The sequence below is a fragment of the Chiloscyllium punctatum genome, chromosome 1 (assembly GCF_047496795.1).
Source record: "Chiloscyllium punctatum isolate Juve2018m chromosome 1, sChiPun1.3, whole genome shotgun sequence".
NCBI classification, from domain to species: domain Eukaryota; kingdom Metazoa; phylum Chordata; class Chondrichthyes; order Orectolobiformes; family Hemiscylliidae; genus Chiloscyllium; species Chiloscyllium punctatum.
Window position 1 is genome coordinate 95,287,412 of NC_092739.1, and position 144,179 is coordinate 95,431,590.

Sequence of the window (144,179 nt, forward strand, 5' to 3'; positions counted from 1 at the left end):
GGTAAGTACTCGAGAAAAGTTTGAGGGATAAGATATACATGCATTTGGAAAGACAGGGCTTTTTTAGATTAGACTCCCTACAGTATGAAAGCCGGCCCTTCAGCCCAACAAGTCCACACCGACCCTTCGAAGAGTAAACCATCCAGACCTATTCCCCTACCCTATATTTATCCCTGACTAATGCACCTAACATTGTAGGCAATTTAGCATGGCCAATTCACCTGACTTGCACATCTTTGGATTGTGGGAGGAAACCAGAGCATCCAGAGGAAACCCATGCAAACACAGGGAGAAGGTGCAAACTCCACATAGACAGTCGCCTCAGGTGGGAATTGAACCTGGGTCTCTGGTGCTGTGAGGCAGCAGTGCTAACTACTGAGCTGGTTTGTTTAGTAGTAGTCAGTATAGTTTTGTGAGTGAGAGATCATGCCTCACAAATTTGTTCAGGTTCTTTGAAGTGACCAGGAAGGTTGACGAGGGCAGGACAGTAGACATAGTCTACATGGATTTCAGTAAGGCCTCACATGGAAGGCTGTTCTGGATGGTTAGGTCAAATTGGATACAAATTTGGCTTGATGGGAGGAAGCAGGTGGTAATGGTGGACGGATGCTTGTTGGACTGGGGGCCTGTGGCTAGGGGAGTGCCTCAGGGGTCAGTGCTGGGCCCATTGCTGTTTATTATCGATATCAATGAGTTGGATAAGAATGTACAAGTCATGATTAGTAAGTTTGAAGATGACACTAAAATAGGCGATATCATGGACAGTGAGAAAGGTTATTGGAAATTGCAGCAGGACCTTGGTCAGCTGGGCAAGTGGGCTGAGAAATGGCAAATGGAGTTTAATAGAGATACATGCGAAATCTTGCATTTTGGAAAGTCAAATCAAGGCAGGAGTTTCATGGTGAATGGTAGGGCCTTAAGGAGTGTAGTGGAAGAGAGGGATCTTGGAGTTCAGGTTCACAGTTCTCTGAAAATAGAGTCACAGGTAGACAGGGCAGTGAAGAATGCTTTTGGCACACTGGTCTTCATCATTGAGTATCGGACATCAAGTATAGCAGTTGGGAAGTTATGTTGCAATTGTAGAGGATGTTGGTGAGGTCACACTTTGAGTATAGTGTTCAGTTTTAGTCAATTTGCTAATAGAAAGATGTTATTAAACTGGAAAGTGTGCAGATGAAATTTACATAGATGCTGCCTGGACTCAATGGTCTGAGTTATAGGGAGATGTTGGACAAACTAGAACTTTTTTCTTTTGAGTGTAGGAGACTGAGGGGGTCCTTATAGAAGTGTATAAGATTATGAGAGGCATGGATAGGGTGAATGGACTCAGTCTCTTTCCCACGGTTGGGTAATAAAAGATTAGAGGGCATCAGTTTAAGGTTAGAGGCGAAAGAATAAAAGGGAACCTGAGATTCAACCTTTTTACACAGAGGGTGATACGCATACAGAATAAGCTACCAGAAGTGGTTAAGGCAGGTACATTAACAACATTTAAAAGGTATTTGGGCAAATGCATGGAAAGGAAAGGGTTGGAAGGATATGGGCCAAGTGCAGGGAAAGTGGATGGACATTTTGGTTGGCATGGACCAGTTTGGGCTAAAGGCCTGCCTCTGTGCTATAGGACTCTATGACATTATGGCAAGTGTACTGTACTTGGATTTCCAGCAGACACTTAAGATGTTGATTAGATGTTGTTACAGAAAATGTTAAAAATCACACAACACCAGGTTAGAGTCCAACAGGTTTATTTTGAAGCACTAGCTTTTGGAGCACTATTCCTTCTGAACGAGCATTGCTGTGAAAGCTAGTACTTCCAAATAAATCTGTTGGACTATAACCTGGTGTTGTGTGATTTTTAACTTTGTCCACCCAGTCCAACACCAGCACCTCCACATCCTGGTTATAGAAAATAAAAGCTCATTGTGTAGAGGGTAATATGGATAGATGATAGCTAGCTTACAGGAAACAGAGGATAGTACTAAAAGTATCATTTTACTGTTAGGTGAGATGTAGTAAGTTGTTAAACTTTGCTATAAGGATCAGTGATGGATCTTCAACTTTTTTACAAATTGTTCAAATGAATTATATTGAGGAACTGAAGGTACGTTTGCTAAGTTTGCTGATGACATAAAGATTGTTAAGAAAATAAATTGTGAAGCAGTGATAGGAAAGCTATGAAAAGATATGGATAGGTTAGGTGAGTGGGCAAAGATCTAACAAATGAAGAAGTATGTGGGAAAATGTGAAATTGTACATTTTGACAGAAAGAATAAAAAGGAAACATATAATATTGAAAGCAGAGAGATTGCGGAGCTCTGAAATGCAGGTTAATCTGTTTGGAAAAGCACATTATGCAGGTCCGTACAGAATTAATTAGGAAAGCTGATTAAATATTATTATTTATTGATAGGGAAATTGAAACAAAAGTAGGGAGGTTATGCTGCAGGTCTGCAGATGTGGTGTGCACCATGTACTGGTGTACACAGTAATGTTCCCCTTTCTAAGGAAGAATGTAGATGTATTGGAGGCATTTCAGAGAAGATTTACCAGACTAACACCTGGCAATGGCAGATTGTCTCACTAGTGTCCCTTTTATTCTATGGGCTACAACCTTCTCACAAGTCTGTTGTGTGACATTGTATCAAATGTCATTTGAAACTTCATGCACACCACATCAACAGCAGCACCTTCATTGATCCTTTTCACTACCCCTTTCTATGGCTCCAGCAAGTTGGTCAAACATTATTCCTCCACAGGAACCCAAACTGGCTCTTACTCAGCAATTCCCATTGTGCCCGAGGGGCTACCAATTCCATCTCAAATATGTTTTCTGTGTTTTTCAAATTGTTTCTAAGTCCCCACCGCTGACAAATTGCTGCCCAAAGCCGATTGGAATGAGGTTGGCTCCTACCTTCTGCAATGGTAGTGAGGCAGCTCAATCCTCTTCTGAAAAAGCTCATCCCATTTTTTTGACAAACCAATCATAGAATCCTTACAGTGTGGAAGTAGACTATTCAGTCCATACTGGCCCTCTGAAGGGCATCCCAACCAGACCCACCCCTGTAGCCCTACATTTCCCATGGCTCATTCACCTAGCCTGCACATCCTTAGACTGTAGGGGCAATTTGGCATGGCCAAACCACCTAACCTGCACATCTTTGGACTGTGGGAGGAAACCGGAGCATTCACGCAGACACAGTGAGAATGTACAAACTCCACACAGACAGGTACCTGAGGCTGGAATTGAACCTGGGTCCCTGGCACTGGGAGGGAGCAGTGCCAAGCACTGAGTCAGCATGTCTCCTTACAGGCAGCGTAAAACCAATTTCCAAAAGAAGATTGCTTTTTGGAGGGGCTTGCAGCAAGAATGGGAACAAATGGTTCATGAAAGGTATAACCACTTGCACCAAAGAGAAAACAAGAGAGATATTTGAGTTTAATGCCACATGCTTGTACTACATTGGTAATCTGTGAACCTGAAGAGCAGTTAATGAGACATAAAAGCTTAAGTTAAAGGAAATGTTAGCGAGAAATCCAAGAAATGTGAATAATAATGTATGCTGTGGGAGCTTGTATTTCATCAAGGAGGACAGGATCTTCAAACAACCAAAATAAGAAGCAAAAGTGGTCAATAAGTATAAAAGTGGAGTCAGTAGGTGCCACAGCATTTGATGTTAAAACCTAGTGGAGTTAATTCAATAAACAGAACCTTTTGTTTTAAGTAAAAATCTTTTGCTACATAAAATCCATGTCTGCTCCCAATTAGACACTACAACTAAGAAAAATGGATGAGGTGTGGATGCTGAGACAGACAGTCAACATCACCTTGAAGAATAAGCAAGATTATGATCTTGATACAGTCGGTCAGCAGTACTGAGAGGAGCAGGCAAGAAATGAACCCTTTGGCTAAGATCAGGTGTGAGTTCTGAGTTGCAAGTCATTTTCTGGATTTTGAGATCATTTCTGAATCATGATTGAATGTTGAGGTTCGTAGGTGGAACTGAGTTGCTATTGGTGGATCTTTACACTGGCTTCAGCCTCCCGTCAATTCAGTGTCCACTGCAAGTGTCGAAGCCCTGGGTCAGGGTGTCCAAAAAACAGTCAGGGTGACTGTGAAGAGGGTGGAGAAAAGTATGCCTGTCAATTGGATCTTCCTTGCAAAGAGGAACCTGTGGGATTGCTGTGGGCTCCAAGTAGAAAATATTTTCTATCTGTGGGATACCGTTGCAAAGGAACTCGGGAGAAAGATGCAGTGGTGTTTGTCGAGGTTCATTCCGAGCAGCTCCGTGTCACAGGACTCTGTTCTACAGTCTGTTCCCCAGGATGCACATCAAGACAAATATCGACTGCTCCTGGAGGACCAGCAGCTCAGTGAAAGATGCTGTTTTAGTCTGCCCGAAACTTGTTGGTCTTCCAGTGTCAAGAATTGACCTTGACCGAGAGTTGCTGGCTGGCACATTCCAAGGTCCAGGACTACGTGCTGAAGAATACATTAAAGCTTGGGGCAGCTGCTGCCAAGGCACAGAGGGGAGAAAAACCACTGTTTAAGATCCTTCTACCTAGTTAAATGGAGGGATGCCCAGTTATTGGACCCTTCCTGTGCCTCAAATATATGTAAATAGCATCTTACATAAGAAAGAATTACCTTTGGGCTTGTTGCAACTGTAGAGAAAGTTAAATTCCAATGTTTGTTTGTTCTTCATATGCAAAAACTGTGCAGAATTAAACTGCTGTTAACTGTGTGTGTACATAAAGAGTTTTTTATGAATAAAGTATTTTTTGCATAATAAAGAAAAACTTCTGTCTGTAGGATTTCTCTAGCGAGGAATATTTTAATGTAACTTCTGGAGTGTTGTAAAACACGGTGGCTCAGTGGTTAGCACTGCTGCCTCACAGCACCAGGGTCCCAGGTTTGATTCCAGCCTCGGGCGACTGTCTGTGTGGAGTTTGCACATTCTCCCTGTGTCTGCGTGGATTTCCTCTGGGTGCTCCGGTTTCCTCCCATGGTCCAAAGTAATGCAGGTTAGATGATTTGGCCATGCTAAATTGCCCATAGGTTAGGTGCCTTAGTCAGAGGGAAATGGGTCTGGTGGGTTACTCTTCGGAGGGTTGGTGTGGACGTGTTGGGCCGAAGAGCCTGTTTCCACTGCAATTGGTTCTGACTACTTTGCACCGACATCAGTGGTGCAGTCTCAATCAATGAGTGGGAATCAGAAAGCTTCCAGATCAGATCTGGAGTCAGATAGGGTCACCCACTTAATCCTGCCTTGGTTACATGTTGTAAAGGGCCTTTTCCTAAAGGATATGAGCCTGAGAGGGGTGACTATCCCAGGCAGCAGAGGCCTGAAGGTAAAGTCTCCCTGTACATGAATGATGTCGCTGTTTTCTGCTCAGTGCACAGATTCATGGACATCTTCAACCAGTGCAAACTGACCTCGGGAGCCAGGGTAAATTGAGGTAAGACAGGGGACATGTTCATTGGGATCTCGGCGATTCGATCCTTTATCCCCTTCACCATCAGGACAAATTTCCTGAAGTTGCTGAGAATATGATTCGGAGGGGGGTTGGGGAATGCATAAAAACTTGGGTGGACCATACCACCAACGTGAGGCAGGACTGGGTTTTAGGGACTACTGGATTAGTGGTGCTGGAAGAGCACAGCAGTTCAGGCAGCATCCAACGAGCGGCGAAATCAACGTTTCGGGCAAAAGCCCTTCATCAGGAATAAAGGCAGTGAGCCTGAAGCATGGAGAGATAAGCTAGAGGAGGGTGGGGGTGGGGAGAGAGTAGCATAGAGTACAATGGGTGAGTGGGGGAGGAGATGAAGGTGATAGGTCAAGGAGGAGAGGGTGGAGTGGATAGGTGGAAAAGAAGATAGGCAGGTCGGACAAGTCAAGGAGACAGTAACTGAGCTGGAAGTTTGAAACTAGGATGAGGTGGGGGAAGGGGAAATGAGGAAGCTGTTGAAGTCCATATTGATGCCCTGGGGTTGAAGTGTTCCGAGGCGGAAGATGAGGCGTTCTTCCTCCAGGCGTCGGGTGGTGAGGGAGCGGCGGTGAAGGAGGCCCAGGATCTCCATGTCCACGGCAGGGTTTTAGGGAGCACTGCTTCCTCTCCATTGCAGGTAAAAATCTTGTCATCAAGAGTGAGGTACTCTCTGTCGTTATATGTGGCATGGGTTTGGTCTATTCCCTGAACCTGCTCTACTACAGTCACTCAAGCCATCTTCCATTTCACCTGAAGGTCAAAGCTAGTCCATGTGCAAGGGACACCATGTACAAAACTCTGGATTAGGGATGGAAGAAAGTACCCAACACTGCCCTCATCTTGATGGACACCTTTGGGGGTGTACATACACGTTTAGTATACAAACACCAAGTATCACCACATTCTAGATTTTACCTGTCTCTGGTATTGAGAAGGATGGGTCTGATTTTATTGTCGTGCAATGCCCCAAGTTGTTGGACCGTTCCATGTTACCTGTTCCTTGCAGAAAAGTGTGCAAAAGAAAAACACCTGTGACGACAAGTCCATTGGGCAGTAGTCTGCACATAGCATCTACACGACCCTGCAAGAAAAGGAGAGGGAGGATTCTTTCTGGTGGTTCCTTGAAAAGACCATCAAAGTCATTTGGCAGAATGCCCCATTGCCAGAACTTTCCAACATGCTCCAAGATCCTTCATGCACTCCGAATTTTTCTCTGCTTCTGTGCACTGCCCTTAATGTGGCTGCGGGGGTGGAGTGGGGGTGGGGGGGTGGGGGGGGAACTGTTACACACCTCCTTCTGACTTCGACAAACTGGCATATTCCGAACTTCAGGATTATGTGCTGAGGGATGAACTAAAGTTTTGGGCAGCTGCTGGTAAGGGACAGTGGGGAAAGACCACAATCTAAAGTATTTCTGCCAAAGTATAATGAGAGCCCATTCAGTTCTCAGGCCCCCTAAATGCCTCAGAATGAATGTAAATAGTTTCCTGCTTGGGAGTTCTGAAGTTTGTGCTTTCTCTGCAATGGCTATAGAGAATTATTTTAGGCCTTTTTAGAGTCATAGAGTCATAGAGCTATACAGTGTGGAAGTAGACCCTTCAGTCCAACTAGTTCTTGCCGACCAGATATCCTAACCTAATCTAGTCTCATTTGCCAGCATTAGGCCCATAATCCTCTAAACCCTTCCTATTCATATACCCATCCAGATGCCTTTTAAATGTTATAATTGTACCAGCCTCCACCACTTCCTGTAGCAGCTCATTCCATATCCCACCACCCTCTGCGTGAAAACGTTGCCCCTTAGGTCTCTTTTAAATGTTTCCCCTCTCACCCTAAACCTATACCCTCTAGTTCTCGACTCCCTCATCCCAGTGAAAAGACCTTGTCTGTTTACCCTATCCATGCCCCTCATGATTTTATATTTCTGCATGTACTTATGGATGTTTTTTACAAATAAAGTATATTTTGGCAAAAAATTTCAGTTAGAAACAAGACAAGATTAATTGGAGAATTTATTCTTGTGATCCCGCAGAGAAAGGAGCTAAGTGATTCGTCAGTCTTTGATAAGTGGTTAAGGTGTTTTCTATTATTAATTTTTGACATAATTTACAAATTGATGGTAAAATTTTAAAATCTATGTACAAGACAACATCAGTAAATGAGTAACATAAATAAATAATTAAAACTATGGTAGTTATGATGATGTGTCAAGGCTATAATGTATGGGATCTCCTTGATTCTGATTCATAGCAACTACATCTTCAGTAAGTGTGTGAAATTCATGCAGCTTTCTGTCAGATTTTATGAACTGGAGACTGAACTACAGATGCTGTGATGCATCAGGAAGTTATTGGAAAAGTACTCCACTTGAGCATAGTGTTTCCTCAACATCTCCTATGGAGTCTCAAAGACCCCGTGTGAAGTTTTAATCAATATTTCATTAATGTTCATGCATCTCACATTGCTTTAAACTATTCCACACAGCAAAAATTGAAATCAGGTCATTGTCTTGATAAAATTGGCAACGGGCATATCTTTCAACAATTTGGAAGCTTTTAATGTGTTGACCAATTGCATTAGTGAGGGAATCACAAGGCAACATTTCACCACGTTGTAATCCAGCAGAGATCATGCATAATATCTGAAAGGTATGTCTTTCATGCATTACGATGCTGATACGTCTGCTCAATATTACTGAATGTGCAAAGAATTACACAAATTTAAGCCTTTCAGTTCAGCTCACTGTCTGGTGCATTGGAAGCTGCATACATTAATACACATGGACCTGTGTTTTGTAGGCAGAGAGGACATGGACACATACTGTGCTTGTTTCAACTCAACAAAATAGGTTACAGCCATTCACTGGCTCATCCCTCAGGGCAATTCCTTGTACAATTAGAGTCATAAAGATGTACAGCATGGAAACAGACCCTTCACTCCAACTCATCCATGCCAACCAGATATTCCAACCCAATCTAGTCCCACCTGCCAGCACCTGGCCCATATCCCTCCAAACCCTTCCTATTCATATACCCATCCAAATGCTGCAATTGTACTAACCTCCACCACTTCTTCTGGCAACTCATTTCATACACAGCACAACCTTCTGCATGCAAAAGTTGCCCCTTAGGTTTCTTTTATATTTTTCCCCTTTCACCTTAAACCTATGCCCCCTAGTTCTGGACTCCCCCACCCCAGGGAAAAGACTTTGTCTATTTATCCTATCCATGCTCCTCATAATCTTGTAAACCTCTATAAGGTCACCCCTCAGCCTCCAATGCTCCAGGGAAAACAGCCCTCGCCTATTCAACCTCTCCCTATAGCTCAAATCCTCCAACCCTGGCAACATCCTTGCAAATCTTTTCTGAACTCTTTCACGTTTCACAACATCTTTCCGATAGGAAGGAGACCAGAATTGCATGCAATATTCCAACAGTGGCCTAACCAATGATCTGTACAGCCACAACATGACCTCCCAACTCCTGTACTCAATACTCTGACCAATAAAGGAAAGCAAACCAAATGCCTTCTTCACTATCCTATCTACCTGTGACTCCACTTTCAAGGAGTTATGAACCTGCACTCCAAGGTCTCTTTGTTCAGCAACACTCCCTATGTCAAACTGTCTGGTTTAATACATTTGTCACCCATCATTAACTGATGTATTCTCCACGGCAATGCCTCTGCCCATTAGAGACCTCTTGTCAACTACTGGCACTGTCTCCTCTGACAGTTTAAATGTTGGTTTCCCCTTCCATTGACATTCTTGCAAATTGTTTTGATAATTACACAATGAATGTTTCAATAAAATTTGTCTTTCATCAGCAACACTCAAGTGCTACCAACTGAATATTTGAAAGCGGAATATAAATTATTCCAAACACTACAAAAGTACTGTTGAAAATTAATTCCCAAATTAGACAGACAACAAAGGAGTATGATTCCTTCTCAAGGGATAAAAGGTCAGAGCTAATATTATTTAACAGCATGTACTGTACAATAACACATAACACGACAAATCTATTTCAGCACTGGTGTGATGCCAAGTATGTAGGCTGCACATCCCAATGACTGGTGGATCATATCAAACAGCACTTCCCTTTGCCTATTTGCAATCAGCAGATTATGGTGCATTCAGCTAACATGTACTTGTAAAACTCAGAATACAATGTTTAATTACGAAAAAAAGACTAGTTTTGAGGAAGTTTCTTGTCTTGCACTCTTAGGACATTTGCAAGAAATATTAATGTAAAGGGGAACAACATTTCATAATGCAAGAGAAGAGAGTGGATCATTTGGCAAGTGGACACTGATTGGTCGAGAAATTCACATGGAAAATCAGTTAGCTAACTCAGCTAACAAACCTTGTACTAGACAGAGCAGCCTTATGGTCTGGTAAGACTATGTTGACTTTACCTTCCCCACATATACGTTATGGCACAGTAGGACGCATTTGGCCATTTTTAACAGTTGTAGATCAATATAAAGATTGCATTTGCTTTCATTGTAATTACTGTGATGGTGATGCTGCTAAAGTAGATTTTCTATCTAAAAAGGTGTTAGTAAAGCATTTCTCTTTCCAAGTCAGTCAGCTAAGTAATAGGTGAATTGAACTTTATTTAGCATTGCAGTGTGATACTGCTGTGGTGTGGACCAACCTGACTGGGTATATTATTAAAATCTTTCAGAATGCGTTATGTAGGAACACTCAAAGTGAATTAATGTATGTGTTACATAAGAAAATTTAGACTTAACTGTTAATCCCAGTCTCGTTGTCTCATACTTGTTTATTGGTAAAAGGTGTGTTGGGGCAGGGGATAGATTTATTTGGTAGCACGATCTCATATGGTGGCATCTTTTGATGCAGCAGAATCAAAAAAGCCCTTGTCATTCTTGTGCTCTTCCATTGAGGGTGAGAAGATGTCCTTCTTAAGGGTAGCTACGGATGGTCAATAAATACTGGCCAACCAACAACACTCACATCCCACAAATGAATAAAAAAAACTTCTGTGTAGCCTTGATTGGCTATTCCACAAGAATGCTCTGATTGGCCAGAATTCCACAAAGGTGAGCCAGTGCAGATGATTGGGGCCCAGTATAGGACAGCCAGTGTGGAAGAGTGCAGTCCAGTGTGTGTGAGTGGGGCCCTGTGAAGGAGAGCCAGTGTGGATGATTGTGGTAGACCCACCATGTGTGAGTGCAGTCCAGTGTGGGACAGCCAGTGTGTGTGAGTGGGGTCCAGTGTGGGACAGCCAGTGTGTGAGTGGGGTCCAGCGTGGGACAGCCAGTGTGTGTGAGTGGAGTCCATTATGGGATAGCCAGTGGGGGTGAGTGGGGTCCAGTGTGGGATAGCCAGCGTGGGGGAGTGCAGTCCAGTGTGTGTGAGTGGAGTCCTGTGTAGGAGAGCCAGTGTGGATGATTGTGGTCCAGCGTGGGAGACCCACTGTGTATAAGTGCAGTCCAGTGTGGGGCAGCCAATGTTTGTGAGTGGGGTCCAGTATGGGATAACCAGTATGTGTGACTGGGGGTCCAGTGTGGGATAACCAGTGTGTGGGGTAGCCTCCAAGCCTTCGGCCCTCCAAGACTGAGCCGATCAAAATGTAATGTCTAAATCTGTTGGTCAATTCCTAAGCATCTGTATCCCTCTACTACCCCCACCTACTCATGCATTTATCCAGACACATCTTAAATGAATGTACCGTGCCTGCCTCTAACACCTCTGCTGGCAATGCATTCCAAACGCCCACCACTCTCTGTGTGAAGTACCTGCCACGTGTATTCCCCTTAAACTTTTCACCTCTCACCTTGAAAGCGTGACCTCTTGTTATTGAATCCTTCATCCTGGGAAAAAAGCTTGTCTCTATCCACCCTGTCTATACCCTTCATGATTTTGTAAACCTCAATCAGGTCCCTCCTCAATCTCTCTTTTTCTAATGAAAATAAACCTAACCTACTCAACCTTTCTTCATAGCTAACACCTTCCATACCAGGCAACATCCTCGTAAACCTTCTCTGCACCCTCTCCAAAGCTTGCACATCCTTTTGGTAATGTGGCGACCAGATCTGTACACAGTATTCTAAATGCGGCTGAACTAGTGTCTTGTACAATTTTAACATGACTTGCCAGCTCTTATACTCAATACCCCGTCCAATGAAGGCAAGCATACTGTATACCTTCTTGACCACTCTATCCACCTGTGCAGCAACCTTCAGAGTACAATGGACCTGCACTCCCAGATCTCTCTGCTCATCAACTTTTCCCAAGGCTCTGCTGTTCATTGTATAATTCACTCTAGAATTAGTCTTGCCTAAATGCATCAACTCACATTTGTCTGGATTGAAAACCATCTGCCACCTTTCCGCCTAACTCTCCAGTCTATCTATATCCTCCTGTATACTCTGACAATTCCTTCTGCTTTCTGCTACTCCACTAATCTTCGTGTCATCTGCAAACTTGTTGATCATACCAACAGTGCCCTCTTCCAGATCATTTAAGTATACTACAAACAACATTGGCCCCAACTCTGACCCCTGTAGAACACTATTGGTCACCTTTCTCCATTTCGAGAAACTCCCTTCAACTACTACTCTCTGTCTCCTGTTGCTCAACCAGTTCTTTATCCACCTAGCTAGAACACCCTGCACACCATATAACTTCACTTTCTCCATTAGCCTACAATGGGGAACCTTATCAAACGCCTTACTAAAGTCCATGCATATGATATCAATAGCCCTTCCTTCATCTATCAACTTGGTCACTTCCTCGAAAAACTCTATTAAGTTGGTAAGGCACGATCTCCCCCGCACAAAACCATGTTGCCTATCACTGATAAGCCCATTCTATTCTAAATATAAATAGATCCTATCCCTCAATACCTTCTCCAGCAACTTTCCTACCACTGGCATCAGGGTCACTGGTCTGTAGTTACCTGGAATATCCCTACTACCCTTCTTGTACAGGGGGACAACATGAGCAACCCTCCAATCCTCCGGCACCTCACCTGTATTTAAGGATGCCACAAAGATATCTGTCAGGGCCCCAGCTATTTCCTCTCTCACCTCCATCAGCAACCTGGGATGGATCCCATCTAGTCCTGGGGACTTGTTCACCTTAATAACCTTTAGCCTACCCAACATATCTTCCCTACTTATGTCAACGTGATCCAGACTAATCAAACTTTTATCTCTAATCTCAACATGCATGTTCCACTCCTCAGTAAACACTGATGTAAAGTAATCATTCAGAATCTCACCCATTCTCTCAGGTTTGACACACAGCCTTCCTTCATTATCCTTTAGTGGACCAATCCTTTCTCTAGTTACCCACTTGCTTCTTATATAAGAATAAAATGCTTTGGGATTCTCCTTAATTCTGCTCGCTAAAGGTATTTCATGACCCCTTTGAGCAAGCTTGATTCCTTGTTTAAGACTTGTCCCATTCTTCCGATATTCTTCCAAGGCTCGTTCCATTCTTAGCTGCCTAGACCTTATGTATGCTTCCCTTTTCCTCTTGGCTAGTTGTACAATTTCTCCTGTCATCCACGGTTCATGAATCTTGCCCTTCCTATCCTATCTAGCTTGGCTAGGTGCTAGCTAGAGGTGCTAACTAGAGAGAGGAAATAGCTGGGGCCCTGACAGATATAAACGCTGCTGCAACACAGCTACATTTAAACTAAGTAGTGGGGGGAGGGGACAAACTGGATGTTTAAGAAGGAAATTGGAGGGAAAGTTAGAACAAGGGAAGTCAAGAAAGACAACTGTATCAATGAGGCAGAAAACTCAGAAAGGGATCATGCTGGAAGGTTGAGTGAATTAGGAGTTGATGGGAAGGGTGAGGTGGTAACAAATTAAAAATACTATACATATATGCACGAAGCATTAAAAATAAGATGGATGAGCTTGAGGCTCTTTTGGAAATTGGCAGATACGATATTGTGGGGATAACTGAGACGTGGCTTCAAGTGGACAGGGCCTGGGAAATGAATATTCAAGGCTACATGTGCTATCGTAAGGACAGACTGATGGGCAGAGGGGGTGGGGTGACCATGTTGGTAAGGGATGATATTCAGTCCCTTGCGCAGGGGGACCTAGAATCAGGGGATGTAGAGTCAGTGTGGATAGAGCTGAGAAATACTAAAGGTAAAAAGACCCTCTGGGGAGTTATCTACAGGCCCCCAAACAGTAGTCTGGATGTCGGATGTAAGTTGAATCAGGAGGTGAAATTGGCCTGTCACAACGATGTTACTACAGTTGTTATGGGGGATTTCAACATGCAGGTAGACTGGGAGAATCAGGATGGTATTGGACCTCAAGAAAGAGATTTTGTGGAGTGCGTCCGAGATGGATTCTTAGAACAGCTGGTGCTGGAGCCTACCAGGGAGAAGGCAATTCTGGATCTGGTATTGTGTAACGAACCAGAATTGGTCAGGGACCTCGAAGTGAAGGAGCCATTGGGAAGTAGTGACCAGAATACAATAAGCTTCAATCTGCAACTTGAGAGGGAGAGGGTGCTATCGGAAGTGACAATATTTCTGTTGAATAAAGGGAACTATGGAGCTATGAGGGAGGAGCTGGCCAAAGTTCAATGGTGCAATACCTTGGCAGGGATGACAGTGGAGGAACAATGGCGGATATTTCTGTGTATAATGCAGAAGTTGCAGGATCAGTTCATTCCAAAAAGGAAGAAAGATCCTAGGAGGAGGCATGGGTGGCCGTGGCTGATGAGGGAAGTTAAGAAACATATAAAGTTAAAAGAGAAAAATTATAACATAGCAAAGATCAGTGGGAAAACAGAGGCCTGGGAAGCTTTTAAAGAACAACAGAGGATTACTAAGAAGGAAATATGCAGAGAAAAAATGAGGTACGACGATAAACTGGCAAATAATATAAAGGAGGATAGTAAAGGTTTTTTTAGGTATGTGAAAGGCAAAAAAATGGTTAAGACTAAAATTGGGCCCTTGAAGACAGAAACAGGGGAATATATTATGGGGAACAAAGAAATGGCAGAAGAATTAAATGGGTACTTCAGATCTGTGTTCACTGGGGAAGACACAAGCAATCTCCCTGATGTAACAGTGACTGAAGGACCTGAATTGAAGGGAATTTATATTTGCCAGGAATTGGTATTGGAGAGACTGTTAGGTCTGAAGGTTGATAAGTCCCTGGGGCCTGATGGTCTACATCTTAGGGTACTGAAGGAGGTGGCTCGAGAAATCGTGGATGCGTTGGTGATTATTTTCCAGAGTTCAATAGATTCGGGATCGGTTCCTGCGGATTGGAGGGTGGCTAATGTTATACCACTTTTTAAGAAAGGTGGGAGAGAGAAAGTAGGAAATTATAGACCAGTTAGTCTGACCTCAGTGGTGGGAAAGATACTGGAGTCTATTATAAAGGATGAAATTACGACACATCTGGATAGTAGTAACAGGATAGGTCAGAGTCAGCATGGATTTATGAAGGGGAAATCACGCTTGACTAATCTTCTGGAATTTTTTGAGGATGTAACTCTGAAGATGGACAAGGGAGATCCAGTAGATGTAGTGTACCTGGACTTTCAGAAAGCTTTTGATAAAGTCCCACATAGGAGGTTAGTGAGCAAAATTAGGGAGCATGGTATTGGGGACAAAGTACTAACTTGGATTGAAAGTTGGTTGGCTGATAGGAAACAAAGAGTAGTGATAAACGGCTCCATTTCGGAATGGCAGGCAGTGACCAGTGGGGTACCGCAGGGATCAGTACTGGGACCGCAGCTTTTTACAATATATGTTCATGATATAGAAGATGGTGTTAGTAATAACATTAGCAAAATTGCTGATGATACTAAGCTGGTGATAGGGTGAAATGTGAGGAGGATGTTAGGAGATTACAGGGTGACCTGGACAGGTTAGGTGAGTGGTCAGATGCATGGCAGATGCAATTTAATGTGGATAAATCTCGAACAGGAACAGGAACAGGAAGAACAGGAAGGTAGATTACTACTAAATGGAATCAATTTAGGTAAAGGAGCAATACAAAGGGATCTGGGTGTTCTTGTACACCAGTCAATGAAGGTAAGCATGCAGGTACAGCAGGTAGTGAAGAAGGATAATAGCATGCTGGCCTTCATAACAAGAGGGCTTGAGTATAGAAGCAATGAAGTTCTTCTGCAGCTGTACAGGGCCCTGGTGAGACCACACCTGTGTGCAGTTCTGGTCTCCAAATTTGAGGAAAGACATTCTGGCTATTGAGGGAGTGCAGCGTAGGTTCACGAGGTCAATTCCTGGAATGGTGGGATTACCTTACACTGAAAGACTGGAGCGACTGTGCTTGTATACCCTTGAGTTTAGAAGACTGAGAGGGGATCTGATTGAGACATATAAGATTATTAAAGGATTGGACACTCTGGAGGCAGGAAACATGTTTCCGCTGATGGGTGAGTGCCGAACCAGAGGACACAGCTTAAAAATACAGGGTAGACCATTTAGGACAGAGATGAGGAGAAACTTCTTCACCCAGAGAGTGGTGGCTGTGTGGAATACTCTGCCCAAAGGGCAGTGGAGGCCCAGTCTCTGGATTCATTCAAGAAAGAGTTGGATAGAGCTCTCAAGGATTGTGGAATCAAGGGTTATGGAGATAAGGCAGGAACAGGATACTGATTAAGGATGATTAGCCATGATCATATTGAATGGTGGTGCAGGCTCGAAGGGCAGAATAGCCTACTCCTGCACCTATTGTCTATTGTCTTTGCTTTCAATGGGACATGCCTATCCTGTACTATCTTTAACCTAACTTTGAAAGCCTCCCACATCTCAAATGTGGACTTCTCTTCAAATAGCTATGTCCAATCCACATTACCGAGCTCCCCCCTAATTTTGATATAATTGGCCTTGGCCCAGTTTAGTACTCTTCCCTTAGGACCACTCTCTTCTTTATCTACAAGTGTTCTAAAACTTACAGAATTGTGGTTACTGTTCCCAAAGAAATCCCCCACAACCACTTCTACCAGCTGGCTTGGCTCATTCCCCAGTACCAGGTCCAATATGGCCCCTTCCCTTGTTGGACTATTGACAAACTGCTCTAGAAAACTCTCCTGGACGCCTCTTACAAATTCTATCCCATCCAGGCCTCTGACATTAAGTGTATCCCAGTCAATGTTGGGAAAAATAAAATCTTCCATCACCACTACCCTTTTGCCTCTATATCTTTCCATAATCTGTTTGCCTATTTGTTCTTCTACCTCACGCTCACTGTTGGGAGGCCTGTAATACAGCCCCAACAATGTAACTGCATCCTTCTTATTTCTCAGCTCTGCCCGTATTGCCTCACTACTCAAGACCTCTATCGTGTGCTCCTTTAGCACAGCCATGGTATCATCCTTGACCTGCAATGCAACTCCACCCCCCCTTTTACTTCCCTCCCTGTTCTGTCTGAAGCGTCTATATCCTGGAACATTTAATTGCCAATCATCATGCCCTTCCTTCAACCAAGTCTCTGTGATTGCAATAACATCATACTCCCAGGCACCAATCCAAGCCCTAAGTTCATCTGCCTTACACATTATACTCCTTGCATTAAAGTAGATGCATTTCATGCCAACAGTGTTTTTTGCGCTCATCTGCTCTCTGCCTACTCTTTTCTTTATTAATGCTATCTTCACAATTCTTACATTCTCCAGTCTCCACCTCGCTGCCTACTTGTTTTCTCTTCTGGTTCCTGGCCCCATGCCATATTAGTTTAAAACCTCTTCAATAGCAGTAGCAAAAACTCCCCCAACGACATTGGTTCCAGTCTGGCTCAGATGTAGACCCACCATTTTGTAATAGCCCCACCTTCCCCAGAATAGGTCCCAATGTCCAACAAATCTGAACCCATCCCTCCTACACCATCTCTCAAGCCACGTGCTCATCCTGCCTATTTTTTTATTTCTACCCTGGCCAGCACATGGCACTGTTAGTAATCCCGAGATCACTACCTTTGAGGTCCTCCTCTTTAACTTCTCTCCTAGCTCCCTGAATTCTTCTTTCAGGACCTCATCTCATTTTCTACTTATATCGTTGGTGCCTATATGCACCAAGACAACTGGCTGTTCACCCTCCCCTTTTAGAATGCTCTGCAGCCGACTCTGCAGTCTGTGTGAATGGGGTCCAGTGTGGGTAAATGGGGTCCAGTGCAGGAGAGTCATTATGGGACACCCACTGTGCGTGAGTAGAGTTAAGAGTGGGACAGGCAGTGGGCATGAGTGGAGTCCAGTGTGGGAGAGTAGGGTCAAGCTTGGGAGAGTGGTTAAGGGTCAATGTGGGAGAGAGGGTGGGGTCAATGGGTGGAGGTCAGTCAACTAAATAAATGTGAATAAAGTTGTTGTGACTTGCCAAATGGTGGCTCTGTGGTTAGCACTTCTGCCATACAGCACCCGGAACTTGGGTTCAATTCCACCTTTGGGTGACTATCTGTGTGGAGTTTGCACATCCTCTTGGTGCTCTGGTTTCCTCCCACAGTCCAAAGAAATACCAGTTAAGTAATTTGGCTGTGCTAAATAGCCTTGTAGTGTCCAGGGTTGTGTAGGTTAGGTATATTAGTCTTGGGAAATGCAAGGAAACAGTAGGGGTGTGAGTAGGGGAATCTATTTGAATGGTCAACGTGGACTCGATGGGCCAAATGGCCTGCTTCCACACTGTAAGGATTCCATGATTTAATGAAACTATTTATAAAGCAAAAAGAATTGCTATGCGGAGTGTAAAAATTTCACACTGATGTAACATAAGTGCCCTTCATGACTGAGAAAATATTGATGGACCAGAGTGGGAAGCAACTTGCTTGTCATTTAATTTGTACTGCACCTAACTGGTGTGAGACTATTTTACTTGATGCAGTTATGGCTATGTTGTCTCCTGTAACACAACAAACTTCATGTGGAGTACCAAAGTAAAATCATATTGGATTTGAAACATTAGACCTGTTCTTCTTTCCTCAAATGTTGCCAGATCTGCTGAGTTTTTCCAGAATTTTCTGTTTTCAATTTAGGTTTCAGGTATCTGTAGTATTTTGCAGTTATATGAATATCAGGGTATTCAAAAATCTAACAGACAATTATTAAATCTTATGTACAATCATTGCATTCCTCAGATACAGAAGTGTCTGTGCTGATATTAGAATGTCACATAACAGCAGAGGAGTATGCTTTCAGGTAAGTGACATGCTTCAGGTGATCCAAAGTGAGGCAGAGTATGACATCTTTATACTCTGAGGTGACTTGTGCTGATACCATAAGCATGGCATATAAAAGTATAAATGTTAACATATGACATAACACAGCACTAACCTTTACCTAGAGTTCAGGTAGTGTGCATCAGAAGTAATTTGTTCTGGGAAATATTTTAGGAAATTTTGTTAAATTGAAAGATTATGTAAATGCAAATTATTATATGTAAGTGTGGGTCTGGAAAGCTTTTAGGTAAGATTCTAACACAGCTATTTTGTTTATTTGTCAAGTAAGCTGAATGCTGTTTTAACCATGAGTTTCTCAGTTTGTAAACTTGTTATGTGGATTAAAAGAGCTCTGGCAGCAGCCAGCACACTTGTCATCACATGCTGTTGTATTTGTCACTTATGAGTTGAACATTAAATGAATGGTAGCTTTTCTCTTGTTACGTAATTGAATTGATTAATTGAAAGCAGATTATTGAATTAAAAGCAGGGAGCAATTTCAAAGTAGCAAAGTCAAGCTTTGATAAATCTACATTTAGGTTCTTAAATGGACCACTTGATATAATACCTTATTGAGCTGGATGTTTCTGCATGATAGAACTAAAGGCTGCCAGGTGCCTGCCATTTATCACCAACGATCATGCCAATTCTTTGCAGATTGACATTGTTCACAAAGTACACAGGCCAGTGGAGACTGAACTCACAGCTGAGAGAGACTGCAATGTAAGGACTACAAAGCAAACACATCAAAAGTTGTGTGTAATCTCAGTCACTGAGTAACCTCAGACAAAATATTGAGAGAATTTGGAACATTGTGCAGGAATCGAAATGTCCTCTGTCATGGATCGTTTGCTTACATTTGTGTATTTAAATCCAAATATTTAAATATCAGCAGACTTATAGTTTTTTAAGCTGTGTGGTCTGATATTTTAGCTTACAAAACCAAGCAGAGATTATATAAAAGAGAAAGAAATCTTACATTTGTAAATTGAACTCTTCTGTAGAACTTGCCTCTCTCAGATCAAATTTCCAGTGTTTGATAGTTTTTCTTCTATTTGTGTCTTTCATGTTTACTGAATATGTATCTATTAAAAATGAGTGTAAGCAAGTCTGTGGCTAACACAGACAGTTCAGGTGTCTCCTCCCATGAATAATGAATGTTTTAATTTCTAGGTAAACTCAGTGTCTATACATTGTGGTTAAATAAACATGACTGGTATTGTGACCCCAGTTATTACGCCTCATCACAAACAGGCTTATATTATTATGAACTAAACATGAGATTAATATAAACCTCTCAATTGATCAGAAATAACCCCCAAGGTTAATCAGTAGATTGCACTTTGGGATATTGTTCCGGGATCCATTTTACAAAGAAATATTAGGGCAATGGAGAAAAGATTTACTGTACAAAGATAAACATAGAACTTCTGTCTCCAGAGGAGGTCTGTCTGTGTCCTGGGAACTGCACGATTGGCAGAAGACTTAGCAAGTTTTCCATAGATGATGAGGCAGTGTGGGTCTCTCACCAGCTCTTCGGCTATTAGCAAAAGCTTCCCAGTCAATAGATGATCCCACCATTCCCATGTAACCGATTTATTCGACATATCTTTAAAATGTCTATTCTATGCTTCTGTCTCTAGTCTTCAGCTGCTTTTGAATATTTATTGTCACTTGCATTTTACAGTGAATAATACAATAAAATACAGTGAAAAGCTTTAACAGTTGCCACAATCTGGTGCCATTTTGAATAGCTTAAGAATAACAAGGATAAAAAGGTGGAACTTCTGACAACTAAACTAGAGTGGTAAAGACATTACTGAAGGAAAGTCCTGAGCCCTGAGCTGGGTCATTAATGACTCCTCCACTGCCACTACTCTTCCACTGCCTGCTAAAGCTGGAGTCGCCACTGAACCATCCCTTCATCGCTGAGACCACCTTGCCGCGTCAATGCCAATGCTGGGTCCTGTGCTGAACCCACACTCGCCCACAACCAGGAGTCTCCAGCTCCACTGCCACCTTGATGATAGCCAGGCTTCCCAGATCTGGGCATACCATACTGCTGCCATTGCCTTGCCAATGCCAGGAGTACCTACTCTAGGCCAACTGAAACCAGGGATCCCTAGCTCCAATGTCAGGCCAGGCCCCCACAACTGTCTCACCAAGAGTCCTGCTTCAGCTGCCCCTTCCCAATCGAGAAGCAGGTTGCTGACACCGCCATCTTGAAAAGTCCACTACTGCCACTGCTGCCTCTGATCGCTGGGGGAGCTTTGCTGCTGCCATCAGACCTGAATGCCGGGAGGGTGTCCCTGCTGCCACCATGAGGAGCCAGGTCTGCCACTGCCTTGAACTACTGCGAGGAGCCTCCATTCCATGCCTAGCCCGCTGTAGCTGCCATAATGAATTCCCCGACCAACCCGCCTCAAAAGGCCACAAAGAAAATAAAAACAGAAGAAAAACATGAAAGAAAAAGAGCAGAAGAAACAAGAAAGAAAAGAAAGCATGCGGGTGTGGATGAGCCTCAAGCAAGACGCCACAGACAATTCTGTTACTCCACTGCACTGCCATCTTGAATCTGTGGCCTGCCATCTTGAATCTTATCAGATCATAGTATCTCCATAGTGTGGGATAATGCCACTTGACCCAACAAGTCTACACTAAGCCTTTGAAGTGCATTCCGCCAAGACCCATCCTCCGACCCTGTCCCCTTGCATTTCCTGTGGGTAATACACCTAACCTACACATCCTTGAACAGGATGGGCAAGTTAGCATGGCTAATCTACCTAGCCTGCACATCCTTGACTGTGGGACGAAACTGGAGCATCCAGTGGAAACTTGCACAGACACAGGGAGAACATGCAAACCCTGTACAGGCAGTCACCTGAGAGTGGAATTGAACCTGGGTTCCTGGTGCTGTGAGCCACTGTGCTGCCATTTGTTTGTTTAATTTTGTTTTGCAGTTTGTTTATGTTTCTATGGAATCCACACCTAAGCTTAATAAATCAAGTATAGTGAGAATCAATAGTAAACAGACACATATAAACAAGCACAAAACAATTGAGTATGACATCAATTGTTAGTTAAAAGAAATAGTATAAATCTGACATAAAAATAGAAACTCCAAAATGCACAAAACTGATCCATCAACACAAGAGTCAAAAATGTTAATTGCTTAGGTACCACATGAAGAAGCAGTACCTGATACATTAAGCTGTCTTCTTTATCAAGAATCGGAGGGCTTGAAACATATTCCAAACCATTTGTTTTTATCAAGTATTTTCAATTTTTAATAAAAAAGTAAAGTTGGTCAGAGTATTGAGTACAGGAGTTGGGAGGTCATGTTGCGGCTGAACAGGACATTGGTTAGGCCAGTTTTGGAATACTGTATGCAATTCTAGTCTCCTTCCTATCGAAAAGATGTTGTGATAATTGAAAGGATTCAGAAAAGATTTACAAGCATGTTGCCAGGGCTGGAGGATTTGAGCTATAGGGAGAGGCTGAACAGGCTGGGACTGTTTTCCCTGGAGTGTCAAGAGGCTGAGGGGTGACCTTAGAGAGATTTATAAAATCATGAGGGACATGGATAGGATAAATAGACAAAGTCTTTTCCCTGGGGTGGGGGAGTCCAGAACTAGAGGGCATAGATTTAAGATGAGAGGGGAAAGATATAAAATGGACTTAAGGGGCAACCTTTTCACGCAGAGGGTGGTGCGTGTATGGAATGAGCTACCAGAGGAACTGGTGGAGGCTAGTACAATTACAGCATTTAGAAGGCACCTGGATGATATATGAATAGGAAGAGTTTGTACAGCTAAGAATCAAATGCTGGCAAGCGGGCATAGTTTCGGTTAGGATATCTGGTCGACATGGACGAGTTGAACCAAAGGTTATGTTTCTGTGCAGTACATCTTTATGACTCAATGACTCTATTTAACTTGCCTGAAGCTGCAGTTACCAAAAATACATTGGTTCAGGGATATACAGCCTTCATTCTCTTAATAGTGCAGCTATGCATTTACATTTTGTTTTTGATCTCTATCTTTTAAGATGAATTTAGCAATTCACCTCAACACACTGATACATCACAACTTGTGTTTCTACCGGACAGGATATTTGTGGTAGCTCACGTAGCAGGTTGTTTATTCAGTTCTTTTACTGAGTTGGGACTTTTCCAGACACATGTCTGCCAATCACGTTTATAGAGAGAGCGTGATGCAAATTTTCATTCTGTTCTTTGTTATGGAAGGACATTTCTTGCCAGTTAAAGGTTTGTAAGATAACGAAATTGTTAACCTTTGCATTCCTTATTCTCCTCCGAAGAGGGAGTATAGTTTCACCAGTGGAACGGAATTAGGTTCTGATAAAGGTCCTGTGTTGGAGCTGGATATAACAATGTCATTATTTGTTTTGGTATTACCCAACGTCTGGCACCATGTGCCATTTCGCACATGCATTGATGTTGTTGATGGAATGCCAAGGTTTTGTTCTGGATCACGAAAGGTAGGGCAATTGCCAAGGTGCCAATTTGGAATGTTGACACAATTCAGGCTTGGAGAGGAACTCTGCTGAAAAAAGTCCAATTTGTGGTGAAATTTGAAATAATTGCAAGAAGAAAACAACTGCCAGAAGGAAAGGGAAGTGCAGAGGTTGAAATAAAAGTCAGGACTTTCCATGTGGGCTTCATGATCCTGCTGTAAGTTTAAGTGAGGGTCAGAAGCTCACATTTTGAGGGACCAGTCACTCACCTGTTTCCCCCAGTTTGGACATTAAGAGACCAGTGCTGGCTGTCATGTTAAGACTGAGGGACAGTTATTTTAAACTAGGTGACCAATAGGAGCATAAGCAATGAAAACGCAATGACCTAGTGGTATTATCGCTGGACTGTTAATCCAGAGACCCAGTAATGTTCTGGGGACCTCGGTTTGAATCCTGCCAGACAAATAGTGGAGTTTGAATTCAATTAAAATTTGGAATTGAGAGTCTAATGATGATAATGAAGCCAGTGCTATTTGTCAGGAGGAGGGGGGAGCCCCTCTAGTTCACTAATGTTCTTCAGGGAAGGAAACTGCCATCTTTACCTACATGTCTGGCCTACATGTGTGTACAGGCCCACAGCAAAGTGGTTGACCCTGAACTGTCCTCTGGGCAATTAAGGATGGGCAATAAATGCAAGACTAGTCAGTGACACTCACATCCTGTAAATGAATAAAAAAAATTGGCAAATAATGTCAGGTTCATGCAGGAGAAAGTGAGGACTGCAGATGCTGGCGATCAGAGCTGAAAATGTGTTGCTGGAAAAGCGCAGCAGGTCAGGCAGCATCCAAGGAGCAGGAGAATCGACGTTTCGGGCCCGAAACGTCGATTCTCCTGTTTCTTGGATGCTGCCTGACCTGCTGCGCTTTTCCAGCAACACATTTTCAGGTTCATGCAGGAGACTGGACACCATAAGGGAAGCTCCTGAAAATGATTTCATATTTTAAAAAGTGAAAGGCCTTTGCTGACATGGTGGCCCTTTGCTGCTGCTCAAGCTCAGTTCAGGGAAGTTTCCATTGAATGTAATTGAATATTAAATGTAATTCCTTTGCTCACAAAGGGAGTGAGAAAGAAAACAGGAAACTTCGGGCCAGGTAGCTTCACAACTGTGACAGGGAAGGTGTTAGAGCCTATCATTAAAGACCTATTATTAAAGTTCTTTGAGGAAATAACATGTGCTATGATGAAAGGGGACCTGGTGGATTTCCAGCAGGCATTTAATTAGGCTATTGCAAACACTAAAAACTCATTTAGCATGGATAGTAGATTGGCTAACAGGAAACATAGTAAGTCATAAATGTATTAGAGTCATAGAGATGTACAGCACGGAAACAAACCCTTCGGTCCCTGCTGACCAGATATCCCAACCCACCTACCAGCACCCGCCCCAAATCCCTCCAAACCCTTCCTATTAACATAGCCATCCAGATGCCTTTTAAGTGTTGCAATTGTACCAGCCTCCACCACTTCCCCTGGCAGCTCATTCCATACACGTACCACCCTCTGCATGAAAAATTTGCCCCTTAGCTCTTTCCCCTCTTACTCTAAGCCTGTGCCCTCTAGTTTTGGACTCCCCCACCCCAGGGAAAAGACTTTGTCTATTTATCCTATCCATGCCCCTCATGATTTTATAAACCTCTATAAGGTCACCCTTCAGCTTCTGATGCTACAGGAAAAACAGCCTATTCAACCTCTCCCTATAGCTCAAATCCTCCAACCAAATTTTTTATGAACCCTTTCAAGTTTTACAATATCCTTCCAAGAGGAAGGAGACCAGAATTAGACACAATATTCTAGAAGTTGCCTAACCAATGTCCTGTACAGCCCCAACATGAACTCCCAACTCCTATGCTCAATACTCTGACCAATAAAGGAAAGCATACCAAATGCCTTCTTCATTATCCTATTTGTGACTCTACTTTCTAGGAACTATGAACCTGCACTCCAAGGTCTCTTTGTTCAGCAACACTCTGTAGGACCTTACCATTAAATATATAGTCGCACTAAGGCTTGCTTTCCCAAAATGCAGTAACTTGCATTTATCTAAATTAAACTTCGTCTGCCACTCCTTACCCCATTGGCCCATCTGATCAAGATCCCATAGTAATCAGAGGTAACCTTCTTTGCTGTCCACTACACCTCCAATTTTGGTGTCATCTGCAAACTTACTAACTATACCTCCTATGTTCACATCCAAATCATTTATATAAATGACAAAAAATCATGGACTCAATACCGATCCTTGTGGCACTCCACTGGTCACAGGTCTCCAGTCTGAAAAACAACCCTCCACCACCATCCTCTGTCTTCTACCTTTGAGTCAGTTCTGTGTCCAAATGGCTAGTTCTCCCTGTATTCCATGAGATCTAACCTTGTCTCTCATGGGGAACCTTGTTGAATGCCTTACTGAAGTCCATATAGATCACGTCTACCACTCTGCCCACATCAATCCTTCTTCAAAAAGCTCAATCAAGTTTGTGAGACATGATTTCCCACACGCAAAACCATGTTGACTATCTCTAATCAGTACTTGTCTTTCCAAATACACGTACATCCTGTCCCTCAGGGTTCCCTCCAAGAACTTGCCTACCACCGATTGACAAAATATTCTGATTGACAAAATATATTATGAAGTATACTATAGGGATTAGCAATGGGTCTCTAACTTTTTGCAATGTATACAATGGATGAAGGGACTGAAGTTTAGTTGCTAAATTTACTGATGAGACAAATATTGTTAGAAATGTGAATTGTAAAGAGAATATGAGGAAGTTACAAAGGTATGTGGATAGGTAAATTGTGTGGGAAAAGATCTAGTAAATACAGTATATTGTGGGAAAATGTGAAAGTATACATTTTAGTAGGAAGAAACAAGAAGAGGCATATTTATCTAAATTGGGAGAGATTCCAGAGCTCTGAAATGAAGAGGTATCTGAGTGTCCTGGAGCATTGGTTAAAAAGGGGCACTTTGCAGTTTCAACAAGTAATTAGGAAAGCTAAAAGAATGCTTATTGAGAATGGAATTGAACACAAAAGTAGGGAGGTTATGCTTCAGTTATGGAGGGTATTGGCCATATCTGGTGTTCTCTTTACAGCATTAATTTGTTTTTTGATGAAAGATGTAAATGCATTGTAAACAGTTCAGACAAGTTTTACCAGATAATGACTAGAATGAGTGGATGGCCTTATGAGACAAGTTTGAACTGGTCAGGCTTGTCTTCACTCGAGTTTTGAAGAGGAATAGGTTACTTGATTGAAACATATTTGATCTTGAGGGATATTGACGGGTTGGATGTGGAAACAGACTTTTGCTCTTGTGGGAGGATCTAGAACTAAGGGTCATTTAAAAATAGGTATCATCCATTTAAAACAGAAATTAGGAGAATTTTTCTCACAGAGGATTGTGGACTGTCTTCCTCAAAAGGTGGTCATGGAGTCATAGAATCATACACCACAGAAATAGACCTTCCAGTCCAACTCGCACATGCCAACCAGCTTTCCTAAACTAAATTATTCCTATTTGCTGCATTTGTCTCGTATCCCTCTGAACCTCTCCTATTCATCTACCTGTCCAAATGTCTTTTAAATGGTGTAACTATACCCACCTCTGCCAATTTTCCACCAGTTCATTCCATATATGCACCGCCCTCTGTGTGAAAAAGTTGTCCCTTCGGTCACTTTTAAATCTTTACCCTCTCACCTTAAACCTATGCTCTTCAGTTTTGAAAACTCCTATCCTAGGGAAAAAACCATTGCCATTCATATTATCTATGTCTCTCATGATTTTATAAACCTCTGTAAGGTCACCCCTCAGCCTCCTATGCTCCAGGGAAAAAAGTCCCAGCATATCCAGCCTCTCCTTCTAACTCAAACCCTCCACCCTTCCTTCACCCTTTCCAACTTACTAATGTCTTTCCTATAGCAGGGTGACCAGAACTGGACCAGAACTCCAAAAGTAGCCTCACCAATGTCCTGTACAGCCTCAACATGAAGTCCTAACACCTGTATTCAATGAAGACAAGCGTGTCAAATACGTTCTTCACCATCGTGTCTACTTGTGATGCCACTTTCAAACAACTGTGCACCTGCACCCCTTGGTCTCTCTGTCCGACAACACTTATCAGAGCCCTGTCATTAATTGTGTAAGTCCTGCCCTTGCTTGTCATACCAAAACACAATACGTCACATTTACCTAAATTAAACTCCATCTGCCACTCCTCCGTCCATTGACCCAGCTGATCAAGATCCTATTTTACTCTTAGATAACCTACTTCACTCTCCTTTATACCAACAGTTTTGGTGTCATCTATAAACCTAATGCTGACACCTATAGGGATCTATGAACTTATATATCAAGGTCTCTTTGTTCCTCTAGAACTCTCCATTCATTATGTATATCCTGCCCTTATAAGACCTTCTGAAATGCATCATCTTGCATTTTTTGGGACTAAACTCCATCTGCCATTGCTGTGTTCAGTTTACCAGCTAATCAATATCAGACTGTAGCCTGAGACTATCCTCCTTAGTTTGAACAACATCAACAATTTCCATGTAATCTGCAAACTTACTAAATATACCTTCCATGTTCATATCCATGTTGTCAATATAAATAATAAACAGCAAGGGTCCCAGCACCAAACCCCGTGGTACACCTCTGGTCACTGGCTTCCAACTACAAAAACAACCACCCATCGTCATTCCTAGTTGTAAGCCAATTTTGGTTCCAGTTTACCTTGAATTACCTTCTGGACCAGCCTTCCATATGGGACCTTGTCAAAGGCCTCACTGAAGTCCATGTAAATCACACCAACTACCCTCATCCAAACATTGTCACCTTTTTGAAAAGCTCAATTAAATTTGTTAGAACTTCCTAATCCATGCTGTATATCCCTGATCAATCTTTGCTTTTCCAAATATTGATTAATTCTGTCCTTCAGAACATTGTCCAATAATTTTCCTACGTTTGACCTCGAACTAACTGTCAAACTGAAATTACCTGGCATATCCCAGTTGTCCTTATTGAACAAAGGAGTCACTAACTTTCCTCCAGTCATCTGGCACATCAACTGCAGCCAGCAAAGTGTTAAATATCTCTGTCAGGGTCCCAGCAATCTCCTCCTTTGCCTCCTATATCACACTGGTATACATCTCATTAGTCCCTGGAGATTTATGCACCTGTATATCTGTTAAAACATCTAATAACTTGTCCTTAATAATCTTAACATGTTCTTGAACCCCATCATACCAATTGAAATTCCAACTACAATGCCCTTCTCCTCTGTGAATACAGATGAGATATATTAATTTGAGACTTCATCCACATCCACAGGCACCATGCACAGATTGCCCCTTTGGTCTCTAATAGGTGCCGTTCTTTCCCTGATAATCCTTTTCCCCTTATTACAGAACAACCTTGATTATCCGAATGAGACTGATGGAGAATATTTTGTCTGGAAAGCTGATTGTTCAGATAACTGATCTGATCATTAATAAAGGAAGCCATACGGAACATAATTATCTAAAAAGGCATTTTTACAGAGATTTCATTTCATTCAATTGATAAAATATGAACAAAAACTGGATATTGCTCAAAAATCATGATATTTTACAAGTAAAATCACTTTTTGATTAGACCTTGACTAAGGTCTGTGAAAGTTTTCACTGTCATTTTCCTTGGTTTTATCCCGGTCCTTGACAGCAGTCAGCATTTTTCTGTTTGGTGTCATCCCGCCGTCCAGAATAACCAAGTGTTGTCCCTCCCTCCTCAGCGACCGCCGAGCCCTTAGACAGAGAGAGAGAGAGAGAGAGGTGTAAACTACAGGGGAACATGAGGGAGAAGGAAGATTTTTTCACTGTCTTCAGTTTCCGTCCTCTCATCAATTTTTTTTTAGGGGGGGTAATGTTTTCCTCTTGTTTCCTCCTGTCAAGTCTTCCTCCTGTATATTTTCATGTGTGCTAACTCTCTATGATTTGGTCTCCCCCATCAAAAAAAAGTTACATTAAATTTTCTTGTCAGCTGAAAGATATTGAACTACATTTTGTTTGGAAAAAAAGTATGGTCATGGGATAACAGGAGGACAAAGCAACGGAAACAAAAAGTGCAAACGCATTTTTTGACTTAACTCTCCGGAGAATGAGCTGAGGAAAGAAATTGTTGGTTTTGCAAAACTGAGTGAGTCAAAGTTGAGAGAGAATCTTATTAGAGCGCACAGCTCGGGCTTGCATATATGTTTTCCTTGTGTGTTCACTCTCACAAACCTTTGTCCTCAGGGAGAATAAGTACTGGAGAGCCTTTTTTATAAAAAGTGTAAAACTTAACTCTAACATGTTGTCTCGAGTATATATTTGAAGTTAATCATTTATTAATGCATAATTGCATCTATATTCCTGTTCAAATTTACAAAATGATGCATTAAGTGGATGAGGAATAGAATTTTCCTACTTCAAATAAAATGCATGCACAGGGACCTTGAGACATTATTTGGACATTCTGAAATTCGGATAATTGATGTTTAGATAACCGAGGTTGTTCTGTAAACTGATAAAATGCCATGGACATTTTCTTGATCCTAGCTGCCAAAGATATTTCATAATCTTTGCTTTCCTAATTCAATTTTTAAGCAATTTGAAGGATCTCCCCTATTTTTAATGCATTGTACTTGATACATGCTTCCTTCTTTTTCTTTACAAAACTCTTAGTATCCTTTGGTATGCGGAGTTCACTGGACCTGCTGTCCTTTTCCCTTCCCATATGTCTTTGAAACTTAGTGAGTTATGATTACTGTCCCCACAATGCTCAATCACTGAAATTTCAACCACTTGAAGTTTCATTCCATCAGTATAGGACTAGCACCGCCCCATCTCTAGTTGGAATGTCTATGTACTGGCACACAATGTTCTCCTACATACCCTTTAAAAATGCCATCCTGTCAGATCCTTTCAAACTAAGGCAATCCTAGTTAATGTTAGCAAAGTTGAAGTGCCCTACAACTATAATCGAGTTTCTCTCATACTTTTCTGTGATTTGCCTACAAATCAGCTCCGCTCTCTCCCTTTGAATGTTTAGAGGCCTGTAGGATAAATCCAGCAAGGTAATTACCCCTTTTTAAAATTCTAAACTCTACCCAGATGGCCTCATTTGAAGACCCTTCTACATTGTCCTCCCTTATTACTGTATTGATGGTTTCTTTTATCAATAATGCAATGCCCCCATCACTATCACTGCAATGCCCCCATCACCATCCCGCCTGAAACTTCTATACCCTGGAATGTTGAATTACTGGTCCTGTCCTTCCCTCAACCATGTCTTGGCGATTGTAATATCATATCACCACATATTAAATAATGCATGTTTGTACAGCCTGAGTGGGATTAAACATACAGACTATGTTCTTTCTAAGCTTTTCTGAATTTATATAAAGGAGAACAGCATCGGAGTACTTTCTAAGTAAGGAATTTACCACGTCTAAAACAAATATATTTTTGATGTGTCACAATTGGTAGCTTTGTAACCCTAAAAAGGTCCCAAGCATTTTAATGTGAAATGAAAACTATACATGTGCTGACCTAATTTCAGACTAAGTCCCAGTCACAGTGCATTTTGACAAATTTGAAGCTTGCAACCATTAGGATATGGGTTTTACAATATTTTGCTCAATTAGTGTCAGGTGCAATGGGAAATAAATTTCATAGCTGAAAATGTGTTGCTGGAAAAGCGCAGCAGGTCAGGCAGCATCCAAGGAGCAGGACAATCAATGTTTCGGGGATGAGCCCTTCTTCAGGAAATAAATTTCATGACAATGAAAAGTGCAACCCACACCTCAACTGTTTTCACAAGGATGCATCAATATTGTACTGCTCATAACCTCTGGAAGTGAAAGTTGAATCCAAGTGACAAATGAAATTCTTTTCCATGAATCATAATGGCTACAACTGAGCATTTGTTCTTAATATTAGGAAAACACAGTTAATAAAATAAAAGAAATTTCTTCAATAAGCATCCTATTTAACAACCATATCAAATCTTTCCAAATGACAATGTCAAGTTTCATAAATATTATCATTATACTTGTTTGACATCTTAGAGTTGTACGGAATGAAAACAGACACTTCAGTCCAACTCAACCAGATATCCCAAATTAATCTAGTCCCATTTGCCAGCATTTGGCCCATATCCGTCTAAACCCTTCCTCCTCATACACCCATTCAGATGCTTTTAAAATATTCTAATTGTACCAGACTCTACCATTTCGTCTGGCAGCTCATTCCATACACGCATCACCCCCTGCATAAAAAAGTTGCCCCTTAGGTCCCTTTTGTATCTTGCCATTCTCACCATATACCTATGCATTCTAGTTTTGGACTTCCCCACCCCAGGGAAAAGTCCTTGATTATTCACCCTATTCATGTCCTTCATGATTTTATAAACCTTCAAAAGGTCACCCCTTAGCCTCCAACTCCAGAGAAAACAGCCCCAGCTTACTCAGCCTCTCCCCATAGCTCAAATCTTCAATACCTGGCAACATCCTTGTCAATTCTTTTCTGTAGCCTTTCAAGATTCACAACATCTTTCCTATAGCAGGGAGACCAGAATTTAATGCAATATTCCAAAAATGGTCTGACCAATTTCTTGCACACCTGCAACATGACCTCCCATCTCCTATACTCCATGCACTAACCAATAAAGGCAAGCATACCAAACAGCTTCTTCACTAACCTGTCTACCTGTGACTTTACTTTCAAGAAACTGTAAACTTGCACTCTAAAGTCTCTTTGTTCAGCAAGACCCTTTGGTAAGATTTGTCTTACCAAAATCTAACATAAAATGAGCTGAAATTTCCTCCTACAAAGCATTGGGAAACCATTATCTTCAACTGCCAGCAGAAAGCTCCATTCTGTACTCATCACCTCCATCCCTGTCCCTGTCTGTAGACCATGGGGTGACCAAATCATTTCCCACCTTGACAGAGTTGAACTTCCAGTCCCATATATGTTCTATCACTAAGACAGCCTACTTTTACCTCTGTAATATTGCCTGTCTCAGATAATTTGCTGCTGAAATGTTAATTTGTATTTTTGCTACATCCAGACAATTCCAACCTTCTGTTGATCAGCTCTTATCTTGTAATCCCCAGACTTTGAACTAATCCAAATATTTTCTAACCATGTCCCCGTGCACACCAAGTCCTATTCATCCATCATCAGCTGTGTTAGCTGACCTAATCCACAAAGACATTATATTTAGATTTCTCTTCTTTTTTTCTAATTCTTCCATATCCTCATCTTGGTCTCTCTCTGAAATCACAAAATCATTCAACATCCCTGTGTTCCTCCAGTTAAGATGCCATATAAATGCAAGTTGTTGTTGAAATCACATTTCCACCCAAAATGCAGTCTGTAACGACTTGAATTGCACACTGTTCAAAAATGTAATGACACATCTTGTTCTAAACAAGTTGACATTTAGGTTTTAATCTGATATAGAACAGAGGAGGTGAGGCATTACCTCACAAAAAGCAACAACTAAGTTGTTTATTTTCCACAATTTAATGCATGCAGAGGAAAATGCTGAAAAGATTTTTGTTTGAGCATAGTTTATGTATTTTATTTTGTTGATGAATGAGCCAGAATTTGCTGTCCAAGTATCAAGCAAGGCTAATAACAGTCCCTGTTATTTATGGATAAATGGTACAGCAAGCTGAGCAGCTGACATGCAATGAAATGAGAACATCTAAAGATTGCTGTTTAGTGATGTGATGCTCTGCCATTAGCTTTGTAAAAAATTGCATCTCTTCTTCCTTTCCTTTAGAAATGTGTCCTTTATGCTGATTAATTTCCCATTAAACTCACCATAGAACATTAAGTGCAGTTATGAATAGTGTAAGCAAAGATTTGCTAAGTGCTAATGATTGCTGGTGCCAAAAATTAACCATTATAAATCATGAATCTTATTCTTTCAGGATTTTCTTTTATTCAGATAATTTTTTTAAAAAATCATGTTCTAAGTTTCATTATTTTTCATACTTTTCCTTTATTTTTCTTCATCTCTCTATTCCTCCCTCTTTTTGTTTTACTGTTTTTGATTTGACATTGAATTTGGTTCAGCCCCTTCTTAGTTGGATTTCCTAAATGTTAAATCTCAGTGAGGGTACCCAGCTTTCTCTTGTTTCAGATACCTTGCTCCCTCACAATGTTTTTATCAGCTTATACTTTACTCAACTTGGTGGACAAAGACTTTTAATGCTGAAGAGTGCAGTGATTAGTCATAACAAATGGCAGATCGTGTTAAATGCCTTGATATAATGCCGTGTTAAATTAAACTTAACAGAGCTGTAGCAGCGAACCCAGATAGCTGTGCATGACAGATTGCATTAAAAAATTGCTGTAAAATGCAACAAGGTGATAAGCCTTCATGGGATGTGGCATAGTTCAGCATTTATTAACTATCTTTAGTTGCCCTGGGGAGGGTGGCACTGAGCTATCTTCTTGACCCACCACAGCCCATGGCATGTAGGTCTGTCCATAGTGTTGATAGGAAGGGAGCTCCAGAGGTTATGATCCCAGCTGATGCTATTAGTGCACATGTTCGCACAAGGCTCCAGATGTTCTTGAACAACAGAACTTTTTTTTACAACAAAAGAATTAACAGTCAAAAACAGAGTTTCCATCTGCCTCCCAACAGTTAACTGACTCTTCCCTGTTCATCTTCCCTTGGTTGTGAATATATCACAGTTCCTTTCCAAGGCAGCTGGCATGAATTTTCAGAATTCTGATAGCAGAATTTTTCCCACTTGTGACAACTTGAAGAGCACAACCTCTCACAGGCTGCAAGCTCCCAGAATTAACAATGCTTCGGCTGGGGTAACTGATTCCCCGAACTAAAACCTGACTCCAATCTGGAGCATTACCAGTAGGGAATAAAGGAGTGAGAGATAAATTAAACAGTTATTTGGAGTAGCAAACACAGAATGCCGGAGAAACTCAGCAGGTCTGGCAGCATCTGTGGAAAATGAAATAGAGTTAATGCTTTGAGTCTGGTTTTAAAAAAAAGGTGCCGTTTTCCTAAATTTTCACAAGTTCTGCCTCAGTCTTCCTTGGCATCCTACTTGGCAAACACAAAACGATCTTTTCCTCTGCATTACACAACAGTGGCTGTTTTAGATTCCTCTCTCTGGATATCTGAGTCTAAGAATGTGCATTCAGGAACACCAGCAGACCATCCTTTATGTCAAACTGGCACTTGAGTTTCTATCAATTTCAGCCTCATCCCCATGATAATTAAATTGCACAGGCCTGTTGCTAGAAACATTTTGCATATTCTTACCATCCTCCATTCCATTTTTTACCTGAGAACCATAGAAAAAAGACCCCAGCCAATCTGTCATGCCAGTGTGGTCACAAAAGGGAGAGAACAGGCATCAATTCCTATCCTACATTCTAAGCAGCTGGTCCAAGGCCTTGCAGGTTCTAACATTTCAAGAGCAGGTCCAGGTCCCAAATAAATCAGTTGAGAGTTTCTTCCTCCAACACCAAATCACCAGCAAATTCTCCAGGTTCTTTCACTTCCTCTACAGTTCTGACAAAGAGCATTATGTCTGAAACATCTACTCTCCTGCTCCTCGGATGCTGCCTGACTGGATGTTCTTTTCCAATGCCACATTTTTCAACCCTCTCAATATCCTTCTGTTTAATATGCATATTAACTAGCTTTGCCATCCCCAAATGCATTATCTTACACATCTGCAGATTGAATTTCATTTGTTATTCTTCCACCCTCTCAACCAAACCACTGGCATCATTCTGGCATGGACAACCACCTTCTTCACTTTTAACTACATGGCCAGTTTTGATGCCATCTGCAAAATTCCTAATCAAACATCCCACATTTAAGTCCAAATCATTCATACATATAGCAAATAACAAGGGAGTCAACACTGTCCAATACCACTGAAAACAGTTTTCCAATTGCATAAAATATCCATTGACTATTATTCTTTGTTTCCTATTGCTAAGGTGATTTGCTTCTCCTGGCTGGGAAATCTAGAAAATGGGTCACATTCAGGAAAAGGGGCTGATCATTTAGGATTGAGATGAGGAAAACCTTTTTGTTGTGACAGTTATGAATCTTTGGCATTATCAGCCTCAGACAGATGTGAACAGTGCAGAGGATCAGCCATGATTTGATTAACTGGCAGATCAGGTTTGAGGGTCTATATGGTCTACTTCACTCTCCCATGTTCTTAATGCTCCTTGAAATATCAGTCACAGACACATGGCACGCTTTCTGTGCTGCATTATTCTTTGACTCAATGGGAGACTAATTTCATGACTAGCAATACAACAGAAGAAGAAATGAAATGAAAATAATTGTGGCTGTCAACAGCCACTCAGTGAGGTGTCAGTATGACATTTTTACTTGAATAAATTAGGTTATCATTGTTGTAAACCCCTCAAATAGGGAGACCTTATTTTTTGCATGCAGGCGTGCCAATTGCGGCCTAATATCAGTGATATTTTTAACAAGACTATGATCAAACAAAACTTCCAGCTTGATTTGTTGTCCATTGCCCCCCTCACCAACCCTCCTTGATGTGCTACTGACTGTCTGGAGCCTCTGCAGCCTAATCTATGTGTCTCACTCTCTGATAACTTCAAGAGAGGCTAATGAATGTTTTTCAAAATCTTCACAGAAAATATGAACTTGAGGTCAGAGATTGGAGTAACAAAGAGGCATTGTGAATTAGTACATTCAGACGAGGCTGACATGCTCATATTTGAATTGAACTAATTACCTCCTGCTCAAATATCTGCTATGGACTCTTAAAAATCCTCAGCTTTTTCAACAGATTCCACGAAAAATCTAGCAGTGTTCTGAAGAAGTGTCAAACCGGACTTGAAATGTTGCCTCTGTCTCTCTCTCCACAGATGTTACAAGACCTGCTGAGTTTCTCCAGCATTTTCTGTTTTTGCTGTAACCTAGGGGCTGGGATGTTCCCTACTGTACCATTAACATCAAGCCAGAGGATCAACCCTTGTTCAATGGAGAGTGCAACAGGGCCTGCCAGGAACAGCGCCAGACATAACTAAAAAAGAAGGCATCAGTTTGGTGAAGTTACCAAACAGGACTACTTACATGCCAAACAGGATAAACAGCAAGTGATAGAGCTACACGATCCCACAACCAGTGGAATATATCTAAGCTCTGCAGTCGTGCTATACTTAGTTGTGAATTCTCATGGAAAATTAAACAACTCACTAGAGGAGGAGGCTTCACAAGCAGCCCAAACTGAAGTATGAGGGAACCCAGCAGATCAGTGCAAAAGATAAATCTAAAGCATTTACAACAATCTTCAATGAGAAGTGCCTTCTTCAGAGGTCCTTTGCATTGCAGATACTGGTCTTCAGCCAATTCATTTCAGTCCACGTGACATTCAAGAAATGATCGGGATGATCGGATACTGCAAAGGCTATGTGCCATGACAATATTTCAACAATAGTACTGATGACTTGTGCTCCAGAACTTGTCATACCCTTATCAAAGCTGTTACAGTACAGCTCTACCACTGGAATCTACTCAAACTATGTTGAAAATTGCCCAGGTATGTCCTGTACACAAAAAGCAGGAGATATCCAGCCTGGCCAATTACCACCCTATCAGTCTACTCTCAATCATTGGTAAAATGATGGAAGGAGTTTTCAACAATGTTACCAGTTAGCACCCTGCTCAGTTAAAACCATCTCAGTGATACCCAGTTTGGGTTCTGCTAGGGCCACCCAACCAGTATGTGGCAAGGGGTTAGGGTTGTTGATGTATTCACTGCCACTAATCATTCTTTAACTTTGCTTTTTCTTGGGCTTACCTGGTGATTTGTATTAGATGGTACCCTGCCATAGTGAAACCATTCTTAGGTAACAAGAAGACATTTGACCATTTATGGTTACTAGGACCTTCATCAATACAGATACATCTGGTTACTCTGAAAGCTGGAGTAAAACATCCTTTCCCCCCCTACCCCCTGCCCATCCACATGTGGAGGTGACACCAGTAGAATGGATGGAGGCAATGTAATATGAATATTAAGACCTTTAGAACAACATTGATTGATGTAGTTTACAAGTTATTTTTGCTTTATCTCTTATTATTGAGGTGAAGCTAGGATGATGGTGATGTTTTTATCTTTAATGCAGCAGAGAAGCTGGAAAACTGGTTGTGAGGTTTTGTTTACAGTTGTATCACAGCTGTGATTGTGGTACTGTATCACTGTTTTGAGCATGTATCTCAGACAAACTAATGTCTACAAAACTGGCGATAAAAAAAAGAATAACCACATGGTGGATATCAGATGACAATCAGCCTTTTGTGATTTCCTAGCATTTCCTATTTTTGTTTCTGGCCACGCTGAATATTTGTAAGGCTTTGATATATGTTGATTGAAGCTGTTTATATGGTTTGAACTAGAATGTAAAGGCATGCATACCCAGATATATAAGATAGGCCTGTGCATCTCTCAGCTCATTGAACATTAAAGGTACAAAGGTGCCTTCATGAGATTGTGTAGTGCATGTATAAACTTGAGAAGTGAGAAAGTGAAACCATAAACATTCAGGTACCACTTGTTCAAGAGATTTTGAACTTCTTAAAAATTTCCTTTCCAATACCTGGTATTATTGGCTGTGCCAGCATTTATGCCCACTCCAAGTTGCTCTGTATGACTGAATTTTAGTTTTAAACTTGAGAAGGCAGTTAGGAATCATCTATACTAATCTGGAATGGACTCATATATATGACAGGCCCAGTAAGGATATATATTTCTCCTTAAAGCTGTTCGTGATCCTGTTAGGTTTAAACAACATTCTAACAGATTCATGATCTTTCTTTATGTTTCTAACTGAATTAATACAGCACATGTATGGGCAAGAAAAATATTTGATGTTTTCCTGAAATACCGTGAGTTGATAAAAAGATTTGATAAGACTAACGCCATGGGATATTCTTTAGCAACATCACAGAAACAGGAACCCAATTCCCTTTTTGCAACAAATTGTTATCAGTGGAATTCTCCCATTCTATATCCTGTTTATTACAATGGCTCAGTGGGTATTTACACCACAGGATGTGGAGCTGAGATGTACAAATTAGGAAATTCCAAGTTTGATGCCAGAATTTTGCTAAGTGAATTTATCTCAACTATGATATTTTAGGGAGGGAAATGTCCACAGGATTCCTGCTACTGAATGACTTTTTCCACTGATGGAAAGCACACATAAGGATTCAAATAGTATTTCACAGGAGACTAAGTGCCTGCTGTTCCTCACCACCTATCTCAACTCCTGCATAAGCGGAGATCCTAGATGCTTTGGAAAGCTGCTGCTATCTGAAAATGTAAATATCACACAAGAATTTGATAAATGTACATCTCTTGGGAATTCTGCAAAACACTATCCAGAATGGAAAACCTTTACTTTATATGAAGGAAACCACCCTTCCTATTTGCTTATTTCCAAGCACAGTTGGACTGTTGGAAACATTATTTCACAAGAGGCTTGCTAAGGCCATCATCAATGTTGATGTTTTAAGTATCAGGGTTAATATTTGTTAACCCAATTGTAAAATGCTATTTTCTTATTCAAATTACTTTTCAAAACAAGAAGTTTTAAAAATAGCTTGGATTGGACGATCCTTTCCAAAACAGCAGTAATTTCCATTTATCTAGTTCTGAAGAACCAGTGCTAAAGAAGAGCCATACTGATTTGAAATGTTAACTCTGGTTTTCTTTGCACAGATACTACCAGACCTGCTGAGTTTCTCCAGCACTTTCTGTCTGTAAGATAATATTTATCTCATACATTTTATGTAGTAAAACATCTTTCTAAAACTACAGTCCCATCTTCAACTTTCTTTTCCTCTCTAAAGTCCTTGAACAAGTTGCTGCCTTTCAAATCCATTTTTCCCAGAACTCCATGCCTCACAGCGCCAGAGACCTGGGTTCAATTCCCGCCTCAGGCAACTGTCTGTGTGGAGTTTGCACATTCTCCCCGTGTCTGTGTGGGTTTCCTCCGGGCGCTCCGATTTCCTCCCACAGTCCAAACAAAAAATGTGCAGGTTAGGTGAATTGGCTATGCCAAATTGCCCGTAGTGTTAGGTGAAGGGGTAAATGTAGGGGAATGGGTCTGGATGGGTTGCTCTTCGGAGGGTCAGTGTGGACTTGTTGAGCCGAACGGCTTGTTTCCACACTGTAAGTAATCTAATCTAAAAAAATCTGAAACTACTTGAATAGTTTATGAGATAGCTCTCCCAATCTTGGTACTAGTCCCCAGACATTAGTGACTGAGTCTTTGTAGGGCTGACAGGGCTGTGTTTGCCATTGTTGTTCATGATGCATGAGTTGATGTCAGATAGTTCATCAGGTTTCATTCCTTTCTTAGCAGTTAGTGTGACTGAATGTCTTGTTAGAGCATTTCAGAGGGCAGTTAAGAATCAACCACATTGCTGTGGATCTGGAGTCACATACAGGCTAGATTTTGTAAGGATGATGATTTTTCTTCCCTAAAAGGCATGAGTGACCAGATGGGTTTTCACAACATTCAACAGCAGTTTCATGATCATCATTAGACTTTTAATTTCAGCTACTTATTGAATTTAAACTCCATGATGAGATTCGAACTAGGATTCTCCAAACATTACTTGGGTCTCTGGATTACTCCTCCAGTGACAACATTACAACGTTTTCACTTCCTCCCAGTAAGCTCACATTACATTCCATCCAATGCAGGTACATCCTTCAATAGGTAAACATCAAAATTGTATATGGTATTTCAAATGTGTTCTCACCATGGCCCATACACCTGCAGCAAGATGAGGCTGCAAAATCTGAGAGATTTAGCAATTAACTCTTCTGAAGTAATGTTGTCAAGAAAGAACTGTGACAGTAAATTGGTGCCCAAGAATCTCTGAAAGACAGTTCTGTGACAGCTTATTGAGAGACCTAGGTTCTTGATTGTCAAGAGGGTCAAAGATTATGGGGAGAAAGCGGGCGAATGGGGTTGAGAAACTTATCAGCCATGACTGAATGGCGGAGCAGACTCGATGGACCTTGTGGCCTAATTTCTGCTCCTATGTCTTATGGTCTTATGATAATGATTAGATAATTTGTGGTGTTGATTGAGGGATAGATATTCGCCAGCATGCCAGGGATCTGTAAGTAATGTAATCTAATCTACCAGACTGCTAACCGATTCTTTGGGGCGGCACGGTCACTCAGTGGTTAGCACTGTTGCCTCACAGCACCAGGGACCCGGGTTCAATTCCTGCCTCGGGCAACTGTCTGTGTGGAGTTTGCACATTCTCCCTCATGTCTGAGTGGGTTTCCTCTGGTTTCTCCGGTTTCCTCCCACCGTCCAAAGATGTGCAGTTACGTGAATTGGCCATGCTAAATTGCCCGTATTGTTAGGTGCATTAGTCAGGGGTAAATGTAGGGGAATGGGTCTGAGTGAGTGCTCTTCGGAGGGTCAGTGTGGACTTGTTGAGCCGAAGGGCCTGTTTCCACACTGTAGAGAATCTAATCTAATCTCTTCTCTGCTGTTCTTCAGAAAATTGCCAGTGGACTTTTTACACCACCTGAGAAGACTTCAGTTTGGCATTTCATATGAAATGCAGCAATGCAACGCACCCTCAGAACTTTATTGACATGCCAGCCGAATTATTGCTCTTAAGTCCTCCACTTTTTCCTTAGCCTCCTGACTTAGTGAAAAGTATTACCAATTGAGCTATAGTTGATGCCAAAATACAAGCAAGGCAAAATGGAAATCACACATTAAAAACAGGATATGCAAAATATCAACATGTTCTAACCAAAGTGTTCTTCGCAAAGTTTAGATTCAACTTTCAATATTTGTTGTATTTTGTGAAAGGCACTTCAGTGAGCTGGACAATCTCATGTGCAGCTTTGAAACTTTCAGCTCCTGCTGAGAAATGATTTCGAACCAAATGCAGCTAATTAAATGTTTGAATACTGCCTGGATGATTTTCTTACAGTCTAATACCCCGATATCAAAAAATTGGCACTGATATGCAAACTACTTTATGGATAAATGAAAAAAATGAAACATATATATATTTCTTACACATTCAGCTGTTCAGGACAGTATTTCTGTGCTTTATGCTCAGGATTCAAAACCCAGATTAACGGCGTTGAGACCAAGTCACAACCTTCACAAGTTTCTACGAAGAGGAGTGACTCCATGCGATTAAGGGATCATCACTCCCTGTCATCAAACATGAGTAATCTGCTGGATCTCTCCTGCACTATTTGGAATGGTGTTCAGTCCTAAAGCATTGTTGCATATGATTAGGAATGCTACAGTGAGTCAAAATTGGAGTCCACTCCAGCTATTGCCTCTTATCATTGACACTTATTCTTTTATTGGTCTTTCTTATTCAGTGAGGCATCATAGCATCGAGAAACACATGGATTTAAAATGGGTCAGGGTGTTAAATCTCGTGAGAACTCATTGGGCTAGCTAGATCTCCACATTTCATTCCAATGCTTAGTGCATTGTGCACCCATGTGAACACAACCCCCTCAGGAGAGACAAATTGTCAATTGACATATGTTCATCGCTCAACTGGAGCAATATTCATGTGAGTTGTGAACATTAAACTTTGAGTTCAGGACTTTTTGGAAACAGCCAATAAAGTGAGAATACAACTGCAATATGACAATAAATACTATTTTCTTGAAATGAGACCCGGAGGTATCGGCAGCAGCTGCAATGCCGAAGTGGGCCTGAAGTGAACTCTTGGCAGTGTGATCGAATTTGGGCCGGAGCAGTATCTGGTGGCACTGGTGAGGTCCAATGGGGACTCAGTGCCAAGAGTATCAGGAGGAATGAGATGGCGCCAGAGAATGGTGACTTTGGTGAAGGGTACTCATACGTCGCCATCAGGTCCATGGCCATTTGTAGGGAGCACTTAACAAGAAGGACTGTAAAGTTGAAGACCTATTCTTTTATTTCTTTAATTTTCCACCTTTATATTCAGTGTTTTGGATTCCTTTTCTGTGTTTTAAGATGATGCCGGAGAGTGGCAACACTGTAACACTTTTCACTGCATTTGTAACAAAATACATCTGACAATAAATAAAATAAAATCAGTATGGCTTAAACATATGGGCCCATAAGTTTTTCTTTTGCAGAAACTTGTGCACCTTTTGTGTAGGCCCACCATGGAACTTTCAGGTCGCTAGCTAGCAGTTTAAAAGCAACATTATTGAACACATGATTTTGTAAACGGCAATATGTTCTCTTCACAATACATTGCAACATTGGAAAGAATGAGAAACAGCACTTTTAAGAAGAAGAAATACAGTGACTCAATGGTTCTGCTACCTCACAGTGCCAGGGATCTGGATTTGATTCAAGCCTTAGGTGATTGTCTGTGTGCAGTTTGTACATTCTCCCTGTGTCTGCATAGGTTTCCTCCAGGTGCTCCGGTTTCCTCCCACATCCCAAAGATATGCAGATTCGGTGGATTTGTCATGCTAAATTACCCCAAAGTATTTAGCAATGTGTAGGCTAGGTGGATTAGCCATGGTAAATATTGGGTTACAGGGATAGGGTTGGGAGCTTTATCTGGGTGGGATGCTCTTTGTAAGTTTGGTGCAGACTTCATTGGCTGAATGGCCTTTTTCTGCACTGGAGAGATTCTTTGATTCTCTTCCCTCCATGTGTAAAAGGCTCTGTTCGCCGTACTTGTGTTGAGAGGTTATTTAATATGCTCTGCAGGTCTTATCTAAACTTTAGCACCTTTGGATATTTGAAGGCCAAGTTTATACTTTAAAGATCTGATCAGTTAAATCAGCAGACCTGTTTCTTACACTGTATTACTTTAGATTTCATGGAGTGACCAAGCTGAACAGCAATAATAGCAGCAGCAGAAGCAACAATCTGTGACTCTTTCTAGCCCCGCCCCCTCCCTTCCATTTCACCTCCCACCTCACAATCGTCTCTACCTCCCTACGCCCAACCTCATCCTGTGTCCAGCCCTTACTCTCCTCCTTACAACTTTGACCTAATCTCACCTGTCCATCTTCCTTCCCACCTATCTACTCAACCCTTCCCACTGACCTATCACAATAATCCCCTACTTACATCCACCTTTCGCTATTCCATCTGCCTTTCCTCCAGCCACACCCCTCCCTCTATTTATTGCTGTGCTCCTTCCCCCTCCCCCATCTTGATGAAGGGTCTCGAACTGAAATGTCGACTTCTCCACCTCCTGAAGCTGCTAGGCATGCTGTGTTCTTCCTGTTTACTTAGAAAGAGACCAGGCCTTAGCCAGTGTCCAGAGGGCACATGCAGTCAGAGGATATCTTCTGCAACATGTTGAAGCATCAATATCTTGGGCAGCTCAGGTTTCTGTATCAGATGATGTTTGCAACCTACAAATTCATTAACAACCTTGACTGCTTTGCCTCTGGATCCTTCCAGGATTCTGCCAGAGATATTTGCAGGGTTGCGCAGTCAATGGCACGCAATGATATGCTAACTAATTGCATCAACTGTACTTCCAATGGTTCCTGTCAGTGAATAGGCCTTTGGGTGTGTGGTTCTTATTGACTTCTGCCAGTGCAAGAAGTCATTGACAGCACATCATTGAGAGCAATCAAAACACCCTATGATCATCCAAACCTGTCAACTGCACAAACCTCCATTCTATCAACTGCAGCTGGTGTGCAACCACAAGAAAATGTTTCTGCATTATTCTCGATAGTTGCCATAATACTTTTGTCCTTTGGAAGTGCTAGTTCTTTGACCTATTCACAACTTGAAGCAAAGTTACTGGCTAAATGCTTGGAAGCACAATATACAGACTTCAAATGTGACTGAAGAAGTTTTCAAGAACCTGAGGAATGTGATCTATGAGAATATAATGAACTTCAGATGATAGACAGTTAGATTATTGAAAATGCCAAAGGTGGAATTCAGGTGCCTACGCAGATTCGAAGTTACCTTTCAATCCATGTGTAGTGGTGTGCTGCACTCTTCACAACACCATGTGGCACTGAAGAGGACCAACATCAAAGGCACAATGGCTCTTGGGAGCATTCTGAGGAGGAAGTTGAGTTGATAGAGGATGATGTCAGCAATGTACCATCAAAGATGTCCATTCCTGCTTGGGATGGCCAGGATGCCATTATTATTGCTAGGTTCATGGTTACATTCCACCAGTGTAATAGCCACATGCAAAAATCACTTTTGTCACCTCCTCCCCACTGCCACTGATACAATTCAGCCCTTCAAACAACCAGGCTTCTTTTTCACAGCCTCTTCTGTTAAATATTAATTGGTGTTTTTGCAATCATCATCACACAGTCATTTACCAGCCAGCAATGGAATGGGCAAGACAGGAAGGTGACTAATCCTCCAGTTCAATAGTCTGTTCCTACTTCTCTCCTGTATCCTTTGATCCCATTAGCCCAAGTGCTCCAAGCAACTCCTTTCTATTCCCTTTGTTCATTTTGTTGCCAAAAAAGATAAAAACTGACTTTCTGATGAAATTGGGCAAGTGGGGATGGTTTATCCTATTATCATGTGTAGTTGTCTCTTGCCTATTGGCGAGAAGAATTTGAGGAAGTGATTGGCACAACATAAATTACTTGCTCCAAGGGCTGTTATACTTCATTGATAGTGATCTTATCTCAGACTCAAGTCCCATATGCTCCAAAGGTGTGTCATACACATTCGAACAGGTTGATTTAAAATATCTAAGCTACCAGCCTCTAGACGTAGGGCACATTAACAAGTGCTTAGTGTTAGTGGGCAGGCGTCATCTGGGAGCTGCCTTCTACGGGTGCAGGATGAACCAGAAGAGATGGAGGAATGACCCAGGGAAGGGTTACCTAACCATTCAGCTAGACACCAAGATGCTGCTTTCACAGTTTTAATGAGATTGATCTAGCTTGTGCCAATTTCCTGTTTATCCTCTGTTATGAGTGAACCATCCTTAATTGTCATGGGTCATCACATTTATTGTCTATTTAACTGAAATATCAAATCTAGACACTGCCTCTTAATAAAGTTGCAAAACTCCTAAAAACTTCCTCCCAAATGGCTGACTGCCTATGTTAGCTAACTGTGGTCCCAATTCCCACAAAATCTAACATTTTGTATGATTTACAAGTACATTTGGTGTTCAAGACTTCAGCAATGCAGTCACGTTCTAAAATACCAGCACCAGAGGTGACCACAATTACAGCTGTAGCTGCAATAATACTACTGATTCTGAATAAACAATAATAGATCAAAACATGCATTTCCACATATTTTGCTCCAGCTTGGTTTCCATATTAGTTGCCAAAATATTGGATGCTTTGTGTCAGCATGATGTCCAATGCCCTAGTCTGCAAAACTCAGCACTTATGTTATTCTTTCTTCGGGTAAAGCTGGGGACAAAGTGTTCTATTTGTGGAGAAAACAGCTCTGCTTTGGAAAATGAAGTGCTAATAAACATGTTTTACAAGCAAATAACAGACATAAAGGAAAGAAATGCAGAAAATCAGTATTTATTATCAGAGGGAACAGTCAGTGGAAATGGGTGCTGCCTTTTCTTACACAGAACATTTGTTTTGAGAAAGGAAAACAATGTCATGAGTGGGAAATGGAAGGCAACATTTTTATGTTTACCAGTGTATACCATTCTGTGGGATGTTCCTCTTTCAGGTATTAACCAAACTAAAGAGCGCTCCTAGAGTTTCATTCACCTTCTTTCACTTCCTCGACCAAAAGGTTATTGCATCGCCATCACATTATATCTTTCTTTTCTTGACATCTTTCTGACTTTGCCTTCTTCTGAAAGTGTTGACTCTGACATCTCACCCTAACAATATTTTTCATATCACTCACCTTTTGAATGAGTTTCATCTGATTATTTGACCACATGAACCCCTCAGCCTGGTTGCAAGCCTTCACCCTGCAATGAGTGTTGTCAGCTGGGTTCTGGACAATGTATATATTACTGTACTCTAAGATAGACACATTATTAGACTTTTTGAAACAATCATTTATTTACTCCATCCTAATTATACACAACTGTACATGAAGTCTGAGCTGTTGAACTTTCTTTAGAGTTTTATTATTGCCATGTCTGACATGTGGTCATGAAATTTCTAGAATCATAGAATCTCTATTGTGCAAAAAGAAGCCAATCGGCCCATCGAGTCTGCACTGTCCTTATGAGGAGCATCGCACCCAGACTCAGCCCCTACTCCATCCTCGTAATCCTGCATTTCCCATGGTTAATCCACCTAGCCTACACATCCATAAACACAACAGAGCAATTTAGCATGGTCAATCCACCTGACCTGCACATCTTTGAACTGTGGGAGGAAAGCAGAACACCCAGAGGAAACCTACAAAGACACAGGAGAAAACTCTACCAAGACAGTTACCCAAGGCTCAAATTGGATGCAGGTGCTGGCATTGTGAGGCAGCAGTGCTAACCACTGAGCTGCTGTGCCACTAAAAATTATTAATAACATTGTTTACCGTGGACATATTCAGGAGATAATCCTTTGCTCTAAAACTCCCCTCAGTTCTCTATCTGCCGTACATTCTGCTACATTTGCCATTAAGCCTCTATGTTGTCTCTGAGACAAAGTTTGGGGATATTTTGTAGCGCTCTCTGTGAGATTGTTGAGGACAGCTTTCTCTGAATTTATACTGTTCCTCTGAGAGATATCAGTTCTTCTGATTGATCTTATTATTTCCCTTTACTTCTCTTCCTCTTGGGTAGAAGCTGGTTTTCTTTCTTGCTACTTTGCTTGTATTGTGTTCACGTAATTAGTGGTAAGAGCTTCAACTTCTTTAATGAGGTTCATGTCTTCCTGTTGTAGTTAGTTGTGAGATAGTTTTGGTACTATATGAGCATAGTACACCTGAATGTATTCAGTAAAGGGATCACATTAGCATCAATCTGAAACTCTGGATCCTGGGTAGCAGCTCAGTGAGCTCCTTGGTATTGCTTACAAAATTGTAACAATTCTTAAGTACATGCATTGTCTGTTTTCACTCAACAAAATAGATGACAGACATTTGCTCATTCGTTTCTCAGGACAATACTTTGACAAATCAGACTTAAAGTGCCTGGTTTAAAATTTAAACAACACGTGGGAGATAATTGTCAATTATCATTAACTGGTGAATTTTCCATGCCTCTAATCTTCAAAGTCCACTTGCCAATCAATCAGCACGCTCCTCCCATACAGGATAAACATTTGAGCTTGTATTCTTGTGAATTATCCTGTTGATTGCAAAACAAAAAGCTTCAATGAAGTATATGTTCTTAGTAATACTCAGGCTCTGTACTGCCCAAGAAGATTTTAATTTTATATAATATGGTTATAAGTGGTTTATAGTCCATTTCAATCTTGAACTGTAATCTGAGAGCATAGATTGACATGGCTGCATAGGCTTTTTCCTCTATGACCACATATCACTGTTAATTTTCTGTTAGAGACTGCTCTCATAATTCCAGTTTACTGAATCGGGAACAACACTGTTCCAAGTCCTGCTGCTGATGTGCCCAACACCACAATTCTTGATACCTCAGGATCTAACTATGATGTCAGCAAATAATAACACCTTTGTATTTTCTCAAAGTGTTGGTGTTGGTAATGATTATAGCACTATGCTGGTCTTGCCTTATGAGTTCCCTTAAATCTCAATGATCTGAGGAGATGTCATAGGAACCTGCTCACTTGGCTGATTATTCTCCTGAGACTCAGAAATTGACCTTCTTGAGTAGTAGGAAGTCTTCCATAATTTTCATTTTCTGTGGATCTACCATGATTCCAGTTGCTTGCACAATTTGTCTTTAAACTGTTCTTGTGGGGTTTTGAGAACTTGCACTTTTCATTTGTTTTAATTCTGCATCTTCTAAAGTTCTGAGCTCATTCCTAACCGGAAGATCGATTTCTTTCAAACCATGGATCAAGATATAGTCCACATGACAAATGATGCTTGCCATTTCTTTCAATGTGTTTGATATTGTATTCTGAAATATTTCTGGTGTGAACATGATCTCAAAGCACAGCATTGGAAACAGTGACCAGTTTTGTGAAGATAGTACTCATTGCAGGTTTTGCCAAATTTTCAAGTACCGATAACATTGGGTGTACTTTAGTTCTACAACCTTTTTCAATTCAGTAAGGTCAGCTCAAATTCTGAAAGATTCATTTAGCTTTGAAACAGGTGCCATACTAAATACCATTTTGTCAGTCTGTAACTCACAAAATAACCCCTTGTTAAAGTATTGCCTCTAAATCACTTCTGACAATTTTCTTGAGGATGTGTGAATCTTTCCTGGGGATATTCAACCAATTGACTTTACATCTGTTTTGAACAAGATGCAGTGCACTGTGTTCAATTTTCCCAAATTCTTGAATAATTTGGCAAATTCCTGTCTTAATTCATTGTTTTAATTTGGCTCCTCAAATTATAACTTTCCAGCATTGTCTGATTTATTTAACTGAGATAGCATCTACTGATCTGTTGTATTTTGAACCAAAACCAATGAGAGATCAAAGAGAGTAAAATACAGTGGGTGCAACCTAAACACAAAATTCCAGAAATTTAGTAGATGATAAACAGAAATTGGAAGGATTATGCAAACAGCTTGTTTCATGTTTACAAAAAAAAGTTAGGAGTGAGATATTGTGCTAGATAAAAGTAAATAGGGAAGTTAATTGAGCCAAAGAGGTCAATGGGTTGGAACCTGTTGAGACACAATTTTCCTGAGGGAAATGAGGAAGAGATTATGCAAGTTTGATCTTTGAGGATTTATTGACAGTAGGTGTGCATTGGGGAACTGAAAACTGGCCGGTAAGACACCTTTAGATAGGGAACAAAACTGGACTGGGCAATCACGTGTCAGTTACTTTAACATGGTTGGTAAAATTTATGAATACTTAGAAGATTAAATCACTAAGTATCTAGATAAAGATGAAGCAGTGACAGATATGGTAGATGTGAGAATACAATAGATACTACATCGAGAATCATAAAATCTTTACAATGCAGAAAGAGGCCATTCAGCCTATTAAGTCCACACCAACCTCCAAAGCGCCTCCCAACTCTCCCCACCCTATTCCCATAACCCCACATTTCCCATGGTTAGCCCTCCTAACCTATACATCCCAGGTGGCGCAGTGGTTAGCACTGCTGCCTCACAGCGCCAGAGACCTGGGTTCATTTCCCGCCTCAGGCGACTGACTGTGTGGAGTTTGCACGTTCTCCCCGTGTCTGCGTGGGTTTCCACCGGGTGCTCCGGTTTCCTCCCACAGTCCAAAGATGTGCAGGTCAGGTGAATTGGCCATGCTAAATTGCCCGTAGTGTTAGGTAAGGGGTAGATGTAGGGGTAGGGGTATGGATGGGTTGCGCTTCGGCGGGGCGGTGTGGACATGTTGGGCCGAAGGGCCTGTTTCCACACTGTACGTAATCTAATCTAATCTAATCTAATCTAATCCCTGTACAACACAGGACAATTTAGCACAGCAAATCCACCAACCTGCACATCTTTGGACTGTGGAAGAAAACGTACACAGACAGGGGAGGAAGTGCAAACTCTGCGCAGACAGTCACCCAAGGCTAGAATCGAACCTAAATCCCTGGCGCTTTGAGGCAACAGTGCTAGCCACTTAGCCACTGTGCTATCCAATATATGAACTTTCAGAAAGATTTTGACAAGGTGCTACAAGTAACTCTTCAAAGAAAACGGTGAGTACTGAATTAGAAGAAGGCTAACAAATTGGATGAAAACTGAATAACAGGAAAGAACCAGAGACTGTTATGGCAGGAATCATGATGACACATATGATTCTGCTGCGTGCATTTGTGCATCTTGATGTCGCCATCGTGTGAGAGTGAATGGGATCCAAAGTTGAAGATGTTACCAAATTAGGAAGTATACTAAATAATTCTGAGGAGAATGGTAGAAGAGAAAATAAAATACAGATGGAACTTAATGTTTGTATGCATGAGGTGGCTTTCGAACTTGGCTACTCATTGAAAGTGGAGTATCATTGAGGCAAAGGTAAATTTGCTAAAGTCCTAGATCATAGAGCTGTTCTCTTATTTTTTTCAAGAGAGACAACATATGGTGTTTTAACCTGAGGGTCACCATGCCTCAGGTGAGGGGAAAGGTTGAGAAGGAGAGTCCTTCATGGTAACTGAGCCCTGTATCAGTTATCCTTGTGGTTAAGTTAAGTAAGATTTTCAACAACTGGTGTGCATGTATGGAATGAGCTGCCAGAAGAAGTGGTGGAAACTGGTGCAATTAGAACATTTAAAAGATGTCTGGATGGGTACATGAATAGGGAGGGTTTAGAGGGATATGAGCCAATTGCTGGCAAATGGGACAAGGTCAGTTTAGGATGTCTGGTCAGCGTAAATGAGTTGGACCGAAGAATCTTTTCCATGTTGTACATCTTTGTATGACTCTATGACTCTAAAATGGTGCATTTCATCATGCTCCTGAGAGAGTCAGTTGCGATTTCTCAAATCATTTCATAAAGAAGTTCACTCCGTCAGTGTTAAACGGATTTGAACCCAAGCTCCAGTGATGAAGGGGTCTAACCTCCAATGTCTCATCCAAACAATTGGCTATCAAAATCTAAAAGATCCAATAGATCAAGAACATGCAGTAAACGTAGGATAAGTAGTGACACTTTGGTCGGAAAACAGTGAAGTGCGTGGAAATATAATTGCCTTAATAATTGCTCAATGTAAACACAGCAAAATATCCTATAATCTATTCATCCCAGTTTCTGCTTTAAACCTGCCTCTCCCAACTCTCACAGAAGTCGCAAATTCAGATACTGCTGCAATTGAGAATTGTCATTTATCCACAACCCCTTAATCAGACTCCAAGAAAAATCCCCAAACGAAACTTCAAGGAAAAACCTCCACCCTGTCAAGGTTACATCAATCCAAGACATTTTGTTGGGAAATATCACCCAAGGGCATTGTTTTCTCCAGTTGGCCAGAGTATACTGTGTTTTCACTTTGGATGGTGATTACTGAAAGTTCAGTTCAAACGTTACATAAACAATTCATGTATTTCGTGTATTACAGAAAAGGCGATGTAGAGCACACCAATATTATGCAACAGGTGTGACCGGATAGACAATTTGTTCTGCCTTGCATTGTTCACTAAATATTTTAAACAGAATGTCTATTTCCTTTCACCCAATGATTAATCAAGGTGATGACTAAAAGAGGATCTTAACCAGATCACAGGGCTGACATTTTTTTCAGATGTTTTGATAAGCAACACATGTGTGAAAGGAAAAGGGAGTTTCTTGGCAGTTGCTTCCACTCTGAGTTTCAAAACAATTGAATTCAGCTTAAACTCTTCCAGGGCAATGCATAGCATGAAAGTAGTGCATCCAGACTCTGAAAAATATTCAGCAGTGAAATGAGGAGAGCAATAGCTTAACTGAATTTATCATGAGCATAAAAAGAGATGAAGTTATTCTACATTTGTAATAGCACTACTTTTCATCCACAATCAATCAAAAGAAAATAGTTTTTCAAAAGGGGAATGAATAACTGACAGTATAATAACATATCAGAGGGACAATTGACAATGGTATGCCTACATGCAAGGACATTTCAACTTCTCTACAGTACGGCACAGTATCATTTTAAATGAAAGAAAGCTTTGCTGAACACTATGATTAAAAGTCATTGACCTGACAGGTTAACTCTGTTTCTCCTACTAGAAATGCTGCCAGATTATTTTCAGCATCTTTTCAGACTTCCAACAGAAAAAAACATAAAGGATTTTTCTTTTGTAAACTTAACGTTATCACAACTTGTGCAAAGAAACTTTGATTAATTTGATTCTAATTCAATTTAAAAATCCATACCTCTGATTGGAAATCATGCATCAATTTGACTCATTTGATCAGATATAATGCATGAGGTCCAGTGTGAGAGACAGCACTGCTTGTACGATATACTCTGAGTGCTTCCCTATAGCTTGGCAAGGTGGCGTCCCTGCTGAATCTGATGTCCTGAAGTTTATTAACAATACTTATTAAATATTATCAGACCTTCGAATTAAACATAGTCATTCTATGGATTCTATGTTAACTGCGTTGCAATAACAATGATAATGATAGTACTACTGGCTATTGACGATGAGTTGTGTATCTTTATACTGGAACATCACAAGACATAATTTCTCTTCCTCTGAGGAAGGATATTGTGGCTATGGAAGGTGTGTATCAAAGGTTTACCAGACTAATTTCCTGGGCTGGTAAGAATTCATTATGAAGATAGACTGGATTATTTAGAACTTTATTCACTGAAGTTTAGAAGAATGAGAGGGAATCTCCTAGAAACTTTTAAAATTTAACAGGACTAGTGAGGGTAAAAGCAGAAAGGATGTTCTTGATAACTGATGTATCCAGCACTAGGAGTCATAGGCTAAGGATAATTTCTTCACCTAGAGAGTAGTGATCCTGTGGAACTCTGCCAGAGAAAATAGCTGAGGCCATAACATTAAATATTTTCAAGAAGGAGATAGATATAATTCTTAGGACTAAAGGGATCAAAGGGTATAGGGGAAAAAAAGCAGGAACAGGGTACTGAATTGGATCATCATCCATGATCATATTGATTGGTGAAGCAGGCTCAAAAGGTTAAATGGTCTATTCCTGCAGTTATTTTGCATATTTCTAATCTGAGCCATTAAGTTAGTATGGTTCACATGGTGCTGTGGAACACTGTGACAGTTTAGATTTCTCTGAGTAATTGGACTTCTTTCACATTTTAGCTAAATGTCCACTGATGGAACACAGCTTGCATATATCATTAAATTCTGAACACCGTTTTGGGGTACAGCTAAACCATATGACAAACTACCCACACTATTTTGATTATCCTAACCTTTCTCAAAGCAAAAATACAAATGACAGCCTGTCTTTCTTTATAAGCTATTTGTTGAACTATGCAATGTTGATTGATCCTTTCTTTGAATAACTGAAATTCTGCTAGAATGTCAATGCATTACTAATGCGTGTTCAGACATTTGCTTGCCATGATTATTGTGTAGAGTTACGTTCTTTAAAAATCTTAGCATATAAAGGATTTGCATTGCAGTGTAATTTGTTTCCTTATAGGTTAGGCCTTGGAATATACACGATGCTGACTGGTTCTAGTTAGATAGATGTCTTGAAATCTATTAACAACACTATTTTCACCAATATAAGATCTCACCTTGCATGTAATCTTGATTCTATGCTTACTGACCATATTGAACAAATGAAGGTAACTGCAATAACAATAATAATGATGATACTATTGACTACTAAAGGACAGGTATGGGACATTTATACTGGAACATCAAATGTTGTAATGCCACCCAATTATCTAAAAGGCACACTGCCTATTGAATTGGAATCTGTGCAATAATACAACATAGAACCACAAAGGTTGCATCCAAACCTACTGCAAAATTTGTCAGTTCTTGTTAGCAAAGGTCTCAGTAAATCCCATGCTCCCTGACAAGTAAATTAATTAAGAATACTTGGAGAGTCTAATATGCAAATTTGTTTTGGTATTTTGAACATCTTTTAAGGGATCACCGATGGCTCCTTAAGAACAGCCACGAAAACTTGCAAAACGTTGTTACTAACACCTGGCAAGAAATATTAGTAGTTTATGGTTCCAGAAGATGATGCAACTTTAAATATTAAGAAGAAATACACATGCAAGGCAATATTTCACAACGTAAAACAAAGGCTTCACATCCTTGTTTCAAAGGAGAACAATCCCCTGAGAAATTAACAAGAAAAGTAGATTTTACAATAATCCTTGTTTGTTAATCATGATCATTAAGAAGAGAAACAAATACAAGTATTATCTATTCAAGAGTTTTACAGGAACAATTTAAATGCATTGACAGGAACGGTGTGGAATAGCATCCACCCTAATCGGAGAGAAAAAAGTCCTTTGTTAATAAATCAAGCTAGCTTTGGCCAATTAGCTCATTGTTGAAACGAAGGGGCCACATTGGGCAGGAAACAGGTGTCACTGGTGACGTTTGGGAAGCTAGACTGAGTGAACGTCCATCCCACAAGAAATAAGAAGTAAAACAAGCTCAGGATCTTTGTCAAATATAATCTTGAGAAATGTTTCCTTTTTGAGGACTCTTCGATGTTTATGAGCACACCCTGTTCCTTGTCATAAGAGAACTGCTTTTTCAAACACAATAAGCATTTTGATGAATTTGCAAAAGCAAGAGACATCATTGCTTTTAAATAAAAATGTTTTTAGGACTGGGAAAGATAATACTGTTTGATAAATTGCTAATAGCTCTGAGATTATGTTATGGAAATGAATGTTAAATCATGGCTTGCAATTAACTTAATTTCTTAAAATCTATAAACAGAAAGGAACAACAGAAGACATGTTTCTAAAAATACAAGGGCATTTGGATCTAATGAAAAAAATTTGCACCTTGATAAGTAACTGGTAAGTAAGACACTGTTGCTCACTGTAAATCACAATCTAAATGAAAAGTACACAAATACTTTAATATTCCTTAAGGGGAGCATACTGAGATTCAACTGAAGTATGCAATTCAGGAAATTGACATGGTAGAGTATTTTAGGAATGGTGTATCAAAAATAATTATGTAGATGTCATTTAAAATATGTTACCTTTTTATCTGTAGTGCTGATTCTTAAGAGGCCTCAGCTCAGTCAGCTTTTGTAAGAATACCTGTATGCATAATATATTTTTATAAATATAGCTGGCTGGAGGTATTGCTTAAAGGAAAGGTAATGTCATTGAATTACAGAACCCCTACAGCGGGGAAGCAGGCCATTCGGCCCATTGATTCTACACTGATCCTCTGCAGAGCAACACACCCAGGCCCACCTTATTCCTGTGACTCTGCATTTCCTTTGGTTAATCCACCTAGCCAGCACATTCCTGAACACTATGGGCAATTTAACATGGCCAAACCACCTAACCTACTCATCTTTGGTCTGTGGGAGGAAACTGGAGCACCTGGTGGAAACCAGAACAGACATGGGGAGAATGTGCAAACTCTGTCTGAGGCTCAGCAACTTCCATGTCGGTTGTGTCCAGTACAGGCGGCGGCCAAGTGGTTGCAGAGGGATTGTGGTGCAAGTATCATTAATGGTAATGAACTGGCTCAGGACTGATAAACTCTCTTCATACTATACCTTTCTTTTTTATCCTTAACTTATTCAAAATGGTGCTGCACCATGGCAAAAAAATGAAAGCTTTTTGCAGTTTTGTTTGTATTCTTACTGTGAAATACACATGACAATGAAATCAAAATCAACATCAGTGCTAACCACTGAGCCACCAAGTATACCTAAACATGAGCTGTCAACCCAGTGAAGCTCCACAACAGGACTACTTATGTATCCATCAATGGAAGCCGCATGCAACAGACTGGGTTGGGTGCCTCCACAAGCATCAGATCAGATCGAAGCTCTGCGGTCCTGCCACATGCATTCATGAATAGTGGTGGACAATTCAACAACTCACTGAAAGAGGAGGCTGTACAAATATCCCCAGCCTTAACCATGAAGGAGGCTGGCACATCAATGCAAAATGTAGGGCTGAAGCATTCGCAACAACCTTTGACCACAAGTACCGTGTGAATGGTTCATGACAGATACCAGTTTTCAGCCAAGATTTGATTTATTCCATGTGACATCAAGAAATGGATGAAGACAATACACTGTAGGACCAAAGGTAGGCTATTCAGTCCATTAAATCTGCTCCAACATTCAGAGAGGTCATGGCTGCTCTGATCATTCTCAACTCCCCTTTCCTACCTTTTCCCCATAACTCACTGAACACCCTAAGACACATGGTACTGTAAAAGCTATGGGCCTTGACAAACTTCCTTCATGGTAAGATGCTATCACTGGACTAAGTAACAGGCTAATAGTCTGAGTGCATGTGTTCAAATCTAACTGGGGCAGATGTTCGTATTCAATTTAAATAATCTGCAATTAAAAAATAACGTTAGGCTAATGGTCAGTCCCTATTCTCTCTAGATTATTTTGGTGACAATGCGGTTAAGTCATATGAAAAGCAACATTCTGAGTTAGAACTTACTTGTAAGTCACATAAGATTGAGATAGAGATAGAAAATTTTCTTGTACCATTGTCGCAAACTTTCCTCGTGGCACCCCTCTCAGTCGGTGCTAGCCCAATTCTTCCACTCACCATAGCCAGAAGTGCACATCAAACCAGAATATCACAGGATCCCTGGCACTGGTGCCATCTTTGAAAGGCCTTTGTGCACCTGATCAAGCATTGTCAATATGGACATGCCCTGCACAGTTATGACATTTCCTCCGGCTTGGAAGTTAAGGGGAAATTTCTGCCCTGCTTTATGAATAGGGTCCTGAGGGCCTTGTGGACAAGATGTAATGCAGGAGGATATTCTCTTCTCCTAGGACTGGGAGAGGAGGCCTCAGCACCAGACCCTGTCGTTCTGGTGTCACTAATCTCCATTCTACCAGAGTAAGTGCTAACATCTTCTTTCCAATGTCTTGCACTCATTCTATCACTGTTACAGGACCCAGCACCCACAAAGATATTCCTTACCACTCTCACTATTGCATGCAACATAGAGTCAGAGTCATAGAGATATACAGCATGGAAACAGATCCTTCGGTCCAACCTGTCCATGCTGACCAGATATCCCAACCCAATCTAGTCCCACCTGCCAGCACCTGGCCCATATCCCTCCAAACCCTTCCTGTTCATATACCTATCTAAATGCCTCTTAAATGTTGCAATTGTACCAGCTTCCACCATATCTGCTGGCAGCTCATTTTGCGTGATAAGGTTGCCCCTTAGGTCTCTTTTATATCTTTCCTCTCTCACCCTAAACCTATGCTCTCTAGTTCTGGACTCCCTGACCCCAGGGAAAAGATTTTGTCTATTTATCCTATCTATATCCTTCATAATTTTGTAAACCTCTATAAGGTCACCCCTCAGCCTCCGACGCTCCAGGGAAAACAGTCCCAGCTTGTTCAGCCTCTCCCTACAGCTCAAATCCTCCTACCTTGGCAACATTCTTGTAAATCTTTTCTGAACCCTATCAAGTTTCACAACACCTTTCCGATAGGAAGGAGACAACAATTGCATGCAATATTCTAACAGTGGCCTAACCAATGTCCTGTACAGACACAACATGACCTCCCAACTCCTGTACTCAATACTCTGACCAATAAAGGAAAGCATTCCAAACGCCTTCTTCACTATCCTATCTACCTGCGACTCCACTTTCAAGGAGCTATGAACCTGCACTCCAAGGTCTCTTTGTTCAGCAACACTCCCTAGGACCTTACCATTAAATGTATAAGTCCTGCTAAGATTTGCTTTCCCAAAATGCAGCACCTCACATTTATCTGAATTAAACTCCACCTGCCACTTCTCAGCCCATTGGCCAATTTGGTCCAGATCCTGTTGTAATCTGAGGTAATCCTCTTCACTGTCAACTACACCACCAATTTTGGTGTCATCTGTAATCAGAGATGTACAGCATGGAAACAGATGTTTCAGTCCAACCAGTCCATGCCGACCAGATATCTAGCCTAAACTAGTCGCATATGCCAGCGCTTGGCCCGTATCCCTCCAAACCCTTCCTATGCATATACCCGTCAGATGCCTTTTAAATGCTGCAATTGTACCAGCCTCCACCACTTCTTCTGGCAGCTCATTCCATACACACATCATCCTCTGTGTGAAGACATTGCCCCTTAGATCCCTTTTATATCTTTCACCTCTCATACTACACCTATGCCCTCTAGTTCTGGACTCACCCACCCCAGGGAAAAAACCATGTCTATATATTCTATCCATGCCCCTCATGATTTTATAAACCTCTATACGGTCACCCCTAAGCCTCCGACGCTCCAGGGAAGACAGCCCCAGTCTACTCAACCTCTCCCTATAGCTCAAATCCTCCAACCCTGGCAACATGCTCATAAAACTTTTCTGAACACTTTCAAGTTTCTCAACATCCTTCCAATAGGAGGAAGGCCAGAATTGCACACAATATTCTAAAAGTGGCCTAACCAATGTTCTGTACAGCCGCAACATGACCTTCCAACTCCAAAACTCAATGCTCTGACTAATAAAGGAAAGCATACCAAACACCTTCTTCACTATCCTACTTTTCTTGTGACTCTACTTTTCAGGAACTATAAACCTGCACTCCAAGGTCTCTTTGTTCAGCAACGCTCCCTAGGACCTTACCATTAAGTGTATAAGTCATGCTCTGATTTGCTTTTCCAAAATGCAGTACTTCACATTTATCTAAATTAAACTCCATCTGCCACTCCTCAGCCCATTGGCCCATCTGGTCAGGATCCCATTGTACTCTGAGGTAACCTTCTTCGCTGTTGACTACACCTCCAATTTTGGTGTCATCTATTAACCTACTAACTATGCTGCCTATGTTCACATCCAAATCATTTATATAAATAATGAAAAGTAGTGGACCCAGCAATGATCCTTGTGGCACACCACTGGTCACAGGCCTCCAGTCTGAAAAGGAACCCTCCGCCACCACCCTCTGTCTTTTACCTTCAAGCTAGTTCTGTATCCAAATGGCCAGTTCTCCCTGTATTCCTTGAGATCTAACCTTGTTAACCAACCTTCCATGAGAACATCTTTGCTCTCTTACCCACCTAACATCCTAAATCACTAACCTTACATGCTGTCTGCATTGACTACTTACTCATTTGGGACACCTCATTACCTTTCCTCTGCCTGCACTCGTGCTATCAGCTGTGCCAACCGCTTACATCTCACCCAATCCCTCCCATTCCCCCATTCCAAGGCAGAAAGCACCAAAGTGGTGGTTTGGTGCCTGATGCTCCTCATCCCGTATAAGGAATGGCGCCTAACCTTGTCTGCCAAGATTGTGCCCAAGACTCTACCCTGATATCAGAGGCGACCCTGACGTACTGTGCCAGTATTCACCAACTGAAGGGCATCTCCCTTGAAGTGACTGAGGACTGCTCCTCATAGACTTTGAAATATGACAATTTGCTTGAAGCATGTGCAGTGGCACTTTGTGTACGTGTGAGATCAATAAAGTATGGTGTCACACAACAAAATGCCCGCCCTCTTTGACTGATACCAGCTGACAATTATGACAAGCTGTCTGGCTTTGCATCTGTGCTAAAAGGCAAAACAAAACAGAAAGACTGTGAGCCTTTAAGCTCTGGCTGAGGAGGCAAAGTGATTAAAGACAAGGCAAACTGAGATACTGTGAGGATCCAGCTGGGTGCTAAGTGAGTGAGTACTAAGAAAGAAAGTGAGCATCCCTGAGATGTAGTCTGGTTCAGTTTATGATCTGGATTTCTGTCCCTGTGTGCGAACTATCCTGACAAGAGCATTGCAATGATAGGTGCCAGCACCTTTCAAAGTCCAGAATTAAAGTGCAGAAACATGCTGTAAATGGATCAGAGATGCTTCCTGAGGATATGGAGAATTGGGCATGTGTCAGATACCAGTGCCCATGGCTATGGGTTGAGGTGGGCTCTGTCCATGGAATGTGCCCTGAAGCATTGGTGCCAGGTATTCAAGATGGAAATCCAGAGTAGCAAGCAGTGAACTAAAGTTGCTAGGCAGCCGCTCTGGCGTCCATGTTGAGAATTCTTGGTGACTAGTTTCTATCTGGTGGGTGGCAGAATTAGAGAGTACATATTAATTAGGTGAGATTAAGTAATAATGAGGGTGATAATGAGGGATTATCTCCATTAAGCTTCTCTCCATTCGCTAGCAAGAGTCTTATCTCCAAATCCAGTACTTAGTTGGAAGACAAAACTTGTTTTTCTCACATTGAGAAAGGCCTCACTCAACTTCTCAGATGATTCGCCCAAATTTCTTGTCATAACCCACATCTTTTAAGGGCTGGGAAGATTCCACCATTTGAATTTTTTCAGCAGGGCAGTAGATTATTTAGCACATTGTAGCTGTACTGGCTCTATGCCAAAACTAAAGATCTAACCATTGGACTGATGTTAATTACCTGAACTTGGGTGTGCAGGGCACAACCTCAAAGTTAGTGGATGTCACAAACTGGAACATACTGTGAACCTGTGAGTACCTACTTAGGCTATTTGGCAAAATAAGCAGCAAGGGTATGAGGGAAAAGTTTATTTTCACAGGGATTTGTTAGGATCTGGAATGCACTGCCTAGTAATTACTTTCCAGAGAGAATTGGACAATTATCTGAACATGAATCTTTGCAGGGCTTCAGGGAAAAAAAGCAGTGGGGTGGGATTAGCTGATTTTTTTGTAGTTGAGATTTGGAATAGATACAACCCCAATTATCTGTTTCTGTGTTATAACTATTTTGTAATTCAATGATTCTAAAAATTCTAAACTTCCCTCATCTTATTTTGCTTCATGTTTTTATTCAGTAGGTTTCATTTTCCTTGCAGTTTTGCTGATGTTTTTTATTGGTGAACTCCTTTGTTTGTATTCCAGTCAAGTATGATGGTGAAATTATTTCCTCAAAAATAAAGTGAATTTTGATTTAAGTTGCGCATGTTATTTTCTCAGGAGATTGTAACGTTGGTAAATCTGCCAAATTGGCAATGGTGAATAAGTTTCACCGGATGGATATAAATTTCTAAATTTGTTGGATCTCCTGTTTCCTCAAAGTTGGGGACTTTCTGTAAGTCCTTTGTTTTGAGCTATGTTTGGAAGCCTTTCTGTGAAGCGACTCCCCAATCCACTCCCCGACTCCCCCCAAACTTTCTCTATAATATGCAGAGTTTAAATTTACAGGCAGGCCAGAGAGCATAGACATTTATTAAGAAATGAGAAATTTGCCAGAGACTTAGTGAAGAAAACATATATGTTATGAAAATCCTTTCTCTTTCAGTAGTGTGGCTGAAGAAGCAGTCAGACCATGCAATGATCCCAAGAGGGATACAATGTCGAATTGGTTCCTGGGATAGGAGGTTCTCTAACTAATTTTCTTCTTAATGTTCATGGAAGAAACTATGGGTTATTTTTGTAATTAAGCTATGAAATTTCTTAGAAGAAAGTAGGAAATATTACAAATCACAATGAAAGAGAAAACAACTAGGTTGAGGTCAAGGCACCCAGCTAAAGTAGTCCACGTAAAGGAAAATGTGAAAACAATGGGTCGTGTCATTGGGGATCTTTTAGGACTTACTGTTAGCAACAATATTTGAAGTAAATCAAATTTAGGCATTGAAATTCCACTGGTAACATTGCTAAGCAATGTGTGTATTGTCAGTGGATTTGGGACAGATATACTATCCACAAAGACATTCACACTACATTAGCAGGGTGTCATAGAGCCATAGAAAATTGGATCAAAAGTGGGCCATTCAACCAGTCAAGACCGCTCTATTCAACATGATGGTGGATGATCTTCTATCTAAATGCTATGCTCCTATTCTCCCCATACCCATGAGTCACTCAACTTCCAAACCTTTCCTACTCAATGTGCTTATCCAAATGTCTTTTAAACATTGTAACTGGACCCACATCTGCCACTTCCTCTGGCGGTTCATTCCACACATAAACCACTCTTTGTGTAAAAAAAAAGTTGTGCCATTCATCTAAATTCTCTTGAGAATATAAGCACGTTGTGCTCAGCCAAAGAACAGGCTGCTTTGGCAGTGAAAATGTGCCAACATTCTTAAAGGAAAGAATGCCCAAAATATGTCACTATTCTGCACTGGGCAAGCTGGCATGTTGGCCGACACAGATCAAGAATCTGCACATTTCAGTCAGGATTTGCAATGAGTTTATCAGTGTAGAAGAAATTTCACAGAAAAGTGAGGTTCCATTATACAACTTCTGTTAACACAACGTCATCTTCATAACCCGTGCTTGAGGTCATCTGACCTTTCCAGGAATTACTTTCCACACACCCAATAAAACCTTTTCCTTTGATAGCCTGAGGATTTTCAAAGTCAAATGTTAGGAATGTTAAGAAGGTTTCCTCGAATGCCTACCACTCATTTGGGTTGATAAGAAAATAATGAAATGCCTGCCTGTCAGCACATTGAGATTGAATAGCAGCTGCCAGTTACTACTGAGCTCGAATGTTATTGGATTTCTTGCCCTTTTTTAGAATTAATAATATCTCAGCATCTTCTTCAGAATATTTTGCAGATTGGCACTGGAAAAGATCAATATATTTCATCAAAGTGATTTCAAAATTTGCAAAATATTGTACTGTGCAATTATCATTGTTGCTTTCAAATATCTCCATGGCCTAGTGTCTTCAATTCTCTGTAACTCCCACCTGTCCTATAATAATCAAATTTCTCTACATTCCTCGAATTCTGACCTTTGTACAGTTTCCATCGTTAGCACTTCACCATTGGTAGTTATATGTTCAACTGTCTGGCACACATTCTAAAATCTAGTTAACAATAAACATCAAATAGTACAGACCCTTTGGCCCATTATGCTGTGCTGAAAATGATGCCAAATTAAACTAATCCCTTCTGCCTGACCTTAGTCCATATCAATAGACAATAGACAATAGGTGCAGGAGTAGGCCATTCTGCCCTTCGAGCTGCACCACCATTCAATATGATCATGGCTGATCATCCTTAATCGGTATCCTGTTTCTGCCTTATCTCCATAACCCTTGATTCCACTATCCTTGAGAGCTCTATCCAACTCTTTCTTAAATGAATCCAGAGACTGGGTCTCCACTGCGCTCTGGGGTAGAGCATTCCACACAGCCACCACTCTCCGGGTGAAGAAGTTTCTCCTCATCTCTGTCCTAAATGGTCTAACCCGTATTTTTAAGCTGTGTCCTCTGGTTCGGCACTCACCCATCAGCGGAAACATGTTTCCTGTCTCCAGAGTGTCCAATCCTTTAATAATCTTATATGTCTCAATCAGATCCCCTCTCAGTCTTCTAAACTCAAGGGTATACAAGCCCAGTCGCTCCAGTCTTTCAGCGTAAGGTAGTCCTGCCATTCCAGGAATTGACCTCGTGAACCTACGCTGCACTCCCTGAATAGCCAGAATGTCTTTCCTCAAATTTGGAGACCAGAACTGCACACAGTACTCCAGGTGTGGTCTCACCAGGACCCTGTACAGCTGCAGAAGAACCTCTTCGCTTCTATACTCAATCCCTCTTGTTATGAAGGCCAGCATGTTATTAGCCTTCTTCACTACCTGCTGTACTTGCATGCTTACCTTCATTGACTGGTGTACAAGAGCACCCAGATCTCTTTGTACTGCCCCTTTACCTAAATTGATTCCACTTAGGTAGTGATCCACCTTCCTGTTCTTGCCACCAAAGTGGATAACCATACATTTATCCACATTAAACTGCATCTGCCATGCATCTGACCACTCACCTAACTTGTCCAGGTCACCCTGTAATCTCCTAACATCCTCCTTACATTTTGCCCTGCCACCCAGCTATTACTAATACCATCTTCTATATCATAAACATATATTGTAAAAAGCTGCGGTCCCAGCACTGATTCCTGCGTTACCCCACTGGTCACTGCCTGCCATTCCAAAATGGAGCCGTTTATCACTACCCTTTGTTTCCTATCAGCCAACCAACTTTCAATCCAAGTTAGTACTTTGCCCCCATACCATGCGCCCTAATTTTGCTCACTTATCTCCGATGTGGGACTTTGTCAAAAGCTTTCTGAAAGTCCAGGTACACTACATCTACTGGATCTCCCTTGTCCATCTTCAGAGTTACATCCTCAAAAAATTCCAGGTTAGTCAAGCATGATTTCCCCTTCATAAATCCATGCTGACTCTGACCTATCCTGTTACTACTATCCAGATGTGTCATAATTTCATCCTTTATAATAGACTCCAGCATCTTTCCCACCAAACCAAAGAATCCTTCAATTCTTTGCATATTAATATGCTCATCTAGTTCTTTGGCTAAGTTTGTGATTGTCTAATGCAATAGGAGATTCCCAGTTAGACTCGGGAAGTATTTTAATCATATCTGCAAAGTATTCCTGAAAGAGGTTAAACATTGCCCTTTGACTCATGGGGCATGTGACAGACCAAAGTGGAAAAACTTCATTTGGAAGAATCATAGAATCCCTACAGTGTGGAAACAGGCTATTTGGCTTAAGTCCACACCAGTGCACTGAAGAAAATCCCACCCAGACTCACCCCCCTAACTTATCCCTGTAACCTTGCATTTTTCATGGCTAATCTACACATCTCTGGACACTGTGGGCAATTTAGCATGGCCAATCCACCTAGCCTGCACTTTGTTGGACTACCAGTGGAGTGCCACAAGGATCAGTGCTGGGTCCACTGTCATTTTGTCATTTACATAAATGATTTGTGGGCGGCACAGTGGTTAGCACTGCTGCCTCACAGCGCCAGAGACCTGGGTTCAATTCCCACGTCAGGCAACTGTCTATGTGGAGTTTGCACATTCTCCCAGTGTCTGTGTGGGTTTCCTCCAGGTGCTCCGGTTTCCTCCCACAGTCCAAAAATGTGCAGGTTAGGGGAATTGGCGATGCTAAATTGCCTGTAGTGTTAGTTGAAAGGGTGAGTGTAGGGGAGCGGGTCAGGGTGGATTGCTCTTCGGAGGGTCAATGTGGACTTGTTGGGCCGAAGGGCCTGTTTCCACACTAAGTAATCTAATCTAATCAAATTTAAATGTGAGCATAAGAGGTACAGTTAGTAAGTTTGCAGATGACACCAAAATTGGAGGTGTAGTGCATAGCGAAGAAGGTTACTTCATATTACAACAGGATCTTGACCAGATGGGCCAATAGGCTGAGAAGTGGCAGATGGAGTTTAATTCAGATAAATGCGAGGTGCTGCATTTTGGGAAAGCAAATCTTAGCAGGACTTATACACTTAATGGTAAGGTCCTAGAGAGTGTTGCTGAACAAGGAGACCTTGGAGTTTAGGTTCATAGTTCCTTGGAAGTGAAGTCACAGGTAGATAGGATAGTGAAGAAGGTGTTTGATATGCTTTCTTTTATTGGTCAGAATATTGAGTATAGGAATTGGGAGGTCATGTTGAGGCTGTGCAGGACATTGGTTAGGCCAGTGTTGGACTATTGCATGCAATTCTGGTCTCCTTCCTACTGGAAAGATGTTGTGAAACTTGAAAGGGTTCAGTAAAGATTTACAAGGATTTTGCCAGAATTGGAGAATTTGAGCTATAGGGAGAGGGTGAACAGGCTGGGGCTGTTTTCCCTGGACATTGGAGGTTGAGGGGTGACCTTATAAAGGTTTACAAAATCATGTGGGGCATGGATAGGGTAAATAGACAAAGTCTTTTCCATGGGATGGGGAGTCCAGAACTAGAGGGCATAGGTTTAGGGTGAGAGGGGAAAGATATAAAAGAGACCTAAGGGGCAACTTTTTCACACAGAGGATGGTATGTGTATAGAATGAGCTGCCAGAGAAAGTGGTGGAGGCTGGTACAATTGCAACATTTAAAAGGCATTTGGATGGGTATATGAATAGGAAGGGTTTGGAGGGATATGGGCTGGGTGCTGGCAGGTGGGACTAGATTGGGTTGGGATATCTGGTTGGAATGGATGGTTTGGACTGAAGGGTCTGATTCCATGCTGTACATCTCTATGACTCTGTGACTTTACAACGTGAGGAAACTGGAGCACCTGGAGGAAACCCATGCAGAAACGGAGAGAACATGCCAACTCCACACAGACAGTCGGAATCTGGGTGTCTGGCACTTTGTGGCAGTAGTGCTAAGCAACGAGCCACTGTGTGTTCAGACTCTGAACACTTCAAATGATTCTGTTGGTATTGTGTAGAGGCAAAGGGAAAGCATCAGAGGGAGTGCACATGTCTCCAAACAACATGTCTACCCAACCTTTGAAGCATATGCCCTAACTCTGGCAGAATTTGCAGATCATGAGTTGGAGTTATCAGCAATAACACAGTCATATGAGGAATGTGTGTCCAGCAGGATGCTTGATGTGGCAATGCTTATGTTACAATTTCAATGTTTCTTTTCTATATTATTCCCCCATCCCTTCACATCAATAACTTTCCCATTTCTTTTGAAATTGTGTTCCCTGGATCTAGCTTCCCCAATCAGGGGCAACATCTTACCTCTGTCACCACAATCTACCCCACTTCAGGTATTTTGCAGCATTCAATAGCTGTAAGGTTTTTGAAAATTGACAAAATACATGTCCAGCTTTAACCATCTCTCTTCATAGGATTGCCCTTCAGAGAGTCGCTGTGGACTTGTTGGGCCGAATGGCTTGTCTCCATGCTGCAGGGATACAATAATTCTTCCCATCCCAGAAACAAGTCTGGTCAACAAGTCTCTATTGTGTTCCATCTACTGCCTAGAAGGGGAAGGGCAGCAAACCATGGGAACACCACCACCAACAGCAAGCTCCCTCCAAGCCGCAGCCATCCTCCCTAGCGTGTGATACCCACATCCCCTGACAAAATAAAAAATAATCATTATGTGACCAAGTCACTGAAGATCATTTTCAAAATATTTAGCCATTCCGTCCCAACAGCCTATTGGCAGCTAATAAGACACAATTGATAATGGAACTTTCCAGGGTGCAGAAATGAAAAAAAACCCGGCAAACCTCTTACCCATGAAGCACGCAACCTACAGCAGACAAGTTTCCAAGATCTGCCAATGATGCTTGATGACTGATGCTCCTTTCTTGCTTCAATGCTAATATAGACTCAATGCTGAACTTTCACTTCAGAGATACACAGAGATGTTATTCCAGCGGATATTTGGGCTTTTTATTTCTAACACTATTTCCTCAAGCCTGATTTATTTTACAAATTATTTCCAAACCTCTGACATTTCAAATAAACATAGTAAATCATGAAATGTGAGATTCTTGAAGTGCATATATTCAAACAGAGGTAGTTTATAAGTCTATAAGAACTTTGGAATTCAGCTTTGCCTCATAAGCCAAGTTATGTCCAAGAGTTTATGTATTTTCTCTTCTCAGAATTTGGAAATACTTTCAGAACTGAACTTAGTGCACTTAGTCTAAAGGGGTACAAATCTGAGAGCGGCACAGGAGTAGAGGGATATAGATATGAATGTACATAGGCCATTGAAAGTGGTTGGATGTGTGGAGAACATTTAGTAAAGCAGACAATGTCCTCAGCTTTAATAATAAGGAAGTAGAGCAAGCAGGTGATGTTGAACTTGTACGAGCCACTTGTTTGACCTCATTTGGAATATTGTGTACAATTGTGGGCACCACGTAAGAGGAAAGATGTGAATGCCTTTGAGAGAGTGCAGAAGTGATTTACAAAAATGGTTTCAAAAGTGAGAGTTCAGTTATAAGGATAGATCGAAGAGATTGAAATCTTTCTCCTTGGAGAGAAGAAGGCTGAGAGGAAATTTGATCAAGTTTATCAAGATCAGGAGCAGGCTGGACAGAGTGGTAGGGAGAAACTGTTCCTACTAGTAAAATCAAAAAGAATGAGAGGGTGTAGTTATAAAGTGGCATACAATGGTGATAATGAGAAAAAAACCTTTTCACACGGTAAGTGGAACAAGGTATGAAATGCATTGTGATGGAAACAACTTCAACTGAGGCATTCAAGACAGCATTGGGTAATTATTTGGATAGAAATGATGTGTAGGGAAATGGGGAACAGGCAGGATTGGTACTAGGTAACGAAATAATTGGCACAGTACAGTCACCATGAGCTGAATGGTCTCCTTCTGTGATAATCCTAATTTTCAAGAGAATGTTGTGATAATCATTGCACTCCTTGTGTAGCAGTGCCCTGAGAGTCAGGAAGGCAAGTGCTGGATACTGGAGTAACATAGTGAGTTGCTACAGTGCATCTGTTGTAAATACTACAACACAGAGCATGCTTGGTGGAGGTGTATGGTATTGCTTTGAGTAATTAAGTGCTGATCATGCAAATTGCTCTGTTTTGGATGGTGCCTCACTTCATAAGTGTTCTGGCACACATGGGTATTTCTTTCATTCCTGCCTCAAGACGTCTTAATAGTGGAGAGGCTGTTAAAAGTCAGGAGACGAGCCACAGATCATATAGTTAGCAAATGCTGCTTTTGATCTTTTTAGTTTCATTCCTTTCAGTGAGATTAAACTGAATGGTTTGTCAAACCACTTAAGAGTCACCCACATCTGAATCCGAAACCACATATTGATTACGCCAGAATGGGAGAGTTTTGTTCCCTAAAGGACATTAGTGAACCAGATGCATTTCTTGTCAGGATAATCACTAAATCAGGATGCCACTAAATTATAATTTGTTGGGGTGAGATTCAATCCATGTCCTCAGAGCATTGGCCTGGTCCTTCTGGATTACTAGCCCCATGAGATTACCATTACACCCCTGCTGCCTCAGATTTACTCAGTGACTTGATTTCATTTGATTTATTTTAGTCGAGAATGTAGTGCTGGAAAAGCACAGCAGGTCACTCAGCATCTGAGGAGCAGGAGAATCAATGTTTCAGGCATGAGACCTTCATCAGGAATGAGGCTTGTGGGGTCAGGGCGAAGAAATAAATGGGAGGCAGGGTGGGGTTGGGGAGAGGTAGTTGAGAATGTGATAGGTGGAGAAAGGTAAGGGAGAAGGTGATAGGTCAAGGTGGGAGTGATGGACAGGTCAGGACAGCGGTGCCAAGTTGGAGGCTTGGTACTGGGATAATCTGGGGGGAGAGGAAATGAGGAAACTGTTGAAAACTGCATTTGATTTATTTTAGTCATATGCACCCAAGTACAGTGAAAAGCTTGGTTTGCATGCAGTACAGGCAGATCATAATAAGCTAGGAGATACAGATCATAGGATGCTTAGACACAGAGAGGCATGAAGATTACACTGCAAAGGAGGTGCACAAAGCAAGATCAACATTCTTTGAAGTTAAAGATTCCAATCATTTGTCTAACAACAGCAGGGAAGAAGCTATTCTTGAACTTGCTGGTGCATGTGTTCAGGCTTCTTTATCTTCAGCCTGACAGAAGAGGTTGAAGGAGAGCATTATCAGGGTGGAAGGTTCTTTAATGGTGTTGGCAGCCTTTCCGTAGTCACAAGAAGTGTAAATAGAGCCCATGAATGGAAGGTTGGCTTCCGTGATGGTCTGGGCTGTGCACACCATCTTCTGTTGTTTCTTACGGACCAGGGGAGAGCAGTTGCTCTACTGGGTGCTATGCACCTGGATAGTAAGCTTTCAATGGTGCATCTATAAAAGTTAATGAGGGTTACAGTCATAGAGTCATAGAGGTGTACAGCATGGAAACTGACCCTTCGGTCCAACCCGTCCATGTATACCAGGTATCCCAACCCAATCTAGTCCCACCTGCCAGCACCCAGCCCATAACCCTCCAAACCCTTCCTATTCATATACCCATCCAAATGCCTCTTAAATGTTGCAATTGTACCAACCTCCACCACATTCTCTGGCAGCTCATTCCATACACTTACCACCCTCTGCTTGAAAAAGGTGCCCCTTAGGTCTCTTTTATATCTTTCCCCTCTCACCCTAACCTTATGCCCTCTAGTTCTGGACTCCCCAACCCCAGGGAAAAGATTTTGTCTATTTATCCTATCTATGCCCCTCATAATTTTGTAAACCTCTATAAGGTCACCCCTCAGCCTCCGACGCTTCAGGGAAAAAAAACCCCGGCCTGTTCAGACTCTCCCTACAGCTCAAATCCTCCAACCCTAGCAACATCCTTTAAATCTTTTCTGAACCCTTTCAAGTTTCACAACATCTTTCCGATAGGAAGGAGACAAGAATTGCACGCAATATTCCAACAGTGGCCTTAATCAATGTCCTGTACAGCCGCAACATGACCTCCCAACCCCTGTACTCAATACTCTGACCAATAAAGGAAAGCATACCAAACACCTTCTTCACTATCCAATCTACCTGCGACTCCACGTTCAAGGAGCTATGAACCTGCACTCCAAGGTCTCTTTGTTCAGCAACACTCCCTGGGACCTTACCATTAAGTGTATAAGTCCTGCTAAGATTTGCTTTCCCAAAATGCAGCACCTTGCATTTATCTGAATTAAACTCCATCTGCCACTTCTCAGCCCATTGGCCCGTCTGGTCCAGATCCTGTTGTAATCTGAGGTAATTCTCTTCGCTGTCCATTACACCTCCAATTTTGGTGTCATTTACAAACTTACTAACTGTACCTCTTATGCTTGCATCCAAATCATTTCTGTAAATGACAAAAAGTAGAGAGCCCAGCACCGATTCTTGTGGCACTCCACTGGTCACAGGCCTCCAGTCTGAAAAACAACCCTCCACCATCACCCTCTATCTCCTACCTTTGAGCCAGATCTGTATCCAAATGGCTAGTTCTCCCTGTATTCCATGAGATCTAACCTTGCTAATCAGTCTCCCATGGGGAACCTTGTCAAATGCCTTACTGAAGTTCATATAGATCACATCTACTGCTCTGCCCTCATCAATCTTCTTTGTTACTTCTTCAAAAAACTCAGTCAAGTTTGTGAGACATGATTTTCCACGCACAAAGCCATGTTGACTATCCCGAATCAGTCCTTGCCTTTCCAAATACATGTACATCCTGTCCCTCAGGATTCCCTCCAACAACTTGCCCACCACCGAGGTCAGGCTCACCGGTCTATAGTTCCCTGGCTTGTCTTTACCACGCTTCTTAAACAGTGGCAACACGTTTGCCAACCTCCAGTCTTCTGGCACCTCACCTGTGACTATTGATGAAACAAATATCTCAGCAAGAGGCCCAGCAATCACTTCTCTAGCTTCCCACAGAGTTCTCAGATACACCTGATCAGGTCCTGGGGATTTATCCACCTTTAACTGTTCTTATGGACATGCTGAAATTCCTAAGCTGCCTGAGGAGGAAGAGGCATTGTTGTGCCTTCTTGACTCTTGCATCTACATGTGAAGTCCAGGAGAGATTGTCATAATTTCTCAGAACTTGATGCTCTCAACCTGCTCAACCTCCATTTATTGATGTGGATGGGGGCGCATTCTCATTCTTTCTTCCTGAAGTCAATGACCAGTTCTTTAGTTTTGCCAACATTAAAAGAGTTTTTTTCCATCACTGCACCACATCACCAAGCCCTCTATCTCCTTTCTGCATTCTGATTCATCATTGTTTGATATCGGTCCTACTACCATGTGTCGTCAGCAAACTTGGAGGTGGCGTTCTTTCAGAATTTGGCAACACAGTCATGGGTGTACAGGGAGTATAGTAGGTGGCTGAGAACGCATCCTCGGGGGGCTTTAGTGTTGAGGGTGATCATGGATGAAGTGCAGTTGTCTATCCTCACTGATTGTGGTCCGTGGGTCAGAAAGATGAAGAACTAGTTGCAGAGACCTAGATGCAGGAGTTTTGAGATCACTCTGGAGGGGATTATGGTTTTGAAGGCAGAGCTGCAGTTGATGAATAGGAATCTGATATAGGTATCTTTATTATCCAAATATTCCGGGGATGAGTGTAGGGCTAGGGAAGTGGCATCTGCTGTGGACGTCTTATGTCGGTAGGCAAATGGTAGAGGGTTGAGGCAGGCTGGGAGGCTAGAATTGATGTGGGCCATGACCAGCCTGTCAAAGCACTTCATGATTAAGGATGTCAGAGCCACTGGGCAGTAGTCAATAAAATGTATCCCATTAGGTACTGGTTTGATGGTGGTCTTCTTGAAGAAGGTGGGGACTTTGGCTTGTGGGAGGGAGAGGTTGAAGCAGTCAGTGAACACTTCTGCCAGCTGCTCTGCACAGGATCGAAGCGCACAGCCAGAAATTCCATCCGTTTCTATCCCTTTCCTTGGGTCGACACCCAGGAAGACCAATCTGACCTTTGCAGTGGTGACAGAGGGAACAGGTATTTCTGGGGCTGTCAGTACAGCATAGAAAGGATTGGGCGCATCAGGGACTTCCACTGATCTTAGTTTTGCCTGGGTCCTTTGTATGAGATTAAATGTGGCCAGGATTTCAAAGGCATTTATTTTCAACTGGCAATTCAATTCTTGCATCTGAGCCTAGATCAAGGCTGTAATCAGGACAGGTGCTGAGCAGTTCTGCCAGAAGCTAAATTGAACACCAGTAAGCAGATTATTGATGGGTAGATGATGCTTGATGGCCCTATTGATGAATCCATCCATCACTATGCTGATGACTGGGAAGAGCCTGACAAGGGAGTAATTGACTGGGTTAGATTTATGTTATTTTCCTGGTTATAATGTAGCTGAGCAAACTTGTATATTATAGAGAGATGCCAGTATGATATCTGTATTGCCATCTCGTCAAAGGGAATTGCTTGATCTGCTGTGGAAAGTTTCAGCACTGAAGCCAGGATATTGTCAGAACAAATAATCATTTCTTCATCCAGAACACTTGCTACTTTGATTATAGCATCAGTATTGGTGGGAATGTGATGGTAGTGTTAGATGGTTACTCACACGCTGCTCCCAGCCAGCAGGATAATTCACCAGATTACCTACCAATCGGTTCAGGCTGGACCACCAGAATATAGAACGTAGAACATTACAGCGCAGTACAGGCCCTTCGGCCCTCGATGTTGCACCGCTCTGTCATACCAATCTGAAGCCCATCTAACCTACATTATTCCATGTACGTCCATTTGCTTGTCACATTGCAGGCAAAGCATTCCATACCCTTACTACTCACTGAGTAAAGAAACTACCTCTGACATCTGTCCTATATCTATCACCCCTCAATTTAAAGCTATGCCCCCTCGTGTTTGCCGTCCCCATACTTGGAAAAAGGCTCTCCCTGTCCACCCTATCTAACCCTCTGATTATCTTATATGTCTCTATTAAGTCACCTCTCAACCTTCTCTCTAACGAAAACAGTCTCAAGTCCCTCAGCCTTTCCTCATAAGACCTTCCCTCCATACCAGGCAACATCCTAGTAAATCTCCTCTGCACCCTTTCCAAAGCTTTCACATCCTTCTTATAATGCGGTGACCAGAACTGTACGCAATACTCTAAGTGCGGCCGCACCAGAGTTTTGTACAGCTGTAGCATAACCTCATGGTTCCGGAACTCAATCCCTCTATTAATAAAAGCTAAAACACTGTATGCCGCCTTAACAACCCTGACAAACTGTCTGGCAACTTTCAAGGATTTGTGTAACTGGACACTGAGATCTAACTGCTCATCCTCACTACCAAGAATCTTACCATTAGCCCAGTACTTTGCATTCCGGTAACTCCAACCAAAGTGAATCACCTCACACTTATCCGCATTAAATTCCATTTGCCACCTCTCAGCCCAGCTCTGCAGCTTATCTATGTCTCTCTGTAATCTACAACATCCTTCGTCACTATCCATAACTGCACCGACCTTAGTGTCGTCTGCAAATTTACTAACCCACCCTTCTACGCTCACATCCAGGTCATTTATAAAAATGATGAACAACAGTGGACCCAACACCGACCTGGACTCCAGGATGAACATTTCCCATCAACCACCACCCTCTGTCTACTTTCAACAAGCCAATTACTGATCCAAACTGCTATATCTCCCATAAACCCATTCTCCTGCATTTTGTACAATAGCCTACTGTGGGGAACCTTATCGAACACCTTGCTGAAATCCATATGCACCACATCAACCGGTTTACTCTCAACTACCTGTTTTGTCACCTTCTCAAAGAATTCAATAAGTTTTGTGAGGCACGACCTACCCTTCACAAAACCGTGCTGACTATCCCTAATCAAATTATTCTTTTCTAGATGATTATAAATCCTATCTCTTTTAACCTTTTCCAACACATTACCAACAACTGAAGTAACAACTCAGTGGTCTATAATTACCATGGTTGTCTCTACTCCCCTTCTTGAACAGGGGAACCACATTTGCTATCCTCTAGTCTTCTGGCACTATTCCTGTAGACAATGACGATTTAAAGATCAAGGCCAAAGGCTCGGCAATCTCCTCCCTGGCTTCCCAGAGGATTCTAGGATAAATCCCATCCAGCCCAGGGGACTTATCTATTTTCACACTCTGCAGGATTTCTAATACCTCTTCCTTGTGAACCTCAATCACACCTAATCTAGTAGCCTGTATCTCAGTTATCTCCTCGACAACATTGTCATTTTCTAGAGTGAATACTGTCGAAAAATATTCATTTAGTGCTTCCCCTATCTCCTCTGATTCCACACGCAACTTCCCACTACTATCTTTGATTGGCCCTAATCTTACTCTCGTCATTCTTTTATTCCTTAAATATCTATAGAAAGCCTTAGGATTTACCCTGATCCTATCTGCCAACAACTTCTCATGTCTCCTCCTGGCCCTTCGGAGCTCTCTCTTTAGGTCTTTCCTGGCTACCTTGTAACCCTCAAGTGCCCTAACTGAGCCTTCACATCTCATCCTAACGTAAGCCTTCTTCCTCTTGACCAGAGTTTCCACTTCCTTCATAAATCACGGCTCCCACGCTCTACAGCTTCCTCCCTGCCTGACAGGTACATACTTATCTAGGACACACAGGAGCTTTTCCTTGAATAAGCTCCCCATTTCTAATGTGTCCATCCCCTGCAGTTTCCTTCCCCATCCTATGTTTCCTAAATCTTGCCTAATCGCATTGTAATTGCCTTTCCCCCAGCTGTAACTCTTGCCCAGTGGTATACACCTATACATTTCTATCACTAAAGTAAACATAACAGAATTGTGATTGATATCACCAAAGTGCTCACCTACTTCCAAGTCTAACACCTGGCCGGGCTCATTACCCAGTACCAAATCTAATGTGGCTTTGCTCCTTGTTGGCCTGTCTACATACTGTATTAGGAAGCCCTCCTGCTCACACTGGACAAAAACTGACCCATCTATATTATTAGTAGTTCCCAGTCAATATTTGGAAAGTTGAAGTCCCCCATGACAACTACCCTGTCTCTCTCACTCCTATCGAGAATCAGCTTTGCTATCCTTTCCTCTACATCTCTGGAACTATTCGGAGGCCTATAGAAAACTCCCAACAGGGTGACCTCTCCTTTCCTGTTTCTAACCTCAGCCCATACTACCTCAGTTGACGAGTCCCCAAACATCCTTTCTGCAACTGTAATACTGTCCTTGACCAACAATGCGACACCCCCTGACCAACAATGTGACACCCCTCACCTCCCCCCCCCACCCCCAACTTTTACCATCTTCTTTGTTCTTACTGAAACATCTAAATCCTGGAACCTGCAACAACCATTCCTGTCCCTGCTCGATCCATGTCTCCGAAATGGCCACAACATCAAATTCCCAGGTATCAACCCATGCTGCAAGTTCACCCACCTTATTCCGGATGCTCCTGGCATTGAGGTAGACACATTTCAAACCAACTTCTTGCTTGCCGGTGCCATCTTGCATCCCTGAAACTTGATATCAGACCTCCCTACTCTCAACCTTTTCTATACTTGAACTACAATTTTGGCTCCCATCCCCTGCTGGATTAGTTTAAACGTACCCCAATACCCTTAGCGAATATCCCCCCCAGGATATTGGCACCCCTCTGGTTCAGATGAAGACCATCCTGCTTGTAGAGGTCCCACCTACCCCAGAAAGAGCCCCAATTATCCAAGAATCCAAAACCCTCCCTCCTGCACCATCCCTGTAGCCACATGTTCAACTCCCCTCTCTCCCTATTCCTTGCCTTACTAGCACGTGGCATGGGCAACAAGCCAGAGACAACAACTTTGTTTGTCCTAGCTCTAAGCTTCCATCCCAGCTCCCTGAATTTCTGCCTTAAATCCCCATCTCTGTTCCTACCTATGTTGCTGGTGCCCATGTGGACCACGACTTGGGGCTGCTCCCCCTCCCCCTTAAGGATCCCAAAAACACGATCAGAGACATCACAAACCCTGGCACCTGGGAGGCAACACACCAACCGTGAGTCTCTCTCGTCCCCACAGAACCTCCTATCTGTCCCCCTAACTATGGCGTTCCCAATGCCTAATGCTCTGCTCCTCTTCCCCCGTCCTTTCTGAGCAGCAGGGATAGACTCTATGCCAGAGCCATGTGGCCCACTGCTTTCCCCTGGTAAGTTGTCCCCCCCAACAGTATCCAAAACGGTATACTTATTGTTGAGGGGGATGACTGCCTGCCAGTTCCCTTTCCGTCCCCTGACTGTCAACCATCTGCCTTTTTCTTGTACCTTAGAAGTGACTACCTCCCTGTAACTCCTCTCAATAATCCCTCTGCCTCCCAAATGATCCGAAGTTCATCCAGTTCCAGCTCCAGTTCCCTAACGCGGTTTTCGAGGAGCTGGAGTTGGGTGCAGTTCCCGCAGATGTAGTCAGCAGGGACACTAGTAGTGACCCTTACCTCCCACATTCTGCAGGAGGAACATTCAACTGTCCTAACCTCCATTCCCACTATTCTAAATTCCTAAAGAGACTGTTGAAAAAATAAGGAATAAAAAATAAACTTGTTACCTTACCAATCTGGCGCACAGAACCTTTTTATTGGTTAGAGGAGGGGGATGGTTGGGAGACACTACCCGAGTAGTGTTTCGGGTAACGGAACCACACAAATATATGACTTCCCAGAAGTCCTTTACTCCTCCCTCACCTCACAGTAAATGGAGGCCCGACCCCTGAGGTAAGTCCCTTTTAATGCGGGAAAACTCACCCTTCCCGGCAGCCTTCACTTCACCACTCCTTCTCTTCTCACCGCTCTGGTAAAATGGAGCTGCTGTCCAATCAGTGGGTTACACCTATTCAGTCCTAAACTCAACCATTCAATCCCTACTACTTTGGCCATTCAGCAGTAAGAACCTGTCCTTTCTTGTTTCTTCTTACAGTCTGGAGGTCAGGGCGAGTTGGGAGGATAGCTATGGCATAGTGGTATTATCACTGAGACCTTGTTCAAATCCTACCATGGCAGAATTTGAACTTAATTTTAAAAAATTGGGGTTAATAGAACATAGAACATAGAACATAGAACAGTACAGCACAGAACAGGCCCTTCAGCCCACGATGTTGTGCCGACCACTGATCCTCATGTATGCACCCTCAAATTTCTGTGACCATATGCATGTCCAGGAGTCTCTTAAATGTCCCCAATGACTCTGTCTCCACAACTGCTGCTGGCAACGCATTCCATGCTCTCACAACTCTCTGTGTAAAGAACCCGCATCTGACATCCCCTCTATACTTTCTTCCAACCAGCTTAAAACTATGACCCCTCGTGTTAGTCATTTCTGCCCTGGGAAATAGTCTCTGGCTATCGACTCTATCTATGCCTCTCATTACCTTGTATACCTCAATTACGTCCCCTCTTCTCCTCCTTTTCTCCAATGAAAAAAGTCCGAGCTCAGTCAACCTCTCCTCATAAGATAAGCCCTCCAGTCCAGGCATCATCCTGGTAAACCTCCTCTGAACCCGCTCCAAGGCATCCACATCTTTCCTATAATAGGGCGATCAGAACTGGGTGCAGTATTCCAAGTGCGGTCTAACCAAAGTTTTATAGAGCTGCAACAAGATCTCATGACTCTTAAACTCAATACCCCTGTTGATGAAAGCCAAAAACACCATATGCTTTCTTAATAACCCTGTCCACTTGGTGGCCATTTTAAGGGATCTATGTACCTGCACACCTAGATCCCTCTGTTCCTCCACACTACCAAGAATCCTATCCTTAATCCTGTACTCAGCTTTCAAATTCGACCTTCCAAAATGCATCACCTCGCATTTATCCAGGTTGAACTCCATCTGCCACCTCTCAGCCCATCTCTGCATCCTGTCAATGTCCCGCTGCAGCCTACAACAGTCCTCTATACTATCAACGACACCTCCAACCTTTGTGTCATCTGCAAACTTGCTGACCCATCCTTCAACCCCTCATCCAAGTCATTAATAAAAATTACAAACAATAGAGGCCCAAGGACAGAGCCCTGTGGAACACCACTCACCACAGACTTCCAGGCAGAATATTTTCCTTCTATTACCACTCGCTGTCTTCTGTTGGCCAGCCAATTCTGTATCCAGACAGCTAAGTTCCCCTGTATACCATTCCTCCTGACCTTTTGAGTGAGCCTACCATGGGGAACCTTATCAAATGCCTTGCTGAAGTCCATATACACCACATCCACAGCTTGACCCTCATCATTTCTAGTCACATCCTCAAAGAACTCGATAAGGTTTGTGAGGCATGACCTGCCCCTCACAAAGCCGTGTTGGCTGCATTTAATCAAGCCATGCTCTTCCAGACGGTCATAAATCCTATCCCTCAGAACCCTTTCTAACACCTTGCAAATGACAGACATGAGACTTACTGGTCTGTAATTGCCGGGGATTTCCCTATTTCCTTTCTTGAAGAGAGGAATTACATTTGCCTCTCTCCAGTCCTCATGTACGACTCCAGTGGAGAGCGAGGATGAAAAGATCTTCACAAGTGGCGAAGCAACTGCATTTCTCATTTCCCAAAGCAGCCGAGGACAAATCTGGTCTGGGCCTGGCAACTTGTCAATCTTAATGTTTGACAACATTTTCAGCACACCAGCTTCCTCTATCTCTATCCATTTCAGCAAGCATACCTGCTCTTCAAAGGTTTCATTCACTACAAAGTTTGTTTCTTTCGTAAAGACAGAAGCAAAAAACTAATTTAGGGCTTCCCCTACCTCCTCAGACTCCATACACAAGTTCCCTATGCTATCCCTGATCGGCCCTACTCTTTCTTTGATCATTCTCTTATTCCTCACATAAGTGTGAATTGCGTTTGTGTTCTCCCTAATCCGTTCTTCCAAGCCTTTCTCGTGCCTCCTCCTGGCTCTCCTCAGACCATTTTTAAGCTCCTCCTTGCCTGCCTGTAATCCTGTAGAGCTGAGCTTGACCCTAGCTTCCTCCACCTTATGTAAGCTACCTTTTTCCTTTTGACGAGAAGCTCCACCGCTCTCGTCATCCAAGGTTCCTTTATCTTACCACTTCTTGCCTGTCCCAGAGGGACATATTTACGCATCACTTGCAACAACTGTCCCTTAAACAGTCTCCACGTGTCTATAGTGCCTTTACCATGGAACAATTGCTCCCAGTCCATGCTTCCTAACTCATGTCTAATCGCATCATAGTTTCCTCTTCTCCAATTAAATATCCTCCCATTTTGCCTAATCCTCTCCTTCTCCATAGCTATGTAGAATGTTAGGCAGTTTTGGTCGCTATCACCAAAATGCTCTCCCACCACAAGATTTGATACCTGCCCCGGCTCATTGCCAAGCACCAAGTCTAAAATGGCCTCTCCCCTCGTAGGCCTGTCAACGTACTGAGTTAGGAAACCCTCCTGAACACACCTGATATATATGGTCACTGCTTTCCTTCCCGGCTGCCCCTCTGGTCCTCGTCACTTCCCCCGCTGCTCCCGCTCCTTCTGTGAAAGGGAAAACACTGCTGTCCGCTATCGGTAAGTAATATTTTAAAAAACTGCCTTACCTTAGCTGCAGTCTTCCGGGTTCGTCTTATCTCCGCTGCTGCTCACACTCAAAATGGCCGTTTGCGTCGAAGGGTGAGTATTTATACTCACTGCTTTCCTTCCCGGCTGCCCCTCTGGTCCTCGTCACTTCCCCCGCTGCTCCCACTCTTTCTATAAAATGGAAAACACCGCTGTCTGCTACCGGTAAGTAATTTTTTTTAAAACTGCCTTACCTTAGCTGCAGTCTTCCAGGTTTGTCTTATCTCCGCTGCTGCTCACACTCAAAATAATAATCTGCTGATGACCACAAAACCTTTGTTGGAAAGTGAAAAGCCTGGTTCACTATCTGGCTCAGGGAAGGAGATCTGCCATCCTTGCCTGGTCCAGCCTACACATGACTCCAGACGCACAGCAATGTGATTGACTCTGAACTGCCCTCTGAAATAGACGAGTAAGCCATTCAGTTGGCTCAATCGCTACAAAGTCTCAAAGAAATAAAACCGGACAGAACACCAGGCATCAACCTAGGCACCAGAAAAGACAGCTGCAGAAAGAAGCCTCTTGACTCTGCAAAATTCTCCTCACTAACATCTGGGAGCTAGTGCCAAAACTGGGAGAGCTGTCTCACAGTCTCACCAATCAACAACCTGACATGGTTATTATCAGGACAATGTGCCAGACACCACCATCCCTATTTCTGGATATGTCCTGTCCCAGCAGTAGAACAGACCCAGCAGTGGTGACAGCACAGTGGTATACAGTCAGGAGGGAGTTGTCCTGGGAATCATCAACATTGATTCCAGACCCCATGAAGTCTCATGGCTTCAGGTTAAACATGGGCAAGAAAACCTCCCGCTGATTATCATGTACCGTCCTCCCTTTGTTGATGAATTAGTACTTCTCCATCTTGATTAACACTTGGAGGAAGCACTGAGAGTAGGAAGGGTATAAAATGTACTCTGGGAGGGGAATGTCATGCCCACCAGGAAGAGTGACTCGGCAGCAGCATTACTGATTGGGCCGCCCGGGTTCCAAAGCACATAGCTACTATACTGGGTCGTGGCAGGTAGTGAGGGAACCAACAAGATGGAAAAACTTATTTGTTGTCATCCTAACCAATCTGCTGCTGCAAATGCACCTGTCTATGACAGTATCGGTAAAAGTGACCACTACACTGTCCTTGTGGAGACAAAGTGCTGCCTTCACATTGAGTTCTGTGACATTATCACAGTGCTAAATGGGACACACTTTGCTAAGATCTAGCAACACAAAACTGGGCATCAATGAGATGCCATTGGCCATCAACAGCAACAGAATTATGCTCCAGCACAATCTGTAACCTCTTGGACCAGTGTATCCCCCACTCAACTGTTACCAACAAGCCAGGGATCAACCCTGGTTCAATGGAGAGTGCAGGAAGTCAAGCCTGAAGCAACATCAGGTATACCTGAAGGTGAGGTGTCAAACTGGTGAAGCTACGAAACAGGACAAGTCGCATGACAAACAGCAAGTGATAGACAGAGCTAAGTGATCCCACAGCCAACAGATCAGATCTAAACTCTGCAGTTCTGCCACATCCAGTTGTGAATGATAGTGGACAATTAAACAACTTACTGGAGGAAGAGCCTCTACAAATAGAACATAGAACATAGAACATTACAGCACAGTGCAGGCCCTTCAACCCTCGATGTTGCACTGACCTGTGAAACCAATCTGAATCCTATCTATCTTACACTATTCCATTTTCATCCACTTGTTTCTCCAATGACCAGTTAAATGCCCTTAAAGTTGTCGTGTATACTACTGTTGCAGACAGTGTGTTCCACACCCCTACTTCTCTCTGAATAAAGAAACTACCTCTGACATCTGTCCTATATCTATCACCCCTCAATTTAAAACTATGTCCCCTCATGCTAGCCATCGCCATCTGAGGAAAAAGACTTTCATTGTCCACCCTATTTAACCTTCTGATTATCTGATATATCTCAATTAAGTCACATCTCAATATTCTCTCTAACAAAAACAGCCTCAAGTCCCTCAGTCTTTCCTGCTAAGACCTTCCCTCCATCAACTTTACCAACACCTTCCACCCAACCTCAAATTCACCTGGACCACCTCAGACACCTCCCTCCCCTTCCCGGACCTCTCCATCACTGTCTCTGGCGACCAACTAACCACAGGCATCTAATACAAGCCCACCAACTCCCACAGCTATATAGACAACACCTTCTCCCACCCTACCTCCTGTAAGAATGCCATTCTTTATTCCCAATTTCTATGTCTCTGCCACATCTGTTCCCAGGATGACCAATTCCATCTCAGAAAGTCCCAGATGACCTCCTTCTTCTACAATCACAACTCCCCTTCCCATATGGTTGACGATGCCCTCCAATGCATCTCCTCCAGTTCACGCACTACCACCTTTGAACCCCTCCCCTCCCAATGCAACAAGGACAGAACTTCCGCACATATCGCATCATCCTCTGCCACTTCGGCCACTTCCAAACAGACCCCACCACCAAAGATATATTTCCATCCACACCCCTATCAGTGTTCTGGAAAGACCATTCCCTCACCAAGTCCACACCCCCTGATAGTCCACACCCCACTCCTGGCACCTTTCCAGGCAAAACTGCAAAGCCTGCACCCAAAACCACTCTCCTCACCTCTGTCTAAGGCGCCAACGGATCCTTCCACATCCATCAGAAATTCACCTGTACCTCTATCAATGTCATCTACTGCATCTGTTGCACCCGGTGTGGTCTCCTCTACATCAGGGAGACAGGACGCCTTCTTGCAGATCGTTTCAGAGAACATGTCTGGGACACCCGCACACTCCAACCCCACTGTCGCGTGGCTGAGCACTTCAGCTCCCCCTCCTACTCCGACAAGGACATGCAGGTTCTGGGCCTCCTCCACCACCAAACCGTTACCACCCAACGCCTGGAGGAGGAATGCCTCATATTCTGCCTTGGGACCCTTCAACTACATGGGATAAATGTGGATTTCAACAACTTCCTCATTTCCCCTCCCCCTACATTATCCCAGTCCCAAGCCTCCAACCTGGCACTGCCCTCCGGACCTGTTCCCACTGCCCCCTCTGACATATCACCTTCTCCCTCACCTTCATCCACCTATTGCTTTCTCAGTTACCTTCCCCCCAACCCTATTCTCCCTCCCATTTGTATCTCAGCCCCCAGCCCACAAGCTTCATTCCTGATAAAGGGCTTATGCCTGAAACATTGATTCTCGGATGCTGCCTGACCTGTTGTGCTTTCCCAGCACCACACTCTCAACTCTTCCATCCATACCAGGCAACATCCTAGTAAATCCCCTCTGCACCCTTTCCAATGCTTCCACATCCTTCTGATAATGTGGTGACTAGAACTGTAAGCAATACGCAAGTGTGGCTGCACCAGAATTGCTACAGTTGCAGCATGACCTCATGGTTCTGAAACTCAATCCCTCTACCAATAAAAGGTAACACACCATTTGCCATATTAACAACCCTTCAACCTGAGTGGCAACTTTCAGGGATCTATGTACATGGACGCAGAGATCTCTGTGCTCATTTACACTACCAAGAATCTGACATTAACCCAGTACTCTAATCCTTTTGCTCCTTCCAAAGTGAATCACATCACACTTTTCTGCATTAAACTCCGTTTGCCACCTCTTGGCCCAGCTCTGCAGCTTATCTATGTCCTTCTGTAAGCTGCAACATTCCTTAGCACTATCCACAACTCCATTGACATTAGTGTGATCCGCAAATTTACTAACCCATCCTTCTACACTGTCATCTAGGTCATTTATAAAATGACAAGCAGCAGTGGCCCCAAAACAGTTCCTTGCGGTACACCAGTAGTAACTGAACTCCAGGATGAACATTTCCCATCAACCACCACCCTCTGTCTTCTTTCAGCTAGCCAATTTCTGATCCAAACTGTTAAATCACCCTCAATTCCATACCTCCATATTTTGTGCAATAGCCAACTGTGGGGAAACAAATCAAACACCATACTGAAATCCAGATACACCGCATCCACCGCTTTATCCTCATCCACCTGCCTGGTCACCATCTCAAAGAACTTAATAAGGTTTGTGAGGCATGAACTACCCTTCACAAAACCATATTGACTATTTCTTATCAATTTAGTCCTATCTAGATGATTATAAATTCTATCTCTTGTAACATTTTCCAACACTTGACGACAACCGAATTAAGGTCACTGGTCTACAATTACCAGGTTGTCTCTACTCCCCTTCTCAAACAGGGACAACATTTGCTGTCCTCCAGTCTTCTGGCACTATTCCTGTAGTCAATGATGACATAAAGATCAAAGCTAAAGGCTCTGCAATCTCCTCCCTGGCTTCCCAGAGAATCCTAGGAAAATCCCATCCAGCCCAGGGGATTTATCTATTTTCACACTTTTCAGAATTGCTAACACCTCTTCCTGTGAACCTCAATCCTGTCTAGTCTAGTAGCCTGTATCTCAGTATTCTCCTCAACAACATTGTCTTTTTCCAGTGTGAATACTGAGGAAACATAATTGTTTAGTGCTTCTCCTATCTCCTTGGACTCCACACTCAACTTCCCACTACTATCGTTGATTGGATATTACTTCCATCCTCAGTGATGGAAGAGCCCAGCACATCAGTACAAAAGATAAGCCTAAACCTTTTGCAGCAATCTTCAGCCAGATGTAGATAATCCATCTTGGCCTCTTCCAATGGTTCCCCTCCAGTATCACTGATAGCAGTCTTCAGCCAATTAATTCACTCTCTGTGATATTAAAAAATGCTTGGAGGCACTATCTACTATAAAGGCTACAAGCCCTGAAAATATTCTGGCAATAGTACCAAAGACTTGTGCTCCAAAACCTGCCTCTCCCTCAGCAAAGCATTTCCAGTACAATAAGAGCACTGGCATCTACCTGACAATATGAAAACTTGCCCAAGTATATCCTGCATATAAAAAAGAAGAACAAATCCCACCCAAGCAATTACTGGCCCATCGGTCTACTCTCCAACATCAGTAAAGTGATGGAAGGGGTCATCAACAGTGCTATCAAGCAGCACCTGCTCAGCAATAAGTGACGTGTGGTTTGGGTTCTGCCAGGACCACTCAGCTCCTGACCTCATTGCAACCTTGGTTCAAACATGGACAAAAGAGCTGAATTCCAGAGAGGAGGTGAGAGTGATAACTCTTAATATCAAAGCTGCATTTGATACACTGTGGCATCAAGGTGCCCTAGCAAAACTGGAATCAATGGGAATCAGGGGGCAAACACTCTTGAAATTATAACTAGCACACAGAAAGATTTTTGTGGTTGTTGGAGATCAGTCATCTCAGCTACAAGAAATCTCTGTAAGAGTTCTACAGGGTAGTGTCCTTGGCCCAATCATTTTCAGCTGCTTCATCAATGACCTCCCCTCCATCATAAGGTCAGAAGTGGGGATGTTTGCTCATGATTGCACAATGTTCAGCCCGAGTTGTGACTCCTCAGATACTGAAGCAGGTTATGTTCAAATGCAACAAGATCTTGACAATGTCCAGGCTTGGACTGGCAAGTGGCAAGTTGCATTCATGCTGCACAAATGCCAAGTTATGACCATAATCAATAACACACAATCTAACCACCACCCTTGATATTCAATGGAATTACCATCACTGAATCCCTCACTATCAAAATCCTGGGGGGTGATCATTGACCAGAAACTTAATTGGACTTGCCACATTAACATAGTGGCTACAAGAGCAGGTCAGAGGCTCGGAATACCATGGTGAGTAACTCACCTCCTTATTCCCTAAAGCCTGACAATCATCTCCTGAGTGTGATGGAATATTCCTTACCTGCCTGGATGGATGCAGCTCCAACTCAAGACGTTTTGCAGTATCCAGGACGAAGCTGCCCACTTGATTAGCACCCAATCTACAATCATCCATTCCTTTCATAGGGATGCTTAGTAGCAACAATGTGAATTACGTACAGGGTGCACTGCAGAAATTCACCAAACAGCACCTTCTAAAACCACGACCACTTCCATCTAGAAGGACAACAGCAACAGATATATAGGAACACCACCATCTGCAAATTCTGCTCCTAGCCACTCACCATCTATTTTGGAAATATATCACCGTTCTTTTACAGTTGTTGGGTCAAAATCCTGGAATTTTCTCTCTAAGTGCATTGTAGGTCAACTTATAGCACATGAACTGCAGCACCATCTTCTCAAGAGCATTTAGGGGCAGGCAATAAGTTCTGGCCAGACAGTGGTGTCCATATCCCGTGAATGAATTAAAGAAATAGGGACAAAGAGACAAGGACAGGTATTGGCTTTCAGAGGCCATCCTCTTTCCGTCCCCAATGTTTGTATAACCTCCGACAGTTTGGGGCAAATGGAGAGACCCCTTAACTCACCTTTCCAATGGTCAGCTTTCTCACCCAGCGGGGAAGCTGATAATCAGGGAGATGGTGAGTTAAGGCCCTTTAGGAGCCATTAATTGTTCACAAGGCCCTTAATTGGTGATGAATCAAGAACGTCACGCATGGAGCTTCTGGCCCAGATCAGAGTTGCAAAGGCAGCAAAAAGCTTCTCTCCAGGCCAAATGTGCCCAGCTTCTTCTCCTTTCTTGCCACCTCCAGAAAGGTTGAATTTGTGGCCAAGTTATGTTGAATATGTGGGTCTTGCCAACAATAGATTCATGGCATATCTTTCGACTCTTAACTCCAGATTTGTTTTTATTGAATTCAAATTCCACCATCTAGTTGTGGCATGAGTCAAATGCAGGTCCCCAGAACATCACTTGGTTTTCTGGAGTAACAGTCTAGCTATAGTGCTACTGAGCTGTTGCCTCCCATCAATGAGGGACATAGTCGACAAGGTTTGAACCTGTACGGGGAGGCCCCCAACGGGTTTCCGGTCCATTGCCTTAACCCACTCGGCCACAACTACAGGAAGCTTTGAATGTATGAATCAATTCAGGCATCAATTCCTCCTGTTCACACGAGGAATGCTCTCATAATATCAAAGGACCAGATTACAGGATTACGGGGATACAGCAGTGGCAACAATAACTGGACAGCTACTTCAATGAGCTGGCACAGACATGATGGGCTGAATGGTGTCCTTTTGTGTGTTATGGGTGTCCTTTATCATGTTAAGTTGAGAACAAGTCCATGTAAGATCGATTTTACAGGTCACTGGAATAGTATGCAGCATATATGGAATCTATTCAGTAAAATTGGGAGTCGGCCTGTTTGAAACTTTATAGCAGGCACCTCCTCATCTTGCTGCAACTGATGATATGTTTACCGGTATACAATATAATAAATGTTATCATTAGTGAAAACAACGTGTTATTTTAGAAAACAGCTGCACATGGTAAACATTTGCACTATTCTTTTCGGTCTGTTTTATAGTAGCACAGGGTTATGCTCAGGAAACTCAGTGTGGGTGTAATGAGCAGCCCAAGCCCTCAGGTCACAGCTGTTTCTCGATGTGTCAAGGAGCTATAATCCATTTTTTTTCTTGGCTTTGTTTATGCCTGAATAGATCTACAGAAGCTGAAAGTGTGAACCGTGCCAGAGTGCTCCATTTTCCAAAAAGGAAGCTAAATGTGGGAATCGGAAGTCAATGCCAATCAAAATGTTGGAGGGAACCATTATGTCAGCCTGCTGATTGTTTGCAAGCTGTAAGCATTATACAAATCCAGAAAAATACATCAAATAAAACTTAGCTTCTTTGCTTCTCTTTTGTTGGATATTTCTGTGTAGGTTTATCAGCTGTAAAAATCCATTGTGCGTTGGTCATTAGCTGCATGCAGATGTCAAAAGGTCTGTAAATGTGAAAGTGAATAACCAGTAATGTAAACAATGTTGGGGTTTCTGATCGGGCCATGCTACTATTTTGCTTTCAATCAAGACATGAGGGAGGAGGACATATAATATGGAAGCAATATGACTTTTGATTCTTAGCATAATGGTAACATCACTAGGATGAGTAAACTAGTATAACCCTGGGATTATGGGTTCAAATCTCACCATGGCAGATGATGAAATTCGGGTTAAATTAAAGTTTGGACAAAAGATAGCCCAACGGTCATCATGTAATTACTGTTGATTGACTGAAAAACTCATCTGGCTCATTCTCATCTTTGGGAAGGAAATCTGCCATCTTTACCTCTGTCTATGTGTGATTGCAGACCCAAGTTATGGGATTGACTCCTAGCTGAGCTCTGTGTATTTAGGGATGGGTAATAAACATTGGACTATCCAGTGACACCCATATCCCATGACTGAATTCAAAAGGAATTTGTTGCCACAAAAGTGAAACAAAAATAGAAATTGCTGGAAAACATCAGCATCTGTGGAGATAAATCAGCATTAACATTGCAGGTCCAGTGACCTTTCTCCAGAACTGATGATGGCTAGGAAAAATTTGTTTTTTATGCAGAAGGTAGGGAGAGGCCAGAGGGTAAGGATAGGTGGAAACAGAGCCCGAAGAGAGAGAAGAGCAGTTGGACAGACAAAAGAGGGATAATGATCAGTCTGGTAGAGTGAATGGCTACTAATGAGGACTAATCATGGCTAACATGGTGTGATAACCTGGTGTGTGGTGTTTGGGGGTGAGGACATGGGACCAAATGCCCTAAATGTTTTGAACTTGATATTGAGATAAGAAGGCTATGGAATTCCCAAGTCGAAAATGAGGTGCTGTTCTCCTAGCTTGCGCTGAGCTGGTGAATGTAGGTACTTTTTAATTGTTATTAAATAGTAAGTTAATGTGTATTGGTTAGTCATCTTATTTCAACTGTTTCTGAGTTTTCTTTAGTTGATGGTGAGTGAAAGTTGATCCTGAGTGTGATAGGGTGACAGTGATTCAATTCATTACTTCTGGCAGAATATCATAGATGAAAAGTCAGCATACCACAGAGTAAATCATCCAAGGCCGACAGGAACTTGTAGAGCACAAGGGAAGTAAGTCAACACTGGACATTTTCCAGAAAAGGTGAAAACCAGAATTTCCAAGGGTTTTTCCAATATTATTCACCCAGGGTCGAAAGAGGGTGGGACAGGAAATCACCTTCCCTTGGTTTTTGCCTTCTGGTAAGAGCAAAATAACATCAATAATAAAATTGACTGCATTTTTCTCACATATTTCAGCTTTTCTGAAAGTGTTTTAATCACAAAATATAATCACCAAAAACCATGGATGGAAAAATAAATGCAGCATCAAAAAAATCTAGAAATTAAATAAACTGACACAAAATCAATGAGGTAAAAACAATGACTGCAGATGCTGGAAACCAGATTCTGGATTAGTGGTGCTGGAAGAGCACAGCAGTTCAGGCAGCATCAAAGGAGCTTTGAAATCGACGTTTTGGGCAAAAGCCCTTCATCAGGAATAAAGGCAGTGAGCCTGAAGCATGGAGAGATAAGCTAGAGGAGGGTGGGGGTGGGGAGAAAGTAGCATAGAGTACAATGGGTGATTGGGGGAGGGGATGAAGGTGATAGGTCAGGGAGGAGAGGGTGGAGTGGATAGGTGGAAAAGGAGATAGGCAGGTAGGACAAGTCCAGACAAGTCGTGGGGACAGTGTTGAGCTGGAAGTTTAAAACTAGGGTGAGGTGGGGGAAGGGGAAATGAGGAAACTGTTGAAGTCCACATTGATGCCCTGGGGTTGAAGTGTTCCGAGGCAGAAGATGAGGCATTCTTCCTCCAGGCATCTGGTGGTGAGGGAGCGGCGGTGAAGGAGGCCCAGGACTTCCATGTCCTCGGCAGAGTGGGAGGGGGAGTTGAAATGTTGGGCCATGGGGCGGTGTGGTTGATTGGTGCGGGTGTCCCGGAGATGTTCCCTAAAGCGCTCTGCTAGGAGGCGCCCAGTCTCCCCAATGTAGAGGAGACTGCATCGGGAACAACGGATACAATAAATGATATTAGTGGATGTGCAAGTAAAACTTTGAGGGATGTAGAAGGCTCCTTTAGGGCCTTGGATAGAGGTGAGGGAGGAGGTGTGGGCGTAGGTTTTACAGTTCCTGCGGTCGCAGGGGCAAGTGCCAGGATGGGAGGGTGGATTGTAGGGGGGGGTGTGGACCTGACCAGGTAGTCACGGAGGGAACAGTCTTTGCGGAAGGCGGAAAGGGGTGGGGTGGGAAATATATCCCTGGTGGTGGGGTCTGTTTGGAGGTGGTGATGGCTTGGTTTATGCGAAGATTGGTAGGGTGGAAGGTGAGCACCAGGGGCGTTCTGTCCTTGTTACGGTTGGAGGGGTGGGGTCTGAGGGCGGAGGTGTGGGATGTAGAAACTACTCGATGACTGGCAAAGTAGAGATACTGGGGAATAATGTGGTTTTCAGGATGGTACTCTTTTTGGCAAAACCCATGGCATCAATCATCAATTGTGTATTGAGGCTGATGGAAGAAAGTTTGACAGAATTATTAACCTTCCTCTGTGCTATAACTGGTTCTGGGTGTTGTTACAGATAGTCTTAGAGATATATAGCACAGAAACAGACCAATTTGTCCATGCTGACCAGATATCCTAAATTAATCTAGTTCTATTTGCCATTTTTTGGCCCATATCCCTCTAAACCCTTCCTATTCTTATACCCATCCAGAAGCTTTTTAAATGTTATAATTGTACCAACCTCCACCACTTCCTCTGGCAGCTCATTCCATACGCACACCACCCTCTGTATGAAAACGTTGCCCCTTGGATCCATTTTAAATCCCTCCTCTCTCATCCTAAACCTATTCCCTCTAGTTCTGGACTCCTCCACCCCAGGGAAAAGATTGTGTCTATTTATCCTATCCATTCCCCGCATGATCTTATAAACCTCTATAAGGTCACCCCTTAACCTCCAACGCTCCAGTGAAAACCGGCCCAACCTATTCAACCTTTCCCTATAGCTCAAATTCTCCAACCCTGGTAACATCCTTGTAAAACTTTTCTGAACCTTTTTAAGTTTCACAATAACCTTCCTATAGCAGGGAGACCAGAATTGTACACAATATTCCAAAAGTGGCCTCACCAATGTCCTCTACAGCAGCAACATGACCTCCTAACACCTATACCCAGATCTGTCAATCATACTATGCTGACCGCTCGAATCCACAAAGCAGATTCTTCATGGTCATTGATGAGTAGACTCACAGAGAGAAGGATGGATGCAAGCGAGAGATATTACTAAACTCTATTAATTAATTCTCAGGTACCAACCAAGGACAATTCATCAGCTTTCACCAATATGCTGTGTGGCTTTATTAGCTTTCTTGGAAGTTTGGAAGGACTAAACTGGCCATTCAATATTATTGCCAAGACTAAATCTTCCACCATCTGAATCTTAGATCTTACCATTGATCCTCATCCATATAAATAACAAGAGAAGGTCAGAGACAACACTCCTTCTAAGCTGTGTAGACACTCAGAAGGTCCATGTCCATGCATGGTGATCTGTGTGCCAACGTCCTTTGCAGTGATGATTTCTGGTTCTACACTGCCATGCACAGACGTTGGAGGCCTGAACAAAAGGAAACTAAAGTAATTTGAATGCTGATCAGTGGCTGGGAATTCCATAGAAAAGATCTCTTCTCTGGCTCCCAAACCTGTCCACCAACCAGACATCAGAAGTGAATTGAATACTCCATCTGGCCTAGAAGGTTGCAACCCAAACATAATTCAATATGTTCAACGCCATCTGGGAAAAAAAAACAGCCCACTTGATTGATACCCTATCCACTATCTTAAACATTCATTCCTCCACCACCCCTGCACAGCAGTTACAATTTGTCCCAATTACAGGATTTAGTGTGGCACTTTATTATAACCCTTGTCAAAACTCTACACCCTGTAAGAACAAGGGCAGCAGGCATGTGGGAGCACCACAATATGGAAATTCTTCTCCAAGTCATTCATGATCCTGGCTTAGAACTGTAGCACTAACTTTTACTGACACAAGGTCAAAATCCTCGAGCAGCCTCCTGTGGGCATATCTACACTGCATAGGCTGCAGTTGTTCAAGAATGCAGTTCACTACCACTTTCTCAAGGATAATTAAGAATGGACAATAATGTTATTCTGACCAGCGACATCAGATCTCACAAGTGAACAAAACAAAAAAGGACCCTACTTTCTATTTGTTTGTTGCTGTTGAACTGAAGTCCTGCAATTGTTTCACTAACAATCCACATCTTGGTGCCATTAGATAACAATTATGGTCAGTTTTTCAGGATTTATTTACAAAAATGAGTAACTAAAAATTTCCTCCCCAGAAACATTGCCTTTTATTATGAATAGAATCTTTAATAATATTGGGGTTGATAAAATTCACAAGAAGGATGTAGAAAATTTGAGGAATAGGGAAATGAATCTCCTGTGCCTGAAAAATATCTGCCCTAAACAGGTGGAAGTCTGTTTTACTGTTCAAATCAAAGTCTCTTGCTGGTGATATTTGCATACGTACATTCAAGTGCATACTCTAACTACTTGCACCAAGGATTCATGATTATAGAATTCGAATTAGATTTTATTGTCACAAGTACTCAAGTACAGGAATAGCTGAGTACGGTAAAAAGTACTCAATGTCGCCATTCTCTGGAGTCATCCTGGTTACAAAACTAAAATAAAAAAAACCCAGCAGAAATAAAAGAAGACAAAAACATAAGAAAAATGTCCAGTGTTGTTATGACATTGATGGAAGCTATTCGCCCCATCATGCTTGCACAGGTTCTATTAGCTATTGCCAATCTACTGCCTTTTCCTCATATCTCTTCACCCCAGTTCGAACAAAAAAAACTATCCATTGCCCTCTCAATATCTCCATTGAACCTACCTCCATGACATTTTTCAGGCAGTTCATGCCATGCCCTAACTCCTTGTTGTGTGAAAAAATATTTTTCTTACTTCACCTGTACTTCTTTTGTCCGTCAGTTTCAGTCTCTACAAAGTTCACACAGGGGCTGCTGGAGGCCACTAAATGACCTGATTGCAAATTTTCTTCAGGTCGAAGCAACTATTCATTTGTGTAAAACAGGCCAATATGCATTCAGGTTGATGTTAGGAAAGGAGGGCCAAGGGTTGTACAGGAATGGGCTCTAAGTCAGGGAGGCCTACTACGTTTGTTCAGCTCAGAAGAACACTCTTCTGTTCCAATCTTCACAGCAAATCCACTCCTGACAAGCTCCTTTGGGTAGTAAAACAACATGATTTCCGTACTTAGATTAGGATTGTAATTGGGTCTATTCTGTGTTTACAAATAAGGATCTGACCAGAAAAGCAAATGAAAATCAGGCAAAACAGATGGGATATTGGATGATAAGTCACCCAGGCATTTTAATTGTCCTCTGTTAGGTTTCTTGGGTTAACGAAGTTGCCTTTCCTATCATAATGAGTCTCAGATTGCTTGATATGGAATTCATCTGACATCTCTCACCTTGACGAGCAAATTCTCCAAGGACATTTAAATTTAGAATGGACTTTTGAAAAGGTGAGGGCGAAAATGGCTGTTCCAAAACATTAACCTATTTTTAGGTGGTGATCACAATGCTGCACATTTCTAGCACTTTTTGTTTTCAATATAGAGAAAAATGACTAGTAGGGGTGTTAAGGCTTGTGTTCAGCTAACAGTGATGGCCACATTTGTTTCTGAGTTCATTCTGCACTGCTTACAAACTGCATGAAGAGGAGGAAGACGTTTCAACAACAACAGTATCAAAGGGCTGACCATAGCTTTATGTCATGCTAAATTAAATGTGTGCTTCACGTTTCTGTCTAAGTTATTTCCTCAGGCATCTGCATCTGCATCTGCTCCTGCAAACATGCAAATCATCTGCACTGGTACAAAGTACATCAATCTCACATTTTGCTTTCAGATTGTACTCTGTTTTATTTCCAAACATGACCTTATGTCCTTTCAAATTCATATCTCCCTTTATAAAGTAGGGACTCAGGCAGTTGTTTGCAATGTCACTTCAATTTTAATCATGAAGTTATCTGCATCAACTTTAACCAAGTGTCCAGCATGATAAAGCCCTTGAAAGGGATTGTGTTGTCATGTTGATGATAGCTGTTGTTCGTGCTGCCATCCATATCATCTAATTGTGTGCATTCTTTAGGGGCTTATATGGTCTACTGTGTGCAAGACCTTGTGGTCAAATGAGAAGATTCTTGTAATGTAAGCCATATGCATGTATTTACATGCCGTGAGAATAGGTTTTACATTGGAACAAACATTGTTAAAAGGACCTAACCTGTGGTTGTGTTTGAGTTTAGAAGAATGAAGGGTAATCTTATTGAAACATATGAGATTCTGAGGGTGCATCATAGGGTAGATGTTGAAAATAATGTTTCCACTAGTGGAATAGTAAGGAGACATTAATTTAAACTGAATTGCAAAGGAACTTCTTCTCTCTGGGGATAGTCAGTGTCTGGAATTCTATAAACCAGAATGTTATGGAGCCTAGATAACAGGTAGTATTTAAATATGAATTAGATTTTTTAAAACAATACGGAATCAATGACTATGTTGAGTTGGCACAAAAGTGAAATTGAGACCAGGGCCATATCAGTTAAGAGCTTATTGACTGACAAGGCAGGCTCAAGGGGCTGAATGGCCTCATCTTGTGCCTATTTCTTGTGAGGTTATGATCCAAATTCAACAGTTTCTGGAGTCAAAATGGGCAGTGCCTGAAGAAGTCCCCTCCTATCCCTCTGCGGAAGAGAGCATAGATGCGTCGGTAAGACTGCCCCCTATATCCCCAATTTGGGGTTGTGCTCATCTAAATCCACCCCACAATATAAATTCTCAATCTGTACAATATATTTGTCTATATTTTTGCCCTAGTTAATCAAAACCATAACTCCTCTTTTCCCTGCTAACTGCTCAAATGTATCCCTCACTTGGCCTCTTAATTTTCTCTCCATTTTATACACACGATGATTGCTTTTATTCATTCATTAGATGTGAGCATTATTGGCTATGCCAGTATTCATTGCCCATCTCTAGCTGTCCTGAAGAAGGTGGTGGTGAGCTACCTCTTGAACCACTGCAATCAGTTGGTGTAGAAATGGCTACATCAGGGATGGAGTTTCATGCCGGAATCATTTTGCTTCAAGAAAATTTCAAAACAGCCTTTTTTAATTGCTAGTTATCCTCTCTACTTTCTTGAAAATATTTATCTTTACTTGGTGGTGGTTCTACATTTGCTGCCTGGTATCATGCCAAGTGGCCATTCTTTTGTAACTTCTAATGTTGATATTCTACCACAAGCCTTTTAGAGTCAAAAACTTATAGAAACAGACCCGCTGGTCCAACTTGTCCATGCCGACCAGATATCCTAAATTAATCTAGACCCATTTGCCAGCACTTGGCCTATACCATTCTAAACCCTTCCTATTCATGTACCCATTCAGATGTCTTTTCAATACTGCAATTGTACCAGTCTCCATCACTTCCTCTTGTAGTTCATTCCATGCATGCATCACCCTCTGCATGAAAATGTTAGGTCATTTTTAAATCTTTCCCCTTTGACCCTAAACCTATGCCCTCTAGTTTTGCACTCCCCCACCCTGGGGAAAAGATCTTATCTATTTACTTTATCCGTGCCCCTCATGATTTTGTAAACATCTATGAACCTATATAAAGCTCAGCCTCTGACGCTCCAGGGAAAATAGCCCCAGTCTATTCAGCCTCTCCCTACAGCTCAAACCCTCCAAGCTTGACAACATCCTTGTAACATTTTCTGAGCCATTTCAACTTTCACAACATCCTTGCTACAGAAGGGAGACGAAAATTGCACACTGTATTCCGATAGTAGACCTGTATACCCATAATATGACCTCCCAACTTCTATACTCAATCCTCTGACCAATCAAGGAAAGCATACCATGCCTTCATTACTATCCAATCCACCTGTGACTGCACTTTCAAGGAACTAAGAACCTGCACTCCAAGGTCTCTTCGTTCAGCAACCCTCCCTAGGACTTTACCAACAAGTGAATCAGTCCTGCCCTGATTTGCCTTTCCAAAATGCAGCACCTCATATTGATCTGAATTAAACTCCATCTGCCATTCCTCGGCAATTAGTCCACCTAATCAAAATCCAGTTGCATTCTGAGGTAACCTTCTTCACTGTCCACGACACCTCCAATTTTGGTGTCATCTGCAAACCTACTAACCATACCTCCTATGTTCACATCAAAATCAATTATATAAATTATGAAACACAATGGACCCAACATTGATCTTGTGGAACACCACTGGTGACAGGCCTCCAGTCTGAAAAGCAACCTTCCACCACCACCCTATTCTATTCGCATACCAGTTCTGTATCAGAATGGTTAATTCTCCCAGTATTCCATGTGATCTAACCTTGCTAACCAGTCTACTATGAGGAACTTTGTCAAATACCTTACTGAAGTCCATATAGATTATGTCCAACTCTCTGCCTTCATCAATCCTCTTTGTTACTTCTTCACAAAACTCAATCAAGTTTGTAAGACATAATTTCCCATGCACAAAGCCATGTTTACTATCCCTAACAAGTCCTTGCCTTTCCAAATATAGTAAATTGTCTCACTCAGGATTCACTCAAACAACTTGCCCATCACTGATGTCAGGCTCACCGGTCTATAGTTCCCTGGCTTTTCCTTACCACTTTTATGAAACGGTGACACCACAATCAAATTTCACAATAAAAATCATTTCTGCCAATCCCTGAGTTACATACACTTGCTCTTAATTGTACTTTAAATGGGATAATGATCAACAGTGAGAAGGAACGCTAGCTAGTTTCCACTCTTTGAGGAGAATTAAAATGCTCTATCTGGATTGAGATCAACTTAATCAATTATAGGTTTGGACATTATTGCTAGAAGCTTTCTTTACTACTGAGCCATCAAAGGCCTAATAATGTGCTCATTATGCAAAACAATACCTGAAGCAATACATTAAACCTGGCTACAATTACTCAGTCTTAGGAGTTCACAGTTCATGTTAGATTAAATAATAAGGATGAGTTGGCTCGCAAAATTGTAAAGTACTCAAAATGTAAATGCCTCGCAGATTAATTGCCTTTTGCAGTTTTCAGTGCAACAATAACGATTGATGTTGCTTTCTTCAGCAGGAAAGAAAGAGATTCAAAATAATGATTGAGCTCATGACAACTATAACGAATCATCATTCTTCCATTACGTTGATGTGTTCCATGGGAGTGCCTACAGGTTGACAAAGCTGGTCAGAAAGAAAATCCATCGAAACACACAACAATCTATCATTCTCCTACAGTTAAGACATGCACAGATCAGTTTCTTCAAGATCCTGAGGTGAGAGGCTGTGGAGAAAAGACTTCCTAGATACCGTCAGAATGTTGTTTTACATTTATCTTGCTTCTCCAGCTTTGAATGAAGTCAGGTAGTCTTAGGTTTTTGTACAAAATGAAATGAAAAATAGATATCAGGAAAAAGGATTAAGAGGTCAAGAGATGCAGGTCATAATAGATGTTGCGAAAGTAGGATAAATGTTGACTGGAAAAATCACAAAACCTTAAAGGTAAAGGTAAAGCGATCATTACTTAAGAGACCAGACTGGGGTTACATGCAAGGTAAATCTGAGTAAAAATGCAAATTCAGGAATTAGAGTGTGAGTGAATAAACAAAAATTGCCGCATCTGGAGGCTGGGTGTAAGCCATCAGTGAGTGCAATAAACCAGTTTTTTAAATATGTGTTTAATAATAGTACTATACTTACCACAGATTGATTTGTTGAATTACAAGCAAGAAATGTAATAAGCATGAATAACAATTAGCACAACAAAATTAATGAAGTATAAGCTAGAAAGATACAGCTAAAAAAGATGAAAAACTGACTGCGTTAGTCACACATACAAACAATAGATAAAATGCAGCAAACTACTAAATATTCTGACAAGCCTGTTGTAACCAAGATTCCTTCATATTCAGTTAAGATGTGGATAGACATGAAAATTGTGCTATTATTTAAATACACACACAATATATTAGCTCATAAAATTCACCTCATTAAAGAAAATTCGATATTTAACTATAGGCGAGCCTCACAATGAAAAGGGAACACAATTGCAGAGGTTATTGGTTGGAAAACCATATCGCGTGAATGATGTATAATAAATTGCAAATACTCCAGAATTGCAGAATTATAATGTGCATTTTGACTACAATAACATATCTCTTCAGATTTAAATTGCTGATTGTTGTCTTGTAATTTGTACCGTTTATGGTCTGTTTGATGTAAACTTGGTAAATCAGGCATGATAACCTATTTCAACCCCAAAATGTCCCATTTTCCTTCATCCTGTCAGAAACTTAATTGCATTAGTTTCTCTGGAACATTGCTTCGGGTTCAGTTATAATGTGGTAAATGGTGTAACCATTCTATTATGCAAGGATTCAGAACTGGTGGGGGACAATGTTGTCATAGCTTTTTCTTATATGACCGAATTGTGGTAATTTTGTTTCATTTTACTTTAAGTTAATTAATATAGAGTTAATGTTATGGGGTCTTTTGTCAGAATAGAATATTTCCAGCATTTTAGGCTCTTTCTTCAGGTTACTATTTTTCAGCTTTGTCATTTACTACTAGTCGTTTAGTTGCTGACGTGTATTAGGAAACATCCCACTCAGCTACATTGAATGCAAATTTATTGGCACTGTCTGTCATGTATATGCCTCCAGACTGCATATTTGAGATTGTTATCACATGAACAGCTTTCAATTTTGGACAGTCTTGTCAATTCATGTTTCAATTTCTCTTAATTTCCGGAGGAATGGAGCATTTGTAGGTGCAAAGAATTCAAGCTAGTTTCCGATATTTCTGATTTATCTTAAAGAATGGAATTAGTTTAAAGTTAGTTCCAGCATGTTATAACCAGAAACTCTGCACATTACCATTCATTGTAACACACAGCTGAGCAATTGCACAATCCTCATTGCCTTGTATTTGAAGGCTAATATTCTGACTGTCTAACTCGAAAATCTAAAATCCTGGAAATGTTTCAACATGGTTCAGGAAACAGTTCAGAGAGATCTGGAATCACAAGTTTCAATATGTACCTCTCCTCAGAGCTGGAAGGTTTCCCTGATGATTGACATTTAAAATGAAATGGAACAAAGGAACATAAACGATGGACTTTAAACAGCCACAAAAACAGGACAGTAATAGATGACTTGTAAACATATAAAAATGTTGGACAGGGAAAGATCAACAGGATCTATCCACCCTGTTACATATGTCTAGATGATTTGACCACCGTGATACAGACAATCCACACTCAGAATGTAAGCTTCTGGGCAATGACAGAAGATAAAAGTCTAAGCCAGTTAGGAAAAAAACAAATCTGGAAAATTTCTCTTTGACCTCTTTAGGCAATCAAATCTAAGGCAGACGATTCTGACATATGTTGTATCTTGTGAACAGTTTCAAAGTCAATGGGAATAAAAATCAGGATACACGAAGATGTAAAAATGGGCTGTCAGTTCATTCTACATTCCACTGCACTGCATGAATCTACAAACCTTTTTAATTATACCTGATCGAATTTGGGTCCATTGTATTGTAACGAAAAGCAGAAAAAGATGCAAACACATAGGAACCCTCTGTCATAAATACAGCCCACAGATCACTTTCACCTCTCTTCTTACTAGATAGGCAGATGTCTTAATAACTATGAAGACAACATGACCTTTTTTGACCTCAGATCATTTTGAAACATAATTTTAAAATGACTGTTGTGCAGGATTGCTTTTTATCTTATGCTAATGAAGGTGTGGTTTCCTATATGCATCACACCCAGTAATTTGATTTATTGGACATCATTAATTGTGTAGATATAAACTGAATTTAAATTGATTGTAAATGCAGGGAGTTGTCTGCTAGCAAAAGTAAGTGGAAGATAGGAGATTCTATGGAAAAAGTGGACAATAAAATATCTGGTGTCCAACTTAACATAGTTAGATTAAAGCAATAGCTCAAGAAAACAAATGTTTCTGTTATATCAACAGAAAGTATATAAATAGTCCACGTAAACACAGCGTTACTGGTATTCAACCAGTGGCAGGTGGGACATTGCAAAGCTAGCCCTGTTGTACTTATTTGGGGTGAGGTCCCTCATTGTCAGATACTCAGTGCTTCATTGAGGGATGCAGTATCAGAAAGTGGAGGTCCAGTTGAAAGCCATTCCCTGCCCTTTTGTTCTAAACTGTAGGTCATTGGCAGCCAGGGAGCCCTCCTTATGAACCCCTATCCCTGCCCCATTCACTTGTGGTCTGGAACCCTGATACATTACCAGCAGCCAGTGCCACATCCCCCAGTGACAGTGATGAAAATGAGGTACCTCTGGCCTCTGATAGCTCCATGGTGATGGGACTTCTGTTTCTGGTGTCTTGACTTTGGAGAAACACACTGGTGGCCACATCAGTGCCTGATTTGCATTTAAAATGGCATGCCTTCCATTTCAGAGTACAGAGGGATTGCCCTATGAGGAGAGTTTGAGTAGATTGGGCCTCTTATCATTGGAATTTAGAAGAATGAGGGGTGACCTTATTGAAACACTAAGAAGATTTGGGGACTTGACAAGGTAGATGCAGATAGGTTGTTTCCTGTTGTGGGAGAATCTAGGACCAGAGAGCTTTATCTCAAAACAAGGGAGTAAGAGATGAGGAGAACTTTCTTCCCTGAGAGGTCAGTGAATCTGGGGAATGTTTTGCCACAGAGAACTGTCGAAGTTGTATTGTTAATTATATGCAAATCTGAGATAGACAGATTTTCCATGAGTAAGACAATTAATGTGGAAAAGATGGGAAAGTAGTGGTTGGAAAGTGGTGTTGAGGATTAACAAATGAGGCAATGATTCAATGAACTAAATGGCCTGATTCTACTGCTATGCCTGATTGTCTTAACGCAGATTGTGGGCAAGATCCACTTGGAGTAGAATCCTTAACAGAAAGGGAATCATGGGGAGACAAAGCATTGGCGAGTGGAGGCCCAAAGTTTCCTCATGGAGCCTGGAGCAGCTGCGTGTGCTCCTCCTGTCCCCAGACATAACCTTTCTATATACATTGTGGCCCTAGCTGTTGTTCCTTACAGGTTTATACCCGGTGGGGAAACCGTGAATGTCCTTCTGTTCAGAAAATGGCAGATCAAGCCCAATTTGATGTCATTCCAGTACTATCTGTAAGTTTAAGGTTGTGTCTATTATGACGCCAAGCCTTGGTGAAGCAGTGATCATGCACGCAAGGAAACACAGCTTTGTAGTCAAACTCCTCTGCATAGGCTCACCAAAATCCAGAGACATTCCTGATGAAGGGCTTATGCCTGAAACATCAACTCTTCTGCCCCTTGGATGCTAGCTAACCTGCTATGCTTTTCTAGTGCCACCCTTTTCAACTCAAACATTACAATATGGCAAAATTGACTTGTCTCTTGATGTGTGGTTGTACTAAACTTGCACGCGCAGTACTGGTAAGGCACCTGTGCAAGAGACGTCCCTGAAATGAATGAGAAAAAAAACGCTGAGCCAGAGGCACGCTCACAAACAGCTTGGTGTGCCTCACCTGCCACCTCACTCATTGCCCCATTCCCTGAGTGAAGTATTGAGCGAGGCAGTGAGGGATGTGGCCAGTATTGAGGGGCAGAAGGAAGAGCAACAGCCAGTAGCAAAAGGGGGGGAGAGGAGAGGAGAACAGGGGGTGGGGGAGAGTGGCCATCAGCGAGGGGTTGGAGGCACTGCTCTGTGGTGAGGAAAGTTGAAGGGACCAGCGTGACAACATCAGTGGTAGAGGTAGTTAGGTCATTGACCAACATATTCCTGGGGTCAGCCAGAAGGTTCTCTCATGGTGGTGAGATATTATTTCCACTGTCTCTGCATGCATGGTTGACCATCTTTGGCCACTATCTTGATGCTGACAACACACACAAAGAGACAAGTAGTCAGCTTACCATCCGACTTGCTTCCCAGTCTGAAAGATGAGCAAACTGACTGCATTTTCTCGTCCTGCATAAAACCATCTCAGTTTGATCTTTCACTAAGCACAAATGAGTGCAAGCTCAGAACCAAACTGTAAGAATAATTCATATTGCAATGAAAAATTAATAGAAATGCTTTCTAAATATTCATTATTATTGTTCTCAATTGCATCTTCATTTGTACCTCTCGAAGGAAGTGTTGCAATTATGTCTCAAATGTGCAATATGTTATTGGATCAGTAAACTGCTTTTCTGTTTAGCATTACAGGGAAATCTGATTAATGTAAGAAATTGATTCTTTCTAAATTTAAAGAGCAGTGCAGTACATGTAGTGCCCTTAGCTATAATTGCTGGATTTTTTTCTCTGTAAAGTGGTTTTATATCTGATTCTCAACTTTCCATTGGAGTTCAATAAATTTCACTCAGTGTTGCGATCCAATGTGTCTGCAGACATTCTGGACTGTTAATGGCATTGGAGAAAATAGGTTTGAATGCAATTACCAGGTCTGTATAAACAGTACCTGAAATCTAACACTATCTGAAGTGTGTCAGGCAAAATAAGCTGGATCTTGACTTTGGGCTGAATTTTTCCAGCCTATAAACAATGTGAGCAATATAAGCTATGATGGGCAATTAAGTTAAATAGGTGAAAATGGGAAATTGACATTCTAGGCGTTGACAGAAATGAATTCCAACTTTCCATAGAAGGTTTTGTTGGCTTGATGAGAATCCTGCTAGTGAGTGGTGAGGGGCCTAGTTCTTGCACTAACATCTCAATATTACCGCACCTCAGCTCATTTATGTGCAGGTTACAAATTTCCAGGTGGCAGAGAGGGTGTAGATGACACAAATTTCCTGACATGAGAGCCAGAGACATTACTTGGCATTTGCAGGTGGCCAACATCTTCTCTGGCAATCCATTAGCCCACTATTTCTCACCATCTCTGGGCATGCTCCATGGGCAGTAACTGCTTACACCCTCTCACCATGTAGATTGGCGTCAGCAAAGAAACAGTCTCATCTCATCGTCATGGCACATTTCAGATTAACTCATGATAGAGCACTTTGATGCTCACTGCGTGTTGTCCTTATCTTTGTGCATGTATATGTGCATGTATTTATGTATATATGTGTGTGTGTGTGTTTCTGTCTGTCTGTCTGTCCTTGTGTTTATGCATGTACATGTATATACAAATGCACTCAAGTGACTACAAATGCTTTATGTTTGATGTAGCATCTTTTTTTTCAGATTTAGCAGGTAGTGTATTTGTTGTTTCTTTAACTTAAAAAAAATTTGATTGTCTCCTTATTCTTCACAATAATAATAGATACCTGCATTTTGATTAAGCGGAGGTAATGACATAACTGTATTGTTACTGGACAAGTAATCCAGAGATGCGCAGCAGGTCAGGCAGCATCAAAGGAAGAGGAGAATCGACGTTTCGGGCACAAGCCCTTCTTCTGCCTGAAATGTCGATTCTCCTGCTCCTTGGATACTGCCTGACCTGCTGTGCTTTTCCAGCAACACATTTTTAAGCTCTGATCTCCAGCATCTGCAGTCCTCACTTTCTTCTCAGTAATCCAGAGATCCCAGGTAATGACATAGGGACCCAAATTCACACCTACTAAGACAGATGGTCAAATCTGAGTTCAAATAAAATCTGGATTTAAAAAGGCCAATGATGATCATGTAATCATGATTGACTGTCCATAAAAAAAAACTCTCCACTTCACTTGAGGAAGGATAAGTGCTGTCTTTACCTGGTCTGACCTACATATTACTTCATACCCATAGTGCTGTATTTGATTCTTAGTAAGCCACTCAGTTGTATCAACCACTAGAAAGTCTAAGAAATGAAATGAAACTTGCAGGATCACCTCAAATCAGTCTAGACACCAGAAAGACAATGGCAAACTCAGCCTTGTTGACCCTGTCATTTATCTTCCCTCCTTAAATATGGGGTCTGATATCAAAATTAGGAGAGTTGTTCCACAGGTCAATTCAGCATCAGCCTGACATAGTCATCTTCTTAGACAGGACATTCCAAACCATCGAGAAGGGGAACAGCAGCCAATACATGCAAACATTACAACCTGAAAGTTCCTCTCCATGACACTCATTATCCTGATTTCAAAATACATGGCCGTTCCTAAACTGTGGCTGGGTTATAATCCTGGAACTCCCTCCCTGACTGCATTGTGGATCTACCTGCACCATGGACTGCAGCAGTTCAAACACTCGAACCAGCTTCTGAGCATAATTAGGGATGGGCAATAAACATTGACCCAGCTGGCAAAATACAGACTCCTCTGAGTTTTATTTTAAAGATTGGAATAAAGTATAGCTTCATATTAAAAAGAATGTGAACCTTTGTCATGACAAACCAAGAGGCTTGATTTCAGAGCTATCTCACTGCTTCTCATCTGGTGATAGCGAATAGTTCCAATTTTCACATACAAGTAGTTTATGGAAAATCGTGGATTCATTTATGATAGTTCTGGATATAGGTTTGCTCGCTGAGCTGGAAGGTTTGGTTTCAAATGTTTCATCTCCTCTGGAGGCTTCATCCAGAGGTTTGCTGGTGACGTTACCTAGTATGGTGACAAAACATCTGAAAATGAACCTTCCAGCTCAGCGAGCAAACCTACATCCAGAACCTCAACCTGAGCTACAAATCTTCTCAAAACTTACTTCTGGTAGTCTTGTATCCTGACAAAAGTAAGCAATCAGAGTCCACATTTGGCTTAAGACCAACAGAAGTCAGTTACTTGAAAGCAAATGGATTACATTTGTAAACTGAGTGCCTGCATATGTTGCTGGATTGGGATCATTTTACTATGTTGCATTTCAGCTAGTTCCACATATTATTGATGGCAGCTGGGAGCCATTGACAGTCAATCTTCGACTCCTCTCTGTCACCACCACTTGTCCTCCTTACCTGAGCATTGTGACTCACCCAGAGCTACCTTTGTGCCTAGACAATGGCCAGAAAATCAGATCTCTGTTTGCTATATGTCCTTTGTTTTCCATGTCCTCCCCTGAGAATTAGGCACACACCTCCAACGTTTCTACAGAACCAAGCAGTGGTTCTGGCCCCGTGTTTCAATTTACTGATTGCACTGCCCAGGTCTGCCAAACAAAGAATGCCCAGAGGTAAGTGAACACAGTGACCTACTCCTACTCCTAATCCATATGTGCATACCACCTAAGAAACAAGGACAAGTCCATTTTAAAATAAAAAAATTGTATAATGCTTAAATGGAGAGCTGATTTTATTTTTAAAAAAAGAGAATTGGAAAGATGCAGTGAATGGTGGAGTTTAATTCAGGTGACAAGAATCTTTCCATTAAGCTCTCTCTTAAGTGGCTAGCAGTGTGGCCTTTCGAGTTCAGGACCTCAGGTAAAGATCCTGCCTTTGACCCCTTCCATCTCTATTCCAAGCACTGCAACCAGGATGGGAAAGAGACAGTCACTGTCTGGGGCAGGGGTTGTGCTGGTGGTGCTGGGGCAGCTCTCAGCCAGCCCTGCTCTTCCGATGTCATGTTACCCCTCCCCCAATCCGCAGGGAGCTCCATACATGGCGACTGCTCCACCCACCTCTGGTGTAATGACGGCAGAGATGGGATGAAGGCCGTAAGTGGGCATGAATTGTCCATGAAGGATGGAAGTTGGTGGATACTTCACTCCGCAAACCCCTGTCTGATTAAAATGTCATCTACCTCCAAACTCCATCTTGGAGGAGGGCATTAAATTTCTCCCAATACAAGTAAGTGGAAAACCCTGTCAGATTCTGAAAAGTTGCAATGAGTTGAATGCAGTGAAATCCACAATTGTTTAATTCCATGTGAAAGTGATGCTGATCAGATTGTGAAGAACAAAACAAAGGGACCTTAATCAGACCATCTCCCCGTGCCGAATGCTTCAAGAATGTCTATCATATCCTTTTGTGTCAGTTAATTACTTTCTATCTCTAATCTTACTTTATATAGAAACAAAATAGTACTGACAGTGCACTGACCCTCATTAACGTCAGCTTCAGGACTCAAACGAGTTGTAATTATTTGAAAATGTTTTAAACTGTGGTGTCAGTAAGAGAGAGTATTGCTGCAGGCAGATATTAATATGGAGGTCTTTTAATATAGGAATTTTTATGATTTCAAATTAAGTACATTATTTACACGCAACCCTATGGGATTAGGCTGATGGAAATATGGCCAATATTTTTTTATGAATCCTGTGTAAAAATCAAATTCATATAATTTTAGTGAATCAGGCAACATGCAAAATCTCATATGTGCTTTATTTAATTTTCAAGTAACTACCTTAGGTAATAATTTTAAAACAATTCACACAAAGTCAGAATAATAAAGCATAGGGAATTTAATCTTTCTTTTAAATGCTGTTTGATTTTATTATTTTATTTACAATAGAGCATTAAGCATTAAGGGGAAATGGTGGCAAAGTGCTAATGCAGTAATGTCCCTGGCCTTATAATCAAAGGGCCAGGTTGGCATTTCTGAAATCATGGCTTCAAATCCATGCTGGTAGTTAGTGGGAATTTAAATTCACTCAGAGTCTAGAATATAAAGCTTGTCCTAGTAATGGTGACTTGACAATTATCACTGATTTTTATGAAAAACACATCTCATTCACCGATGCCCTTTGGAGAAGTTAATCTGCCATCCTTAGCTGATCTGGTCTACAGACTATCAGTAATGTGGCAGACTGCCAAAATTGCCTATCAAATGCTGCCTTAATTTAAAAGCCGATCAATCTCACTTTACCATCAAAATTCAAATCTTCTGCCCAACTGTAGGCTCAAGGAGCTGTACTCATTGGAGTTTAGAAGAATGAGAGGTGACTTTATGGAAACGAAAGCGATTCTTAGGGAGATTGACAAGGTAGATGTGGAAAGATTGTTTCCCCTTGTGGGACAGTCTAGGACCAGAGGACATAATCTCAGAGTAAGGGGTGACCCTTATTAAGACAAAGATGAGGAGGATTTTTTTCCTCTTAGAGTTGTGAATCTGTGGGATTTGTTTTCACAGAGAGTTTAAAGGTTGAGTCTTCAAGTATAATTAAGACTGAAATAGGCAGATTTTTAATCAATAAGAGAGTCAAAGATTATGGGAATAAGGCAAGAAAGTGAAGATGAGCATTATCAAATCAGATTATCAGACTTGTTCTCAGTGAATGATGGAGTACATTTGATGGACAAAATGGCCTACTTCTGGTCCCTATCTCTTATGGCCTTATGAAGATGGAGATTGAAAAGAACAGAATTAGTTTGCTAAAATGCTAACACTTAAGTGTCATCAAAACAAATTGCTGCAAAATTAGGTTAAATTGAGAATCTTGAATGAGAATACCTATTGCTCCATCCGTAGGTATGTACATCATTGGCTTTTTTTTCTTTTATTTAAATCCAGCAGTGTTCTTTCTTTCCTTTATTATTTTTACATCCACAAGTGCTCTGACTCACAGCTGAGTGTTTCTTTGTTTACCCCCCACTCCCAACCCATCACCAAATCACCCATGGCATTTTTTCACCTTTTAGCTACCACCAATAGATCACCAGTGTTTTCCAATGGATTAGTATATGTGCTGAGCCCCGTAAAGGCAGTGCAATGACACCAAAGGAAAGGTGGGGAGAGTGTGAAGGGCTCAATTAAAATGGGGTTGAGACGGAGTGCCTCACTTTTTCTTTCTGTATCTGGCAGTGTTGCAACACACAACTGAATGACTTCCCCACCACCAAATCACTGAGAATTCTTTTTTTGTTCTTAACTGTCAACCACCATCAGTAAATGATCTGTGTAGCACATTCTCCCTGTGTCTATGGGTTTCCTCTGGGTGCTCTAGTTTCCTTCCACAGTCCAAAGATGTGCAGGTTAGGTGGATAGGAAATGCTAAATGGTCTATTTAAAAAAAAACTTCAGCAGAGCCTGCTTTTTGTTTCATTTACCCTATCTTTTCCTAATTAACCTGTTCAGAGACATTATTAAACACACCTAGAGCAAGTGGGACTTGAACCCAGGCCTCTTAGTCCAGGGGTAGGGACATTACCACTGCACCACAGGAGGGCTCCCAGCAGTCCTTCACTTATCTTAATCTAATGATTGGCAACAGCTGCCTCTACGTTGGATTATTGCTTGTGTCTAACCAACTAAAATTATGCAATTTACCAGCAGACATCAGAAATAAATTTAGGGAATTAGGACCTAGTGGGAAGTATCAGGTCCACCAGTACAGGCAATGTCAATGAGCCTGACCAATTGGTCAATTAACAACTATTGTTCTGGAATGACATGAACCTGTCTGGCTGAGTTACTAACTACACAGCCCATCAAGGAAATTTCCTCAGCTTCAAATCCCCAAATGCAGGATATATCGCATTTGAGTTTAAAGGCAGAAACAGAAAACCATTGAGACATTTTGCAGCTCAGGCAACAGCTGGCAAAAGAACACCAATTAGTCATTGTTTCAGGTATAGACCCTTACACAGCTCTGCAAAGTAATATGACTGTGAGGTAAAAGAATCAGAATAAAGGGCAAGGTTAAAACAGCCAACAACCATAATGTTCCCTGTTTATGGAGGATATTTATGACTGTGCTATTAGAAAACAGTCATGTGAGTAACTCTTGCCATACATATAACATCCTTGAGGATCACCTTTTGAGTGGATTAGGGAGCAGCATAGTCCATGATAAAGTGCATTGCATACTCCTTCCATTACAGCACAAACACATCCTCTGGACTGATTGTTTCCATTGTAATTGTTGATGGTCAGGTACCTCTACCGGAGTTCCTCAGGACAATGTCCTAGACACAACCTGCTTTATCTGTTTCATCGATGACCTTCTGCCAATCATAAAGTCAGAAGTGAGGATGTTCATTGATAATTGCACTATTCATGACTCCTTAGACATCAAAGCTGGCTGTGTCCAACTGCAGCAAGATCTGTACAATATCAAGATGTGAGCTGAAATATCACAAAGCGACCCTTGTTACATGGAAATATCAGACAATGAATATCTCTCATAAGTGTCATTGTTTGACATTCAATCACATTACTGTAATTGAATCTCTGACTGTCATTAACCAGAAACTAAACTGGACCAGCATAAAGATACAATGGCTATGAGAGCAGATCAGAGGCTAGGAATTCTGTAGAAGGTAACTCACCTCCTGACTCCATAAAGTCTCTCCGCTATCTACAGAGGAACCTTGATTGCCTGAAGGACATGGGTAGGGAGTATTTCGTTCAGTTAATCGAATGCCAGATAATCGATGCTGGATAACATAGTTAGCCACACATCAGGACTTTACGAACTTGTTTGGATCATCCAAAATTTGGTTAATTGAATGCCAGATAACTGAGGTTCCTCTGTCCAAGGCACAAGTCGAGACTATGGTGGAATACTCGCTATTTGCCTGGATTGGCACAGCTCAAACAACACTCAAGAAGATTGACACCATTCAAACAGTGAGTATTCCCACCACTCCTGCAGTACAGTTCCATGAACAGGGTGCCAAAGAGACCAGTTACATAATTAATAAGCTGAAGTGCAGACTGTTGCATGAGAAAAGTTAACATGGGCCATGTCAGACCACTTAACATTTTATTCCTGTGGCTATTGCTGCTTCAAAACATTGATACATCATTCATACATATGACTCCCTGGCTGGGCTCCTTTAATTAGAAATCCTTCCTTTGATAAATCCAGTGCATGATCCTTCCGCCATCCCTGATTAACTGGGGAAGCTTGAAGTAAGATGTTAATGCCATGGTTTAGTTAAAGATCCTCAGTAAAGCCACTGCAGCTGTCATCAAGTTTCTGACCTTCTGCAGGTCCCATCAATTCAACAGGGATTATCAGTTCCAAATACTACGCTCAGAAACGTATTCTGTAACCTAATTACGGTCAACAGTGAACACTGGGTATAAGACCTTGAGGAAGGATTTGTCATGGTACTACCAGATGACATTGATTCTCTGTGGGCACTGTGTTTGCTACTTGTTGCTATCAATTGTTATTATTAAAGATCAAATTAACAACCAGTCAAACAGTTTACAATCCGTGGGTTTGAGGATAAATATTGGGCCAGGATATTGTCAGAAATTCTTCTGATCATCTTTCAAAGAATGTTTTCTGATCCATTTTTTGTCTAGCTGAAAGAGCAGGTGCTGTTTAATGGTTAATGTCACATGTAAAAGGGGACACCCCAAAAGTGCAGCATTGTTGCAAATTGTCAGGCTAGGTTTTGGGCTCAATAACTCTGGAGTGGGACTTGAATCCAAACTCTGACAGAAGTGAGAGTGCTAACAATCCACCATATCTGCACCCTACTTCCTTAAGCAACTCTTGGAATACGGTTTCTCCAAATGAGACAGAAAGTGGAACAGCTAATGGTATTAAGGGGGATAAACCTTCTTCTGCCTACTTGAGCATCACTAATCCCAGCTGAGGTTGTAAACATCTGCAACATCTATAAGCAATGGCGTACTTTCAGATCTCAGAGTTTTAGTTATGGTGGGTGAATCTTCAAAATACACAGTGCAGTGTTTTGTCCTGTTGGAGTTATGGAATCAGGTTTTGCAGTGTCAAAATGGAACTTGGTGGAGTCACGTGGGCAAAGAGAATGATGGCTGAGCACCAATCTGGAACTCTTGGCATAATGTTTGACACCAGCCATTTCAGGCATACAGGGCAATGGGCAGATCAGGTGGGGGGGAGAGTGGGGAAATCCTACAAGTTATTTTAGATGTGACAGCAGTGCCATTGTGCTAATTGCTAAAACAGAGTTTCTGGTGCTTTCAATATGGCAGATTAGGTTTTGAAGACCCTCCAAGCCATGACAACATGGTCCCAATGTGAGTGACATCAGAGGTCATTGAAAAGGATGAAAAAGTTTTAGGAAGTTTGAAAGTAGGCAAAATTTCCAAGTCATGTCCTAATTCCTGCCAGACTGATGGAATTCTAGCCCTTAAAATCCAAAGCAAGTAAGCCAAAAGATTATTGAAAGAAACCACAGAAAGAAACCAAGGGGAGGGAATGGCCTAGTGGTATTATTGCTAGCCTATTACTCCAGAAACTCACTGATGTTCTGGGGAGCAGATGGAATTTGAATTTAATAAAAATCTGGAGTTAAGAATTTAATGATGACCATGAATCCTTTGTTGATTGTTGGAAAAACCCATCTGGTTTACTAATGTTCTTTAGGGAAGGAAACTGCCATCCTTTCTGGTCTGGCCTCCATGTGACTGCAGACCCACAGCAATGTGGTTGAATTTTAACAGCCCTCTGGGCAAAGAGGGATGGGCAAAAAATGCTGGTCTAGCCAAATGCCCACATCATGTGAATGAATGTTTTAAAAATCTGGCACCATTTTTTGAATACGTTTATTTCAATAATAGTTGAATGGCAAAGGTTGGTTAAATTTTATAGCATTGCTCAGATTGTTCTTAAGGATAAGCAATAACTACCTGAGATTCTGTTGCAGACAGTCAGTACAAGGGGCAATGGTGGGTTTCATGTATTTTACATTCTTAGAGATTTGATTCAATAAGAAAATCATGTATTATAGCCATGAATTGATTTTATTTAGCCATCATGTTGAATTTTGTTTCATTACAGCATCTCATTACAAATAAATCATTAAATTAACTAAAAATCAGAACATTGTGAAAAATTAAACGTGTGTATTGACCTGCATCAGGCTGCACATTCTTTCAGATTTTGCTATATGCAAGCTAATGTATTTTCCCAGACAGCTCAGGTTTGCAATAAGGTATAAATCCAGGGCAACCAATATGTATATTCATCAGAAGCTTTTTAAAAATTCATAGCTATTATGCTAACATAATACATGTAAATGAGTTACAGTGTAATACAAATCATTAGTTTTCACTGCATCCTCTGTCAAATATGAATATGCATATACCCACTATATGCAGGAACCGATCATTTATAAAGGAAAATTCATCTCACAAACATCAAAGTAAAATTCAACAGGAAAAGATTTTCATGGGGAAAGATTTCCAAGTTAATGCTTTCAATATAGTCTTTCTTTTTTAGTTTGGCCATAGACATGAGTGCATTTATTTCAGAGGTTGTACAACATGCCATTGATCACCAATTGAAATGAATGGTTAGGAATCATGTAGGCTGTGAATCAGCTACAATCAAATTCCCAAAATCCAGACATGTGCTCTGTTGGGGTGATTAACTTGTAAGATTTAATTTGCATCTTAACCTCACAGAATTAATCAACCCAAATGGTGAAGCTGAACTGACTTCTTGCAAAGAGAAAGATTCATTGCTGAAGCGCTTCCAATCTGTCATGTGAGGAACTGTTCATGACATGAAGGCAGGAGATGGTGGACAATTTACATCACCAGCTGGGAACTACTTTGGAACCATCCCCCAGGCCTGGGATAGGGGAGGATTTGTGGGAGTTGTCAGTTGGGCGTCTTGCCCACGAGCAACCAGTAGCCAATTCAGCTAGCTAATAGTGTATTGAGTACCACTATCTGTGGCTGACTGTAATTTTCAAGTTGCCGCCAGGTCTTTCACTGCATGCAACAATGGCCTTTTGACTTTCATCTGTGACTTCTGCATTGCCCTGAATCCAACTGGAAAAGTCTCGTCCATGATTCCAGCTGCTGTATGCTGAAATCATTCTTTGCTCCACATTAACCAATGGCCTCTGCAAAGAAATATTAAAAGAAGTGGAAAACTGACTAAATAGCTCATTTGTTTGCAGAACAAAACCTGCATGCAAAGGTACTTCTAAGATATTGTTGATCGCTCATCGTTCATTCATTACCGTATGGTATAAAATGTCGCAATGAGTTCACACTGTGAAAATATCGTCAGGTTTTACATCAGAACATTGGTATCTGACAACTAATTAACTGCCTTTTATACCCTGAAGATATGTGAATACTTCATTATGTATAGTGGTTGAGACTTCTAGTGTTCTGCCTTTTGGGCAGTGCTTTAGAATGTTAAAGCACAAAGATTTTGTCAGCAGTGATAATGGACTATCAGAAGTCTATTTAGTTAGGCATTTTCCTTTTTCCATAATGGTAGATAAATCCTCAATGTAATCCCAATAAACTCTGCAACTTTCTATATGAGGGCTGTCCATTGCAGATAATTTAAACATCTATGATATTTTTATTGTTAATTAGTGCATAGTAGATGTATTATTAATTCCTGTAGAATAAAATTCAATGTAAGTCTTGTGGATGAGCAATTAAGACAGGGCAAAGATCTGTAGTGCTGCCCAAGTGTTGTCCATGGAACAGAAAGCTGCTGGGCCCAGTACATTAGATATACTAAAGAGGGAGCTGGACATGGGCCTTGCAGCTAAAGGGATCAAGGAGTATGGAGAGAAAGTGAGAATGGGATACTGAAATTACATGATCAGCCATGATCATATTGAATGGTGGTGTAGGCTTAAAGGGCCGAATGGCCTACTCCTGCACCTGTTTTCTATGTTTCTGTGATCGATGACCAACAGGCAGGAAATAATCACTGAGGTTATGATTTCTTCCACAGAATCGTACAAGTATGAAGCACCTGTGCCATTTATGAATGAACAGTGAGATAGTTTATATGGCCTGGACATTACTTTGTAAAGCTCTTTAGTATGTGTGCAAACCTAGGAGGATGCTACAGTGTAAATGACAAGACAATTGGGCAATTAAAGCAGTAATCATGTGTGACAATTTTAAAAATTAATAAAAATTAAAACAATAATAAAATAAAAAGACAGCTGTGAAACATTTGCACTGAGAAGTTAATACAATGTAAATGTATGATGAGCTTCCTTCTACTTATCACTAGCTGATAGAATGTGATGTGGAGTGGATCAGCACAGGGGCATTGCCTTCTTTCTCAATAAGGAAGCATTTAAGCTCCCACAAGAGTTGGCAGGTTTCTGTTTACGCCATAACCACCACTTAACTATATGAAGGCTCAAAACTTCCTGTTGCCATGTCATATAAGACAGGAGAAGTTCATCAACAGCCTGTGAAAATCCTAATTTGCAGACTTATGTCAGAATTGCTTCAGGTGTTCTATTGAGCTGACTCTATGCTGCCAAGGTCTGTTCTCAAATGTTTCTGAACTTAGAGTGTGAGGCTCAAGCCAGACTAATGTGATTTATTTGTCTAGCCATCTAGGAAATATTAGACAGTTTAAAACCTACATTAACAACCAAATTCCTGACCACTCAACTATTCCCCTAGCTCATCTATCTCTATGGCCATCCAACTATCTCCTGAGCCAACCCAACTAACACCCCAACAAGGCCTGACTAATCTCCTCCCAAATATCCCATTGATCAACCATCTATCCCCTTCGCAACCATCCAACTAGCCCCAATCTTCCTACCCCCTCACCTGCCAACCTACCTCGCCGAACCATTTACCCACTTGCACATTCAGCAACTAACCCACTTATCTTGCCTTGTGCTTTTTCTCTTTCACATGAGACAAAGCAGGCCCAGTGGCTCTCATCCTAAAAGAAGGAGGTGGCAGAAAATCTGCTTTATGGTGGCCGAGAGTCCAACCACCCATAAAACATGGTGAGCAGTAATTAGGATATATCAATATATCATACAATGTTTGTCTCAGTCATAAAATAAAGCCAGGGCCCCCCTGTGTTGTTAAATCTCCATACATTACTGATTAGCTTCAATCTATGTTGAAACTGGGTTGATTCTGAAGAAAAATACTTACAGGTTTCTCTTCAGACTTCATAACTTTATGCCAGTTTACATGTGAGATCAACTTAGGCTCTTTTATAAAATCAATGTTGGCTTTACTGACAAGAATGACATTTATTAGACAATAAATACCACCTTATAAACAATGGCCATGCATCAACATTAATAAGGTAGAAGTTTGATGGCTCATATTTAAAATAAATTCTATGTACATAAGATTACTATCTCTTCAATGAAGTGGTAAATGCATCAGATGGATTTGATTTGCCTTCTAAATCATTGACTATATTGTACAAAAAAGGCAAAAAGAAGGACATAAAATCTCCCTGCTTCCATTAATGCAATTTGAATTTGATTCACATTCAGTTTTTCTGAGAGTTTTTCTACTTTCTAATGTGGCAGTATCATAAATGGGTTGAAAAAATAGTAAGAAATAGAGAGCTGGAGAATTTAAATATCCACATTGTGAAAATGTGTCTTCTGTTATTGTGATGAGAAAAAGGCATTGAAACAAGATGTGATGAATGTTTATACTATATTCATACTGTTTCAGAAATTGGACTTCAAAGTGATGGAGATAAGGAATTTAAGTTATCAGTCCTGGAAAAGTCAGATTTGGTTTTTTTTATAAGTTAGAAAATAACTTTGAATGTGAGTTCAAAAAAACATTTACAAGATATCATGTGATTTTAGCTTGCGAGACCATCTGGGAAAATAATTGTTCAGGCATTTGCTGATTTATATTTCAGGACTGAGAGAGAATGATAGAGGCCAGAAGCAATTTCATGCAGAAAGAAAAGATCCATAACAGCAGAAGTACTGTTAATAACAGTTTCCAAACAGCCAGGACTGGGGAGAAGTCCTGAGAAATTAACTTCAGCGTAGAAAATTTGGGAAAGTGTCAGAAACAATTGCATCTGGTGAGACCTTTGAAAATATGAGTTAGGGGAACCCATGATAAATAATACATAGGCAAGTTAGCAGTTTGTTTTAGGGGTCTCAGAAAGAGACGTTAACCAGGGAACTGGCTACTCTGGATTTTGCATTGTGTAATGAGGAAAGATTGATGACATCATAGTTAAGGATCCTCTAGGGAGTAGTGACCATAGTATGATAGAATTCAAAATTTAGTTTGGGGGTGAGAAAATGGAATCCCACAGTAGTGTTCTGGAATTAAACAAAGGCAATTATATAGTTATGAGGACAGATTTGGCCTAAGCAGATTGAGCAGGAAGGCTAAGTGGTAAGACAGCGGATGAGCAGTGGCAGATCTTTAAGAGGCTACTCAATTCCTCACAACTAAAATATATCTCAGTGAGAAAGAAAGGTGGTCAGGGCAATAAAAAAAAAATCCATGGCTAAACAAGGAGGTCAAGGACAATATAAAGTCAAAAACTAAGGTATACCATATTGCAAAGACCTGTTGGCGGGATAGAAGACTAGGAAACGTTTAAACATAAACAAAGAGATACCAATAATTAATAAAAAGAGCTAAGGTAAATTACAAAAGAAAACTAGCACAAAATATCATAAAGGATAGCAAAAGCTTCAATAGGTATATAAAAGGAAAGACAGCCACTAATGCGAATGTTGGTCTCTTGGAAGGTGAAACCAGAGAGTTATTAGTGGAGAACACTCAGATGGCAGAGATGCTGAATCGATATGTTGCCTCAGTTTTCACAGTGGAGGACAATAGTACCATTCCTGTTGGAATGGGCAAGTCAGAGGCTATAGATTAACGTGAGGTGCTGCATTTTGGGAAAGCAAATCTTAGCAGGATTTATACACTTAATGGAAAGGTCCTAGGGAGTGTTGCTGAACAAGGAGACCTTGGAGTGCAGGTTCATAGCTCCTTGAAAGTGGAGTTGCAGGTAGACAGGGTAATGAAAAAGGCGTTTGGTATGCTTTCCTTTATTGGTCAGAGTATTGAGTACAGGAGTTGGGAGGTCATGTTGCAGCTGTACAGGACATTGGTTAGGCCACTGTCGGAATATTGCATGCAGTTTTGGTCTCCTTCCTATCAGAAAGATGTTGTTAAATTTGGAAGAGTTCAGAAAAGATTTACAAGGATGTTGCCAGGGTTGAAGGATTTGAGCTATAGGGAGAGGTTGAACAGGCTGGGGCTGTTTTGCCTGGAGCGTCGGAGCCTGAGGGGTGACCTTATAGAGGTTTATAAAATCATGAGGGACATGGAGAGGATAAATAGACAAAGTCTTTTCCTTGGGGTGGAGGAGTTCAGAACTAGAGGTTTAGGATGAGAGGGGAAAGATATAAAAGAGACCTAAGGGGCAACCTTTTCACACAGAGGGTGGTACATTTCTGGAATGAGCTGCCAGAGGAAGTGGTGGTGGCTGGTACAATCGCAACAAAAGGCATCTGGATGGGTATATGAATAGGAAGGGTTTGGAGGGATATGGGCCAGGTGCTGGCAGGTGGGACTAAATTGGGTTGGAATATCTGGTCGGTGTGGACAAGTTGGTTCAAAGTGTCTGTTTCCATGCTGTACATCTCTATGACTCAATGACTCTCTGAGATAAGAAAGAACTTTGAATAATCAACATCGATAGGGAAAAGGTGCTAAGCAAACTACTAGGATTGAGGACAGACAAGTCTCCCGGGCCTGAAGTCCTGCATCATAGCATATTAAAGGAAGTAGCAAAGGAGATAGTAGGTTCATTGGTTACAATATTCTAAAATTCCCTGGACATAGGAAAGGTTATGGTGGATTGTAAAATGGCTAATATTCAAAAAGAGGGAGGCAAAATGTGGGAAATTACAAACCCGTTAGTTTATATTACTTACAGTGTGGAAATAGGCCCTTCGGCCCAACAAGTCCACACCAACCTGCCCCCCCCCAAACACTATGAGCAATTTAGTATGGCCAATTCACCTAACCTGCATATTTTTGGATTGTGGGAGAAAACCCACACAGACACAGGGAGAATGTACAAATTCCACACAGAGCGTAGCCTGAGGTGGGAATTGAACCCGGATCTCTGGCGCTGGGAGGCAGCAGTGCTAACCACCGTGCTACTATACCTGTTGCTGGGAAAGTGTTGGAATCAATTATCCAGGAAGTGATATTAGGACATTTGGAAAGTCAAAATGCTATCCATCAGAGTCAGCTTGGTTTTATAAAAGGCAAATCATGTTTAACTCATTTGCTAGAGTTCTTCGAAGAAGTTACAATCAAATTGGATAATGGGGATGCTGTAATTTATCCTGACTTCCAGAAGATGTTTGGTAAGGTGCCCCACACAGGTTAATTCACGAGGTTGGATCATATATGATTAGGATAATTCATTAGCCTGGTTTGATGACTGGCTGATGGACACAAGATAGAGAGTTAGGATGTTTTTTTTTATGAATGGCAAAATGTAACTAAGGGGATGCCACAGGATTTGGTCCTTGGATGCCATCTATTTACAATCTACATTAATGACATGGACACAGGGATAGAAAGGTCTATAGCCATTTTTGCAGATGACACAAAAATAGGCGGGATCGTAAATTGCAATGAGGAAATAAGAACCTTACAAATGGATATAGATCAGTTAGGAGAGTGGGCCAAAATGTGGCAGATGGAGCTTAACATGGATAAATGTGAACTCATGCATTTGGGTTGAAAAAGTGGGAAGACAACTTATTATTCTAATAGGGAGAGACTTCGGGTGCTCTGGTGCAGAGGGATATAAGTGTACTCATTCATGAGTCACAGAAAACCAGCATGCAATACAGCAAGTAATAAAGAAAGTGTATGGAATGTTGGCTTTTGTAGGTAAGGGAATAGAATATGAAGGTAAGGAAGTGTTGTTGCAAAGGTATTGGCTGAGACTGCACCTGGAGTATTGTGCACAGTTTTGGTCCTCTTATTTGTGGAAAGATGTAATATCATTGGAGGCAGTTCAGAGGAGGTTAACTAGATTCATCCCAGAGATGAGGGGTTTGTCATATGAAGAGAGATTGAACAATTTAGGCCTATATTCTCTGGAATTTAGAAGAATGAGGGGAGATCAAATTGAGGTATTCAAGATGATAAAAGGTGTGGATAAAAAAGCCGTGGAGCAGATGCTTCCTATTGTGGAGCATTCTAGGATGAGAGGTCACAGTCTTAGGATAAAGGATAGCAAGTTAAAAACAGTGTTGAGGAGAAACTACTTCTCCAAAGGGTTGGGAATCTGTGGAATTCACTACATCAAAGTGCGGTGGATACTGGGACAGTGAGGAAACTTAAGGAGGAGTTAGACAGATTTTTAATTGGTAATGAGTTGAAGGGATATGGAGACAAGACAGGAAAATGGGGGTTAGGAGCATAACAGACATGATCGAATATTGAAGTAGATTCGATGGATCAAATAGCCTAATTCTGCTCCTATATCGTATGAACTTATGAACTTATTATAAAGAATATAGCCTCAGGTAGATGTGCAGAAATTTTCCCAAAGGAAACCAGTTACAGTCATGCCATGCCTCAGTGATATTTACGTGTTATTTGAGGTTAATGGTGTGGTTAAAGAGAAGAATCATTCTTTCTAATATTTGGAATGCGATGATTCTAATTATTCTTATCCAGTGTAACATAGTAAGTATTTTTCTTTTGTGTCACAAACTCCTATGTTCTTCTGTTAAGAGTACACTGACACCTTCCTGTGAATGTGTACAGTAACCGATCTCCATGATAAACAAAAAGAAAATAAATAACATGCAGTCTATTTAAAGTCAGATTTCACTCTGGTGTCTGACTTGTTCGCTTTTGCCATTAGCTAGGATCATAACAAAGGATCATATTAGTGCAGAAGGCTATTTATTTTTATCAGCATTCATTATAATGATATAATACTTTATAACCAAACACATGCTCCAAAGTAATCCAATTATTTTCACAAAGAAAATCTGAAACACAGCTGTTAGGAAATTTTCCTGTTCACTCCACTGCACTCCATCGTGGTAGATTATATTGAATAACAAGCACATACAATTGTCACAACTCCTTTAAGGACCTCATTCCTGGTCCATCTCTACATTCGTTCTTTTCCACTCAACACCTCATTCCTAATTGTATCCCTTCCTTACCATTCCTCTTTATTAATGTGATCCCACCAACTGACAGTACTGGATCAGACCAGATTCTTCCATCCCATGGTCAACCTAACTTAGACTAGTTAACGTGTCAATAAAAAGCTTAGATGCTCAGCATTACTTACGTTGTGCATTTTAATCAGATTAGCTGCGAATTTCATCTGATTAAGATTGCTTTCTGTAAATAATGATATTATTGGTTATTTTTAAGCTGTTACAAAAGAACATAACTTTCCTTATCAAAATCTGATCAAAACCTTTATGTTTCGAATTTCAAATGACAACGTGTATAATTGATGGCACTTGCAGTTCAGCTTTTAAGATGACAAATCATGATGACAATTTGCTGGTAGGTTCTCACGCAAGGGCAAAGTTTCCTCTCAAATACTTGGAAGCACCCAACAATAAACTGATCTACCCAACTGGGAGATCAGCATCAAAGGGAATGAGAAAACAGAGAACTGCATACTCAAATTATAAAGCATTTAGAATGCATTAGAAAGTCTGCTTTGTTGCATTGAAGTATTGCCCAGATATGTTGAATATGTGGCAACTTGAGGCTCCATCCCTAGGGACCATGACATGAGATGAAATTTTAGAATAATATTATGGGGAAATAGTTAACTTACAAAAAGAGAAGATTGCCAGTAGTTTCTTGTAAAATAATCATTCCTGTAATGTACAAATTTTCTAGTTATTGTTTTCCTGTTCCAAAATTAAGAATTATCCTTAAAAAATGAGTTTTTACTGATTTAGGGAACGATTTTCTGTTTTAAAATGGTACAAGATGCAATGCTTGAAGAAGCTAGGAGACTGTTTACTAGGAGTATGTTTCACTGGGATGGTCATCTATCCAACTAAAATGTCCTAGGAACCAACTGGAAAGGGGTATTGAGTCCTCACTCAGTGAGGACACGGGAGACTGCTGAGCAAGGTGAGGGCCCATGGTGTTCGAGGTGAGCTGCTGGGATGGATTGAGGATTGGCTATCTAACAGAAGGCAGAGAGTTGGGATAAAAGGTTCTTTTTCAGAATGGCAGCCGGTGACGAGCGGTGTCCCGCAGGGTTCGGTGCTGGGGCCACAGCTGTTCGCATTATATATTAATGATTTGGATGAGGGAACCGGGGGCATTCTAGCGAAGTTTGCCGATGATACAAAGTTAGGTAGACAGGCAGGTAGTACTGAGGAAGTGGGGAGGCTACAGAAGGATCTAGACAGGTTGGGAGAGTGGTCCAGGAAATGGCTGATGGAATTTAACGTGAGCAAGTGCGAGGTCTTGCACTTTGGCAAAAAGAATATAGGAATGGACTACTTTCTAAATGGTGAGAAACTTAATAAAGCCAAAGCACAAAGGGATCTGGGAGTGCTAGTCGAGGATTCTCTAAAGGTAAACATGCAGGTTGAGTCTGTGATTAAGAAAGCGAATGCAATGTTGTCTCTTATCTCAAGAGGGTTGGAATATAAAAGCAGAGATGTACTACTAAGACTTTATAAAGCTCTGGTTAGGCCCCATTTGGAGTACTGTGTCCAGTTTTGGTCCCCACACCTCAGGAAGGACATACTGGCACTGGAACGTGTCCAGCGGAGATTCACACGGATGATCCCTGGAATGACAGGTCTAGCATATGAGGAACGGCTGAGGATACTGGGGTTGTATTCGTTGGAGTTTAGAAGATTAAGGGGAGATCTAATAGAGACGTACAAAATAATACATGGCTTTGAAAAGGTGGATGCTAGAAAATTGTTTCTGTTAGGCGAGGAGACTAGGACCCGTGGACACAGCCTTAGAATTAGAGGGGGTCATTTCAGAACGGAAATGCGGAGACATTTCTTCAGCCAGAGAGTGGTGGGCCTGTGGAATTCATTGCCACGGAGTGCAGTGGAAGCCGGGACGCTAAATGTCTTCAAGGCCGAGATTGATAGGTTTTTGTTGTCTAGAGGAATTAAGGGCTACGGGGAGAACGCTGGCAAGTGGAGCTGAAATGCGCATCAGCCATGATTGAATGGCGGAGTGGACTCGATGGGCCGAATGGCCTTACTTCCACTCCTATGTCTTATGGTCTTATGGTCTTATGATGGTAATGGTATCAGTATATACATAACTCCTTAGAAATATATTGAATTTATTAGACACTGACTATAATTGTATTCTCAAGTTTGGAGTCCTGACAACATGCTCAAAGGTAAGGCTACCAGACTTTGTTCATTGCATGAAGCAAATAACTAGTTACCAGAATGGTGTCTATCTACTGGAACTGCACCAGGATGAAGAGAATTCCATATTATTTCACTGTTCTTCCAATAATATGTGGTCTGAGGGTAGTGGGGCCAATCAGGCTCCCTGATGATGTGAGGGCTGGTGAAGGTGGCTGTTTCTGCCAGTATGACTGTGTTGCTGAGTTGTTGGGGATTTGGAGAGGTGGGGTGGGCAAAGAATTATTAACTATTAAGAATGACTATTAAGACCTTATAACTCCTGGTAAATTTCCCTGATCCAGTCACTGAAGTGAGCTGGCAAAATGTCTTGCAGAGAACAATGAGCACGAACCTCTGCACTTTGCTTTGCCCTTTTACGTTCTCCTCATCCTAGTGCAGTTCCAGCAGACACACACCATTTATGGTAAACAGTTACTTGCTTGATGCCTGTAAAATTCAGCAAAAGTCCTGCAACAAACAAAGTCTGGTTGCCTTACATTTGGGCTCATCATCAGCACTCCAAAACATGAGAATACAATTGTAGTCAGTGTCTCATAAATATAATGGATTTCTATGGAGCTATATATATACTGATACCAACGCCATCACCTACTGACTAAGGACTGAATACTTTGGTGCAGTTAGTCCCTAGGATATTTTACTGGAGTGGATTTAGCATTTTTAGATATAAAGAGTTCCCTAAACCAGTTAAAACTCATCATTTAAAGATAATTTTTGATTGAATAACAAGAAAATAATAATTGGAAAATATGTAACATTATAGGAATGATGATTTTACAAGAAATTACTGGAATCTTTTTCTTTGTAACTTAGCTACTGGCTACCTCATAGTCATCACAGAGTTGATGAAATCCAACCTGCCAGTGTTCATATTTGCATTGTTAGAATTCTGGAAAGCTGTTATTTGTTAGCTCTCTCTTCAAGTTTACATCATTATAACTGCTCATCATTAGTGGCTGATAGACCTATGCACCATTGGTTTCAGTATTTTTCTGAAATTCTTTTTCTCCCTGTTCCTGTGCTGTGGTATGGTTCACAAGTCTTGTTTTAATGAGCACCTCAGCAGCAGTTTATTTAGTGTGACACCTGCACTGCCCTCACACAAGGTCAAGAACTGAAACTACTGCATTGTATTTAGTGCGAGATCACTGGCTGGTCTTCCTCTTCCTAGATATTCTTCTAATCAACTGTTCAAAGATATTATGACACACCTCTGGAGCTCTTGTGTCCAATTGATCTTGGGACATTAGTTCATTTTATTGCTCAATGAGCCATTGAAGCAACTCAGCAATTCAATTTTGCAAAAGTAAATGATTACACCACTGATGATGGCTGATCATTAAACAAATGTTTAGCTAATCCACAATAGTCTGTACACCTCTGCGATATAATTAACATTCACTACTAAGGTCCACCTGAAATATATTTTAGCTGTCCAGACATCTTGCAATTTCCCTTTTTTAACCTACTCAAACATTTACTCCTTTATTATTCTATCTTTGTCTTTTAATGCTCTATTTGGAAATGATTAAAATGATGACATTAATATAATTCTGAACACAACACTATTTCACCAAACACCTATGACATCCTTATATTCTTCCAGATATCCCTTTACATGTTCTCTAAACAGTTTTGCACCAGTGAACATTTGGAATGCCAGTCATGCAGTGACCAGAAAGAGTTCACCACCCTTGGTGACTCACTAGCATACTGAAACTCAGGCTTATTGAATTCACTGATCACGGGAGTAAATTCTGAAAGGAGGCGTTGAAGCTTTTCTTCTGATCACAATCCCTTGACATATTACTTTCATATAACCTATTCAATACTGCAGAGCACTAATTTAAGAAATATTACTCGTCACTGCGACTGCCCTGTGATCAAAGCAATGCTAAATGACTTTGATGTCTTTATCTTGCCACGATAAACATACTTTTACTCCCCACTTATTCATAGGAAAAATGGCAGGAAATTGAACAAGTGAATTCAGGTAGCACCTGATCTTTAAAATGCAGTGAACAATGTTTAAAGTAATTATAGAACTCAGAATTTGAAAAAAGTCTAAAATGCTTTCATTGTTAGTTATGCTAAAGTCAACATTAATTTCAACACAGGGTTCAATGTTATTCTGTGAAACATATTAGCTGTACCCATGAGGTGTTTCACCCTCATGCTCTATTCAACAAGTGGAAAGCTAAAGTCGCAAAGGCCCAAAGGGCTGCTTTCATTAGAAAGGAACAACTGATGGTGGTTTAACCTGAGGGTCACCGCACCTCAGATGAAGGATGAGATTAAAAAGCTGGGGCCTTCATGATGACCTCAGTGAAACAGAATTTAAACATATACTGTTGGTGTCACTCTGCATCACAAACCAGCCATCCAGGCAACTGAGCTAACAAACACCCCGCCCCCACCTCCAAGATTTGTATCTGCTCTCTGGTCCCTTGAGCAAGTTACATTTCTCACCTCATAATAATGAATTTCTCACCTCACACTAATGTAATTATTTCAAAGTACAAATAGTACACATTTAAACTTTAAATTGATTTTATTTTTTAACCATGGCCCTCAATGGGACTAGCGTATAGCAGCATTTTAATGAGAGGCATTAGCTCAATCACTTCATAAAAGTCTGCATTTCTGCTAAAACTGAGGAGAGAAAGAATTCAGATGGACACTGTTGCATTTGAAATATTCTATACAGACTCTTCGACTAGTTTATTACTCAAGATGCATTTACACAGGTGCTGTTAACTTCTGAGACAAATGGGGGACTGTTGTTCAAACTTGGATTTGATAAAACACTTGCATTTGATTTGATTTGATTTAATTTAATTTATTATTGTCACATGTACCGTGATACAGTGAAAAGTATTGTGCTGCAAGCTATCCAGGCAAAGCATACCTTACTTAAGAACATCAGGGTAATAGAACAGAATGCAGAATATAGTGTTACAGCTACAGAGAAGGTGCACAGAAAGATCAACTCTAATCTATGAGGGGTCCATTCATAAGTCTGATAACTGCAGCAAAGAAGCCTTTCTTGAACCTGTTGGTACATATTTTCGAGCTTACGTACCATCTACCTAACAGAAGACAGTGAAAGATAGTATAACTGGGGTGGGAGGGGTCTTCGATTATGTGGCTGCTGTCCTGAAGATTGGGAAATATAAACAGAACCAATGGAAGGAAGGCTCTGATGAAAAGTCATCTAGACTTGAAACAATAGCTTGCTCTCCATGGATGCTGCCTGGCCCGTTGTGATCTCCAACATTTTTTTGTTTTCAGTACAGATTCCGGCATCTGCGATAATTTACTCCTTAAATGGAAGGAAGGCTGATTTTTGTGATGGACTGGGCTGCATTCATGCCTCTCTGTGATAACTAGGGGCCTTGGGCAGAACAGTTTCCATACCAAGCCATAATGCATCCAGATAGGATACTCCCGGTGGTGCTTCAATAACAATTGGTAAAAATCATCATGGGCATGCCAAATTTCCTTAGCCTTCTGAGGAAGTAGAGGTGTTGGTATGTTTTCTTGACTGTTGATGTGGATGGACCAGGACAGACTTTTGGTGATATTTACTCCCAGGAACTTGAAGCTTTTGACCACCTCCACCTCAGCACCATTGATCCAGACCAGGGTGTGTCCTCCACTCTGCTTCCTATCACAGCTCCTTCATTTTGCTAACTTTGAGGGATTGTTGTCTTTACATAAGGCCACTAAGCTGTCTATCTCTTTCCAATACTCTGTCTTGCTGTTGCCAACTACAGTGGTGCCATCAGCAAATTTGTAAATGGAGTTAGAGCTGAATGTGGCCTCACAGTCATGAGTGTATAAGGAGTACAGTGAGGGGCTGAGTACATAGTTGTGTGGGTTGAGTATTATCGTGGAAGTCAGGGAAACAACTCTCTTTTTTTAGATTAGATTAGGTTCCCTATAGTGTGGAGACAGGCCCTTCGGCCCAACAAGTCCACATCGACTCTCCAAAGAGCAACCCACCCAGACCCATTCCCCTACATTCACCCCTGACTAATGCACTTAACACTACGGGCAATGTAGCATGGCCAATTCACCTGACCTGCACATCTTTGGACTGTGGGAGGAAACTGAAGCACCTGGAGGAAACCCACGCAGACATGGGGAGAATGTTCAAACTCCACACAGACAGTTGCCCGATATGGAAATTGAAGCCGGATCCCTGACGCTATGAGGCAGCAGTGCTAACCACTGAGCCACCATGCCATCCCCTGTCTTATGCACTAAGTGAAATCAACTTTTCCATAAACCAGGATGGCTGCCTGAAAAACACATATACTACTCACTTTGGTGAACTTGATTGGGCTGCTGGATTCAATTCACTGAGTTCCATTGACAGAGCACGCAGGATCTTCTAAGTATGAAGGTGGCTCGCACATGTCCTTCTTCCATTGTCTTGGGTGGCAGGTCTCAGCAGGCCAGTCGGGTTTTCACTGAGAGCTGTCTCCAGTTGCCTGATTTTATCCCTTTACCCTTCTGGAATGTTCTGTAGTTTCAGCCAATGGGGGAAGGAGCTCACAGCGCCAGTAAGTTTAGGCCAGATTATCCCAGGTGCACATATCCCCTTTCAAGGTATGACTCCAAGGTGCCAAGGTTGAAACTGAATGCACATAATGTCTCTCCCTATTGTTCTGGCTAAGTACCCCTTGATAGGTTTCAGGTCATAAAGACTCTCTCACTGTTAAGATTGACCTCCTCTGTTGGGTGTGCAAAACATGCCTGAGTTGGTCCCTGTTGGTTTTGACCTGTGGTAATCTTGCCTCTTTCCATCCATCAGGATTTGCTTGCAGAAGCTGTATTTAATTTAGAGTATTCACTTTTACATTGGGCCTAGTTGCTTAGGCTGTTGGCCACTTGACCACAGCACACTGGCCATAGATTTCCACAGAGTTGTTCTGGTCACTGCCTTTAAATTCATTCAGAGATAATAGAATCCATCAAGCTAAAAGCATAAATGGCAGTTTTTTACAGTTTACTCCAGTTCTTCAGGACTTGTGCTGGATTGGAGAACCTGAGATTTTTCTCCCTCAGGAAGAGAAATCTGAAAGAAGATTTGATAGAGGTATTCAGAATCATGAGAGGTCTAGGTAGAGTAATTGGGGGGAAACTGTTCCCATTGGAGGAAAGATCAAAAATTAGATGATGCTGGTTAACGTAATTGACAAAAGACACAATAGTGATATGAGAATAAGCTTTTGCAGGCTGCAATTGGCTGGAATCTGGGATGCACTGCTTAAGTGTGTAGTGCAGGCTGTTTCAAGCAGAGTTTCCAATAACAAGGAACTGGATAATCATCTGAAAAAGAAGTAGCAATTGGATCTACAGACAAAGGATAGGGGCTTATTGAATTGCTCTTACATGGAGACAGTATCTAGATGGCAGGCTGAATGGCCTCCATCTGTGCTATAATTGTTCTATGGATTATTTGTGGGTGGCATGGTGGCACAGTGGTTAGCACTGCTGTCTCACAGTGCCAGAGACCCGGGTTCAATTCCTGCCTCAGGTGACTGACTGTGTGGAGTTTGCACGTTCTCCCTGTGTCTGCGTGGGTTTCCTCCCACAGTCCAAAGATGTCCAAGTCAGGTGAATTGGCCATGCTAAATTGCCCCTAGTGTGAGGTAAGGGTCATGGGTGGGTTGCGCTTTGGCGGGGCGGTGTGGACTTGTTGGGCTGAAGGGCCTGTTTCCACACTGTAAGTAATCTTATTGTCCCAGGTTAACATCGATTGGACCTTTTGCAGATTTGGATTTTTATTTTTCAGGCTGGGGCTGCCCTCCCAGTTGCTTGCATACTCCTTCACAATTACTTGGTACCAAGGCCAGGCAAAAATGAAATTATACGTGAAATAAAATGGGAAATTGAACTGCAAGTGGGTGTCTTCAGCCTCAGATGATGCTAGCAATCAATGTGTGCTGAAGTGACAATTGTTCAAGATTTATTCCTCATGGCCTTGTCAACCACCTATATTCATCAAGTCAAGCTTATTACTTCTCAAGCAGGAGTTGTGACATTAATCAATCTGTTAAATCTAGAAGTGGATAGTTTTCAAGATGCTCATTCAGGGTGTTAAGTGGTTAAGAGAAGTGACACCATTGATTGGCTGGAGGTAGTCAGACTCTTAAAGTTATCAGAGGACTTCATGTGAGAAGCTCTATTTTGCAGGACTCAGTGTCAGGTTCATGTTTACTGGTGAAACCCAGATAGAACTAGTTATATGCAGCTCATTATTGACCTCATGTTATGGTAGAAGATAAGATCCTTTCTTTCAAAGATGAATGGTGCTAACAGAAATTAATTTGAATAGCAAAGCAGAGAAAGGGAAGGATCAAATATACTACAAAAAGCAGCAGATGGTGAGGAGTATGTCTCAAAGTGTAACATAATCTCAGCGTTTCTGATGATAACCACTTAATTGTCACTGCTGCAGTTCACAATATCATCCGAACTGTTTCACTGAATAACTTCTTGCAACCCATTCCCACTCAGCGATTATTCTCTATAAACTATTTGTAACTCTAGTGGTCAGAGAATACTTTTAAACCTTATAATCAGTCAGCCTGTCTTTTTTTTTGTTAGTTTTATCTGATTTATTCAGAAAGGAATATGGAATATTAAAGTAGCGCTTGTGTGTTATAGGTCTAACACCTGTTCTTTCAAAAGAACAATGTGTGTGATTAAAGAACATTTGGAAAGCATACCAAAAAAAATCAGTTTCTCAGCTTGCTGTTCCTGAAAAGTTGTCATCACACCAGCATTTGGCAGAATGACTCTCACACAAAGAAGGCAATACGTTCAGGTGGCTTTTAATGAAGCAATAGCTAAGGCAATTGCAAGGCAAATGTGTTTTTTTATTATTCATTCATGGGATGTAGATTACACTGGATGGGCCAGTATTTATTATCTAACCTTCATTGCTCTTGAGAAGATGCTAGTGAAACACTGAATTATGGGATTTTGAAATCCAATTGAATCTTAATTGTAAGACTCGAGGTCTGGCCCAGTGCGAAGCCATTGTGGGTACAAGTGTATATAGACAAGATTCACCAATTTATTAAATTGTCAAAATAAGTACAACAGAAATGACACTTAACAAGGCAGTAAACCCAGCCAATTCAGTGGACTACTGGCCCTCTGTCATCTATTATATTGTCTCTTTGAAAGTTTTCCTTCAATTTCTCTGCATTCTGCATAATATGCCATTGAAAAGCAAACTTTATGAAGCTTTTCCCAATCATAACCACTGATCTCCCTGAACTCTGAGAGGTGCAACAGTGCATGATTAGATTCTTATTTGCTAAGCAAGGCTTGTTACAGTGCATGACTATCTACTAATATCCATTCTTCCAAGACAGGAACTCATTGTGTCAGATTTTGCTTATTTAATCAGAATTCTTAATTCAATCATACACATATCTTACCTGTGTGTTGTTGATTCGATCAGTCATCTTTAAATGACTGGCTACATTTTGGATGCTTCCAGGTGGGTAACATGTTTTACTGTGGCTGGTGTGTTTGGAGTGGCTATTTTAGTTCTGAAAATAGATTACAAAGTTATTTGCAGCATTAAACAAAGCAAAGTCAAAGTAATTCTGAGGATTAAGCAGAGAGTAATACATAAAGTTCTACATATCAATCCTCAGTATTTACAAGATAGATCACTTCAAGAATTATTATATATTTGTTTCTTACAATCATAAGTGATAAAAGTCCAAAGAAATTGTATAATTCTAAAGCTGGTTGCCCACCAACAGAAGTTAGATCTTAATACAAAAATTTGCATTGTAACTGAACCATGCTACTAATTTCTGCATCACTTTCTTGAACTACTAAAGTAGGTACCACAGTGCTGTTAAACAGGGAGTTCCAAAATTTTGGCCCAGTGTTAGTATAGGAACACAATATAGTTGAAGAACAAATTGTAGCTTCCCATGTGTCTGTTGCTCTTGTGCTTTTAGATGTCATTCATTGTCCACTGCATGAATAAGGAGTCAATTACAAGGGATTTCTTGAGGGAAAAAGGGCAATTTTTAATATATACTTAATATATAATTATAACCAATGAAGATATGACGTCAAGCATCTATACTCAAAGGTACAAAGATAAAAAAAAGATAGTGTCCTTAACAAAAGAAAAAAACAATGAATATACTGTCTAAAATCTTAAGGATGTCCTTAGAAAATAACGTAGATTTATTGATGAATTAAAAATTCAGAAACACCATATAAACATGTAGGAGCAGGTCAGAGGTTGGCAATACTAGAGTGTGTCACTCACCTTCTGACATCCCATAGCCTCTGGATGTAGGTTTGCGCGCTGAGCTGGAAGATTCGTTTTCGGACATTTTGTCACCGTACTAGGTAACATCTTCAGTGAGCTTCTGAATGAAGGCTTCATTCAGAGGCTCACTGAAGATGTTATGACACATCTGAAAACGAACCTTCCAGCTCAGCGAGCAAACCTACATCCAGAACCTCAACCACAGCTATAAGTCTTCTCAAAACCTACTAATCTCATAGCCTAACCACCATCTACAATACACAAGTCAGGAGTGTGATGGAATATTCCCCACTTGCCAAGATGGGTGCAGCTGTAACATCACTCAGGAAGCTTGATACCATCCAGGGCATAGCAGCCTACCTAATTGTCACCATATTCACAAGCATCCATCCCTCTACCACCAATGCTCAGTTGCAGCAGTATCTACAAGATACAATGCAGAAATTCACCAACAGCATCTTCCAAACCCATGGCCACTTCTGCCTAGAAGCACAATAGCAGCAGGTATATGGGAACACCATTACCTGCAAGTTCCTTTCCAAATAGAAGATAAGGGCCTTTGCATATCATAATGCTTGGACTAGCTTCAATGTTTGTTAATAAAATAGTAATCTCAGCGCAACTCAGATGATTTTGTTTATTTCACATGTGGTCAGCTGATTACTGTGGCATTTTAAGTTAATGTTTTAAATAAAGATATTGTACCCAAGTTCTGAAATGGCCACATCAGAAGTCACATGACACCAGGTTATATTCAACTTTTTTTTATATAGAATAGAATCCCTACAGTGTGGAAACAGGCCCTTCAGCCTAAGAAATCCACACTGACACTCCAAAGATTAACCCACCCAAACCCATCTCCTCTACTCTATATTTATCCTGACTAGTGCATCAAAACAACACATCCCTGAACACTTTGGGCAATTTAGCATGGCCAATCCACTTAACCCATACATTGTTGGACTGTGGGAGGAAACCAGAGCACCTGGAAGAAACCCACACAGACAGTTACCTGAGGCTGGAATTGAACCCAGGTCCGTGGTGCTGTGAGGGAGCAGTGCTAACCACTGAGCCACCGTGCCACGCCAGGTTTATTTGAAATCACAAGCTTTTGGAGCGCTACTCTGTCATCAGGTGAAATGGAGGGAAGCACATAGGCACCAAATTTATTGGCAGAGAGATCATTGCAAGATAATTCTGGGAAATTAAGAGTGCCAAAGATAGTACAAGTAGTGTAAGTAAAGTGTTGACAGGCTGAATAACAAGCCTTTTCAGATGATCAAAAGTGAAAAACAGTGCAAGTAAAGTATCAATAGCTGTATAGCGAGTGAAGGGATGACCCATGATCTGATTAATTAAGGCAGAGAGATAATTGCAAAAATTCAAAAGTACGATGTTGCTGGAGACAAACCAAATGGTTGGAATAACATGGTAGGTATAAGAGTATACCAATTGTATGCTTTCTTTATCACAGATTTTGGATGAAAAAAATTAATCCACTAGATTTCCATGTGCAAAATATAAATTTATTATAAAGCAAAATGTATTCAATGAAATTAAGCATTTGGTTAATTTGTAAAAAAAAACAAAAAAACACACACATCCAAAGAAACACACATACACACACACATGTACACGTACACACAAACACATATGTACAGTAAAAGAGTATAAACAGATATTGTTTTTGCAGACATATATTTTAGAAACAAAAAATACTTTCTAGCCAATGGTGGTTATTCCTGAAGACATTATGACAGGTGTAAAATCATCAGAAGTTTGATGATCTGGTGTTCATGTGATCAAATCACTAATTATTCATCATTGTCCTTGGGATCTTGACAAGCTCAGTTTGCTTAAGAAATACAATATTAAAGGACAAAATCTTCCCAGCTCATGAAGAATGGGGACCATTGCAATAAATTTGGGAAAATCAGGTGAGATTTTCTCAGAGTCAAGAATAAGAAGTTCAAAGTTCCAAACAGATGTTGGACTTCGAGATGGGAATAGGTATTAGTATGGATTATCGCTCACTAACTGCTCTGGAACTGTCAAAACCATTAGAACTCACCAACTTTAATGGCATTTAAATGGTCATTGGGTAGGCATATGGATGAAAATAGAATGGTGTAGGTTAGATGGGCTTCAGATTAGCTTCACAGATTGACACAACATTGAGGGCTGAAGGGCCTGTAGTGTGCTGTAATGTTCTATGTTCTATGTTCTAATTGTGAAGCGTTAAAATAAACTATCAAACTGGCAAAACATCTAATTGTCCTCGGCTATACATGTTTTGAATATTAAAACTATCTGAATTGCAAAGAAAAGTCAAAGCTCACTATTTAATTCTGTCTATTGGGGATATAAGCTTGAGGGATATTATTAAAGGATTTGTGCTGCATGGCTAATTTGACAACCTATCATTGAGGGCCTAGAGGGTGGTTGAAAATGCACATGTTGGCATGGAAGGTATGAGAGGCCATGGGAGTGCATGGAGGATGTAAGGTGTAAGGATTGTTTCAGCGTAATGCTTTTCAATTATTTTGTTAAAGCTGAAACAAAACCAAGATCACTTACAGTCATAGAGTCACAGAAATGTACAGCACGGAAACAGACCCTTTGGTCCAACTCGTCCACACTGACCAGGTATCCTAACCTAATCTAGTCCCATTTGCCAGCACTTGGCCCATATCCCTCCAAACCCTTCCTATTCATATACCTATCCTGGTGCCTTTTAAATGCTGTAATTGTACCAGCCTCCACCACTTTCTCTGGCAGCTCATTCCATATGTGTACCACCCTCTGTGTAGAAAAGTTGCCCCTTAAGACTCTTTTATATATTTCCCCTCTTACCCTAAACCTATGCCCTCTAGTTCTGGACTCCCCCACACTTGGGAAAAGATCTTGTCCATTTATCCTATGCATGCCCCTCATGGTTTTATAAACCTCTATACGGTCACCCCTCAGCCTCAAACGCTCCAGGAAAAACAGCCCCAGTCTATTCAACCTCTCCCTATAGCTCAAATCCTCTAACCCTGACAACATCCTTGCAAATCTTTTCTGAACCCTTTCACATCTCACAACATCCTTCCGTTAGGAAGAAGACCAGAATTGCACTTATACAAACTTTTGTCACAGACAGCCTAAGCGCCCACCAGCATGACTATCATTTCAGCATGCACTCCCTAGATCCAAAATCAGAACATCCAGGGTTTGCAGAGCCAATACATTTTACCAACCCTCAGCTTCTGACCAAGAGGTGAAAACTTAGTCCTGAAAAATATTTTATTCAGATACAGAGTAGCAAGCTTTCTGTCAATGAATACTCTTTGATTGACTGGTCTGTTTAAGGATCTAAAGACAGGATATGATTGATAAATATGGAAGATGAACGTGGGCTCGGTAACAGACTAATGTTCTCAATGCAGATGTAGTCAGGAATGATGTGAACAATAATGAACAGAAACAAACAGCAACATTGGTGAATAGATGAGATCATCAATTTTAAGAGTGAAACGTTGTGTGCAAATAAAGTATCAATTCCTCAACAATAATGAAAGATTTAACCTATTGTCTGCTCAGGATTGTAGGTTTCTGCCATTGCTCTTCATGTGGCTGAATAGGCCAATTCATGATCCACATGCTTTTCGGCACTTGGGTCAGGGTGTTTCCTAGAAGAATGGGATCCAGAGTGCAGGATTTGCTTGCTGTTGTTTCTACCTCTGTCAACTCTCTGTCTCTTAGATCATAGTATCATAGAGATATACAGCATGGAAACAACAGACCCTTTGGTCCAACTCATCCATGCCGACCAATATATCTTAAATTAATCTAGCCCCATTTGTCAGCGTTTGGCCCATATCCCTCTAAACCCTTCCTATTCATATGCCTATCCAGTTGCTTTTTAAATGCTGTATTTGTACCAACCTCCACCACTTCCTCTAGCAGCTCATTCCACACACACATCACCCTCTGTGTGAAAAAGTTGCCCCTTAGGTCACTTTTAAATCTTTCCCCGACTCACCCTAAACCTATGCCCTCTAGTTCTGGATTCCCCCCATCCCAGGGATAAGACCTTGTTTATTTACCCCATCCATGCCCCTCATTAGATTAGATTACTTACAGTGTGGAAACAGGCCCTTCAGCCCAACAAGTCCACACCGCACCCGCCGAAGCACAACCCACCCATACCCCTACATCTACCTCTTACCTAACATTACGGGCAATTTAGCATGGCCAATTCACCTGACCTGCACATCTTTGGAGTGTGGGAGGAAACCGGAGCACCCAGAGGAAACCCACGCAGACACGGGGAGAACGTGCAAACTCCATACAGAGAGTCACCTGAGGCGGGAATTGAACCCGGGTCTCTGGCGCTGTGAGGCAGCAGTGCTAACCACTGTGCCACCGTGCCGCCCTCATGTCACACCTCAGTCTGTGATGCTCCAGGGAAAACAGGCCTGGCCTATTCAACCTCTCCCTATAGCTCAAACCCTCCAATCCTGGCAACATCCTTGTAAATCTTTTCTAACCCTTTTAAGCTTTACAACATCCTTCCTGTAGGAGGGAGATCAGAATTGCACACAATATTCCAAATGTGGCCTAATCAATATCCTGTCCAGCTGCAACATGACCTCCCAACTCCTTTACTCAATGCTCTGGCAAATAAAGGAAAGCATACTAAAGGCCTTCTTCCCTATCCTATCTACCTACTCCTTCACTTTCATAGAACTATGAACCTGTATTCCAATTTCTCTTTGTTCAGTAACACTCCCCAGAACCTTACCATTAAGTGCCTAAGTTCTGCTCTGATTTGCCTTTCCAAAATGCAGCACCTCACATTTATCTATATTAAGCTCCACCTGCCACATGTCAACCAATTGGCCCATCTGATCAAGATCCCATTGTACTCTGAGGTAACCTTCTTCACTGTCCACTGTGCCTCCAATTTTGGCGTCATCTGAAAACTTACTAACTATACCTCCTATGTTCACATCCAAATCATATAAATGACAAAAAGTAGTGGACCCAGCACCAAACCTTATGGTAGACCACTGGTCACAGGCCTCAGTCTGAAAACCAACCCTCCATGACATGCCTCTGTCTTCTACCCTCGAGCCAGTTCTGTATCCAAATGGCTAGTTCTCCCTGTATTCCACATAATCTAACCTTGCTAACCAGTCTACCATGAGGTAACTTGTCAAATGCCTTACTGAAGTCCATAAAAATCATGTCCATTGCTCTTCCCTCATCATCAATCCTCTATGTTACTTCTTCATAAAACTTAATCAAGTTTGTGAGACATGATTTCCCACGCACAAAGCCATGTTGACTATTCCTAATCAGTCCTTGTCTTTTCAAATACATATGAATTATGTCCCTCAGGAATCCCTTCAACATGTGCCCACCACTGATGTCAGACTCACCAGTCTATAGTTCCCTGGCTTTTCTTTACCATGTTTCTTAAATAGTGGCACCACGTTAGCCATCCTCCAGTCTTCCAGCACCTCACCTACGACTATCGATGATGCAAATATCTCAGCAATGGGCCCAGCAATCACTTCCATGGCTTCCGTTTTTAAGGCATTTTAAGGCATCAAAATGTGTAGCAGCTTAAGTGACAAATTGCTGCCGTAATGAACGATTGTTAGAAAACTCCTCCCGGACATTACTCGCAATGCTGTCAGAGTGATTTTGAACCATTTTCTTTGTCTTCACTTGGAATTGTGGCTAGTTGAACAAACTGAACCTACTTCTGCTGATGTTTTTCGGCTTTCTTGGTGACAACGATCCTCACATCTGATGATTTAGACACAGGGATTTAGTAAAACAGACCTTTCTTTTGATTGCAATGCTCTGGAATTGAGGTGGGTATATCATTTTTTTCTAAATTGGGCACGATCTGCACTTTAGGGCTATGACATTGATCTGCATCCTCTTGGGCCTTTGGACCTTGTGAGGTTCTTGGTGCTCATTGGATATTCATCATCATTGAACAAGTTGATGGCCTTCCCAATAGGAGTCATTCTCTTGGAAGGATTGTGAGATACAGGCACCCCTTCCATCTTTGACTCAAGCATTGACAAAATCCAGGAAGTGAGAATCTAGGATCTAGGATGCTTCTGTGTGGCTTTGAATTTGTCCTGTTGGTCAAAACGTGTTTTTTTTTATAATGAGATTATACTGGTCATTTTGTCAGCAGGAAGCAATAATTTGTAGATGCTTTTACCAATAGTTATTCTCCACATATTGGAGACACAACAAGTCCTGGAATTAAATTCCCAAAAAGATGGCAGTGACGATGTATCAAGGTTAGAATAGAAATTTCTTTAGTATCTTTATTGGAGTGAGAGGAAGAGGGCAGTGGAAAAGCACTAACAACAGTGGCTTATGGATTATGTAGGAAATGAAATGGGTCCTGGGTCTTCATTTGTACAATTGGGGAGTTCTGGTAGCATCTCTAAGTTCCTATTTTTGGAGTAAAGAAACAACTTCTTTAATATGAGGGTCATTGTCAGCCTTTCCTTTCCAGTAGAAGATATATATCACCCTACTCATTCTTTCAGCTGACCCTCACAGGTAAAGTGAGTCTCACAGAGAATGCCAATGTCAATTTTGTGTCATGAAAGCTCAGGTGATAGGATTAATGTTGGTCTTGCTTAACAATCACACTTGAGATTCCACATGAATACATTAGCATTCCATGTTGAAAATAGTAAAGAAGTACTTTTTCACCACAAAAGTCATGCTGCCAAGGGGTGTAGTTCCCCAGCCAGAAGAAAGAATTTATTCTAGTCCCTCCCCATTTGGAGTGAACAGTAGATATCTTGAAAAAGATTGTTAAGTCACTGTCCAGAGCCACTTCTATCCCAATGCAGATGTCCAGCGGCCTTCAGGCATCCAATTTGTATATGCAGATTTATGATTGGGGACTCATAGGTTCACACTTTATTCATATCTCCAATGTCTGTTGCCACAGAAATTTTCAAAAGGACCCTGCTAGAAGCCTGCTTTATGACTTTATTTAGAGTGAAGACCTTGGGACATTGTCATTGTCCACACTATATTGAAAGGCTGTTGACATGTCGAACCACAAACAACTGGACCTCCAAACTGCTGTAGACTTCTGTTGCCTTTGCAGCAAAATGAGATACATAATCTTTGCTCACAGGTCTGCTGTTGAAACTCTCACTATCTTTTCTTCTGTTTTTGCAATTCTTTTGGTGGAACTGTGAGCGATGTCTGAAGTGAATTTTGAACAGTTGCATGTTTTAAGAGAAGAAAACAAACATTGATGTTTGCTGTTGGTGAGTGGCCTGGAAAACAGTGCAACTTAATTACCAAGCTAAAAAATACATGTGTCCAGAGTTGGCAGCTGGTTGGATGTTGAGTTGGTCAATCAAGGAGGACTGATACTAACCAGCTAATGCCAGAGAATATTGATTAAAAAGGAAAAACAAAGAAACTTGGTTCTGATTGGTTTTGGTGGGTACAGAATGATTTTGGAAGCTTTGGGTCTTCTCCAGTTAAAGAATTGTTGAATGTTCTGAGAAATGAATCCCAGTCCACAAGAAGTCAGTAAATACTTCTGGATGTCTACTGAATCTGTTCACATTACTGATAACTTTGAAATTAGATATACTGGTATGTGCCTGTGGATAACCTATTCTCAAATGATTGCATAAAGACTTGATATGCATCTTTTGAAACTGTTTAATTCAACTGGCAAAATGCAATTCTTTTATTTTATTTTTTTAACTTATCCCTTAAACATAAAGGGTGGCACAGTGGCTCAGTGGTTAGCATTGCTGCTTCACAACGCCAGGGACCTGGGTTAGATTCCAGCCTTGGGCAACTGTGTGAAGTTTACGGATTCTCCCCATGTCTGCATGGGTTTCTTCTGGGTGCTCCAGTTTCCTCCCACAGTACAAAGATGTGGAGGTTAGGTGAATTGGCCATGTTAAATTGCCATAGTGTTCAGGGATGTGTAGACTAGGTGCATTAGTCAAGGGAAATGTAGAGCAAGAGGGGAGGGGAAATGTGTCTGGGTGGGATACTCTTCAGAGGGTCAGTGTGGACTTGTTGGGCCAAATGACCTGTTTCTATATGGTAGGAATTTTATGATTCTATGAAACTGTATCTGCCAGTCAATCTGTCTGTGTGTCAGTGGGGGTTATGATAAAAGAAGGTTAGTTTTATATCCTAGATATTAATTGGATCACTTTGTTGTTCAGATTTGTTGTGCTGAACTTGCGGTGTTAATAATGTGTTGTTTTTCTTTTGTTTAAGTTCTAAGCTTGGTGTCCAAGATCTGTTATTCACAAAATCTGATAAGGAACAATTGGATAATTTTGAGGGTTACTGAATATTTTAATTTTAGTATGTTGTGGATGCAGTGGTCAAAAGACTGATTTAGTTGGGCTTGCTAACCCTGTATCGTAACACTGCCATTGAGGGGTTTGAAATTGCACTTTGAACAGCAAAGTGAAGGCAATAGATTGATGCAAGTTGGGGGGGAGGGGGTGTGGGGGTAATGGTGATGGTAATAGGTCGGAGAGGAGGGTGGAGCAGAAAGGTGGGAAGGAAGATGGACAGGTTGGACAGGTCAAGAGGGCTGTGCCGAGTTGGAGAGTTGGATCTGGGATGAGGTGGGGGGAGGGGAGATGAGGAAACTGGTGAAGTCAACATTGATGCCATGTAATTGAAAAGTCCCAAGGCAGAAGATGAAGTGTTCTTCCTCCAGGTTTGGGTGGCTTGGCCTTGGCGGTGGAGGAGGCCCAGGACTAGCATGTCCTTGGCAGAATGGGAGGGGGAGTTGAAGTGGTCAGCCACAGGGCAGTGGGATTGTTTGGTGCATGTATCCCAGAGATGTTTCACTAGTTTCCACATCCACTCCCCCCACCTCGTCCCAGAGCCAACCCTCCAACTTGGCACCAGCCTCTTGAACTGTCCTACCTGTCCATCTTCCCTCCCACTGATCTGCTCCACCCTCCCCACCAACCCGTCACCATCATCCCCCACCATCTACATCTAACTATCACCCTCCTAGCTACAATTCCCACACCCCACCCTCCTATTTATGTCTCAGCTACCTTCTCTACACTCCCATCCCCACCCCATATTTCTGATGAAGGGCTTACACCCGAAATGTCGACTCTTCTGCTTCTCGGATGCTGCCTGACCTGCTATGTTTTTCCAGCACCACACTTTTCGACTCTGATCTCCAGCATCTGTAGTCTTCACATTCTCCTAGTCGCATATGTGGCCGTGGCAGTAGCAAAGTTATCCTGAGGGCATCACTGCAAGCATTATCAGAACCTCCCATCCTCTCCACCAAGTCAAAGTGATGATTCACAGAGAGTATCAGCCATGGCTCTGGAGGCACTCTTATTGCATTCAAATCCCACTTCAGGTCTTAAGCACAGACACAAGGTTAGCACACCAGTGCATGACCAACACAGTGCTTTCTGTTTGGAGGTGTTCTCTCTGTGATATTAGTAGATAGATGTTTAATATGCTTGTATGTGATGTTCCTTTGTCTGTCATTTTATCGTGTTCACCAAATCATTCAATTATCCAGGATAACTTCTTCATTAAAATCCAAAAGTCCAAGGTTTTTGCATTAATAATTTATTAATGCAAATTAATAAATTTGATTCTTAAATATGTTGTTGCATTGAATAAAAATAAAAGTGAATCCTTTCAACCATTATTCCAAATTGATATATTTAATTTTCCATCATGTCTTAGTTAAGTATCAGTGACTGATCCCTGGACAAAATGCAATCCAATCAGTAGAAGGTATTCCTTTCTCTCTGCTTTAATTCATTTATAAACAGTCAGCAATTGTCAGTTTTCAGCTGTTTTGATTCCATACGAAATTACTAGATACATGTCTTCCAAACGTATTCTAATGCCATAGCTTCGCCTTTAAATGCGTCGAAGGGCCCATAAAAATATTAAAGTTTAAATACACTTGAGGTTTGTCGTTAGGCAAACTATTTGCATCAATAATGTTATAAATGGTGAGTACTTAAAGAACATCATTTCACGATGCATATGCTGTGACCATATTTCTCACTAGATGTCTGTTACCATGGGAACTGTTTTGATGCCATGCTGTGAAGCTCTGATGGCTAATCTGTATTCCATGCTCACTGCTGGGCTCTACTTTTCATTTCCATGGTTACTTATGAACGTGCGTCTCATTGGTGACTGTCCTGAAATTTATTCATTCTGTTTAACGCCTTTGCATCTATGTTATTGATTCTGAATTAAAGATGACTTGTGTGACCACAAAGAATTCACTGATGATGTGTGTTATTCTGCTGAGGGTGGATGAGCATTTTTCCCTGACGGTTGGCATGGAAACATGCCTGATAAATAACGATGATCCGAGTTATACCTAGCTTCATTTCTTCTCCTGATATATTAGTTTGGTGCCTTTTGTTATGATCTGACTTTGCTACTTGGGTATTTTCCTTGCTGAACTTCCACATTGCAGCCTCCCTAAACTTAAGCTCATCCAAAGCTTCACTGTTTGTATCCTCACTTGCATCAAGTCACATTCTCCAATCACCTGCTTCTTGCTGATTAAACATATGTACAAATTTCTCCGTGGCTGTGATCCCCTCTAAATTTACAACACTCTGAGACCTTTGCACTCCTCCAGTTCTGGCACCTTGTGCATCCCTGATTTCCCTCACTTCATCAAAAACCTTGACTCCATTCAAGATGAAGCAGCTGTGTTGACTGGCATCTCACCACCATGTTAAACATCCCCAACACCAATATATAGTGCCAACAGTGTGTACCATCAACAAGATGCACAGCAGCAACTCAAGGATCCCCTGGATAGCACATTCCTAACCATGGGAGAACCATCACTTGTAAGTTGTCCTCCAGGCTATAAACCATCTTGACTTGCAACTGACTCTGGCTGTAATTATTTACAATATATATTAATGACTTGGATGAAGGAAGTGAATGTATTATTGCCAAGTTTTCGGATGACACAGAAATATGTAGGCAGGTTAATAATGAGGATGACACAAAGAATATGCAAAGGGAATATTGACAGGTGAGTGAACGGACAAAATCTTGGGTGATGGAATTCAATGTTGGAAAAATTGAGGCTATGCACTTTTGCATGAAAAACTACCAAAGGTGCATAAAGATCTGAATATTATTTAAATGCAGAAAGACTGCAAAAACCTGAAGGAAAAGGTATTTAGAGTTTCTTGTGCATGAGTCAGAAAAAGCTAGCATCCAAGTTCAGCAGGAAATGGGAAAGACAATTGGACTTCATTGCAAATGGAGTGCAACATGAATACAGGAAAATCTTGCTAAAATTGTACAAGAGGCTAGACTACAACTAGAATATAACTTAATAGAATATAATATAGAACTGGTGAGGCTGGGTCATTATAGATGTACAAGGCTAAGAGACAGGATTTTAATCAGTAAACGAATCAAGGTTATGGCAAACAGGCAGGAAAGTGGGGTTGAGAAGCAGACTTGTTGGCCTACTTCTGCTCCATGTCTTATGGTCTTAGGAAGACCATCTAGCTGAAGATGAAAGCAAACATTTCAGCCTTTTCTTTTGCACTGATGTGCTGGGATCTATTATTATTGATGTTAGAGATATCTGTGGATTCCTCTTTCTTCTATTCACCTATTGGAATGTAGGCATTTGTGGTTGGGCCAGCATTTATTGCTCATCACTAGTTGTCCTTCAGAAGGTGGAGATGAACAGTCCTCTGGAATCGCTGCTGTCCATTTGGTGTAGGTAGATGCACAATGCCATTAGGAAGGGAGTTTCAGGGTTTCGACCCAGTGACACTGAAGGGATGGGGATATATTTCCAAGTCAGGATGCTGAGTGGCTTGTTGGGGAACTTGCAGGTAGTGGCATTCCCATGTATCTGCTGCCCTAAAGCATCTGGATGAAAATGATCATGGGTTTACAAGGTGTTGTCTAAGGATCCTTGGTGGATATCAGCAGTGCATCTTGTAAATGGTACACATTGTTGCTGCTATCATGAACAAAGGACTAAGGCACACGTAGTTGTGCTTACAATTTAGGTTAGACAGTCCATTGAAGAGGAATAGTACTCAAATATTCAAAAACAAAACCAGAAATTGTGGAGAGACTCAGCAGGTCCAGCAGCACCGGTGGGAGGAAAGTAGAGTAAATGTTTTGAGTACAATAACCCTTATTCAGAATTGAAGAATTGTGTGACACCATTGTTTAAAAAAGGGACAAAGGATAATCCAAGAAAGCACAGACCTGTCAACTTGACGTCAATAGTGGAAAACTGATGGAGGCCATATTACAGGATAAAGTAAATGTACACTTAGAGAAAAATATGTAAATACTAGACAGACAACAAGATCAGATCATGTCTGACAAGTTTAATTGAATTTTTTGACAAGGTTACGCAGGCAGTTGTGTTGTAGATGTTGCACATTGGACTTTCAGAAACATTTGATATAGTGCCACATGGCAGGTTGGTTAGCAAATTAGAAATGTTTGGGATTGATGTGTCCTTTGCAGCATGGGTTAGAAGTTGGCTAAAAGGTAGGAGACAGAGGGTAGATATAGATGAGCATTTCTCAGATTAGTGATGGGTTGAAAGTGGTATTCCCCAGGGATCGGTTTTTTTTGGATTTATATAAACAATTTGGAGATGGATGTTGAAGGCAAAACTCTAAATTTGCAGATGACACTAAGCTAGGGAGAATAGTGAATTGTGAGGATTATACTGAGTGACTTCAGAGAGGCATTGAGAAGTTGGCCAAATGGGCAGACACCTGTCAAATGAATGTCAATGCAGAGAAATGTGAGGTAATGCATTTTGGGAGAAGAAACATGGAGAGACAATACAAGTTCAATGGTACAACATTGAGGGGAATAGGAGCAGAAAGACTTCAGGGTTCACACACCTAACTCTCTTAAGGTGGCCAGGCAAGTTGAAACAGTTGTTAAGGGATTGTATAGGATCCTTGGGATAATAAACATAGGAATAGAATAAAAAGTGATGCTATACCTCTACAAATCATTGGTCATAGAGTCATAGAGTCAGAGAGATGTACAGCACAGAAACAGACCCTTCAGTCCAGAAATCCGAACTGAATCTAGTCCCATTTGCCAGCACTTGGCCCATATCCATCTAAATCCTTCCTATTCATATATCCATCCAGATGCCATTTAAATGTTGTAATTGTACCAGCCTCCACCACCTCCTCTGGCAGCTCATTCCATACACGCACCAACCTCTGCATGAAAATGTTGCCCCTTATGTCCCTTCTATATCTTTCCCCTCTCACCCTGAACCTATGCTGGACTCCCCCCATCCCAGGGAAAAGACCTAGTCTATTTTTCCTATCCATTACCCCTCATGATTGTATCAACATCTATAAGGTCACCCCTCAGCCTCTGACACTCCAGGGAAAACAGCCCCAGCCTATTCATCCTCTCCTTATAACTCAAATCCTCCAAGCAACATCCTTGTAGATCTTTTCTGAAACCTTTCAAGTTTTACAACATCCTTCCGATAGGATGGAGACCAGAATTGCACACAATATTCCAAAAGTGGCCTGACCAATGTCCTGTACAGCACCAACATGACCTTCCAACTTCTAGACTCAATGCCCTGAACAAAGGAAAGCATACCAAATGCCTTCTTCACTATCCTATCTACCTGCAACTCCACTTTCAAGGAGCTATGAACCTGCACTCCCAGGTTTCTTTGTTCAGCAAAACTCCCAAGGACCTTACCATTCAGTGTATAAGTGCAGTTCTGATTTGCTTTTCCAAAATGCAGCATCTCACATTTATTGAAATTAAACTCCATCTGCCACTCCTCATCCCATTCTGATCAAGATCCCTTTATACTCTGAGGTAACCTTCTTCACTGTCCACTACACCTTCAATTTTGGTATCATCTGCAAACATACTAACTATATCTCTTCTGCTCACATCCAAATCATTTATATAAACGACTAAAAGTAGTGGACACAGCATCGATTGTAATGGCACTCCACTGGTCACAGGCATCTAGTCTGAAAAACAACCCTCCACCACCACCCTCTGTCTTTTACCTTTGAGCTGGTTTTGTATCCAAATGGCTAGTTCCCCCTGTGTTCCATGAGATCTAACCTTGCTAACTAGTCTCTCACAAGGAATCTTGTTGA

At 41.5% G+C, this 144,179-nt stretch overlaps 1 long non-coding RNA gene across 1 annotated transcript; it reads left to right on the plus strand.

Moving 5' to 3' along the window:
- Nucleotides 1-9,700: 9,700 nt before the first annotated feature.
- LOC140482393 (uncharacterized) lies at nucleotides 9,701-87,350 on the plus strand. The gene is made up of 4 exons (XR_011961720.1): nucleotides 9,701-9,882; nucleotides 18,589-18,649; nucleotides 54,656-54,738; nucleotides 87,189-87,350. It is a non-coding gene; the product is annotated as an uncharacterized lncRNA (long non-coding RNA).
- Nucleotides 87,351-144,179: the final 56,829 nt, after the last annotated feature.